Raw genomic sequence first — 112,500 nt, forward strand, 5'->3', positions numbered from 1 at the left:
TAGTACCGCCAATGTGATAAATATATTTTCCCCTTAATATTCCGACACAAACAGCATATAGCACACATTCTCATCCAGGACTATGCTAGAGAGTGTTACAAGTGTCTGAGATCATTCGACAAGAAAAGCAAACTAGTCTGAAATTACTGTAATCATTTGGTGTGTGAAGAACATACACAGCTAGTACACAATCAATGCCAGCAATAACAATTTGCATATAGTGGTTAAAATAACAAAAGTTTGCTCATGGAACTGTGCAATATTTTTTGGACGTACTATCACATTGTCACCTCTTATTAGGTCAAGGTAAACAATAAATAATAATAGAGTGCAGTTATTCTGGTCAAAAAGCCTATCTTTCACCATGGGGTAAAACAGGTAAGACAACTTTAAATACTTCAAAAAAAAGAAAATATAATGAGCCTGAAGGAACTGGATTATATAACCAATACTTTTTGGATTTGTCTTACAACCGAATAATTCCTCTTTCCTAAGCATGTACAGACTTCAAACTTTAAACATATCTCACATTGAAGACACCTCCCATTTGGATACTTGCCCGAATGCGACAAATGCCCGAAAACCAATTGTCTGAAGGCAGTTTGCCCGAAAAATTTTAACATCAAATATTAACAAATAGTGATTCTTAATCTATTGAAATTTGGGAAATCGGCCTTCGGGAAAAAGGAATTGTGGAAAGTGTCTTTTGGGAATTCGTCGTAGACCCGTCAAAAGAAACAGGGGAGACAACCACTCGCGGTAACATTGTTAGAGTAGCTCCCCCTGTCTCAATGTTTATTGTGTTAAATTGTGAATAGGAGTTAAAAATGATCACTTGGAATCAGAACATGCATCAGAGTGGGCCAAATAAACAACGACTTGCTAATTTTGTTGCACTTTCTTGTGTTATTTACTATTCATTATCTAAAGCAGGGGTCTCCCATCCGGCCCGCGGAGATCTTTTTGTCCACGGGGAAAAAAAAGTTTCGAAAATGTAGCTTTGAGTGCAAATACCATTGCCTGCCGTTTTGCATACATTGGTTAAAACTGTTTGACTCAAATCGCAAAAAATGCAAGCGAGTTGCGCCATTTTGTAGTTGCAATGGATGAGTCGCTGGACAGCTGTTCCACCTCTCAAATGCTTGTGTTCATTAGAGGTGTGAATGCAGACCTGAATATAACACAAGAGCTGACTTCCCTACATAACATGTATGTCACTGTTAGCGGAGAGGATATATTCAATGATTTTAAAAAAACGCTAATTATAACTTGGACTGGACTAACCACAGTTATCTGACTGTTTAAGGAAGAAAGTACACGAGTGATATGCATAAAGACTTGGGCAAGCGAATGAGAAAAATATTCTACAACCAATGTTCCTGCATTTTATTATTCACCAGCAAACTTTGTGTGCTAAATATATGGAGATTAGCAGTGTACTGAATCCTGTGATGAAGATGGCAAATTTAATAAGGTCACATGTGCCAAACCATGGATAGTTTAGAGACATATAGAAATATACAAAAACAGAATCGCGAGATTTACAATATTTTTCACAGCTGTAGGATGGCTAAGTTGAGAGAAAGTTCTGAGCAGAGTATTTAGGTTTAGAAATTAAATAGGTGACTTCCTGGAAAGTAAAGGCAAGCCACAGCCATTAATGTCTGATGAACAGTGGGCATAGAAATTGATCTCTGCTGCAGACGTAACTATTCATTTAAATTTTCTGAACCTAAAACTACAAGAGAGGGAAATCTAGTTTTTTTTTTTTATCTATACACCCACCTATAGGCCTTCAGATCCAAACTTGTATTGTTTTTGGAGCAAGTACAGACCAACAACTTGACACACTCTCAGCAGTGCAAGGCCTTTATGGCTGAGCAAACAATGAGTTCCCCACGTCATTTGCATGCGAAATCATCAAAGACCTCCAGCTGCAGCAGTTTCAGTGGCGGTTTTCTGATTTAGATTCAAAGTCATAAGAAGTGAGACTGTTCTCATTTGAAGCAAATGTGGCCAGTTGCAAAAATGAACTGCAGCTGGAGGTCATTGATTTGCAAGCTAATGTCTTCCTTAGAGACACGTTCAAAGAAGGGTGGGTGGGTTTGATAAGTTTTTGCACAAGGGAGACTTTCCTATAATTAAAACTTTTCCATCAAAGTACCTTTCAAATTTCGGAACAACATACCAATGTGAACAAAAATTTCCAAGAATGAAATACGTGAAGAATAATTTAAGAGCAAACTTGGACCTCGAGCGTGTTTTTTTTTCCTGGGGGGGGGGGGGGGGGGGGGGGGAACAGGACGGGGGGGGGGACGACGACACTTGAAATTTATATATATTTGTATGTCTCATGGCACAGCGTGAAAAATATCAACTTTTTCACTAAATATCTTTTCTGAGACAACAGCGTTAAAAATATCAACTTCTTCACTAATTCCCTACATAATACCGAATGCTCTATGATCACCACTTGCGCTAAAATTGTATTTTCTAAAAATAAATGAACTTGTAATGATTAAGCAACTGAAATTCAGTACAATCCAGTATCTAAAACGAAATCCACCACTGTATGTTATAAATCTATATGTGATCGTGTTTAGTTTAATCATGTATTGATAATGTAGGCTACTTCCTGTTTGAACGCCGAGGTTTGAATTAGCTGTGTTAGTGTTGTTATCAGTGTGTTTGCTGTTTTTGAAGTTGTCGAGCTTTGCTTATCTTAGCCACACGCAAGTGGTAACGTCAAGTTCACACAGGCGAACTACGGGTTTCAATTACAACTAACAGTGAAACGTGTTGAGTTTATGGTTTTAGCTTAAGCTGTGTCAATAAATGACGTCACATTCATGACTGGGGTCGGAAATTGTGTGACGATTTGTGACTGGGGGAAAGAGGGTTGAGAATGTAGGGCGTCACAACTTCACATTCTAACTGAAGTCACAACTTAACATTTTAACCCTAGTCACATACTTCACATTTTAACCTAAGTCACAACTTCACATTTTAGGCTAAAAAGTTATTTTTATATCCTAATTCTTAGTATGTATAACGTGTTTTAGAAAATGTGTATTAATATTAAATTTTATAAATTTACAATATCTTAAAACCCCGAACATAAGTGTATATCAAAGACACTAAACTAAAGAACAAATTACTAAATGCAGGTGCCGAGAGAATGTAATTTGAGTGGTGGGCTAGGTAGGGCTGGCTTTGTATTGTGAATGAAGGAGGGGTATTAGATATATGTGTGTCCCGCAGATGGGAACCCCCCCCCCCCCTCCATATAACGAAATGGCTATTTACTAAATTAATTCAAGTAACTGACTGTTAGGTTTAGAATTTCAAAGCGTTGACTAGACTGTATTCTTTACCTATATACCCTATACTGATGTATCACAATAGTTTGCATTCACTGTCTTATTTGTATTTAAATAAGAATTTCTAAGACATCAGTAATTAGTGAATGGTTAAAAGTTTCGTTTTAATTACATATCCTCCTATTATTGCAGTTGCATTTGGCGTGTTGCACTTTTTACTAACGAGAGTTGTAAAGTTAGAATAGACCCGCCTGTCCCTTTCCTTATATGAAAACTACAACATCACTCGCCTACACAGCGAGATGATTTTCGTATCACGACACTAAGAAATTTCATCAAACCAGAAACACATGGATTTTATCTCCACAAACACTCAGCACTACTCAACACAACACATCCTGGTCTAAATATTTTAAATTTATTTCTGTATTTATTTTATGTGCGTGACAGCAATACCATCGTTTGGAAAAGAATTCAAATAAGGAAATACGCGATTGTATTGTTCTAAATGCATAAGAAAATGGGATTATTCTTTTCTTCAACTATAACGCGTTTGTTACTGATTTTATCGTATTTGTGTATTATTCTAGGAATAAAAGATGCCTTTTCTAATAATAAATCGAAATCTAAGCTAACATGGAACTATCACGATGCAGCAGTAAAGTATACTTGTCCAGAACAATGCCGTTGCTATCTCGGTGATGAAGATCTAAAATTTGATTGCTACTGTTTTCCTAATTGTCCGCACTTGCCATCTAATACCTTGGAGTTACGTTTAAGGGATAATGATAGAGTAACTGTTAAGTGTGACGTTTTCGACAACTTAAATAATCTGGAATCCTTGTATCTCTCCGACTTTACTGGCTTCGAAACGCGTGAGAAATATTTCCAGGTTCAGCGTTTTTCATTACGGAGCCTGGTGCTAGAAGAAAATATAATTGCAGAGCTTCCTGATAATCTGTTTACGAACCTACAAAACTTAGCATATCTGCAGCTAAGTTATAATCATCTGAAACGCTTGCAAGATGGCGTTTTCGAAGGTTTGGCCAATTTAAAAGAATTAAGAATAGAAGAAAATAAATGTGTAAACATTTCTAACAAATCTTTCACTGGACTTAATTCGCTCACTAATTTCAAGTTTGATTATTTTCTTCTACCTGAAGTCCAGCTTAAGGAAAACATTTCAGGAATTAATGCAACGACCAGTCAAACAGGAGGTATGAAAGATGAAATTAGCCAAGAGAAGAACAGGAACACCAAAGCACTTGTGAATTGGGTGGTGGAGAGGGGTGGAATGTAATTTGAGTGGTGGGTTAGGGAGAGCTGGTTTTGTATGATGAATGAAGGAGGGGTATTAGATATATGTGTGTCCAGCGTTATGGGACCACCCCCCCCCCCATATTATGAAATGGCTATTTACTAAATTAATTCAAGTAACTGACTGTTAGGTCTAGAATTTCAAAGCGTTGTCATACAATATTTCGTGAAACTAGACTGTATTCTTTACCTACATAACCTACACTGTTGTATCACAATAGTTTTCATTCACTGTCTTATTTGTATTTAAATAAATATTTCTAAGACATCAGTAATTAGTGAATGGTTAAAATTTTCTCAGTTCGTTTTAATTACGTATCCTCATATTATTGCAGTTACATTTGGCGTGGTGCACGTTTTACAAACGAGAGTTGTAAAGTTAAAATAGACCCGCCTGTCCCTTTCCTTATATGAAAACTACAACATCACTCTCCTACACAGCGAGATGATTTTCATATCACTACACGAAGAGATTTCTTCAAACCAGAAACACATGTATTTTCTCCACAAACTCTCAGCACTACTCAAAACAACACATCCTAGGCTAAATATTTTAAATTTACTTCTGTATTTATTTTTTTGTGCGTTACAGCAATACCATCGTTTGGAAAAGAATTTCAAATTAGGAAATACTTGATTGTATTGCTCTAACTGCATAAGAAAAGCGGATTATTCTTGTTTTCAACATTAATGCGTTTGTTATTGATTGTATCGTATGTTTGTATTATTCTAGAAATAAAAGATGCCATTTCTAATAATAAATCGAAATCTAAGCTAACATGGAACTATGCCGTTGCTATCTCGGGGATGAAGATCTAAAATTTGATTGCTATTGTTTTCCTAATTGGCCGCACCTGCCACCTAATACCGTGGAGTTACGTTTCAGCGGCAATAATAGAGTAACTATTAAGTGTGACGTTTTCGACATCTTAAATCATCTGGAATCTTTGTATCTCTCCGACTTTACTGGGTTTGACATGTTTGAGAAATATTTCCTGACTCAGCGTTTTTCATTACAGCGGCTTATGCGAAAATCAAATACAATTGCAGAACTTCCAGTTCATCTGTTTACGAACCTACAAAACTTAACATATCTGCAATTACGTTTTAATGATCTGACACCCTCGCATGATGGCACTTTCGCAGGTTTGGCAAACTTAAATAAGCGTACTAAAATTTGAAAACATTCTGACATAGGTTATTTTTCTGAATTTCCGTTTAAGAAAAATAGTTCAGGAATTTTTCCAACGAACAGGCAAACAGAAGGTATGATACATGAAATTAGTCACAAGAAAAGTGCCTCTTTTTCCAGCCCATGTTTCCAAAACATTTTCATCCCTCCACTATCTTTAAAAAAACAAAATTTCATCTAACTCGTCGTTCCCCACCCCTCCCCCCTCAAGCTGAAACAACATTGAAACTATGAAGCTGGAAACATTAATAGTAGCGTTTCATTTGCACACAGAAGTAAAAACATATCGATGAGATGAATTAACTTAACGCACCACAATTACTGTATTCATTTTTTCGCTTTTTTTTGTCAGCAGTAGTTTCACTAAAAGTACCACGATAATTTTGATTTTTTTCTGTTGCTAGAGCAAATATAGCGGAAGTGATCTCCCCTAAACTTTGTTATATATTCGTATGTAACAGTAGGGGTAATTGCACTTTCAACGCAATTAAGCTTCAGAAAATAAGTTATGACAAAAAACGCTCTTTTTTTAGAAAACACATATAGGAATTTTTTTTAAAGAAAAATCTTTATTAGAATATGATCTCCCTTAAGACTGGGTGCTGCAGAACATACAATTTTTACTAGTTTTTTTTTTAAAACTAACACCAAATGAATATGAAAAATGCGCGGTAAATAGTACTTTAAATAGGAAAATTTAATTTATTCATACAAGATAAATTAAGCTTCCAATTAAGTTAATATTTGATGTCAGATTTCATTGTCATCATGTCTTGACCATCGTGCCTGTTTGAAACGAATCGGTCGGTTAGAAGTGCTCGAAATTTCGCTTGGCAGTTTTGATCTATGATTACTTACAAAGGTAGCAAGTCAAATAAAAGCTTGTAAAAACATTTGAATAACAAGCTTTTGTATAATTATGCACTAAAAACCAGAAAATAAACGATTTGCTTTAAATATAATAATAAGCTACTTTTTAAATAACTAGAAATAAAAATGCGGGTAGCTTCTTAAATTTTAGTAAATTATATGCATTCAATGCATAACAGCGTCCCACGCTTTTCTTTATAGTTATTTAAATAGTGGTTCATTGTCATACATTTAAGGGGATAGGCTCCCGAAAAAAACGGGGAAAAAACTTTTTAATTAAAAAGCCTTTTACATTTATTTGTGTATGTATAAGTTAGGGTACTTAAGTAAAAATATTTGGATGTACCAGGGACTCTTCTGAAAATATGGTTGCCATGGAAACGGCGGCCATCTTGGAAAAAACTACCAATGTGGAGTTCTAAAATTTCCTAAAGTAACATATAAACCGCCCATATAATCATTGATCTTTATTGTACTAACACCAATAGAGCCAGCTGGCTAATTTTTGTAACCGAAAAACAGCTAGACATATTTTTTTCAAATTTTCAAAAAAACATTTGGTGAAATTCCATTGAATTTAGCATTATTTTCATTGGAATTTCGTCAGAAGAGTCCCTGGTACATCCAAATATTTTTACTGAAGTACCCTAACTTATACATACACAAATAAATGTAAAAGGCTTTTTAATTAAAAAGTTTTTCCCCCGTTTTTTTGAGAGTCAAAAGAAGGATCAATGGTTTTATAGCCGATATTTATGTTAGTTTATGAAATTTTAGAACTCCAGAAAAGGATGTTTTTTTCAAGATGGCCGCCGTTGCCATGACAACCATATTTTCAAAAGAGTCCCTGATGCATGTAAATATTTTCCTACAAGTACCCTAACTTAGATATGCACAAATGAATCAATAAAAGCTTTTAATTAAGAAGTTGGTTTTTTCTGGAGCTTACCCCCTTAGAAAAACATTTTTAGTGCATAACTTATATAAAAACTAGTTATTAAAAAAATCTCATTGAAAATATCCAGGTACATTAAAAATTTTAATACAATAGAGTTGCATAACTAAAAGCAATTGCGGACCGAATGAACAGAACAAATGTGTGTACAATAATACTTTATGTAAGAAACATTAATTAATTCTTTAAAAATTAAGTTGGCATCCAATTAAGTAAAACTTGATGTTATATTGCATTGTCATCTAGTCTTAACCCACGGGCCAATTTTGAAACGATTCGGTCAGTTATAAATGGTTGAAATATATAATAATACACTACTATCTAAACTATAATAAAGAAAAGCGAAAATCAATATATTTTCTATAGCGAACGGCTTTCTATGGGGCGCCGACTGGTATACTAAACCTTAGTAATGAGAAACAAAACATTAATATTTGGAAGAATATCTGAAATTTGGCTTTACTAACATCACTGGAAATGAAATAGTGAATAATCAAAGCGCACTGTACAAAGTTGTTCTCAGTCACGAGTTTGTGAAATCTTAAAAACTAAAACGTCATTTAAGACGAGTCATTCGGAAAACCAAAAAAAGATATGGAGTTTTTTCGTTACAATAAAGCTAGTTGTGAACGTCAGAGACTTGATCGAACAGGAAGTTTTCACCAAGGAAACACAGCATTAGTGCAAGCATCAAATGAAGTCGCGCTAGAAATTGCCAAGCAAAAATAACACAATAGGAGAAAATCTCATCAACCTCTGCATATTGAAGATGGTGAAGTTAATTCTTGGGGATTCCAGTGCAGTAAAGATGCAACAAAATATCTCTGCCTAATAATACTATTTAGCGGCTTATATCAGACATGTCCGTAGATGTTAAATAACAAATTTTAATGAAATCAAGCGTTCACCACTGCATGATTTACCAGTATGCCCTCGCCATCAAGACGCCTCCGACTCCATTGCTAGAAACAATCGTACATTATATTTAATCTGGAGCATTCAAAGAACTGAGCAAAGGCATTAATAAAGATCACGAGGTTCTGCTTTTCTACACTACATTACGCTGGCAGTTAAAAGAATTGTTGTGAATCGCATTTTTTAATTGAAATCTGAAATCAAATTGTTCTTGGAAGAGCAAAGCAAAAAAAATACCTTTCGGTATACTTAAAACGACATAGATTGGTTGGAGAGAGTATCATACCTAACAGATATATTCGAACATCAACATAAGCTTAACCTGAAGCTTCAGGGAAAATGAACGAATATTATCACTTTCGATGAAAATCTCGGGGCATTTTTATCAAAGCTGCAAAATTGGCAAAGAAAATAAATCTTGGAAATATTGTAAATTTGAGAAACTCTACAGTGTGGTAGATGGATCTGATTGTGAGATAATTAAAATTTTGAAAGAAGCGATTTCTGGGCATGTTGAATCTCTTGAAAACGAACTGCGGCGCTATTTCTCTGAGCTGATAGAAGAAGAATCTGCATTGACGCATTACCCATTCTCTACTTCCCTTGATGTTGCCAGCATTCCCGATGAATTACAAGATGAATTATTTGATTTGCAGAATGATTCCGCGTAAGATGAAAAACTACACACACAATTTTGGTGTTGTATTCACCATTCATACCCAAACGTAAAATTGATTGACTTTTCGAGAATAGATTTTCAACACTATTCTCCGATAAAAAACCAAAATAAGAAATAAATTGAATGTTGATAATGACATTAACATTCATTGCCGTTAACAATAATTAATCCGTGAATGTTTACTAAATAGCATGCAATTTTACTCAAATTATTAAAATAGTTATCAAGAGTATTTCATATTGAATGCCTTCTAGAAAATCTTATTTTAGTGCTTATTAATTTCCATACTAATTTCGGCTTTTTAATTTTATGGGGGTCGCGGGTAACTTACTTTTTATAAAAGGGGGTCGCCACTCGAAAATGTTTGGGAACCACTGATCTATAAGATACCTTTACTAATCTTTTGGAAGAGACCCCGCTTTTCTTTATAGAAATTTAAATAATAGTGTATCATTTAAAAAAATATAAACAAACTTCTGTTTAGAGCAATTCTGCTTAGATCTGTTAGAAGTTTGTTAAGAATGATCTAAATGGTTAATCAAATTTATTTAGAATGTCCTCTGGATAATCTATAATATTTAAATTTTTTTCGGGCAAACGGCCTGCGGGCAAGTGGCTTTCGGGCATTTGTCGCATTCGGGCAAGTGTCCAAATGATTTCAATCTCCTACAATTGGAAAAAAAATTATATAAAAAGCTTAAACTTTAACAGTATTATTCTAGATATTGCAGTATGCATTAGCTATCGAACCTACTGTAGTTGCAGATTGAATTCAGAACCAGTAAAGCCTTAAAGTCCAATTAATATTTTACATTCCAGATTCAACCAATTACAACAAGAGCGCCCCTTGTTTCTGTTTACCCGACAAGGCGCTGTCAGTGTTGACAAACTTGAGAGAGCTATCAATACCCGGTACTAACTGTAAATTGGGTCCCGGATTTCGAAAGCTAAAACGTCTTCAAACAATAATCTTCGACGAAAACAACCATTGCTTTCTGACTCACTTATGTGATAATTATTTTGAAAACATACAATCAGAGCAAAATATATCTATTTCGTTGGCAGGCTGCCCACTCTCAAGCTTCACCAACACATCTTTTGTGATGGGATCAACGTTGTCAGGGCTGAACCTTGATGAAACACAACTAACTTTAGAACAAATTTTTGACTCATTCCAACAGTTCAAAAACGTGCAGGAGTTTTCGATAGAAAAAGTGACTCAGGAATCATCTTACACGGTTTCTTTAGAAGATGTTTTGGAATTATTTATGGAAACTCAAATAAAAAATTTATCAATTGCTGGAAATAAAGTTATGTTCGATCAAGACACTAAATATTTAAGAGTCCCTCCAACGTTGAAAACACTGATTACAGATGCCTATAAGTATCTTGTAAATAACTTCGTTAATGCCCTGAGATATTCGCCAGAAAACTCGCTCACAAGATTACATTTTAAAAGACTACCCTGGAAACAGAATGTTGTATTGTAAGTAATACATGGTAAACTATATATTCATCCTCTTCTTACACACCTATCTGTTTTATTGTTTATAGTAAAAAATATTTCTTACAGATTACAACAGAACAAGACTAAAGAAAACCAAGTTTATTCTAAGTTTAATGGATTATCTAATTTGAAAGAGTTGTACGTTTCTTACAATAGCCTAGGTTCTAACACATTTGAAGGGATGAAAAATCTTCGTGTTCTAGAACTGTCAGGCTCTAGCGGTAATAGACTATGTGGATCCGATTTAGACGACGGCTGGCTAAGAACAGATTTGGCGAAGCTCGAAGAACTAAGGATGAATGATTGTAAAATAGATTTTATATCAAGCACATTTTATTTTCCGAAAAATCTTAAAAGATTATATTTAAGTAAAAATCGATTGACGTTTTTCGAGGCATACACACTAAGACATTTGAACATGACATATTTAGATTTGTCATCTAACCGTTTACCTGGTCTATCGGATGAAATGCGTGAAGAGCTAAAGAGATTAAAATTTGATAATCCACAATTTCTAGTAGATTTATCTAATAATAAGTTTCAATTTATCTGCACGTACGTTCAAAGTCTGCATTTCTTGGTGACCAACACACAATTGTTTGAGACCGTAGACGAAATGATGTTCAGAAAGGAAGACAATACTTATTTAAACTACATGGAGATGGTTGCACAACTTCCAAGACTGACACAAAACTGTCAGATAAAAGAAATCTTCAGCTTTGTGTTGACGATATTTTTCATCCACCTCATGTGTTTGCTTGTTCTGGCCGTGTTTTTCCATTACCGCTGGAAGCTGAGGTACCTCTACTTTATTGGTCAACGGAGGCTGCACATCGGTGGACGTTTAGTCAACTACAACCCACAGGTTGATGTCTTCATTACCTATGATGAGGTAAAATGCATGTAAAATTAATTCCTCAGATAAATTTACTTATTATTAAAACTAAATAAAAAAGTAAATTGTTTCAAATTTACATTAATTCAAATAAATTTGTATAGCTACTTAAATTAAATGATTCGTTAATTACGCATGATTTAATACTTTTAAAAATAAATTTACAATAATATATTTACACTAGTTGCGCATTATGTGTGAAACACCTAATGAGTTGTTTTTCATTCAATATTTTATTAATTCCTTAGGGTGAGCCTAGAATCCGACAGATTGTAGGAAATATGATCATACCATTCATGAGAGAGAAGAACATCTCTTACATTTTAGGAGAAGTGGACTTTCCAGGTGGGGACATGGTGTCACACATCAGTGGAGCTATAACTGGCACAAGAAAAACGCTGGTCTTGTTGTCTGAAGATCTTTTCTTGGATCACTACCGAGAGTATGAGATGAACCTGGCCATCATGCGAGAGTTCAATGTACGAGGTCAGGTTATCGTTCCTGTCTTTGTTGAGAGGGTCGACTTGAATACATACCCACCTGAAGTAGAAACTTATTTAAGGAATCAGCTGTACAGGTGTCTGGTCTACAGAAATAACCAGACTTTCTGGACACTTCTGGGTCATGCTATTAGAAATGATAAGTAGTTTGATATCTATTCCTAATCTGATTGCTATATATTAAAACTTGATTTGTTTTTGCAATGAATCTTTATGTATAGCTTTTGCAGAGTAGTTTTAAAATGATGAAATTCACCACTTGTTTTGTTAACAATAAATTATGAGAGAATGTAAGTTTAACCATATCTATCGAAAAACTAACACTGTCTGTTTTGGTTACTAATTGTCTACCGAATACAATGTTACCATTCGTACGTTTTATTCAGCTTCAACAATTTAGTAGAGCAAAATTGGTCAAGAACAATGTTTTTGTTTTAGTTTTGAATCCGCTTCCAATTATAAAATCATAATGCATGTAGTTTATTTTTCTTAACTTTATATATATAACGATTTTGTATGTACGTTTATTTTCTACTTATTTTCTTCGCGGTTGTTCTGTCGAGCTTTCTTTTTTCAAACATTTTTCTCCTAATATTACTTTTTTGTGTTCTTTGTTTGACAATGTATGTTTAAAGAATTATATGTGTTACATTTTTTTCTGTAAAATTATTGGAATATCTTTTTGCACGAAGAGGTTATATGTTTTATTTAGATACCTTGATTTATCATCTTTAATGATTCAAGATTATAGAATGAGTGCTTCACAAATCAAGTAATTTTACTCAATATGCCTCTACCTCCCTTTTCTCCCATTTATTTAATAAAGCGGTAATTTTAAGTTTTGCCTATTGGTAAATATACCCACAGGGAATAGGCAATGACTCCTGTCAATATCTCCCGTCTGTTTTAATTACTCCCGATTCTTTACTGCCTACCAACCCGTTGATTACGAACAGAAAAAAAATGGTTTAAACTATTACAATAAATAAATATAGATTATTTTACAGTTAATTTAATGTAAATACTAATGTAAACAACAGGGACGCTATACAGTGGAGTCTGGACGTGAGAGATAAAAAATTGTTTGAAGTGTCAAAATCAACAAAACAACTTGTGCTCTTGAATGCAATTTTTAAGCAGGGCCTACTCAACAGATGTTAATGTTTCGCGAGACAAGTGGGAAATCTTGAAACCACTCAGCCTGAACATTATGATAAGAACAGAATTACGTTTAGCGTGTTTAATACATTTTCTGAAACCGGGAGTAATCTCCCCTAAACTTTATCGAATATTCTTATATAATACTAACGGGGATGGAAACTCGGGATATAGACATGCTTTTTAATCAATTTTTAATTAATTAAAATTTTTAAATAGAATATCATCTCGTAGAAAAAAGAATTGCGCACCAAGTGAACGCCATACAAACTGTGAATAATAGTGCGGAATATTATTAGTATTTTATATATTCATACATATTTTTTTGAGAAATCGGAAATAGCGTAGACTACTACTTCCGGTCAAGAGAAATTACTCAAAATTTGATAGAAGGCAGAAAATTAGATCTTTTACTTATATATGCCGTGTATGTTATGTATCTGAAACAATACTCAAGTTATAGGCTTTTGAAAAACTAAAAGTGCCACTTTCGGTGATCGGAAATCGCTGATAAGTTGACTACAAATTTGATATAATACTATAATATGAAATTTTATCAACCTACTGTAACGGTACTCAAATTAACGCGTTCACAGACATACACACACACACAAACATATGGACAGAATTGCAAAGCCCAGTTTTCTGACTTGATTACGCATAGAACACCCACATTTTGATACATCTACATTTATTATTTTTGCCCGATTAAAATAAGCCCCCCCCCCCCATACTCCGTATAGTACTGAGGTGTAAAACGATGAAAACTGTCAACATTTCATGTGATTTTTGTGCACGATTACCATACTTCCTCTATAATCTGTAAACAAGAAATTAGAAAGTATCAATGAGAAAGAATATACATTTTCTTCTGTGTCACATCTATCAAGTGATCTGCATGCTAAGTAAAAACATTTTACAGCGTGATGTTTTCAAATTGACAAATCTAGATTTCGGTTTTTTACTTCCTCTCTGCCAGTGCTTTTGTCCATAAAGGTTATGATCTTTTTTATGAGACAAACTCAAAATGCAAGATTTTTGTCATGATAGTAACAGCAAGTTTAGAATGTTTTAAAATGCTCCAGCAAACTTAATTGATGAGAAGATTAAGCAACGTTGGATATTATAGTTTGATGTTTTAGAATTTAAAAAAATGTTGCATAACACTTGCTACGCCATTTGTAAAATTGTTGAAAAAGAAATTGTAATTCAAATGCATTTATTAAATAAACAATATGTATATGATTCTTTTCGTTTTATTACTCATGAAGGCGAATTTGCATAATGTAAACTGATAGATAAATATGCTTGGGTATCAAGAGATAGTATTAACAAAAGTCCGTCAAGAAAATTAACAAAAGCGACCCTATATACAAAAATAATGTCAAAGATTTAAGACCTAAAAGTTTTTATTGAAAAACATTTAAAATTAGTTAATATAATCAACTGTATTTTCCCAATTCAAAATTAATAGTACATCATTTAAAAAAAAACTATGGCTATATTATTTAATAAAATAAAAAAAAAACTAAGGTTCACCCAACTACAGTCGAAATGTGTTAGCTTAAAACAGAACAGATGTCCATAAAACCAATAAAAATATTCAAAATGTGTATGTTGGGTTAAAATGCATTCGGGAATAAACAAAGCCTAGATACGACTGTTTTATCAAGACTAGAGTACTTTTTGTATGCTGATGTTGCCGGCGTCATTGAATTTTAGCCAGAACACCAACTTTAATAATCTTAACCTAAGTCTTATTTAACCTTAACTTGAGACTTGCTTTTTTTTTTAAACATCAGACTCTATCGTATGCGATACATTAAAGAATTGCATACTTTATCTAATAATAGCTTCACAAATAAATAAGCTGAACTAATATGTCGGAAAGTTTTTTTTTTTATTTTACTTTTAATTGTAACTTAAGGGACGGTGTGGTCGAATGATAGAGCGTTAGGCTACCAGCCTGAAATTCTCAAGATTGGATATCTTTCCTATGTATCTCTAGGTCTAAAATGCGGTACAGGAAGATATTGATACTGTAACAACATCAACTTCATTGTTGTTAATGTGGGTACGTTTAATAAACTCACACGAGCAATAGTAGTAGCTTCAACTATAGCTTTATTTACACTTTATACAGAGAATTAATAGATCCATAGTAAATCCATAGTCACAACTGGTATAAGTACAATCACAGTCACGAATCAAAGTGTCGTAGTGACATCCTACATTCAAAGTCACAGTCCAAGCACAAGCACCCCGTTCACCTTTCGCTCTACCTTTTATACGGTCCATTCTCTCCCCTTACGTACATGAGCGATCTCACCCAAAAGAATGGGAAAATACAAGACGAGTCGCTCAGACAGTCCTTCAGCTAGCCAGGTACTCTACATTCATGCAACTTCTTGTAAAACAATATAATATAAACATACCTAATTATACAGTCTGTGACAGATACAAACAATAAAAACTAAATCCTGTAAGTACTATATAGCTTGGTAGTTTATTTATTGGTCTTAGTTTTAGAGTTTCCTTAATAGGAATTATTTTTTTAATTATACATATTCATCCTACAGTATTGAGAACATAATGCCATATTAAAAATGTGTATTAAATTTGAATGAAATGAATTTTACAAAAAGATCGCACAATTATTTACTACACAGCAACACAGAAACACAAACAGTTTAAAACACAGATTAACACAGTCTCACACAATCCACAGGCCCACAGATCATCGCAAACACAAACAACGTAGCGCACAAATCATCCCATCAATCGTCGATCTACACTGAAAAATTTATATTGTTAAGGGAAAAATCTTATTTTTATTTTTTTTAAATTTTTTAGTAATATTACCAAAAAATATAATAAAGCTTTTGTAGTAGAAATTGTTAACCCATTAAAATAATAAACTGTTTTTTTTGCCTGCATTGATCCTTTGTTCTTTAAAAAATTTTAGCCCTTCAGTAAAATAAAAGTAGTTTCTTTACAAATGCTTATTTTGATGCTCACATTCTTTAAAGCTAAAAAAACATTTTAAATGTAATGTTCAATGTTATTTTTTAATGAAAAAAAATTACTTAAACCTTATCTTTTCTTTTTCTTTTCATCGAAGATTGAACAACGGGCAGTTTTTCTAATCGAAAAAAATCTTTTAAATATTACAATGGTTTATTCTTTTTACAAGCTTTTATTACAAGATTTTATTTAACTCAATTCCTCTATCGTCATTTGTCTAGATCGAAACGCTCGAGCGAAAATTCGGACACTTCTACTTGACCGATACGATTCACAGTTGGTACGTGGGTCAAGACATGAAGACAATGCAATCTGAAACTAAATTTGACTTACTTGGATGCCTAATTAATTTTTTATGAATTAATTAAAATTTGGACCGAATTAGTAGGCATGTCTATCCAACCACACCACACGCGTCATCACGTTCAATAGCTGCGCCATCAGGTTTAATAGCTGCGCCTTTACGTTTAATAGACGCGCAATGGTTTTTTGTCATGTAACACTATTGTAAATAAAACATGTAAAGTAGGCCTACTGAAATTTTTATAGTAATTTAAATAGTAGTGTATAATTTATTTTCTACTTTTTAGTGCATCATTACACAAAAGCTTGTTATTAAAACGTTTTTTATGAATTTTTTATATTTTGTTTTCATGAAATGTGCGTGACAGCTTCACCAACGCCTGAAGAAAAAAAATACATTAAAAAAGTTTTAATTACAAGCTTTTATAAAATAATGCACTAAGAAGTAAAAAAAAGTATACACTACTATTTAAATAACTATAAAGAAAAGCGTGGGTCACTTTAATATTTATTGGATAACTTTACTAAAATTTAGAAAGCGACAAACGCTTTTCTTTATAGTTATTTAAATAGTAGTGTTTAATTTATTTTCTACTTTTTGGTGCATTATTACATAAAAGCTTGTTATTAAAAAATGTTTTTAATTAAAACTTTTCAGCACTTTAATTTTTTTTAATAATTTACAATAGAGTTGCATGACTAAAAACCATTGCGCATCCAATGAACGTGATGACGCGTGCATAATAGTGCGGAATAGTTGGATGAGACTACATACTAACTAGGTCAATATTTTAATTAATTCATAAAAAATTAATTTAGGCAAACAATTAAGTCAAATTTAATGTCATGTTGCATGATCTTTTAGTCTTAACCTACGGTCTAACGTTGAAACAAATCTGTCAATTAAAAGTGTCCAAAATTTCTCCTGGGGCGTTTCAAACTAGACAGACAGACTGACTGACGACAGACAGAGAAAGCAAGTGAAATAAAAGCTTGTAATAATATAAAAATTGTATTAAGAATATTAGCACGATTGTGTCTTTACTTCAAAAGAAAATGGAATTGTCTTCTATAACTATGCTGCACCAATTGTTATTTTCCCTATCTAATGGATTGTTTCTGTCTACAACATTTTTTGTCAATTCTTATGACGAAAGGAAAAACACTGTGTTTAATCATACAAACTCTAAGCTTACTTGTAACAATAACGTTGAAAAAAATCAACGAGTCTTGTCCAGATCAGTGCTCGTGTTTTACTGGTGAAAAGGAATGCTGTTGCTATCCTAATTGGCAGCATGTGCCATCTCATACCAAATGGTTACATTTAAATGACTGTGAATGAAAAACTATCATTTGCCGTGCTTTCAACAACTTAAATCAACAAGAATTGTTTTAGACTTGACGGCTTTCAAGACATTGACACGTGACCAACTTAAAATAATAAATAATGAATAAATGGTTCATTCGACATTTTTCTGATAATTCTTTTTCTGGACTTGAGCTGTTAACCGATTTTGAATGTAGCTTTTATGAAATACTAAAATGTGCATTTAAGAAACATTCTTTAGGAATGATTTCGCTAAGTGGCCCTACACAAGGTATGATTAAATTAGTCTATCAGTAAATTAGTCTAAAGTAATAGTTCACATATGCAAAGACCAAATAACCAACAAATGCACATGGATTGCTTATTACTTTGTTGTACTACAATGCATTTGACAGACATTAATTTCATACTAAGGGGAACAACCGTGTAAAATCTGGACATGAAAGGGCCACAGAGCTTTTTTCCAGTAACTTAAAGCATATTTTGATTTTATGAACCTACACCATTTATATTTCCTTTTCTCTTCTTTTGAAATAATCGTCCTAATATTTTTTTATTTAAATATTTATAAATTTTAAAAAAAATTCAAATGAGGACTGTAATTTTTAAATTAAGTCAGATTCTTTGCCATAACTAAAAAAAACATTAGCCTACTGTCTTATTTGCATTCGCTTTCTGTTTAAACAGGCGTACATTTATAAAATTTTAAAAAATTCACAAAAGGACTGAAGTCGATACTACAATATTTTAAATTAAGTCAGGTTCTTCGCCATAAATAAAGAAAATTACTGTCTTATTTGCATTCGCTGTCTGTTTAATCAGGGTTCGTCTTTGTAATTAATATATTATTTTGAACGTCAAACAGGTCTGACAGTTTTTAGATACTTCAGGAAAGAAAACATAAAGAAAACATAATCAACCTAAAGGAACTGGATTATATCGCCTATACTTTTTGGATTTGTCTTACAACCTAAATACCCCTGGGCATGTACAGACCTAAAACTTTAAACATAACTCACATTGAATTTTAGTTTTCTTATGTCACGTCGACTGTGTCTGAAAGAACATCATATGTCGCAACTAAATTTAAATAAAATCCATGGTACTTTCACATTTCAAAAGAGACTAGAACTAATTAATCTGAGTTGTTATCAGATTAGATTATTTTGTTCATCAACTTAAGTCAACTCAATTTGACTTAATTAAATATGTCACACAATGTTTACTTCAATTTTTTAAAAATTATTAAATAAATGATTTCAGACATTTTAAAGAATCTAACATAGTTTAAAAACAGTTTAACGCTGCTAATTTACAATATTCAAAACACAAAGGTCTATAACTTTATCATTACCATCATTGAGTAAAGTACAAAAAATAACAAAAAAAAGCAACCCAATTATAATTAAAATGGAATGTGCTCTGCTTTTAAACAGCATAACAACAACTCTTTTAACAAAAGTAGGAAATAACCGACCTATTTAGCAATTATCAAAATAGTAACGAATGACCCTGTTATTTGGCTGCATGCCTTGATTAAGAACAACCCTGATCTTGGGTGAATAACTTATTTTCAAAGCTGATACGTTTTAATTCCCTAGGGAGAACAAGGAGTAAGGCGACTTCTAAAACATTTCTGACTCTTTACATTTCTTTTGTATTTTTATAATTTAACTATTTAAAAAAATATTATTAACCAATTTCCCTTTGAACTTTCCACTTTTATATATATTATATATATTGGAACACTTTGATTTCTTTATACTCATAACATAAATTTCCTATAACTTATATTACTTTTTTATATTCCGTTTTTTTGGACACTTATCCGAACGCGACTAATGTCGTAATGGACACTTGCCCGAATGCGACAAATGCCCGAAAAACACTTGCCCGAAGGCCGTTTGCCCGAAAAAAAAACTATAAAACAAATTAGTGTAATCCGTGTTTGTTTTAAATAAATTTAATTTAATCTATTATTATGTAAGGAAAATCACACAATAGGAAGTGTCGCTATAAATCCTCTTTAGTACTATCATAGAGTTCACGTTTGTGTAAACATTGTTGTAAGCTGATATCAGCAAAAGGTGAAGCAGAAACTTAATTAGCAACAAAACGGAAAATACAATGACTCATTAAAAAAGTTACAAAATCTTTATAGGGTGTATATTTACTTGTTGTAATATTAATTAATTGAGTTGTGCCATTTTAAAAATATCCTTTATGTTAAGATGAATGTACTTTAATCGTAAAAAGTATTCAGAACAATACAAGATAAAATATTTTACTGCTGGAAAGTATCCATTAATAAGTATTGTAGAAGAAGTATGCGGGATGAAAAGAAAAGCAGTGCAAACTAGAAAGAAGGCACGTTGTTATCTGATACAGGTTTAGCAGGATTTACATATTCTTTAGTGGACGGGGTGGCTTAGCTATAGAGCTCTGAACTGGTAAATGTTTCGAGTTCGAATCCTGTTTCTGATAGGCACCCACCTTATGTTAGGGATAGGGAAAGTAAAGGCGACTGGACGTAGTGCTGACCAAAATGTACCCTCATGTGCCGACGTTAGAGAAACAGGTTAACTCTACTTTACTTTGCCCGTGGGCCGTCATTACAAACATGTGATATTGTTTCGCTCTGAACTTCTATTAAAACCGCGCAGGCTATAAATAGATATTATAAAATTATAGAACATGTCGTTTTCGTTTTAAAACATTTTTTAATTGCGATAATCTGGTTGGATACTACTTAAGTTAGCAGTATTATACGTTGAAATTTTAATCCTACTATAATAAATACATCAATTGTAGATGTGAAAATAAAAATTTAAGTTAGCTGTGTTTCTCACGTGATATAGTTTTACCTGAGTTATCATTCCTTATTCAACAAACATCAACCATTTTATGTACACAAACTACTTTGACTGATAGCACAGCGTTAAAAATATCAACTTCCTCACTAAATCTCTTCTCTGAGAGCACAGCATGAAAAATATCAACTTCTTCACTAATTCCCTACAAAGAGCTGAAAGCTCTATGACCACCATTTACTCTATGTTACAATTGTATTTTCTAAAAATAGATAAATTGTATTGATTAAACGACTGAAATTCAGTAGAATCAGAAACGAAATCCAACACTGTATGTTATAAATCTATAAGTGATCGTGTTAGCAACTTCCTGTTTGAGTGCAGAGGTTTGAATTAGATTTGTGTTTGTGTTGTTATCAGTTTGCTTTATAGTTATTTAAATAGTAGAGTGTTATAATATATTTTTAAAAAATTCATTTATTTCTAGTTTTTAGTGCATTAATCACTTGCCCGAAGTCCATTTTCCCGAAAAATGTTTACATTATATAATACCAAATAATCATTTGTAATCAATTTAGATTTGAAATTTTGATAAACAATACATATCTAAACAAAAGGAAACAATAAAAGAATTTTATATATTATCACGCAGACATTCTTAATTAATTTGTATTTGCCAAAAAAGAAGTGTAAAAATATATTTTATTTCCTATCTATGAAACAACACAAGACAAAAATACCATTACGTTTATCTCAGGATTTTAAAATGAAGTATGCATTCTTTATTAAGTAATTGCCTCAACACAATGTCTAAGCAAGGTGCATTAACTGGAGATAAAACATAATTGACTACCCTTAACTTTTTAATTTCGCCACATAGACCGCGCCTCATTCTTTTTGAAATAATCACCACACAAGTTAAACAAAGCAAAATAAATCAAACAAAAGCATTTCTGTTCACTGTTGCGAGACGTCGCGCCGCCTACACCGTGTCATAAGCGCTGATAACCACCGCAACACGTCGGCTAAACAAGGTGTTCGAAACATTCATCAAAAGACACCGCCGCCAACACCACCTTATATTTATTAAAGGAAAGGGATTTTTTTACAGCCATTTCTCAGTTTTCAAAAAAAAAAAGCTACATAATGTAAAAAACTTTGTTGTTATGCTTAGAATTGTGTTTATTATCGCAATTCCAAAGTTGAATTGATTAAGAATGTTTATTTGGTAATATTATTTATTCCAATGTTAAAATTTTTCGGGCAAACGGCCTTCGGGCAAATGTTTTTCGGGCATTTGTCGCATTCGGGCAAGTGTCCATTCGGGCATTTGTCGCATTCGGGCAAGTGTCCATTCGGGCGATTGTCGCATTCGGGCAAGTGTCCATTCGGGCATTTGTCGCATTCGGGCAAGTGTCCATTCGGGAAATCGGCCTTCGGGCAAACGGAATTCGGGCAAGTGTCTTTCGGGAATTTGTCGTAGACCCAAATTTTACATGTGTGTAACTTGTTTTTCGAATAATTTAGTGCATGCAAACTATCGGCAAATTTAAATACGTCCATTTTGGTTACCGGTTTAATTAATTTAGTGGATATAAATTATGAAATGTCTAACTACTACATTAATTAAAGTAGCTAACAGCTAGATCAAGTTTGTTTTATGTAATGATGCACACTATTTAGTGATACTAGACTATATCCGATACCTATATACACTACACTGATGTATAACAATAGTTGGCCTTCATCTGCTTATTTGTGTTTCAATGAGTATTCACATGACATCAGTAATTAGTGAATCGTTTAAAAAATTAGAATTAGTTAGAATAGACCCCCCCTCCACATATTTAGTATAGATCATAGCACTTCTATATAAACTAACTCATCACTCAACTTTACAGCTAGACTGCTATCGGATCGCGACATGACTAACAGGAAACACAAGTTTTATATCTCCATCAACACTCAGCATTACTCAACACAACACATGCTATTCTTAAAATTTAGATAGTATTTTTGTTTTTATTTATTGTGCATGACAGCAGTACAATAGTCTTAAAAAAGAACTTGATCAGGAAAATATACGATTTTTTTAAACTGCATAAGAAAATGAAATTGTTCAATTCTATAACTATGACGCATTTGTTACTTATTTTATGGAATATATGCATTATTATTGGAATCGACGATACAATTTTTTATAAAAAAATGAACAGCGCTGTGTTTAATCATTCGAACTCTAAGTTTACTTGGAAATATAACGGCACAGAAAGCAAGGAGACTTGTCCAGATCAGTGCAGTGGTAAAGATTGTAGTGAAGGAATGTCATGTGATTGTTTTCCTAATTGGCCGCATGTACCATCTAATATCAAAATGTTAAAATTAGTTGGCCGTGGAAGAGTAAATATCATTTGTGATGCTTTTGACAGTTTAAATCATTTGAAACTATTGACACTAACTACCTTTGCTGGTATGGACACGTGTGAGAAATATTTCCAGGCTCAACGTTTTTCACTACAGGGTTTAATACTATATAGTAATGCCATTGCAGAGCTTCCAGTTAATCTGTTTACTAACCTACAACAACTAATATATCTGGAGCTAACTGATAATGGCCTGAAACTCTTGCAGGATGGCATTTTTGCAGGTTTGGCCAACTTAAAGGTACTAGTAATAATAGAAGATGAAGTTCCAAACATTGCTGATCAATCCTTCTCTGGACTTAAATCGCTAACTGCTATCACGTTTGCTATTTTTCATAAAGTTCCTTTTGACAAAAATATTCCAGGAATGATTTCAATGACAAGTCAAACAGAAGGTATGATACAAGAAATTAGCCTAAAGAAATATTCTTCTCTTTCTAGCACAGAAGAAGTTTAACAAAGTCTGGTATAAATTTCCTATAACAGTTACATAAACCAAATAAACTTCAACATCTTTTATTTGTCTATGTTATCTGGAGGTCTAGTATTTTGTGACGTAGATGTCTATACAAAAGTGTGTAGGCACGGATAGTGTGTGTGTGTGTGAGTGGCCTCCCCCTGGAAGTGGTGTGCGAGCGTGAAAAACAAGTGTGTGAACGAGGGAGTGGGTAGGCAGTGTGGTGTAGCGTCAACTCAGTGTAACTAGTCGTCAGTTTTTTCTTCGTGTCAATGTTTTTCTTGTAGTTGATGAAAATTATACTTCAATGTTACAAATTCACTTTGTGGACTGTGTTTTTTTTTAATTGTTACACCTGGCCCAAACGAGTCAAAAATAGTTAGAAAGCCGAATGTAACAATTTGGTTTAAGGCTTCCCCTTTATATTTTATAATCTGGTGTCCAAAAAAAAAAAGACCAATGAATTGTATATCATGCAGTTCAATTTCAATTTTGCTTGGTCTAGCTGTCAATCCATGTATTTTTAAATTTTGAACAATGATTCCAACTCCTTTTTATGGTCTAACCAGTTGTCTTAGAAAAAACAGATATCATCTACGTAACTACGTATGCCGTATTGTCGAGGTTATTGAATGTCGTAATACAAGTTGTATACTGTTTTGATGATTCCTTGATTGGTAGGCCTATTTGCCAATAACCTCTTGACAAATAAAACTTAGAAAAGATCCCAGCCTAAGATATTTTTATGTAAAGCTCTTCCTAACTAGGCATAGGTTCGTCATCTGGTATTGTTACCTTATTTAATTCTCTATAGTCAAAACATAGCCTTTTGTTTTTGTTTCTTTTGATTTATTTTTTACAACAATCCAGGAAGCATAAGGAGAATCTGAAATTTCAAAAATACCTGCTTTTAATAATTATTTTATTTCCTTTCTTACCTGATCCTTGTAATATAAAGGTACCTCATAAGGTTGTAATATATTAGGGGTGCCTGATGTCAGTCTAATTTCATGTTCGATCGTATCCGTCTTACACGAAAATGCCGATAGTCCCCAGGTATTCTGATAGTATTCTTTTAATTTCTCCCTGGAACTTTTTAGGTAAATGGCTGAGGCTTATAGCTATGTAGGATTTATTATTAAAGAGTATATTTAAGGCCAGACACCACACGTTTCGATATTTTAAAATTGTTTCTACCAGTATGGGTTTAACACTAATTCTAATAGTAACACCATTTAACTATCTAACCTGAACGTTTCCAACCGCTACAACCAACGGTAATCCGTTTATTGCGATGTAAAACATGGTACCCCCCATCAAATTTTCACACTACTACGCGGACAGCGGCTATCTTCGAGTTTGTGTTGCGTGTTATGTTGCCCACGAGGCAACATAAAGTATACGGCAACCTATCGGCCAACACTCGTGTACACGCTGGTGTAGCGACCTTTATTTTGTTCTACAAATAAGTGGGATAATTGTTGTTTTCTATCAAGTAAAATTTGATGTTAAACTCCATATAAGGGCATGCGCGTAAAAATAATGAATGGGAAGAGATTCATTGATACGTTTGACCAATGGGTCTACGACAAATTCCCGAAAGACACTTGCCCGAATGCCTTTTGCCCGAAGGCCGATTTCCCGAATGGACACTTGCCCGAATGCGACAAATGCCCGAATGGACACTTGCCCGAATGCGACAAACGCCCGAATGGACACTTGCCCGAATGCGACAAATGCCCGAATGGACCCTTGCCCGAATGCGACAAATGCCCGAATGGACACTTGCCCGAATGGGACAAATGCCCGAATGGACACTTGCCCGAATGCGACAAATGCCCGAATGCCACTTGCCCGAAGGCCGTTTGCCCGAAAAATGTTAACATTATATATTACTAAATAATCATTCGTAATCAATTTAAATTTAAAATGTTGGTAAACAAAACACATCTATGCAAAAAGAAAGTGAAAAAAAATATTATATATTACCACGCACACATTTTAAATTAATTTGTATTTGATATTTTAAAAGTGTAGAAACATACTTCCATATATAAAATTAGACAAAAATACAATTTTCATTCATCTCCGGATTTTAAAATGATTTTTGCTTTCTTTATTAAGTAATCGCTTCAACACACTGTCTTAACAAGGTGCATTAAATGGAGATCAAACTCATTTGACTACGTTCAGTTTTTAAATTTGCCACCTAGACCTCGCCTCATTCTTTTGTTAAATGATCACCTCACAAGTTAAGCATAACAAGATAAACAAACAAACGCGCTTCTGTTCAATGTTTCGAGACGACGCACTGCCTATACCGTGTCATAAAAGCTATATAACCACCGCAACACGTCGGCTAAACAAGGTGTTCAAAACATTCATCAAAGAATGTTAGAACACCGCCGCCAACATCAGCTTACATTAATTAAAGAATAACGTTTTTCTTACTGCACTTGCTCAGTTTTGAAAAAAAAAAATAAAAGCTAAATTTAAAAATATAAACAGCTTTGTTTTATGCTTAGATATGTGTTTATAATCAAAATTTCAAACTTAAATTGATTAAAAAATGTCTATTTGGAAATATTATTTATTATCTAATATTAATATTTTTCGGGCAAACGGCCTTCGGGCAAGTGGCATTCGGGCAAGTGTCCATTCGGGCATTTGTCGCATTCGGGCAAGTGTCCATTTGGGAAATCGGCCTTCGGGCAAACGGCATTCGGGCAAGTGTCTTTCGGGAAAACGTCCGGCTCCCTTGACCAATCATACAATAGTACAGTAAATCAAAATAATCTACGATTGGTTGCAACTAACCACGTGTGCTAAGCAGCCATCTTGTTTCTAGATAAACAAAACAATCGCCTGTCTTTGTTTGTTTACTTTATTTGCATAGACTCTTCTATTTGTTGTTTTAAAGTTAAACAACAACATTAAGTTTAATAATTGAAACTTTGCCAAGAAATGTACTGTTGATTGTCACTTGAACACTATTAAATACTGTTCCGTAAGCTTTATACTAAGCTGAAACAATGCGACATGGACATGTCTGTTAGTTTGAAGAATGTACTGTCCATCCCCTTTATCCCCATCATCCCCTTCTCGCCATTCAACCAACGGCCGGTTTATAATCTTGTTACAGCATGGTGTGATAGGCTTGAACACGTTTGTCAGGCTTTACATTGGAATGTATACGACACATGTGTTAATGTTTATGTCCATCTCTCCTCAAAGGGTTTTCTAGCAACGAATGTAAATACTAGATGGGATAGCTGATAAGCATTCATTTAGGCCCTTTACTTGACCCTATCTACACAGATGTGTTATTCACGGTTGAATGAACATTGGTAATCTATGGCTCATCGGTTCTTCACGCGGTGTGGTGGATTGGAGGGGCGTGTCTAGCCACAAGCGTTGTACCCAGTGTTGTGTAGTAGGCTATTATCATAAGGCAATAAACTTGTGTAAGCTACAATTTAAGTAGGAATAGACATTGTATTGAAGTGAGAAGACCGGCTAACAAACAAAACTTAATGTGGTTTGATAATAGTTGTTCTGAGAATAACAATCGAATGATAGGATGTGTAAGACTTAATGGTCATTAATAAATTACCTATTGTATACATATTTTCTGCTTACACCGAAAAATCTGTCTAAAACTTACAACATAAATCAACGCGTATTTTATTAGCCATATGGTTTATCCACACATTAAAAGAAGTCCTTTTCTGTTTTCTATAAGAGGAAACGCACAGTGTCTTTTTCTGCCTTTCTTTTCAAATTTTCTCAACTTTAAATTTTTACTAAAAATTCAACATTCAAATCGCTAAGGCTTTCGAACCCTTTGTCATACAAGACTGAACCATTCTATATGCATTTTAGCATTATACCATCTACAAAACTACGTTTATACATTAAGTTTACTACAATACTTTAGAAAATATTGATATTTATGTGGCAAAAAAAAAACATTTTAGAATTTGATTGCTTAATTAATTAGAGATTAGTTGATTTTTATTTCGTCTCAGACATGTAATTTACAGCGTCAGTTTGCCTTGCATTTTCGCTTTAGTATTACATTCTACAACATTAATACTTCTTTCTTATTTGTAGCCCACTTTCATTCATTTAAGATGGTTTACTTATACATAGATCTAATACAAAACGTCTAATTACAATTTTATTTTAAAAAAAAGACAACTCGAAAATGCAAATGTGTAATTAAAAGAGGATTCAAGAGATTTTTTCCCAATCGGCGTGGTGTGCTCTGGAGAGTTTGGGCTTTTAAGAAGAGCTGAAATAAATTTGGGATTACAGAAAATTAAAATGATACAAATTTTAAGCAACCGGAAAAGTGATGTTGATAACAATGAGTCACATCAAAGCAAACATTCTTCTCTTATTATTTTTTAAAATTTATTTGTTTTAAGCATTTAAAATAGTAAGAAGAAGAATGTATTTGATGGTTTTACACAGCTTCAAAGACATGAACATCAATTGTATATAGTAATTAAATGGAGAAAATAAAATTACATATGAACTAGACTAAAATAAGGTGTGCAAACTCAGTTTCTTTTCAATGCTTAGTTTATTGTGCTCCCATCCTCAGCTGCGAAGTCAAAAGTTCACATTGTAGCCACCTATGGACAGAAATAGAAACGATCGTTGGAGAAGTGTCTCTGATGCACATACTGATATGTCATTCCAAAATTTTCCATGACACAAAATTCACCTTTGGCGATGAGCGCTTTCTACCCTGATTCATTCGCCAGTCCATTTGGGTGGGGGGGGGGGAAGCGTGTGTGTGTGGTGGGTGGGGGGTGAAGTGTGTCTCTCTTTCTATCATTCAGATTGTGCCCCTTTAAAACATTAGAAACTTAGACTGTTCTAACTTTAATTTACTCGAGGGCTGATCGAGTGATGTTTGACTTGAGACTGTCTTAATTAAAATGAATACTTTATTTATTAATATTTCCATTTTTTTTATTCAATAATTTTTTTAGTTAAGTGAGAGTCCCCAGTCTATGTCTTACCTTGACTTGAAATATTTCTTTTAACTCGATGTCCGTGTATTTTCTAAAACAAAATCTAAATTTATTCCTATTTTCCCACATTGTTGAACTATAAATAGCAGTTGCCACTAGTCTGTTTTCGTCTTCTGTTCTTTGTCTAGTGTTAATTAAATTAAAAGTATGATTGATTTATTTTAAATAAATGTGTTTCTCAATTTCTTGTATATTTTCTTTACACGTTTGGCATGTTATTTTAACATTTTGATTTGAATTTGTATTTCCCTTTCTTTTGGTGTAATGCGTTTATTATGTAGGTTTCTAAATGTTTCTTTAATGTCTATTATGTTGTGTTCCCTGGCCCAACTAATTCTGGTCTATAAAGGTGTCGCTTGTCGTTTGATTAGGATGTTGTTGTGAACATACTGACACGCCTTTCGGGTGATACGATGGGTAGCGCAACACATAAGACTAAAAACCACCAACGGGTAACACAACAAGACTGAATGAAACAAAGGCTCGTTGAAACTATAAAATTTTAATAATATCTACAGTATCGACACCTAACAGAGTCTATTCTAAACACAAAACACACAAGCTAGTAAAACTATAATACAGTGGCTAAATACTAGTATAACCCTAACCTGTTCTAACCTTGGAGATCTGAACAAAACTGAAGCCATCACACGTTTTCACACACCTTATATACCCTTTCATAAACTGGTACAAACCGGACTATTAAAACTTACTGCACGAGAACTGAACAAGGACGAACGGGATAGGGTAACAAGTAACAACAACATTCACCCCCATTCATCACCCTTTATTTGTTCACTATAGATGTTGTATATTTTTTGTGTATCTTCTCCAATAATGTTTTTGTTTCCTTGGAATGTTGCTAGCATTTCTTTATACAAGCTGCCTATGTCATTTCCCTCATGGTGCGGTGTTGTGATGTTTAATTTTAGAATGCTCTTTATGTTTAACCCTATGTAGTATTGTGCTAATGGGTGATAATGCGGTTCTATCCTTATTCTATCCAGATGTTTTAATCGGAAGGTGTTTATTTTAGTATGAATGTCGTGTAGCCCTATGCCTCCATTTAATTTGTTTGTATTAAGGTTTTGTGGCTAATGTTTCTAATCGTGTTTTTGAAAATGAACTCTCTAATGTGCTTGTTTGTTTGTTTAATAAACGAGTTGGGTAATGTATAGTTCGTCGCTATGAAAATTATTTTTGGAATGATTTACCTATTTACTAATGCAGCTCTGGTAAAGATATTTGTATTGCAGTATTGGTATTTTTCCAGATTATGATTTGTTTTATTTTTCAGTGTGGCACAAGTTTCTTGGTCGTCTTTTGTGGGATCGCTGGTATAGGTTATTCCATAAATTCTGAGCTTGTCTGCTATTGTTATGTCTATGTGATAATTATCTTTACCTTTCCATTTACCTAAACCCATTACTTTTGATTTTTCTGCGTTTATTTTGCCCCCGCTTCCTTTCCCAAAGTTGTTGAATTTTTCTATTAGAGTCTGTGTTGCTTTTTCTGCTTATACTGAGACAGTAGTGTCGTCTGCGTATGCGAGTATTTTCTTGCCTACCGTGTTTAGAATGTACAGTCCTTTCATCGAGTAGTCCTGTCTAATATTTTCTAGTACAGGTTCTAGGCAAAGAATGTATAGTAGGGGAGATAAAGGACAACCTTGTCTAACTGATTTCTGTATGTAAAATGCGCTTGTAACACTGTTGTTTGTTAATAAATGACTATGTGCATTGTTGTATATTATTTTTTATCCATGTTTTAAAATAATGTCCTAGGTTGTAAGCATCTATTGTTTTCAGTAACCATGTATGATATACTCTATCGAAGGCTTTCTGTTGGTCGATGCTAAGAATTGCTAGTTGTTTGTCTTTCTGCGTGCTATAATGTATGATGTCTCTGATTCAGTGCGTGTATTAAGTCATTTTTGAAAGTTTTATAAAACTCACTGGTTAGTCCGTCTGATCCTGGAGCTTTATTTCGTTTTAGTCCGTCTATCGTCTTGGATATTTTCTCTTTTGTAATTGGGGCGTTGATTTTGGTACAGACATCGTTGTCTAGCCTTGTTGAGTTATTAAGATAAGGTTCTTGTATTTCATTGTCGGTATCTTCCTTGTTTAAGAGGTTTTTATAGTACAAAGTAAACTGACGTTTTATACTTTCTAGATCATTTGTTATAGTCCCATTGTCATCTGTTATGCTTCATATCTGTTTACTGTTGCAGTGTTTTTTATTTCCAAAATTGTGTTGTAATGGGAGAGCTCTTCGTTGCCTATCATGTCTGTTCTAGTACGAATTAGCGCTCCTTTGTGTAATTGTGTTTGTATTTTGTTTAATTCTGATTCTACTTTTTCAATTCTGTCCTGCAATGCGTTATGACTAATTAACGTATTTAGTTATTTGTCCAGTAGTTCTTCTGAAATTTTCCTATCTATGTTTATTTGCCTGGCAATTTTGATAGAGTATTCCCGTACCATATATTTAAAATCTTCCCAGAGCTCTAGTGCATGTGTGTTTGATGCTCTCTGTGTGAATTCTGATGCTAGCTTCCTTATTTCTGTGATGTATTCGCTATTTTCTAGAAGAGTGTTGTTGAGTTTACAAAATGTATTCTTTGTTCTGTGAGTGGGGTTAATTTGTAATTGAGCAATTACTATTTTGTGGTCTGTAAATGTAAATGTCTGATCGAGAGGTGTTTTATTTTGTTTACCATTATTCTTTCATGAGCGTCTAGCCTGGCTGCGCTATGATGCGTTCTGCTATAGTGTGTTGTTTCAGTGAAACATGTGTTTTCTGTAGGTGTCTTGTTAAGCTTGTCGTTTGTATTTTATTATTTAATGTACTAATTTGTTATTTATCGTGTTTTAGCTTTTTCATGTTCCTGTCATCTTGCCCTATTAGGTTTTTATCGTCAATAACCATATTAAAGTCACCTGCTAAAAGTATCGTCTTGTTTTGTATTCGATATTTATTAGTTCATTAAGCATGTGGTAGAAATATTTGTGCTCTTGTCTATGTGTTGGGGCGGGGAGCCGGACGTTTTCCCGAAAGACACTTGCCCGAATGCCGTTTGCCCGAAGGCCGATTTCCCGAATGGACACTTGCCCGAAAAATGTTAATATTAGTATATAAATAATATTACCAAAAAGACATTTTTAATCAATTCAAGTTTGAAAAATTAATAATAAACTCAATTCTAAGCATAAAAACAAAGATGTTCATATTTTTAAAAATTTAGCTTTTATTTTTTGTAAACTGAGAAATTGCTCTAAAAAGAAATCTTTTTTCTTAAACCAATAAAAGGTGATGTTGGTGGTGGTGTATCTACATTCTTATCATAAACGTTTTGAACACCTTGTTTAACCAACATGTTGCGGTGGTTAGATGGCTTTTATGACTCGGTGTCGGCGACGCGGCGTCTCGCAACATTGAACAGAGGCGCGTTTGTTGCATTTTTGTTTTGTTTTATACATGTGTGGTGATCATCTCACAAAGAACGAGGCTCGGTCTAGGCGGCGAATTTAAAAACTAAAGATAGTCAATTATGTTTTATCTCCATTTAATGCACCTTGTTTTGACAATGTGTGGAAACGATTACTTAAAAAAATAAACCAAAATTCATGTTAAAATCCTTATAGTGTATTATAGTTTTAAAATTATAATAGTGTGTATATATATGTATGTGTGCGTATATGTATGTATATATAAATAAATTCACACACACACACACACACATATATATATATATATATATATATATATATATATATATATATATATATATATATATATATATATATATATATATATATATATGTTTGTGTGTGTAAGCATGCGTGTGTGTATGTGTATGTGTGTAAGTGTGTGTGCGACAGTCCAGAAAAGGTTTAATAATTACAGTGTAGGATTTTCGTTCCTTAAAACTTTACTCTACGTCAATTGAATTCCCATTAATATGCGTTTTTCTTTTATAAAAGATTAGTAATGTCAGAAAAAATATACCTGTTCTGAGTTAAAGAGTTGTTTGTAGCATTTTTACATCGTTTAGTAGGTCTAGTGGCCTTAACTATATAAAAATTGCAGTATTAGGACTTGTGTTAAAACAAACAATTAAAAAATGACCTATTCATTACAATAAACTTATGCTTTTAGCTCCTAAAATTTCGACAAGGGTATCGTCTTCCGCCCACCCGCTCCAACCGTATGCTATTTTACTGATCCGATAACGATTCAAGAATCCATGATATTTATTTCTCTTGAATACAGAGATCCAAGTAGTATATCAGGTCCCCTTTCGGAATTTTTTGCAAGGAGCTGGAGCCGCAGACGCAAATACATATAGTAAAATACTCAAACGGCTCCAGGCCAGCCTGGCGCAATGACATATAGTAAATACTCTCGTTTGTTTTTAATTATTTTTTAATTAGTTTAATTTTAATAAGTTTGTTTTTAATAAGTTTCATTTTAATTAATTTGCATTTTGTTAGTTTGAATTTAAATAATTTGTTTTTTAATTTTTTTGTATTTGTTTGTTGTATTAAATTATTTTTTGTTTGTTGTTTTTAATTAGTTCGTTTTTAATTAGTTGTTTAATTTTAAAAATAAAGTAGTACTATTTACAATTTTTAAAAACAAAAGATTAACTACAGCATTTTTTATCAAGAAATCATAATTTTAAAAAAAATTTTAATTAGTATGTTTTTAATTAGTTTGTTTTTAATTAGTTGTTTAGTTTTAATAAGCATGACCTCATAAATTTTATTTATTTTTAATTAGCTTGATTTTTAATTAGTTTTTATTTTTTTATTTTTTGTTTTTAATTTGTTTGTTTTCAATTGGTTTGTTTTTATTAGTTTGTTCGTTTTATTTTTGTCACAATGACGTCATACTATGTAAGCAAATGGTAAGAAGATTAGCTTAGCGTTAGGAAAAAGATTTTTTTTATAGTAACTCTGTTTTGAGTTAGATCCCGGCGTTTCACTAACTCTTGCCAAAAATCTCATTACAAGTCTATCGATTTTTAATTTTTAAAAAAAATTAATTTGTTTGTTTCTAATTGGTTTGTTTTTAATTTATTGTTTAATTTTAAAAATAAGGTAGTACTATTTTAAATTTTTAATAACAAAACTTTAACTATGGCATTTTTTATCATGACATTTTAATTTTTTTGTTTTTAATTAGTTTGTTTTTAATTAGTTTGTTTTTTATTAGTTTGTTCGTTCTATTTTTGTAACAATGACGTCATACTATGTATGCAAATGGTAAGAAGATTAGCTAAGCGTTGGGACAAAGATTTTTTATAGTAACTATGTTTTGAGTTAGATCCCGGCGTTTCACCAACTGTTGCCAAAAATCTTATTACAAGTCTGTCTATTATTAATTTTTAATTTCAATTTTTATTTTTTTAATTAAATTTGTTTGTTTTTAATTTGTTTGTTTATTTGTTTGTTTTTAATTTGTTGTTTACTTTTAAAAAGCATGTAGTACTATTTTAAATTTTTAATATATTTTACATAATTTTTTTGTTTGTTTTAGGTTACACCATTTGTACTGCTTATTGATTATTAGAAAAATTTCCAATACTTGTTTGTTGGTTTCATGCACTTTTATTTACATAGGTCAGACTATATTGTAATCACGACGTTTTCATTTTTTTTTACCATATGTTAACTTTAAGGTTCTATAACTCTATCAGGTTATCTACCACTCCAGGCAAGATGTAAAATAATGCAATAAACTAAAAATATCTGATCTCTAACGTTAAAGTTGAGAGAATCATTAGAATCTTAACAAAGAACTAGCTTATTAACTTATTACTCAAAATCCAGTATAATTTTGAGATTTTAATTAGCCTAACAGAGCCCCCCCTCCTGTACCATTTTAATAAAAGTCACTAACGTATTTTACGTTTAAACAATTGTACTTTACGTTTTAATACAATCGGTTGTTTCATAAGTGGTAAGTAACGTTTATCGACTTACCAATCTAGTGTAAATTCTTCCGATTTTAGTTTAAAAAAGCGCCCCCCCCCCCATCTAAGAAAATCTGGAAAGCGGTTTTGCCGGTCCCTCTTTCTTAAGAGTATATGTTTTACAGTTAATAATCAAGGTAAAAAACAGTTCTACCAGTATGTAAAGGCGCGTAGCCATTACATTTCTTAACTTAGACTATTTATAACTCAAAATTGCAGCATAAAATCAGCCTTAAAATTTTTTCCCACCCTTTTGGCGCCCCCTACGGTCAGCGCCCGAGGCGGCCGCCCCCCACCCCGACCCTCCCCTAGCTACGCCTCTGTGTAAATTTAACGATGACGTAATCTTTGTTTACTTTTTTTCAAAAACATCTGCTATGCTTATATAAGAAACTACGGCACCTGGACAAACCTCTAGGGTTGGTCTACGACCTCAGAAAATATAAGGGGGATCGTTTGGCAATATTTTTTAATATATAGCTCATGTAGGGAGAATTTCACTTGTGGTAATTTTTTAGCCCTCGCCTTGCGAGCAGAGGTTGACCGATAGTTTATCCATAAGGCCGATTCATTTACCCAGGTTTTTAAAAAAATGAGCCGTATGTACAGAGCCAAAGTTCCAAAACATTGTTTTTCACCAGAAATTACTCAAAATTTGAAAGAATCAAGAGAATAAGATATTTTTCCTATGTTTACCTAACTGAAAAAGTACTTATGTTTTCTATAATTTAGAAATCTTAAATAGTGGAAGGTACTAATCAATTACGGATATGGGAAGGGTCACTCAAAATTTGAGTTTAATCCTATTACAAGATTTTATACAAGTACTGAAAATTTTGTCTACATACCTAAACAGTACTCAAATTATCGTTCACCCTCTGAAATGGAGTAGAATAAAAGTTTCTATTGGCTCTTCAGTAATTAGAAGTGAAGTAAACACCAGAGAACACCTTAGCGATGAAATATGAAAAACATCATTATTTGTGAAATGTTGCAAACTTAATTGAAAAATATTACTTAAGATATTGTGTTTACATACACATTAATCAAGCAGCATTTTTACTTTCAGATTCAAGCCGTTACACCGAGACCTCTCAGTGTTTACCTGACAAGGCGTTCTCAGTGTTGACTAACTTGAGGCAACTGTCAGTGATCGGTACTAACTGTAAATTGGGTCCCGGATTTCGGAAGCTAAAACGTCTTCAATCAATACGCTTTGGTAGCGTCTATAATACATGCTTTTTGACTCACTTGTGTGATAATTATTTTGAAAACATACAATCAGAGCAAAATATATCTATTTCGTTGGCACGCTGCAAACTCTCAAGCTTCACTAACACATCTTTTGTGATGGGATCAACGTTGTCAGGCCTGAACCTTGATAATACACAACTAACTTTACAACAAATTTTGGACGCTATCCAACTCTTTAAAACCGTGCAGGAGTTTTCATTAGAGAAATTAAGACAGGTACCAAGGGCCAGGTTTTTTTTAGACAAAATTTTGGAATTATTTGTAGAAACTGATATAAAAAGTTTGACTATTTCTAGAAACTATATGTATTTCAATTCAGAACCTGATTATGTATGTGTGCCCCCAACGTTGGAGACATTGGTTACTAATGCTGGCGATTTTTTTGTAAATGACCTCATTGATGCATTAAGAAATTCACCAGAAAACTCGCTCACAAAATTGCAGTTTAAAAGACCACTCAAAAAACCTAATGTTCTTAAGTAAGTAATCTATCGCAAACTATCCATTCATCTAATATTCATCTTTATACCCGTCCAAAATATCTGCTTCATTGTATATATTATTTAATATTTTTTTTACAGATTACAAAAGAACAAGATACAACGGCACAAAAAACAATTTTATTCCGAGTTTAATGGATTATCTAATTTGGAAGATTTAAATATTTCTTACTCACCTCTTTACTCGTATTCTAAAGACATGTTTAAAGGCATGAAAAATCTCCGTGTACTAGGACTCTCGGGTACTGGGGGTACAGGACTATGTGGGGGTGATTTAGACGACAGCTTGCTGAGAAACGATTTGGCAAAGCTCGAAGAACTAGGAGTAAGTGAATGTAAAATAAATTTTATACCAAACACATTTTATTTTCCGAAAAATCTTAAAAGATTATATTTAAGTAAAAATCGTTTGACGTTTTTCGAGGCATCCACCCTGAGACATTTGAACATGACATATTTAGATTTGTCATCTAACCGTTTACCCGGTCTATCGGATGAAATGTGGAAAGAACTAAAGAGATTAAAATTTGATAATCCAGAGTTTCTGGTAGATTTATCATACAACGACTTTCAATTTATCTGCACGTATGTTCAAAGTCTACATTTCTTGGTGACTAACACACAATTGATTGTCTACAAATACGGAATCAAGTTCAAAAAGGAAGACAATACGTATTTAAAATACTCGGAGATGGTCGCACAACTTCCTAGATTGACTCAAAACTGTCTGATCAAAGAAAACTTCAGCTTTGTGTTGACGACATTTTTCACCCATCTCCTGTGTTTGCTTGTTCTGGCCGTGTTTTTCCATTACCGCTGGAAGCTGAGGTACCTCTACTTTATTGGTCAACGGCGGCTACACATCGGTGGACGTTTGGTCAACTACAACCCACAGGTTGATGTCTTCATCACCTATGACGAGGTAAACGTATTGTCTAACAGAAATTGATCTAATAAAAAAAAGATCCAACTACGTTAAATGGTATATATATATATTGTTAATTTATCAATCGTAATATTTAAAGATTAGAAGTAATAAGTTGTATAATTACAATCTACCTAAAGTCAGTGGCGTAGCTACCTTAAAGCTAGCGTAAGTAAGGCATAGGGGCTCAAGGCAAATAGGGGCCTTTTTCCCACTTTGAAGAAAATTACAACTTTTACATTGGAATTTAAATATTTATTTTATAAAAAAAAATAAAAAAAAAATGGAAATCCAGTTTCTATTCTAGTGTAGAAAAATATCAAAAGTACTAAAAAGCCCCCCCCCATACCTTTCTAACAGTAGAAGTAGTGGCATTCAGTGTGGGAGGGGGGTCGTATAGGGCCCATCGGTATTAATAACACTATAGGCGTTGTTTTATTGTCGGGAAAGCCGTAGAGAGAATTAGAATATAAATATACTTGAACATTGACTCTTTTATGAGATCAGGCACCCGTAAATTTACAAGCTTCGCTACAAACCATCGACTTCCATCCATCCATAATTACAATTGAGACTTTTTAAAAACCCACACGCGAGGAGCAGTGCCGCCCCCCTAAATGAGAAGCCAGAAAGAAACTATGACTCCGTTAAAGTTTTCTGCAATTAATGTTGTCTTTATTTAGTTCGGAGGGCAGCGCCCTGACAGTGAGGCGGTTCAGTTTGTCACCCAGATTTTCCCAGCGTCCTGCACAGTGGGTCAGGGTTACTGCATTATTCAATGGCCAAACTGGCGCCCCGGGTTCCCTTATGAGAACTACGGCACATATAGGCTGCTGGTTTTAATGAGCGCTAAGCTATAGGGATACGGAGATCTACTATAATCTATGACTTAATAAAATAAGGAGTGTCCTCCAGCGCCTAGACAATAGTAGCCTATACGGTTGCGCGCCCCGAGTCTCTCCATTATGGTGATGTTAAGAAACAAATTGTAGATATGCACTTTAAGTAAGTAGCTTAGTCTTTCTTAGTATCGAATATTCAAAAGCAGCTAAAATGGACTTCAAGAAAATATTAATCTTTGCAAACTTGAAAGAAAAAATTAACAAATCAAAATAAATCGTCAGTAACTTTTTGAAATTTGTGTTTGGTTAGTGGCGTCACAAGGTTCGGTGTCACCCCACCCCCACCCCCTCCAAGAATTTTACATTTCCGTTGGAGTGTTACCCACTTTCCTTAATATTTTATTATTTTAACTGGATGAAACATAGTTTTGACAGTAAATTTTACGAGTTTTCGTCATGGTGTCACGCCTAAATTGTGACACCGCCGTCACCGCCTTTTGACGCTACTGTGTTAGCTTACTTAAATGTTAATTTGTTACTTAGCTTTTACATAAACGTGATATACAATCAAAGGTGATTTACGTTACGGGGTACTGCATAATAACACCGTATAAATACATAGTTAGGAGGTATAACATACACATTTTACAGATTGACAAAGGGCCCGAAAATCCTAGCTACTGCTTAAAGTACTAAACAATAAAACAAATTAGTAAACATCTCGAAGGATTGTGGTACATAAATGGATGAACAAAACTTCACTATTCAGGATATAGAGATACCAATTTTATTTTTAATCGTGAAAGCCTTCTAACGACTTAAGAAGTTATGTTTCCAAACTCTATATTTTTATACTGTGTGGTTATGTAGTTATTATTTTTAAAAATACTTTTTAAGTTTGAGTTATAAAACTTTATATAGGTCGAATATGGAAAAGGTAGAACTAAAATCGTTTTCTAGTCTATAGGTTGTAGGGAATCCTACTACACATCTTGTTTTCATCTAACAGGGTGAACCAAGAATCCGACAGATTGTAAGAAATATAATCCTCCCTTTCCTGAGAGAGAAGAACATCTCTTACATTTTAGGAGAAGTGGACTTTCCAGGTGGGGACATGGTGTCACACATCAGTGGAGCTATAACTGGCACAAGAAAAACGTTGGTCTTGTTGTCTGAAGATCTTTTCTTGGATCACTACCGAGAGTATGAGATGAACCTGGCCATCATGCGAGAGTTCAATGTACGAGGTCAGGTTATCGTTCCTGTCTTTGTTGAGAGGGTCGACTTGAATACATACCCACCTGAAGTAGAAACTTATTTAAGGAATCAGCTGTACAGGTGTCTGGTCTACAGAAATAGCCACACTTTTTGGACACTTCTGTTACATGCTATAAGAAATGATAAGTAGTTTCAGTGGCGTCGCAAGCAAGGGTGTCACCCGGTCCGGTACCTAATGTTGTCATCCTTCCCTCCCAACAAAAAAGTATCAGATTATACATATATATATATATATATATATATATATATATATATATATATATATATATATATATTTATATATATATATATATATATATATATATAGCTGTATGTAACACAGCTGTATGTAAAATTGTTTTCTCTATAATTGGCAGGTTTACGTCCAGGTGTCTACCCCTCCCCCATATCGGACTTATTAATTGCACTTAATAAGACTTTTTAACTCTGATTAGTCTTAATTAAACTGTGTTAAGATTTATCAATTTTTCAACTTTTTGTCTTGGTATCACCTCCTAAATTGTGTCACCCAGTTCGGTCCGCGCCCCCCGCCCCCACCTCGCGACGCCTCTAAGTAGTTTAAAATTATATTAACATTTTACTTTTATGATACATTCAGTGTTTCTTCCAGGCATCTTTTCCCCCACGAAGAAAGTCTACATCCCCCCTCCCTCCTCTCTCGAACGAAATTGAGTTTATATACAAAACATATACACTTACCAGTGTCTGCCCTTAAATAATTTAGTCCGCCCCCTCTCCCTCCCACCCGAAAATATCAAATGTACCTCTCCTCTGGAGAAAAAAGCCTGCAAGAAAACTTGATATGTGTTTGCTTAGATATGTCTTAATTTATAAACTTAAAGGTCAATTATAGTTATCTGTTTTCAGAAGTTTGAAAACTGAGATTAAAATAAATGTACTTACGGTATATAATTATCATAATATATAAATATTTAAATTTTACACAATAGCTTTTTTTTGTCACTCCGTACATTTCTTTTATATTTCCACTAGCCATCGGTACTCGTTTCACGTGAATTATAGGTCTATATATTTTAAAATGTTGTACTTGTTTGAGAAAATAATTAATGAAATAGTTATTGGTCAAAACGCAATGTGCTTTACTACACGCTGAACGCTATTAATGACAAACCTGTGTGGTATCAAGTACACTATCATCTCAGCTATTTAGGCACCTTTAAAACATGTTGAATGAAAGCGCATTTATAAAAAAAACCTAACTTACGCGAATATGCCTATTCTTTTAAATTAATTTTTTTAAATCCCAAATTAGCCAGTTTCGTAGCAAAACAAACAAAGATTTCTATAAAATAATTAAGGCATGAAATAGTTTAATATAGAAATTTATTTTTGGAATAGATTCTAGAGTAGATAGAATCTAAATCTAGATCTTAGCGTCTACGTCTAGGTTTTGCGTAGATTTAGATCTAGTCTAGAATCTCTAGATCTAGAATACAAATAGATAAATAAATTGTATAGGTTTAGGCCGGAAAAATTGTATTGCATACATTTCATAGCGTACGTAGATCTAAATCAAATTTGAATGAAATAGTTCATTTCTTTTTATTCTAAACATGGCAGATGACGTCATTAGTAAATGTATAAACATTAGTGACGTCACTGTTTTATGCGTTCTTTTTCACAACTATAAACGCTTTTCCTCTTGCATAATTAAAACTGTTTTTCTACATTCGAATACGCCTTTAATTTTTATTTTTCTTCTTTAAATAAAATGTTGGTTATACAATTAAAACATCTACCATATTATTTTCAACCAAAGTCCGTATAGAGTTCTCCATATATCGCTGCAGATTCTGATGTGATATCCGGCGAAAATATTTTGCGGACAGAGAGAGAGAGAGAGAGAGGAGAGAGAGAGAGAGAGAGAGAGAGAGAGAGAAGTGCGCACATGGTCTTTTATATATTAGGATGTTTTAACCATTTTTTACAAATATTATTTACCAATTTCCTACTGAACTTACATATTGGCATGCTACGATTTCTTTATATGCATAATATGAATTCCTTATAATTTATATTACTTTTTGAGATTACGATCTTTTGTGTATTTTTTGAATGCCTATTGTTATCATTCCTTCAAATGATTCTTGTGTTGTTGTTTGTAATATACATTTGTATTGGATTCCTTTTTATTTTTTTACCGGCTTATGCTTTTTAAGTTTGCGTTTGATTTTCGTGAAAAATTCAGATCAAAGTAATCAAGAGAGCTATGGAAGATCTATTCCACGAGGGACGGTGTGGTCGAATGGTAGAGAATTTGACTGCTAACCTGAAGGTCTCGAGTTTGGATCCCGAGCTCTAGTTGGAACGACGTTCCTGAGTGTCAGTTGTAGTGCAGACCACACTATCAACTTGTATGCACAGGGAATTGAAACAGATGAACTCTACTTCATCTGCCCCATGTGTCTTGGTAACGAACGGGAAAAGACGATGATACCTCGCACTTGTTGTTTATCTTCACTCGCTGTTGCTACGTTATGTATGAATCATGTAAACAATTTTCTTTTTAATTGCATATATTTTTCTAATTTTTGTATATGTACGAGCAGATACAATTGTAACTATCAAACAAGGTTTTCAAAATAGTAAATCACAAAATAAAAGATTTTTAATTACCCAATAAAAACTAAGTTTTAATGGGCTATTTTGAAAAGTTAGTTCTTTTTCGTTGATTGAATTTCTAAAACTCAGATCTTGAAAAGTGCATGACACTCAATGTTAATATTCACAGAAAGTGCTATAACTAGGAGAACGTAAAAAAATAAACCGGGAGAGATCTCCCCTAAACTTTCTCGAATATTCTTATATAAAACAACAGGGGATGGAAACTCCATAATAAATGCTTAAAGTTTTAAAAATAGAATAAAATCTCGTAGAAAAAAGAATTGCACACCAAGTAAACGCCAAATGAAAAGTGCATAATAGTGCGCAATATTATTTGTACTTTATAAATTTACATGCGTTTTTTGAGAAATCGGAAATAGCGTAAATTAGTACTTCCGGTCAACGGATATTACTCAAAACTTGACAGAAGGTGGTGAATTCATTTATCTACCTGAAATAGTCCTCAAGTATAGGCTTTTGAAAAATTCAAAGTAGAAAAAGTACCACTTGCTGTTATTGGAAATCGCTCAAAAGTTGACACTGATCTACGATTTTGATAAAATACTTATATATGAAATTTCATCAACCTAGCTGTAACGGTACTCCAGTTATCGTGGTTACACACGGACAGACAGACACACACAGACAGACAGACAGACACACAGACATACGGACAAGATTGCAAAATTATGTTTTTCCGTATCAGTGAGGTGTAAAACGTCGAGATTTGTAAAAATCTCGATTTTTTTTGCACGATTAGAAGACTTTCTCTATACTTCGTATATACGAGAAAGTAAAAATTATTTTAATAATGCTCCCACTTTATTATAAAGTTAATACGTTTTAATTGCTTAGAGAGAACCAGAGTAATACGACTCCTAAAAAATGTTTTTTTGTTGAGAGGGTCGACTTGAATACATTCCCTCCTGAAGTTGAAACTTATTTAAGGAATCAGCTGTACAGATGTCTGTTCTATAGAAATAACCAAACTTTTGCTACACTTCTGCTGCTACATGACATTAGAAATGATAATACATATTGATACAATTGTTAATATATATATATATATATATATATATATATATATATATATATATATATATATATATATATATATATATATATATATATATATATATATATATATATATATATATATTGAGAGAGAAAGAAAGACAGTAAGGCAGTGTGAAGAGCAGCGAGTGTTTGTTTAATCAGGTGACAAAGTGTGAAATTGTAAGATAGTTACATTGATTCTGTTTGAATTTGTTTGTTACTATTGATTTTTGTTTTTAATATCTCTTATTCATTGATATTTTATTATCTTTATGCATTGTATATTTTCTTTATCCTGGCCCTCACAAGGTAGGCTAAAATTGGGACATTTAAATATTTTCCATATATTTAATAAACACCGTAAAGTTCTAAAAATTTTAAACAAATCCAACAATCCTTTCCATATCTTTGGTTTCTCGGAAACTCAATTACAATATTTTATAAATGATGATGAGATATCCGTCGCTGATTTTAATCTAATACGCACAGACCCATCCTTACACAAAGAAACTGGCCTTTGTGTCTATGTCCACTCCTCCATTCGTTTTAAGTACAGGAAGGATCTGTCAACGGACAATATAGAATGTATATGGATTGAACTGGAAAAAAGCAAATACCATCCGGCAATTTTAACCCTTTGAGCCCGCCAGGCCGGTAAACCGGCTTCAACATTAGGCATATATGTCCGAAAAGCCGGTTTTCCGGCCCGACGATCTAGCGTCATATTCCTAGCGGCCGGTATACCGTCTAATTAAATATAATTAGCGGAAGACTGACTAAAAGTGCGCATATGTCATTTTAGTGCGGGATTATGATTCTAAAAATAAATTTTAGGAAAAGTGAAACTGTTTACATTTCGTAGCAATGCAGCCGAAACGAAAAGCTGAGCCACAGCCGTCGACTTCATCACATAAAGTTGGTGCAAAAGATGAAGCAAAAGACCGAAATATCAACAAAAGAAGTAGAATGACTGCATCTCAGGCAATACAACTACTTATTGATTATGATGAAGAAGATAATATTCCTAGTCTATATTGTGATGATAGAGACGTTGAATTTGAGACTGAACACAGTGACATTGAAATTGACAGTGACAATGAAACTGTTCAAGTACGTTCTGATGCACGTGGTGCCAAGCACAAAGACTTGCCGAAACGAAAAAAAATGTTTACTGGTGCAAAACATGCAAAGTTTTTCTTTACATCGGGTCCGGCAGTGATAATTGTTTTGAGTTATCACACAAAAGTGGACTTCTGGCGATGAACTAGTGTGGCTAGGTATCAACAATAACAAAACAATCACTAAATGTAAATTGGTTTCTTCTATGTTCTATTAAAACAATAATTATGTGTTCGTTTTATATACATTGTTCTGTTCATACATTGTGAAAACAATAAAGAATTTCGGAATCTTGCTGAATTGATGTTTAATCCTGAGTCTGGATACCAAATTTGGCTTGATTATCTCAAACGGTTCAAAAGTTATAGGCAAATTTAGAAGCAGATAAGTGAAAATTTGTTTGGCCCTGGGAGCTCAGGAAATGAGAGAAATTAGGCCAGGGAGGCCCGGGCTCAAAGGGTTAATTTGCTTGCTTTATAGAAATCCCTGCGAAAACATGTAATGGTATGATCCTTTTTGATCCATGTAAGATTCCGTTTTATCTACTAACAATGAATATATCATATTGGGAGATTTTAATATAAATTTACTAAAACCTCAAGGATACTGGCAAGATATTGTTGATTCTCTAAATCTAAAACAATTTGTACACACGGCTACCAGGGTAAATGATAAATCAAGTACAATAATTGACCACATATACGCATCACCTGACTGCAACCTAAAAGAGGTCAGTGTCCCATCTTGTGGTGTTGGTGACCACTTCCCTGTTTGTTATACATTATCGTAAAAAAAGATTAAGTGTAACTTAGCGGCAACACATCACTTTAAATTATCGTTCATTTAGAAAATTTAATGAAAATCTGTTTCTTGCGGATTTATTGGCTTCCCCCTTGGGCAACGTATGCAATTACAATTGTCCCGATCTAGCCATTTCTGAATGGTTTCGCTTTTCTTTTTACCCTATATGACAAATATATACATAAAATCTCTAAAAGAGTTAAGACTACAAACAAACCTTCTTGGTTTAACAACAATATCGAACCTGCAATCAATAAAAGAGACTGGCTTAGACGAAATGGAACTACTGAGGACTTTCTTTTGTAAACAAAGACATTATTTCAAACTGCTCGTGCGTAGGTCGAAGGAGTATTTTAATAAGTTACTGTCAGGCAAACATAATTCCAAATCTATCTGGACTGCCATAAATCAAATTATCAGAAAAAACGCATATGCGATACAGCTGGACATTGCCAGATATCTGTTGATGATTTCATCAATCATTTCAAGTCATCTGTAGCGCTCAACACAGATGGTGATTACACAATCCGTGAGAAGCTTAAACATTTTTTGTAATTCTGCTCACCGTGGTAAAACAGAGCTGCTATATCCGCTTCTCACTGTTCATGAAGTTTATGTTAGCCTAAGATCTCTTAAACCGTCTACAACAACTTTGTTTGATGATATCTTTAATAAAGTATTAAAGATTTCAGCTTCGATAATCTCTGAAGTTTTATCCTATATCTATAACCTCTGTATTGCCAAGCAATATTAACCGAAACATTTTAAGCATGCTAAGGTTATACCACTACTCAAAAAGGTAACATCCAAGATGCTAATAACTACAGGCCAATTTATATACTTTCTTCCCTCTCCATGCCACTAGAAATACATATAAACAAATACATGTCAAATTACCTAGAAACCATAAGCTTTTCCATAGTAATTAGTCTGGGTTTAGAAAGTTTCATTCTTGTCACACTGATTAAAATGAATGAAAACTGGCTTAAAAATATTAACAAAAACCTACTTTGTGGCAAGCTGTTCGTCGATTTCAGAAAAGCCTTTGATTCTATTGAGCACACTATACTTCTTAATAAACTTGGAGTGATCTCCCCTAAATTTTCTCGAGTATTCTAATATAACACTACCTGGGATGGCAACTCGGAATATAGACATGATTTTTGTTTACTTAAACTTTTAAAAATAGAATAAAATCTAGTAGAAAAAAGAATTGCGCACCAAGCGAACGCCAAAACAAAATGTGCATAATAGTGCGCAATATTATTAGTACTTTATAAATTTACCTGCGTTTTTTGGGAAATCAGAAATAGCGTAAATTAGTACTTCCGGTCAACGAATATTACTAAAAATTTGATAAAAGGTAGAAAATTAGATCTTTTATTTACATGTGAAATTTCATTTATCTATCCGAAATAGTATTTTAAAAATTCAAAGTAGAAAAAGTACCACTTCCGGTTATCGGAAATCGCTCAAAAGTTGAAACAAAATCTACGATTTTGATAAAATACTTATAAATGAAATTTCATCAACCTAGCTGTAACGGTACTTAAGTTATCGTGTTTACACACAAACAGACAGACAGACACACACACACAGACATACGGACAAGATTTCAAAATTATGTTTTTCCGTATCAGTGAGGTATAAAACGTCGAGATTTGTAAAAAAAAATTTGCACGATTAGAAGACTTTCTCTATACTTCGTATATACGAGAAAGTAAAACGAATTCATTACAAATTCCACGAATTTACTTTTATGTTACTTCACTCCTTTTTATCTAACATATCTCAACGCGTGTTTCACTTAATACCATCTCTGCACAGAAATATGTTAATATTGGGGTTCCCCAGGGCTCAATCTTAGGTCCGTTACTTTTTTCATTAAACATTAATAACAGGGGCGAAACTTCATTGCCGCCAGACCTTAATTTATATATATATATATATATATATATATATATATATATATATATATATATATATATATATATATATATATATATATATATATATATATATATATATATATATATATATATATATATATATATATATATATATATATATATATATATATATATATATGGCAGAAGCGTAGCGAGGGGGGAGGTGTAAATCGAAAGTTTGTCCACGGGCGCCGGGAAGGGTCGCTACGCCTCTGATATATCAGGGCTCAAAAGAATTTTTTACGGGGTGGTCCTTTTTTTCTAGTTCCGCCACTGATTAATGATCTTGCATTACACATCGACGCAGGTCAGTGCGTGATGTTCACTGATGATACTTCGTTACATGTGTTTGCCGAGACTGCTGATTCACTTAGTTACAAACTTTAAACATGTGCCAATCAGCTTGCTACTTGGACAAAATTTAACAAAATGAAACTTCACCCCGATAAAACTAAGTCAATGATTATAACTACTCACCAGAAACGCCTTCGTCTTCCATCCACCTCATTACGCATTACTATAGTCAATACAAACATTGAACAGGTTAACAGTTACAAATGCCTAGGATTGGTTATAGATCACAACCTCACATGGTATGATCATATTTATCTTCTAAAAATGTCCCTATTTAAGACAACTTTTCAACTAGCGAGGAAAAAGAACTTTGTGGACTATAGGAGCAGGCTGGTTTCGTATGAAGCTTTTTTTCAATCTAGGTATTATTATGCTTCTGTAGTGTGCTTGTGTAGCTTTATAACTAAGCAGCTTCCTCTACTATCATTACAAAAAGGGCTATAAAACTGGTTACTGGCTTGTCTAGTAGCCTTGATTCTTTTATTACAACTAATATACTTCCATTAAATAAAAAGATTATATATACTTAAGCAATTTTTTAATATAAAATATTCCACGAAACAGCCCCCTCTTACTTATCAGACCTATTTTCTTATAACACAAAATTAAATCGTTGTCTTAGTTTACCGATCCCATATACAATTTTTTTCCAAATCATAGCTCCGCCTACTCTAGTTCTAATTTGTGGAACAATCTTCCTAATAAAATAAAACTATCTAGATCTGAAAATATATTCAGAACTAAACTAAAACAACAATTATTTAATCTGAAACATTTCTCATTCATCTATTATATTCTTATTTTATCTCATGTTATATTATAACGATGTAATAATATTTTTTTTCAACATTTTGGTGCTGTCCGCTACCCCCACACCTCTGCCTCGCGACGCCTCTGAGTCTAAACATGTCTACCGAATATAATGTTACCAGTTGTACGTTTTATTTAGGTTCAACTAATCACTAGACCAAAATGGTCAAGAACATTTCTTTTTAATTATTTTTTTAATCACTTCCAGATATAAAATCTAATTTTCTTTTAGTATGTGTGTGTTGTTTCCTTGACAATTTATGCTTTCAGAATTATATTGTGTTACATTATTTTATGTTAAGTTACATGGATGTCTTTTTGCACTTATTCGTTATATGTTTAATTTATAGAACTTAATTTTTCATCTTTAATGATTAAAGATTTTAGATTGAGTTCTTCACAAATTAAGTATGCCTTAATCCTCCATTTTCTCCGATTTATTGAATAAAACGGTTACTTTACGTGAATATACTCACAGGGTACAGGCCATTTCCGTCTGTTGGAAATACCACCCAATGATTTATATCCTACCAAGAATTAATTGATTTAAACAATTCAATAAATAAATAGTATTTATTTTCACAGTTATTTTAGTGTAAAAGCGAATAAAAACAATAGTACAGAGTTCCTTTAAGACATCTCTTCGGATGGGGGGGGGGAGTAAGAAAGTCTACCACCCCCGAACGAAATGGAATTTATATAGAAACATATACTTTTACAAGTGTCCGCCCCCACCCGTAAAATGCAATCTACCTCCCTCCTCCCCCCTCCCCCGAAAAGAAAAAATCAAGTGGAAGAAACACTGCAATAGTGTCGCTACACAGTGGCGTCTGGACGAAGAGATAAAAAATTGTTTAAAGTGTCTAAATCAACAAAACTATTCCGTCAAAACAATGCTCTTGAAAGCAATTTGTAAGTAATCCCTACTTAGCAGATGTCAATGTCAATATAATGTTAGATAAAAATGTTAATCTTGGAACCAGCCCGTCTGAGTATAAAAGATAAGAGCAGAAATATTTTCAGCAAGTATGACACATCTTCTGATACAAGAATCTATGAGAGGGCTCGTATAGTGTCCGCTATGTGTCGAATCAATCACGTGATCTCAATGCTAAGTAAAAACAGTTTTACATTGTAATGTTTCAATTTTACAAAACTGGATTTCCTTTTTACATCCTGTCCGCAAGAGGTATGTTCATGAAGATAAGGTGTTTTTTCAAAAGAGGCAAACTCGAAAATGAAAGAATTTGGTCGTGTTAGTAGCGGGAGATTAAAACATTTTAAAAGGCTGCCACGACCTTAAGTTACATTAGATCTTATAGCTTGATGTCCAAGATAAAAAAAATGAAATATAGGAATCTCTTGTTTTGTGTAACACTCGCTACGCCATTAGAAAAACAACTATTAATTTTTGCAACTGTTGAACAAGAAAGTGTAATGTTAATGCTTTTATTAAATAAGCAATATGTAGACCTTTATGATTACGTTCTGTTAAGCATGTAGGTGGTTTTGGACCAAAATCCAACCGAGCTATTATGTAACTGTGACGTAAATAAGATGTTGATTCTTAACTTGGGTGACTAAAATAGAATTTGATTAGTCAACAAGAAGTCACACTTAAGTGTAAACAAGTTGTTTTGCAACCAATGCAAAGACAGATGGACTAACCAATAGCAATTTTTTCTCACTTTCGGGCACTTGAATATTCCGAACGGGGGGGGGGGGGGGGCGGGAGAGGGGGGGGGGGGGAGGGGGGGGGCGAATTAAAAATTAACGGGGGTGGGGGTGGGGAATGCTAATAAAAGTATTAATAAATTCTATTTTGTTCGGGGAGGGTAGGGAGGTAGACGTTTTTCGGGGGTCCGCCACCCACCCTTAAGAGCAGAGTTTTTCCCCCTCCCACGGCAGAAAGTCTACCGCCCTCCCCCCAAACTAAATGGAATATATATATATAGAAAATATATAGTTTTAATAGAGCTTACTAACGGAATCTATATCTATATATTGTGTTTCTCTCCCCATATACCAAAAACCTGGATACGCCACAGCATATATCCTTTCAAATTACATTGGCGAAAAAGCAGCACCTCCCCCCTTCCATAAACAAAGCTGTTAGTGAAAGGATTTTGCTAGTCACTGACTCTTAAGGCCTAAGGGCCTTTACTTTACCATTACTCAATCAAGTTAAAAAGCAGTTTTATCGGTGTGTTAAGCATTGGAGCCGTTTATATTATAACCTTTTACAGGGAATAGTTCAATGTTACAATTTGAAATGAGCTTTTAATATTTACTTACCTATTTTGGCACCCCCTAAGGCTCGGCACCCCCCCCCCCCCCCCCCCCCACACGCATTTTGAAGAATTTACCGGAAAACTTTGAAAGAAATAGTTTAGCGGCTAATGATTAAAAATAAGTTAAGAATAGATCTGATCATAGCTAAGGGAGATAACTAAACAAACGCCAGACATGGTAATCCAAGATAAAACCATTTATTATGGCGACAACATGCAATAGAGCGACACAATTCAGGGAGCGACAAAAACAAAAAGGCTTACACCACGCATGCTGATAGGCCTGTAATTCACTATCCCGTCGATCATCACATTCTTTGCGAACACCGTCACGCTCTTGTGTATCACATCCCAAGAACTAATTATATATTAAACCTTGGATAATTTTAGTGTCACCCCTTTTCTTGAAGGGTGACACCCTTTACGCAACAAAATATGTATTGAGTTTTTTTTTAATTTGTTACATTAACTAGGCAAAGCAGATATATTTTTTAAAAAGAGCAATATTTAGTTTTCGTAACCCCCCTTTTCAACTTAGGTTTTACCCTCTTATGGCTCAACCCTATTGAATGCTTAATTTTTTGCCTATCTGTCGTGCTTCAAATAATCCTGAAATAATTCAAATTTCACAGCTTCACACTCCGGTTCTTGTCTCCTATCTCTCTTTAATTTCACTTTGTTTCTTGAAGGTAAACAACCATATCGTAATCAACACAAATCTGTGTAGAAAGTTTTCCTTCTAGTTGTAATTTTATTAGCATTTATTATTGTTCTACATTAATTTTCAGGCGAATTTGCCTTTCCTTTAGTTAGTTTTGTAGTAAGGGGAACAACTGTGTAAAATCTGGATATAACAGGACCCCGGAGCTGTTCCGAGTAACTTGAGGCATATTTTGATTTATGAATGTACTCCAGTTATATTCCATTTTCTCTTCTTTTGAAATAATCGTTCTAATATTTGTTTATTAAAATGTTTTAAATTTATAAATTAAAAAAAAATTCAAACGAGGACTGAAGTAGATATAACAATATTTTAAATTAAGTCAGATTTTTTTCCATAAATAAAGAAAATTACTGTCTTATTTGCAATCGATGTCTGTTTAACCAGGTGTCGTCATTGCAATTTATTTTATTTTAACGTCAAACATGTCGACAATTTTTATATACTTTAGGGAAGAAAACAAAAAGAAAATATAATCAACCTAAAGGAACTGGATTATATCGCCTATAATTTTTGGATGTGTCTTACAACCTAAATATCCCTTGGCATGTACACACTTAAAGCTCTAAACATATCTCACATTAAAACACTTCCCATTCAACAGTGAATTTTAATGTTCTTATGTCACGCCGTCTGTGCCTGAAAGAACATCAGATGTCACAACTAAGTTTAGATAAAATCCATGGTAATTACACATTTCCAAAGAGACTAGAACTAATTAATCTGAGTTGTAATCAGATAAGATTATTTTGTTCATCAACTTAAGTCAACTCAATATGACTTATTTAAGTATGTCAAGTAATTAATTTTTAACTTCAATTTTTTAAAATTAGTAAATAAATAGTTTCGTACATTTTTTAAAGGTTCTAACATAGTTTAAACAGTTTAACACTGCTAATTTACAATATTGAAAACGTAAAGGTCTATAACTTTAACATTACCATCATTAAGAAAATTTTAAAAAATAACAAAAAATGCAACCAATTTGTAATTCTTAAAAGGAATGTGCTCTGCTTTTAGACAGCACTTTTAACAAAAATAAGAAATAACCCACTTATTTAGCATATATCAAAATAGTAACAAATGACAATGTTATTTGGAAGCATTCCGTTGTTAAGAACAACCCTCATCTTGGGTGAATAACGTATTTTCAAAGCTGATACGTTATAATTCCCTAGGGAGAACAAGGAGTAAGTCGACTTCTAAAAATTTTGTGACTCTTTGTATTTTTATATTTTAACTATTTTTAAAAATATTATTTACCAATTTCCCTTTGAACTTTCCACGACTATATATATATATATATATATATATATATATATATATATATATATATATATATATATATGATTATATATATATATATTGGCGGGCTTTGATTTCTTTATACGCATAACCTAAATTCCCTATAATTTATATTACTTTTTATATTCCGTTTTTTTTATTGGACACTTATCCGAATGCGACAAATAGGCCTACCTGAATGGACACTTGCCCGAACGGGACAAATGCCCGAAAGCAACTTGTCCGAAGGCCCTTTTCCCAAAGGCCCTTTGCCCGAAAAATGTTAACAAGTTCCTTACGGGAATTCGTCGTTGACCCGATTAGTAGAGATAAATAATTTACTGAATAAAAAAACTATTAGTAAAAAATTGTGTGATCCGTGTGTGTTTACATACATTTAATTTAATCTATTATTATGCAAGGAAAATCAAACAATAGAAAAAGTCACTATAAATAATCCTTACCTCGATCAAAGTGTTCATGTTTGTGTAAAAACATTTGTAAGCTGATATCAGCAACAGGTGAATCAGAAACTTATTTAGCAACAAAACGGAAAATACAATGACTCATTTAAAAAGTTACAAAATCTTTATAGGGTGTATATTTACTTGTTGTAATATTAATTAATTGAGATGTGCCATTTTAAAAATATGATACTCCTTTATGTTAAGATGAATGTACTTTAATCGTAAAAAGTATTCAGAACAATACAAGATAAAATATTTACTACTGGAAAGTATCTATTAATAAGTATTGTAGAAGAAGTATGCGGGATGAAAAGAAAAGCAGTGATAACTAGAAAGAAGGCATGTTGTTATCGGATACAGGTTTAGCAGGATTTACACATTCTTTAGGGGACGGGGTGGCTTAGCTATAGAGCTTTGAACTGGTAAACCGAATGTTTCGAGTTCGAATCCTGTTTCTGATAGGTACCCACCTTACGTTAGGGAAAGTAAAGGCGACTGGACGTAGTGCTGACCAAAATGTACCCTCATATGCTGACGTTACAGAAACAGGTTAACTCTACTCTACTTTCCCCATGGGCCGTCATTACAAACATTTGACATTGTTTCTCTCTGAACTTCTATTAAAACCGTGCAGCCTATAAATAGATATTATAAAACTATTAAATTAAAGAACATGTCGTTTTCGTTTTAAAACATTCTTTTATAGCTTTAATCTGGTTGGATCTTACTTAAGTTAGCAGTATTGTACGTTGAAATTCCTATTATAATATAAATTAATTGTAGATGTGAAAATAAAAATTTAAGTTTTTCTCACGTTATATAGTTTTACCTGAGTTATCATTCCTTATTCAACAAACATCAGCCATTTTATTTACACAAACTACTTTGCCTGATGGCACAGCGTTAAAAGTATCAACTTTTCCACCAAATCTCTTCTCTGAGAGCACAGCGTGAAAAATATCAACTTTTCACTTATTCCCTACATAGAGCTGAAAGCTGAAAGCTCTATGACAACCTTTTACTCTATGTTATAATTGTATTTTCTAAAAATAGATAAATTGTAATGATTAAACGACTGAAATTCATTAGAATCCGGTATCGGAAACGAAATCCAACACTGTATGTTATAAATCTATATGTGATCGTGTTTAGTTTAATCCTGTATTGATAATGTTAGCTACTTCCTGTTTGAATGCCAAGGTTTGAATTAAATTTGTGTTAGTGTTGTTATCAGTTTGCTATATAGTTATTTAAATAGTAGAGTGTTATAATATATACTTTTTAAATTCATTTATTTTCTACTTTTTAGTGCATTAGCATATAAAAGCTTGTTATTAAAACAATTTTTATGAAGTTATTTTTTAGTACTCTAAATTTTTAAATATTACAATAGAATTGCAAGACTAAAAACCATTGCGCACCTAATGAACATGATAACGCTTATAATAGTGCGGAATATTTGGGAAGACATCCTACTAATTTGTCACAACTTTAATTAATTCATAAAAAAATAATTAGGCGTCCTATTAAGTCAGATTTAATGTCAGATTGCATTGTTTTAATGTCTTGACCCACGCGCCAAATTTTAACCGGATCTGTAAGTTAGAAGTTCCAGTAATTTCGCTGGGCATTTCGATCTAGACCAGGGGTCGGCAACCTGCGGCTCGCGAGCCGCATGCGGCTCTTTTGACGTCCAGATGCGGCTCTCCAGCTACATGCACAATTATTAATAGCTATACAATTTCATTTTTACTGGACGGTGGGGTACGACTTTACCCCGCGTTCTGTGGAATGGGAGATAAGCCTGATGAGAACCAAAGAATAGAAGCGAACGATGCAAGTTATTCAAACCAATATCCAAGCCAGTTAGAAGGCGTTTGCAATGTTGAGGCTTGACTGGGTAATGGGAGACACCTCCTGGGCCGGTGATATCCGTAAAGAAAAAATAAAATAAAAATTAACAGCTTCTAAAGTAAATTGTGATAGTCCTAGAATAATATTTTTTTATTACTAATTTTACTATTCTGGCAAAACATGTCTATGTTTTTATATGAATAAATATTATTTCATATTTAAAGCTATTTATTTTAAATAACAAATCAACTTTATTTACCTAATCCTAATCAAATACCAAATATTGAACTAAAAATGTTGTGGCTCTTTAAAAACAAGGAAAGTTTGTAAATTATAACTTTTGGCTCTTGCGTTTCAAAAGGTTGCCGACTCCTGATCTAGACAGACGGATAGACTGTCGATAAACAGAGGAAGCAATTTAAATAAAAGCTTGTAATAAAAGCTTGTAAAAATATACGACATCCTAATCAAACAACAAGCGACACTCTTATACACCAGAATTAGTTGGGAACACAATGTGATAGCCATTAAGAATATTAAGAAAACTTCATAATAAACGCATTACAACAAAAGAAAAAGAAGTAGCATACAGAAGGATCTTTAACACAACACCAGTTTCGCGAATTACAAAGTCAAATACTAATGTTAAAAGATCATGTCTAACATGTTAAGAAATAAACAAGAAATTGAGACACGCATTTATTTAAATTGTACCTTAATACAGAAAGCAAAGCAAACACTTGCGAAAATATTAAAAACTACCAATCAAGCAGCCACAACAAATTAAGCAAATTACACTTAACTTAATTAACACGACTAGACAAAGAACAGAAGACGAAACAGACTTGTAGCAAAGGCTATTTATAGATCGACTATTAGGAAGTTTAGGAATGAAATCAAGTTTTACTCTAAAAAAATATACGCTGACATTGAGTTTAAAGAATTATTTCAAGCAAAGCTAAGACATAGACTGGAAACTCTCACCTAATTAAAAAAAATATAGAGAAAAAAGTATTAATATTAAGACAGTCTCAAGCCAAAGATCACTGGATCAGCCCTCGAGTAAATTAACGTTAGAACAGTCCTTGGGATCAGCCCTCGAGTAAATTAACGTTAGAACAGTCCTTGGGGTTCCTCAGGTTTTAAAGGGGCACAATCTGAATGGTAGGTAGAGAAACACATCTCTCCCCCACCCAACCGGACTGGCGGATATATCCAAGCCAGCGTACGCTCATCACCAAGGGTCGATTTTGGTTCACGGTAAATTTTTAGAATGATAGATACTACAGAGACTGTTTACCCACGGTCGTTTTCGTTTCTCGCCGTGGGTAGCATCGTGTCAACTTATGGCTTCACTGGTGAAGATGGGGCAGAGTAATTTAAGCAGTCAAAAGAAACCGAGCTGCACCCCTTATTTTAGTCTTCTTTACTTTCTTCATTTAATTATTACGAGCTGACCCGCGCCATAAGCATACGTCGCTGTTTAGTTGTTTTATTTTCTACTTTTGCGTAATTTATAATTTGTGAATTCATCAACACTACCCACGCTGCGACTGAAAATATTTTGCTCGTGAAGGACGATAATCCTCAACTTCCTCGACCCGGCTCTATTAAACATTTGGCCTGAACCACAGCTCACCGGACGGATGGTTTTGGGGGTGGCAGCTATATGCCTAGAGAGCAGGGGAGTAAGGACGTGCTTTAACGTAGTGGCTCGCATGGTCCCCATGAAGAGAATTATATATATATACGAGCCGACCCGCGGCATATCATATGCCGCTATTTAGTTGTTTTATTTTCTAATTTTCAGTAATTCATAATTTGTGAATTCGACATAACCAATGCTGCCACTGAAAATATTTGCTTTAAACACTATCAGTAGGTCGTTAAGTACGATACCCCCACCCTCATTTCCCCCAACCCCTACCCTACACCCCACCCACACCCCTACGCGCTTACAGCTTGGTGTTTTTTTATGGTCTCCAAGAAGAGAATTATATATATAGATATCGATATATAGGATTTATGTTCATGCCCTTCAAACACTATAAAACTATAAAATAAATTAGTATTGTTATTTAAAATTTTAAAAACAAGTCTAGTTTTAAAAACAACCGGTGGGAGGACTGTTATAGAGGTTTGAAAGGGAACAAAGTGTGATTTGATATGTCTTATTGTACTCAAAATAACATTCCGGGTGCTTATAATATTTATAACAATCCCAAATTAATTTCAGCTCTACGTATAAGCCCAAATGCCTTAAACCTATCATGCCGTTAAGAAAATGTAAGAAAGAAGTATAACTATTGTAAATCTATATCAGTCCTCACAAGCCGGTGATGAGAGAGAGAGAGAGAGATCTAGAGAATTTAAGGTGATATGTAACATTTCTCCATAGCCTAATATACAGGAGCGGAATTTTCAGTAATAATGTCAAAGGAATTAAATTCTAAACGTTCAATGTGTATGCCTTGAAAAAAAACAGTGTTTTAAATAAAATTTAATCATCGGCAGTATAAGAGGTTAAACACAGTGTTGCTTAGTGCTAGGTTAGGGGGTCGGCGTGGTCGAGTCGGTAAAGCAACTGCTGCCTTGTAGTTTGTTCTTGGTTGGACAAAGGCTATGGAAGCAAATCCAAAAAGAAAAGCAGGCTGAAATCGGAGTCAATGGCCTCAATGGCGCATAACCAATTGACACGTAACGCTTAATTGTGTTGGAGGCGTGGTCGAGTCGGCAAAAAGCTCATGGTTGATAAATTCGAACAACAGTGTTCAAACCCACTGGCAGATAAATCTCGATCCCCTTCAACACTAATAATTAAGAACGAAGAAGAAGAAGAAGAAGAAGTGCTAGGTTAAGATTATGACCAGGGTCAGCGGCTTAAAATCAAATTTTACATATATGTAACTTGGTTTTCGAAATAATTTAGTGCATGTAAACTATCTGCCACTTTAAATATGTCCATTTTGGTTATCTGTTTAATTAATTTAGTGGATATAAATTATGAAATGCCTAACTACTAAATTAATTAAAGTATCTAACCGCTAGGTCAAGTTTTTTAAATGTAATAATGCTCAATATTTAGTGATACTAGACTATATCCGATACGTATATACACTATACTGATGTATAACAATAGTTGGCATTCATCTGCTTATTTGTGTTTCAATGAGTACTCACAGGACATCAGTAATTAGTGAATTGTTTAAAAATTGAATTAGTTTAACTTGCTTATTTTCGTATTATTGCAGGAACATTTTGCGCGGTGCATTATTTACAAACTAGACATGTAAAGTTAGAAAAGACCCCGTATTCCTTATAGGCGATAACACTTATGTAAACTACCTCATCACTCAACTTTACAGCTAGACAGCTATCGGATCACGACATGACGAACAGGAAACACAAGTTTTATATCTCCATCAACACTCAGCCTAACTCAACACAACACATGCTATTCTGAATATTTTAGTTGTATTTTTGTTTTTATTTCTTGTGCGTGACAGCAGTAGTCTTACAAAAGAACTGTATCAGGAAAATATGCGACTTTTTAAAAAAACTGCATAAGAAAATGGAATTCTTCTTTTCTATAACTACGACGTATGTGTTTCTTATTTTATGGAATATATGCATTGTTATTGGAATAAAAGATACAACTTCTTATCATGAAATGAACAGCGCTGTGTTTAGTCATTCGAACTCTAACTTTACTTGGAAGTATCACGGTGCTGAAAGCAAGGAGACTTGTCCAGATCAGTGCCTGTGTTATGATTATTTAAAAAAAATGTCATGTAATTGTTTTCCATATTGGCCGCACGTACCATCTAATATCAAACGTTTACGTTTATATGGCAGTAATGTAAACATCTTTTGTGACGCTTTTAACAGTTTAAATAATTTGAAAGTATTGAAACTCAAATACTTTCATGGTATGGACACGTGTGAGAAATATTTCCAGGCTCAGCGTGTTTCACTAAGGGAACTAGTACTAGATCGTATTAAAATTGCAGAGCTTCCTATTAATCTGTTTACGAGCCTACAAAACCTAACATATCTGCGGCTAAGTGGTACTGGCCTGACACTATTGCAGGATGGCGTTTTCGCAGGTTTGGCCAACTTAAAAGAACTAGTAATAGATCAAAATGAATTTCCAAAATTTTCTGATCAATCCTTCTCTGGGCTCAAGTCGCTAACTGATATCACGTTAGTTATTTTTCATAGATATTCAGTTAAGAAAAATATTCCAGGGATGATTTCAATGACAAGTCAAACAGAAGGTATGATCATTAAGAAATTAGCCAAAAGAAATTATATTCTTCTTTTTCTAGCTAAGTGCTTCCAAAAAGTTTTCGGCCCACGACTACCTTTAAAGCCTAAAATATACTCTACATTATATACATACATATATATACATATATTTACATGTATATATATATACATATATTTAAGTGTATATATATATATATTTATATATAAATATATATATATATATATATATATATATATATATATATATATATATATATATATATATATATATATATATATATATATATATATATATATATATATATATATATATATATATATATATATATATATATGTTTGTTTATGTGTGTGTGTGTGTGTGTGTTTGTGTGTGTGTGTATGTGTATGTGTATGTGTATGTGAATGTGTATGTGAATGTGTATGTGTATGTGTTTGTGTATGTGTATGTGTATGTGAATGTGTATGTTTATGTGTATGTGTATGTGTATGTGTATGTGTATGTGTATGTGTATGTGAATGTGTATGTGAATGTGTATGTGTATGTGTTTGTGTATGTGTCTGTGTATGTGAATGTGTATGTGTATGTGTATGTGTATGTGAATGTGTATGTGAATGTGTATGTGTATGTGTTTGTGTATGTGTCTGTGTATGTGAATGTGTATGTTTATGTGTATGTGTATGTGTATGTGTATGTGTATGTGTATGTGTATGTGTATGTGTATGTGTATGTGTATGTGTATGTGTATGTGTATGTGTATGTGTATGTCTATGTGTATGTGTATGTGTATGTGTATGTGTTTGTGTTTGTGTATGTGTATGTGTATGTGTATGTGTATGTGTATGTGTATGTGTATGTGTATGTGTATGTGTATGTGTATGTGTATGTGTATGTGTATGTGTATGTGTATGTGTATGTGTATGTGTATGTGTATGTGTATGTGTATGTGTATGTGTATGTGTATGTGTATGTGTATGTGTATGTGTATCTGTATCTGTGTCTGTGTCTGTGTGTGTGTGTATGTGCATGTGCATGTGCGTGTGTGTGTGTGTGTATGTGCATGTGCATGTGCATGTGCATGTGCATGTGCATGTGCATGTGCATGTGCATGTGCATGTGCATGTGCATGTGCATGTGTATGTGTATGTGTATGTGTATGTGTATGTGTATGTGTATGTGTATGTGTATGTGTATGTGTATGTGTATGTGTATGTGTATGTGTATGTGTATGTGTATGTGTATGTGTATGTGTATGTGTATGTGTATGTGTATGTGTATGTGTATGTGTATGTGTATGTGTATGTGTATGTGTATGTGTATGTGTATGTGTATGTGTATGTGTATGTGTATGTGTATGTGTATGTGTATGTGTATGTGTATGTGTATGTGTATGTGTATGTGTATGTGTATGTGTATGTGTATGTGTATGTGTATGTGTATGTGTATGTGTATGTGTATGTGTATGTGTATGTGTATGTGTATGTGTATGTGTATGTGTATGTGTATGTGTATGTGTATGTGTATGTGTATGTGTATGTGTATGTGTATGTGTATGTGTATGTGTATGTGTATGTGTATGTGTATGTGTATGTGTATGTGTATGTGTATGTGTATGTGTATGTGTATGTGTATGTGTATGTGTATGTGTATGTGTATGTGTATGTGTATGTGTATGTGTATGTGTATGTGTATGTGTATGTGTATGTGTATGTGTATGTGTATGTGTATGTGTATGTGTATGTGTATGTGTATGTGTATGTGTATGTGTATGTGTATGTGTATGTGTATGTGTATGTGTATGTGTATGTGTATGTGTATGTGTATGTGTATGTGTATGTGTATGTGTATGTGTATGTGTATGTGTATGTGTATGTGTATGTTGTATATGTATATGTATATGTATATGTATATGTATATGTATATGTATATGTATATGTATATGTATATGTATATGTATATGTATATGTATATGTATATGTATATGTATATGTATATGTATATGTATATGTATATGTATATGTATATGTATATGTATATGTATATGTATATGTATATGTATATGTATATGTATATGTATATGTATATGTATATGTATATGTATATGTATATGTATATGTATATGTATATGTATATGTATATGTATATGTATATGTATATGTATATGTATATGTATATGTATATGTATATGTATATGTATATGTATATGTATATGTATATGTATATGTATATGTATATGTATATGTATATGTATATGTATATGTATATGTATATGTATATGTATATGTATATGTATATGTATATGTATATGTATATGTATATGTATATGTATATGTATATGTATATGTATATGTATATGTATATGTATATGTATATGTATATGTATATGTATATGTATATGTATATGTATATGTATATGTATATGTATATGTATATGTATATGTATATGTATATGTATATGTATATGTATATGTATATGTATATGTATATGTATATGTATATGTATATGTATATGTATATGTATATGTATATGTATATGTATATGTATATGTATATGTATATGTATATGTATATGTATATGTATATGTATATGTATATGTATATGTATATGTATATGTATATGTATATGTATATGTATATGTATATGTATATGTATATGTATATGTATATGTATATGTATATGTATATGTATATGTATATGTATATGTATATGTATATGTATATGTATATGTATATGTATATGTATATGTATATGTATATGTATATGTATATGTATATGTATATGTATATGTATATGTATATGTATATGTATATGTATATGTATATGTATATGTATATGTATATGTATATGTATATGTATATGTATATGTATATGTATATGTATATGTATATGTATATGTATATGTATATGTATATGTATATGTATATGTATATGTATATGTATATGTATATGTATATGTATATGTATATGTATATGTATATGTATATGTATATGTATATGTATATGTATATGTATATGTATATGTATATGTATATGTATATGTATATGTATATGTATATGTATATGTATATGTATATGTATATGTATATGTATATGTATATGTATATGTATATGTATATGTATATGTATATGTATATGTATATGTATATGTATATGTATATGTATATGTATATGTATATGTATATGTATATGTATATGTATATGTATATGTATATGTATATGTATATGTATATGTATATGTATATGTATATGTATATGTATATGTATATGTATATATATATATATATGTATATGTCGGAAATAGCGTGAAAGACTTTTTTTGGCCGACGGAAATCACTTAAACTTTGAAACCATCAAGAGAATAAGAACTTTTAACTAAGTATACCTTACTAAAACAGAAGTTATGTTTTTCTCTATTTTGGAAGTCGGAAATGGTATAAGTTACCACTTCCGGATAAAGGAGGTCAATCAAAATTTAAGTGTAATTCAAAAATAAGATGTTATACATAAACTGGAAGTGTGTCTATCTACCGGAATCAGTACTCCAATTTGCTTTTCCCCAATACAATAGAGTAAAATATCAGTCTGTATAGGCTTTTGTGTAATTGCAATGAGAGTAAATACAAGAAATCACCTTAATATGGAAATAAAACTACAAATATGAAATATTCTAATATTAAACTTTTATGTTTACATACAAATTCATCAATAAATATTTTTACGTTTAGATTCAAGACGTTACACCATGACTTAATTTTGTTTACATATAAATTGATCAATCAACATTTATATTTTAGATTCAAGCCATAACTTCGTGACCTCCCTGTGTTTACCCGACAAAGCGTTTTCAGTGTTGACAAACTTGAGGCATCTACGAGCGACCGGTTCGAACTGTAAATTGGGTCCCGGATTTCGGAAGTTAAAACGTCTTCAATCAGTAAACTTCGGCTATGGCTGCACTCTGACGCACTTGTGCGATAATTATTTTGAAAACATACAATCAGAGCAAAATATATCTATTTCATTGGCACGGTGCCGCCGACTCTCAAGCTTTACCAACACATCTTTTGTGATGGGATCAACGTTGTCAGGCCTGAACCTTGATAAAACAAACCTAACTTTACAACAAATTTTGGACGCTATCCAACTCTTTAAAACCGTGCACGAGTTTTCGTTACAGGAAATAAGACAGGTACCAGGTGCCATGTTTTATTTATCAGAAGTTTTGAACTTATTTGTAGAAACTGAAATAAAATCTTTGACTCTTTCTGGAAACAATATTACATTGGACCCAACATTTCGTTACAAAAAGTTTCCTCCAAAGTTGGAGGCACTGGTCACTGAAGGTAGTTTTTTTATAGACGTTTTCATTGAAGCCCTGAGAGATTCACCAGAAAACTCGCTCACAAAATTAGATTTTAAAAGAGCACCCAATAAACTGAAAGTTCTTTTGTAAGTACGATATCGTAACCTATACATTCATCCAAGTATCTTACCAACCTTACACACCTATCTGTTTAATTGTTTATAGCAGTTTTTTTCCTTACAGATCCCATCAGAACAAGACACACAGTAAAATAAAAAGAGTGAATTCCGAGAGCAATGGATTATCTAATTTGGAAGTTTTAGATATTTCTTACTCTTTTTCGAAATATGATTCTGAAGACATGTTAGAGGGCATGAAAAATCTCCGTGTACTAGGACTCTCGGGTACTAAGGGTACAGGACTATGTGGGGGTGATTTAGACGACAGCCTGCTGAGAACAGATTTGGCAAAGCTCGAAGAACTATGGTTAAGAGATTGTCAAATAACTTTTATACCACGCACATTTTATTTTCCGAAAAATCTTACATTATTATTTTTAGGTAGAAATAGATTGACATATTTCGAGGCATCCCTGCTGAGACATTTGAACATGAAATATTTAGATTTGTCGTTCAACCGTTTACCTGGCTTCTCGGTTGAAATGTGGAAGGAGCTGAAGAGATTTAAATTTGATAATCCAGAGTTTCTTGTAGATTTATCTCACAACGACTTACAATTTATCTGCACGTATGTTCAAAGTCTACATTTTATGGTTACCAACACACAACTGTATACCTCCGCAAACGAAATTATGTTCAGAAAGGAAGACAATACGTATTTAAACTACACGGAGATGGTCGCACAACTTCCAAGACTGACGCAAAACTGTCTGATCAAAGAAAACTTCAGCTTTGTGTTGACGATATTTTTCACCCATCTCCTGTGTTTGCTTGTTCTGACCGTGTTTTTCCATTACCGCTGGAAGCTGAGGTATCTCTACTTTATTGGTCAACGGCGGCTGCACATTGGTGGACGTTTGGTCAACTACAACCCACGGGCTGATGTCTTCATCACATATGACGAAGTAAGAATATTGACTAACAGAAATAGATCTAATTAAAAAAAAATATTCAGCAACGTTTAATTTTATATATCCATTGTAAATTATCAATTGTAATATTTAGAGTTTAGATGTTATAAGTTGTATTATTACGGAAACAGGGCATCCCCCCGTCCATTACCCCCTGGATATTTCCCCCCGAAATTACCCCCCGTAGTAATTACCCCCCTGTGAATTACCCCATGTGTATTTCCCCCGCCCAGTATGACATTAACCCCAGGTACAGCTACGGTAAGGGTTAGAGTTAGGGTTATTAGGGTTAGGGCGAGGGCTAGGACTATGCAGAGGGTTAGGGTTAGGGTTATCGTCAATGGTAGACTTGAACAAATGTCTAGTGATGTTTTTGGTTTTGTGTTAGGTTTTAGGCTTAGGTGAACGCTTGGGTTTTTTTCTCTTAATGTAAGGATTAAAGTTATATAAAGGTATAGAGTTTGAATTAAAGTTAGGATAATTACAAAATATTTAAATTAATCAACAATAAAACAAATTAGTAACCATCTTGACGGATTGTGGTACATAAATGGATTTTAAAAAATCACTATTCAGGATATATACACATTTTATTTTTAAGATAACCGTGAAAGCCTTCTAACGACTGAAGATGTTATATATCCAAACTCTATGTTTTTATAATGTGTGGTTATGTCGATATTTTTTTCAAACATATCTTTAAAGTTTAAGTAATAAAACTTTATATAGGTCAAATATGGAAAAGGTAGAACTCTATTCGTTTTCTAGTCTATTGGTTGTAGGAAATTCTACGACACATCTTGTTTTATTCTAACAGGGTGAACCAAGAATCCGACAGATTGTAAGAAATATTATCCTGCCATTCTTGAAAGAGAAGAACATCTCTTACATTTTAGGAGAAGTAGACTTTCCAGGTGGGGACATGGTGTCACACATCAGTGGAGCCATAACTGGCACAAGAAAAACGCTCGTCTTGTTGTCTGAAGATCTTTTCTTGGATCACTACCGAGAGTATGAGATGAACCTGGCCATCATGCGAGAGTTCAATGTACGAGGTCAGGTTATCGTTCCTGTCTTTGTTGAGAGGGTCGACATGAATACATACCCACCTGAAGTAGAAACTTATTTAAGGAATCAGCTGTACAGGTGTCTGGTCTACAGAAATAACCAAATTTTCTGGAAACTTCTGTTACATGCTATTAGAAATGACAAGTAGTTTAAAATTGTTTTAGCATTGTTTTACTTTTATGTTACATTTTTGCTTAGATTGGTTTTAATTTACCAACTTACAACTAAATTACATCTATCTGTTCTCTTGATTTGAAAACTGAGTTCAATAAATGTATTCAGAGTATATTATAAAAACAGAACAGACAAACAATTAAATTGCACTATAGCTTTTTGTCATCCTATATAATACTTTTATATTTTTATGTTTATATTTTTTAAATATTATTTACCATTTTCTTTTTAACTGTTCACTATTATTTATATACATATATTGGCATGCTTTGATTTTAATTTTATGTATAGCATGAATTCTTTATGGTTTATATTACTTTATGTTATTACCTTTTTAAAACGTCTTTTGTTATCCTTTTCCATTAATTGCTTATGCTGTTTTTGTTTTTGTATCCAATAGGTAGTACCTATTGGATACCTTTACTAATATTTGAGAAGAGACCCACGCTTTTCTTTATAGTAATTTAAATAGTAGTGTATAATTTATTTTCTACTTTTTAGTGCATCATTACATAAAAGCTTGTTATTAAAACGTTTTTTATGAATTGTTTTTTCAGTACTTTACATGTTTTATTTACAATAGTGTTACATGACTAAAAACCATTGCGTGTCTATTGAACGTGATGGCGCAGCTATTAAACCTGATGGCGCAGCTATTGAACGTGATGACGCGTGTGGTGTGGTTGGATAGACATGCCTATTAATTCGGTCTCATAAAAAATTAATTAGGCATCCAATTAAGTCAAATTTAATTTCAGATTGCATTGTCTTCATGTCTTGACCCACGTGCCAAGTGTGAATCGTATCGATCAAGTAGAAGTTTCCGAATTTTCACTCCGGCGTTTCGGTCTAGACAGACAGACAGACTGTCGAGGAAGTGAGTTAAATAAAAGCTTGTAAAAATATATGTATAATATAATATGCTTTTCAACGCACTAAAAATAAGAAAATAAAACATACTCGCTTTCCTTAATCAAATCTTTAGTCGCTCACTAGATTTATTATACATAAGAGCTTTTATTTTAAAAAATAAAGTTTGTTTTATTTTTAAGTAAATTTAAAAGTTTATTATTATGTTTTTTCTCCCACTTTTTGTCATTCGCTAGAAATGTGGATATTTATGCGTAGTCATAAAAGACAAAATATATAATTAGGAAAATTTGAAGGAAATCGCTACATTAGCAATTGGTTGAATTCAGTTACAAGATTTGACTCAAACCCAGTGCCAGCGCCAGGTTATTTAGCGCCCTAGGCAAAACTTATTAAAAACGCCCCCCCTCCCCCGCAATTTTTGTCGTACCCCCGTATTATCAGAGGCGTTGCGACCTCTCCCGGCACCCGCGGACAAACTTTCAATTTGCACCCCCCCCCCCCTCTCAAACTTTCAATTATCCCCCCCCCCCCCCTCAAACTTTCGATTTGCACCTCCCCCACTTCAATTTGTTTTTCCAACCAATTTTGGCGCCCCCCCCCCTACGGATAGCGCCCGAGGCGACCTCCTAGTTCGCATTATAGATAGCGCCGGCCCTGCTCAAACCCATAGATATTGTGAACTAATTAAAAGTTTGTAAACACTTGGTAACAGATATCACAATATATTTAACAGGATATTAATTCTTCCTACTTAAGTCTTTATTCAAACATTGCAATACCAGTCTAAATCAACAGCATAACCCGAACCTAGTTTTTCAATATCTAGCCCCTAACTGCTATCTTTCTTCCTATGTCAACAACTTTCTTTCTACCCTCTACGTCACTATGCGAATCGCATCTTCATTCGTTCAACATACGCGCGCACCAATATTCAATCTCACCAATGTAGCAAAGTAGTATTATTCTTATTTGCCACGTTGATTGTAGTAGCAGACAATCTGCACCGAATCCAGTCTAGAAGTTCGTAGTTCAAAATTACGCTCAAGTTTTCTTATAAAAAAATATTGTTACTGTTTCACTCGAATGTTGTGTCTAAAATTAAGCCACTTAAGAGCTTTCATAGGACGGCATGTAGGCCTACACTTAACCATATCCGTCCTGTTGTAATCTGATGTGCTACATGACAGATGGTGCTTTATCCTGATGTGAATTTTACTAGTGGGGAGGGGAGGCACATCCTTGTATGTTAGATTATAAATTACTTCATTGCGTGTGTTGTTTACTTTAAAGTATTTGAGAAACGTAGAGTATTTAAGATAGTGACAGGTTTATTCTGGGCTACGTAGAATACATATACAGTTCGGCGGTTAAAAAAGTGATATCACTGCATCATTTTTCAGCTCTGGCCTGAAAGGACGATACTATGAATGAATTAGATAATATTTAATTCATGAAAACTGTACAAGACTTTTTATTATTTCAGAAATAAACGTTCACTGAACAAACTATTACAAGATGGGTGGTGTAGGAATGGTGAGAAGTGGTGTATGTCCCACGGAGTGGATGGGTGGTGTATGTGCATCTGAAGAGGGGGATCGGGGTTGCTGTAAGTCTCTCGGAGGGGAGGGATGGTGTATATCTGTCGGATGGGAGGGGGTTGTTGTGCATGTCCAGTACCAAATAAATGTTACATTCAGATGCTGTTTGTATTTCAATAAGCATTCCTAATGCATCAGTAGTTAGTACTTAATTGAAAATACACCCTTTTAGACTGTTTATAGTATTCGAATTGAAACGACCCCCCAGAAGAATATATTTAGTACTTTTATGTAAACTACCCATCCTCCCCCATCTAAACAGAAGGCATCTACCCCTTCCCTTACAGACTTTTTATAGTACATCTATTGAAACTACACCCGCCCCACCCACCTTGAAGACAGTCTATAGCACTTCTATTGAAACTACTCACCCTTTGTAGACTGACTATAGGATGTCTACTCAAACTAGCCACCGTTTGTAGACTGACTATAGCATTTCTACTGAAACTACCCCCACCTCAACTGCATATTGTACTTCAGTTGACAACTACCCCCCCCCCTCACCCATATAGACTATCTATATTACTTCATGAAACTAAACCTAACCCCTTGTAGACTGTCTATATAACCTTTACTGAAATTACCTCCCCTGCAAACTGTCAATATTACTTAAAATAACCTCCCTTAGCAATTAGAGACCGCCTATAGTTGAAACTACAACCGCCTACCATTCACAGTTATGGGAAGTGGACACAAAGCAAGTCACACTTACAGGAAACACATGGTTTACTTTCAAACACTTAAACACTTGACTCTACTCAACAAAACACATCCTTTACGTTATATCTTTCATATATTTTTTGTTTTCATTTACTGTGCATGACAGCAATACTATCACCTGGAAAACAAACTGTATTAGGAAATATGCGAGATAATAGTTTTACTGCTTCAAAAAAAGGAGTTAATTTTTCTAAAACTATGACATATGTGTTACTCATTTTATCGAATTTATTGTTTCTTCAAGGAATAAATGCCACCACTTCTTACAATGAAAAAAGCAGCTCTATGTTTAATAATTCTAACATGGAATGTTCACAGCGAAGACATCAATGAGCCAACATGGAATGTTCACAGTGAAGACATCAATGAGCCAACATGGAATGTTCACAGTGAAGACATCAATGAGCCTTGTCCAGATCAGTGCACGTGTGTTAACGGTGATGAAGAAATGTCATGTAATTGTTTTCCTAATTGGCCGCACGTGCCGTTTAATACCAAACGGTTAACTTTAAACGGTGAAAGAAATGCAACTATAATTTGCGGCGCTTTTGATAATTTAAATCATTTGGAAGATTTGATTCTCGTGAGATTTCGAGGCATAGACGCCTGTGAGAAATATTTCTGGGATCAGCGTTTTTCATTACGGTACCTGACACTTGATCAAAATTTTATTGTAGAACTTCCAGTGAATCTGTTCGCGAACTTACAAAACTTAACATACTTGAGGCTGAGTGATAATCAACTGACTTACATGCAGGATGGGGTTTTCGCTGGTTTGGCCAATTTAAACAGATTACTAATCGCGGAATCGTACATGCCAAATATTTCTGATAAATCGTTTGTGGGACTCCAGTCGCTAACCCATTTAGAATTTGATATTTTTTATAATTGGAAAAGTACGTTAAAGAAAAAAAAATCGGGAATGATTCCACTGTCAGGCCCAGCGGAAGGTATGATACATGTAATAATTCCAAAGAAATATTCCACGTAGTTCAAGAACACAATATACAAAGACGAAAGTTAATCAATTACTTATGCCTTTGTTGTAGTGCAATGTCTTGTTGTAGCACAGTGTCTTGTAGTACTAAAATGTCTTTGATAGGTTGAGCAGTCTTAATGGCGCACAAAAAACACGACAGGTCAGGGGATAAGAGCAGAGGGTGTGTAACGCTTAATTACTTAGAGTTACTAATTTTTAATTATTATTATGGATACTTTTTGCAACAAAGTTTAAAATAAAATGTATCATTATTAAATTCTTATAATCTATAGGTGGCAGTAGTATGAGTACGAAGTCTCTCTTTCTTGTTTCTCTCTCTCTCTCTCTCTCTCTCTCTCTCTCTCTCTCTCTCACTATAGTATATATATATATATATATATATATATATATATAATATTGTTAAGCCTCAACCTGTCCTTTCGAACTGGTGATCATAAACATGAAATGGAAATGAAATTAGAAGACAAGTCAATGTCAAATCCGTCATTGTTCATAGAATATAAACGTTACAGCATCAAAAATCAGGATGGCCCTCCACCAAATACAACACCAACATTAAAATGGAAGAAATATGCAAACAAACGTAAATATAATCTCACAAACCCTTATCAATAGCCTATTAACTCTCCTAACTATCTATCAGGACTAACTATTCAATAGACCCTACCCGTTAAATTGGCCACTAGTCCACCTACAACCAAGTCCTCAATGTCTTGATTGCCTCTACCTTACCCTCTTCAATATCTTCCGCCCTCACCATCCAGCCTCGGGTCCCTACCCTGACTCAACCTACGGATACAAGTGGTTATTTGATAAATATTAAATAATCTCTATTTCTTACCGACATCACATACTATATATATATATATATATATATATATATATATATATATATATATATATATATGTGTGTGTGTGTGTGTGTGTGTGTGTGTGTATTGTCAAATTGCAACAAAATTTTGCTCCAACTTGTTTTTGTTTCAGGATCTTCAGATTTCAATCCGATATCTTCACCTCTGTGTTATCCTGACATTGCATTCTCAGTGTTGACCGGCCTACAAAACTTACGTTTTTCTGGGACGGACTGTAAACTGGGCCCCGGATTCCAGAAATTAAAGAACCTGCGGAATTTAGACTTGACGGCTACATATTCGACTTTTTGTTCTATAAATACATTAGGCGATTTGTTTTTTGAAAACATAAAATCACATCATGCAGTGAGCGTTAATTTAAATGGCTGCCCTATCACTAGCATATCAGGAACATCGGTTATTATGGAGTCAAAAGTAGCAGCGTTGGATCTCAGTTTCACTCATCTCAATCTGAAACAAATTTTAAAAGCTAAAAGGTTGTTCCAACGTCAGAATTGCCAAAACGTGATTCTACGTTCAATGAAATGGTTACCGAATTTTAAACTGACTCGGCTTTTAGAAGGCCTTGTAGATACAGACATTATAAGTTTAGATGTTTCTTATAATAGAATATATTATTTCAGTTTAGAAAAGAAATTGCCTTTGTCGCCTAAACTGGAAAGACTCTACTTAAGGAAAAACAATATTAATCTTACAGCATTACTACACGCAATGGCTAATGAAGTAAATACTGTGAAACATTTAGATTTGAGCCAACAGTTGTTGACAGATAAGGATATTGGGTTGGAAAGGTAATACATACAATTATTTGACACTAATTTTAAATATTTTAGTTTTTTTTCCGGATTAAGGAACAGAATAAAAAACTGAATCGTCTATTGTAACTATAAAAGTACTAGCTTTTCACAAAGAACGGTGGAAAGCTCCAATGGGTGTATTCAATAATTTTTCCAGATTTTATCATCTTTCCATTCGATCCCATGGAGACTTTCTCATTATATTTACATTTCTATTATTCAGTTTTCCTATCAGGCTTACTTAGCCGTATTGAATAATTACTGACAAACAACTAAGTGCTTTACGTTTTATTTTAGTACATTAAGTTGTCGAATATATTGTATATATTTGTGTAAGTCTGTGTTTCTGTGTTCCAATAAGGCTATCCATCATAAATAATTGACTCATTTGGTGCTAATTACCAGTGATATTTAAATACAGTGAACTTCTTTTATATTACACTTTTAACAGTTATTTCACTAAATCTATATTATTTTAAATTAAGTTATATTCGTTTTCAAAAATAAAATAAAATGACGATTTACTGTCTATTTCGCACTAGCCTCCTTGCTATCCATACAACCAGTTTTCCTTTCTGTAATTAATTGCATACTTAAACGTCAAACAGGTCTTGCAACTTTTCAAGTTTTCCAGAAAGAAAATATAATGAGTCTGGATTATTTCACCTTGAATTTTTGGATTTGTCAAACAACGAAAATCTTCCTGACTCTTTACTTAGAATGCAAAATCTTCAGACTTTAAACATATCTCACATAAGAAACTCAACGTATTTAAAAGTAAAGTTTAATTTGCTTATGTCACAAGTGCCAAGCCTAGAAGAACTTCAAATGTCAAACTTAAAATTAAATAGCGTCGATAGTAACTTAACTTTTCCAAGAAAACTGAAAAAAATAAATCTGAGCTATAATAAGATCAGATCATTTCATTCGTCAGTCTTAAGACTTCTCAACTTGACTTATTTAGATTTATCATACAACGAGTTGACTGGCTTCACGAAAGAAATGGCAGATGAGTTGCAAAGATTAAAGTCTCACAATTCTGCCTTTTTGGTAGATTTGCAGGGTAACGTGTTTGCATTTGAATGCGTCAATCTTCCAATCCTGAATCTGTTAGCTGAAAGCCCGGGAATTTTCTATAAGAAAGAAAACATTTTCTTTGCAACAGAAACAAGTTTAAAGTTCAACTATACTCAGATGATTGAGAAATTGCAAGGGTTCTCAAAAATGTGTCAAATAAAAGAAAATTTCAGTTACGTGCTGTCAGTGTTTTTCACCCATCTCCTGTGTTTGCTTGTTCTGTCCGTGTTTTTCCATTACCGCTGGAAGCTGAGGTACCTCTACTTTATTGGTCAACGGCGGCTGCACATCGGTGGACGTTTGGTCAACTACAACCCACAGGTTGATGTCTTCATCACGTACGATGAGGTATGTCATTACATATAATTTTTATTTTTTAAAAAAAACAGTGATACGCTAAATATTTTATTATACAAATCTTGTATGTCACTAAAATGTAATTTTAAAAATATTTGGCGCTGTGGTCAAACAGTTGAGTGAAGCACTTATAACAAACGTCTATAACACAATCTGAACGATACATTACATCGACGCACTAAAAATCAACCAGAGATGTGCACAACTTATTTTTTTAAGTGCTTCATCTTAAACAGTTTAATTAACAGTCTGTTGTTACACATATTTAAAAATTACGAAACAGCCTTTCTATTTAATGCATACTTAAATTCACTTCAGCTATTTTTTTAATACTGATTCTTATAGTTTATACATATTTATAATTTTAGGGAGAACCAAGAGTAAGACGACTCCTAAAAGATGTTATCCTACCATTCTTGCGAGAAAAGAACGTCTCTTACATTTTAGGAGAAGTGGACTTTCCAGGTGGGGACATGGTGTCACACATCAGTGGAGCTATAACCGGCACAAGAAAAACGCTGGTCTTGTTGTCTGAAGATCTGTTCTTGGATCACTACCGAGAGTATGAGATGAACCTGGCCATCATGCGAGAGTTCAATGTACGAGGTCAGGTTATCGTTCCTGTCTTTGTTGAGAGGGTCGACTTGAATACATACCCACCTGAAGTAGAAACTTATTTAAGGAATCAGCTGTACAGGTGTCTGGTCTACAGAAATAACCAAATTTTCTGGACTCTTCTGTTACATGCTATTATGAATGATAAGTAGTTTGGTATCTAGAACCAATGCGTGTATTTTACTTTCTTGTATGTGTAGTATAGTTCGAAGTATTATAGTTCTATTCATTCTTTAGTCCACAAATTAGTTTTGCATTAATTTTTTAAACGTATGTGAGCCTTTTGAACTTTTTTATATGTGTGTGTGTTCACGCGCGCATGTATGTGTGTGCATGTTTTCTTGTTAGCACAGTAAAATAAGTACTGTTTCAGTTAGGTGAAAAAAATTGCATATGCAAGTATTATATTCGAAACGTATTTTTCTTTTGACCGATTTCAGTGTACCGGATTTGGTACAGTATATTTCATTTTTTCTAAAATATCCTTACAACATGAACATTTATATAATGTTCTTTCAAATTAGCATATTATAAGAACTGTTCGCCTGTTTATTTGATAGAGAAAAAAAACAACAGCATTTGTCCCAAACTTACTTACCATTTCTATAACCCAATTCCACTTCTACATTATATACTTACCAATACACGATGCTGTTTAGGAAGATTACTCTCCGTTTATTTGTAGGATATCTGTACTTTGTGAGAACACAATAACTTAAGTACTGTTTCAGTTAGATAGACGAAAAAACATATACAAAAATAAGATCTTTTCCTTACATTTCTTTTCATTTTTTAAATGCCTCCAATATATTTAGTTACGGTTCTAAAATACCAATAACTTGAGTACTGTTTCAGTTTGGTGGACTAAATTTCATATTAAAAAAAATTCTGTCAACTTTTGAGTGACTTCCCGAAACCAGAGGAGGTATCTACTTTATTTTTTATTTCTAAAATTCCTTCGAAATTGATAATTTTTTAGCATTCTAGAGTATCCGTGCTGCGTGTTACTGTGGTCTTAGAAAAAATGAAATAAAACACGTTATGTACTTTATGATAATTTACAATTTACATCTTTATTGAAGCTTGTAAAATCCGTTAAATATGAAGTTATGATTCTTTTATATACATCGAAGTGACCGATGCAACCTGCTAATTTTGCTAAGGGTGTACTCTTAGACGCGTGATCTCGGTAACGATTAGTTCATGTAAACAATGAAGCTGATTGCGTCAGTCGCAAAATTGATAAAAATCATCAGGAATGTTTCTTTAGCACGTAAAAAATTATTTGACGTGTCATAATCATCACAGTGACTGATACCACTTGTTAGATTTACAAATGGCATCTTTTACGGCTACAAAATCTCTGGTATTAAAAAAAAGCAAATTCGTTTTATTATATTTTTTCAGTGCATTTAAAAGCTTGTTGCTGAAACGTTTTTTTTTAATATTTGTTTTATTTTTCACTTTTCAGTGATTTCTTAATCATGTAGTCACCATGACTAAAAATATTTACTTTAAAACAACATCAGTAGCACGCTATATCTGAAAGACGATTATCTGTCTCTGAATGCTCTCGTTCGCGACCATAATTTACGGAAAACTACAAGCTGATACAGCAAAGGATAGTTCTTAATCTTGTTAACTCCACTTAGATTAAAAACGTTTTAGAGCTTAATTAACTGCCCCCGATAACCTTTAATAGATCGACAAGCTCTACTATTGTAAAGATTCTCGCGAATCACAGCTAACCAGACTGTTAGGTAGATTGTTAAGCAGATGGAATGTTGTCGGCTCAGCTTTGAGAAAGGGCCCAGAATACGATGGAGATGTGTGGGTGCGCTATAGATAAATTGGTAGTAATTTTGTTTTGTCTCTTGAAATAAAGATTTATCGCTCTTATTTTGTAGGCACAATACCAGTATTGATTTTGATAGCAGACCATATTATAACTGCAAATCCAGACTAAATTTGGCAGATCAAATTTTCATGGAACTTACCGTTCTTAGCAGAGTTTCTTCCAGGCATCTCTTCGTTCGGGGGCTGCCGAAATTTTTTTACCGCCCCCCCCCCCCCCCCGAACGAAATGAAATTTATATAATTTATACAGAAAATATATACTTTTAACAGTGTCCGCCCCCCCCCCTCCACCGAAGTAAGTCTACCGCCCCCTCCCTCCCCCCCCCCCGAAAATTTCAAGTGCCCCTTCCCCCCCCCCCCCCCCCCCCGAAGAAAAAAGTCTGTAAGAAACACTGGTTCTTAGTCAAAAAGTTTTCAGGTGCAAATATATAAATGTTTCTATTAGATGTTACGTCTAAAATTTAGGCACTATGATTTTTTTACATTAAGACCCGTACACTTAAACATATCCTCCCAGTCTTATTTTGTCGTGCAGCATAATAGACGATGCTTTATCATGTTGTTAACCCTACCGGATGGGGCGGAGGGCCACATCATTGTTTGCTAGATGATAATAGCCAATGTATTTAATGTAAACGTCATTTCCTTTTAGAAACGATGGGAATGTAAGATAGTTTACTTAGGATTTATGTAATTAAACGGCTAAGATTAGAGATTTCAAAACTTTCCTGCTACAATAACAAAACCAAAATATTTATATCAGTAAATCAGTTTTTCTTTCTGGCTTTAAAACTTGATAATGGAACAGAAATAATTGAGAAATTTATAATTTACATTAAAAAAATGCCAGTAACGAAATTTAAAATTTGTAGAAGTTCAATTCCACGGTCGCAATGGCGGAAAGTGAAAGTGGTTGCAAATGAAAACTATAGCTCGGCTAAAAATTGTCATCTCCTTGGATACTAATGGCACTTTCTGACAAAAGTTTAAAAAATTGAGCTGTATCCGGACTATTTTTAGAAAGTAACGTCATGTGTCATGTATTGATAAATAGATAAATCACTCTTCCCATTTTGGAGAATACTTTTTGAAATATATTTAGAATTAGGTCAATGTTTTAGGTTAACTAGGCTGACATCGAAATTCCGCGTATTTGATATATGGTGTGTAGATTTTTTTTTTGGATATCGTGGCATTTAGGCAATACGTGTTTTCACTGTCGAGCTAAGTCCAAAATTGTGTTACTGTTGTCTTTTCTGTCTAATCTGTAACCACACTACTTGTGCTGACGAAGACCTTGGGTCGAAACGTCCATAGTATTTGTCACTGTCTTTAACTTGTGAGGTAACTAACACTATCTATTTTATTACTAACTAGATTTCTCTAGTTGTTTATTTATTGTATAGAATTTATGTAGAAAATATATACTTTTGATAGTGTCCGCCCTCCCCCCCCCCGGAAATAGTTGCCCCCCCCCCCCCCCCCACGAAAATTTCAAGTGTACCCCGGAGAAAAGAAATCTGGAAGAAACACTGACTGTTACTCATGTCTAAACACTTATATTGAAACAACCGTCTTCCCTTCATATCTAGATTGTTAAAGGATAGTGGTACAGTTAGTCACATTGAACAGAAAACACACGTTCTTTATCTTCATCAACGCCTCGCTCTACTAAAAAAATCTTATTCAGTGGCGTAACAGCCATGTAACAAAGGTGGACAAATCTCAAGGGTCCCCGAGGTCCGAGAGCTGTGTGAGAAAATAAACTCAGAATTTTTAAAAAAATTGACGCTCATTTTTAAATAATTAGTTTTGAAAAGAGATGTGTGGTCTAGTCCATATATTGTAAAACAAAAATACATGAGGACTTAATCAGCTTTTATTAGTGCAATAATCAATCTTAGTTAAAACAAAAGCTGAAAATTTAAAGTAGGTAGTGTCATCACAAATCTGAATAGAAAAAAAAGCAATAGATGTTTAATTTTGCAGTTTCTGCGATATAATATATAATTCCGAAATATGAATCGAGCACAGTGTGTTTTTATATTAATTTAGATTCTGTAAACTTTAGTCATGGATTAGATTTTTAGCATATGTAACCCTCACTCAGTGGGGATGCTTTTACCCACTGAGGTGTTGTGGTTAAGACGGGCTGACCCTGAGATTAAGTACACACCGACACCGACAGTTGTTGTCCAGTACTCGCTTTATTTACAGCATCGAGCCATGACGGCGATGCAACACAGTAGTACAAAACAAACTAGCCAAGAAGAAAAAATCCAAAAGACCAAAACCTGTAGCCCTAAAAGAAATGTAAATAAAAAAAGTTACATTCCTGACAACACCATGTGTAGGCTACAATATACACTGGTAACAATAAAATATGTTTTGGCCAGTACACAGTACTGCCAACAAGTACCAATACGTAGTACTTCAAATAAATACTTATATTAATACTCACCCTAACTAGTGTGCACATGCAACACTAGCAGGAATACATAAGTATTTTAACAAACATAATTTATATAACTACCTTCATTAGGTCTACATCTTGGCCCACAGACAGCAGCCTTGCGTGTGCGACACGGCTAGGCATGAAACTACCCACAATCCCATGTCACATGACATGGAACACAGGTAATTTCGCTCACAAAAGCATAAAAAAACAACGTCAACAGTTCAGTTACGGTCCCACAGGGGTCGCAACCCAATGAATAAAAACTTCATATTTTTATCCCCCTTTGGCTGGTAACCATATGTGCTACACATATATACAATATGTATATCTTTATATATGTTAATACGGAATAAAAATATTGTAGAATAAATATAGTAAAAGAATATGCTTTAATAAAAATAACATAGAAGAGCCGTAAATAAATATTTATACAGAACTGTATAAAAAAGTGTTCATTATTTTCCTTTTTTTAAAAATCTGCCGCTCACAATACTGCAAAAACCTGCGTAGGTTTCAAATGGTAAAGCCCCCCCCCCCCCCCCTCCCATCCCACCCTCCACCAGCAATTCTTGTAATGAGTCATGTGCTTCTGGCTTATCGGCTTCGCCACCGATTCTATTCTATCTATTTTAATTTAATTTTTTCGTTAGTTGTGCGTGAAAGCAGTACCATAAACTGGCAAAACAAAGTTGTATTAGGAAATATGCAAGTTTGTTGTTTTTACTCAAGATGAAATGGAGTTTAATTCTATAACTATGACGCATTTGTTTTTTTTTTTTAACGAATGGATTTCTTATGTTCAGAATAAATGCTACCACTTCTTATAATGAAAGAAACAGCGCCATGTTTAATAATTCAAATTCCAAGCTTACTTGGTACTACGACGGTGAATATATCAAAGAGGCTTGCCCAGATCAGTGTTCATGTTTTAACGATGAAGTAGAGATGTCTTGCCTTTGTGATCCTAATTGGCCACGCTTGCCATCTTATACCAAATGGTTAACATTAATCAGCAGTGACAGAGCAACTATCATTTGTGACGCTTTTGATAATTTAAATCATTTGGAACATTTGAAACTCGCAAGATTTCATGGCATAGACACATGTGAGAAATATTTTGAGTCGCAACGATTTTCCTTGCGGCACTTATCACTAGAAAGCATTACCATTGAAGAACTTCCAGTAAATGTTTTTGCAAACCTACAGAACTTAGCATACTTGTTTCTCTATAAAAATTGTCTGACACGCTTGCAGGATGGTATATTCGCTGGTTTGACCAACTTACAAAAGTTAAAGATCGTAGAATGGGTCTCTCTAAACGTTTCTGATCATGATTTTGCTGGACTTGAGCTTCTAACCCATTTCGAATTTCTTTTTACAACAATAGCTGATCCATTTAAGGGAAATTTATCAGGACAGATTTCACTAATAGGCCCTACAGAAGGTATGATACATCAAATTAGCCAAAAGAAATAGTTTACATATTTTAAGACCAAATAAACAAGCTCAATATGTGTAAACACAAAAGTAAATTTATTACTTATTACAGTGTTGTACTACAATGTTTTTTGATTTACAAACCAGTCTTAATGACATCACGTCAAAGCTTGAGGGGGGGGGTCGCATAACGCCATAATTCCTAGATATTCTTTTTACTTTCTGGTATACAGAGTATAGAGGAAATATTGTAATCATGCGCAAAAATTACATGCGATTTTGAGTTTTCACCGTTTTACACCTCAGTACTTCATCACATATTCAAATTCAAATTTTCAAATTTATTCAAAAAACGGTTACAATCATTGTAACCGTTTTTTGAATAAATTTGAAAAATTATTGTAGGCACAAAGGCCTTTTTTCACATTGGCCGTTTAAACAAATAAATATATACAAATTGTTTGCCATTCACTTGGTGCGCAATTATTTTTTATACTGGATTCTAATCTACAATGCTTGTTTGAGAAAAATGTTTTATAAAATAGTTATTGATCAAAACGCAAAGTGCTTAACTACCCGTTGAATTATATTAGTGACACAGCAAAGATATAACTAAATAGCTAAAGCTCCGGCACATTTAAAATAACATACGCAACCAATAACTATTAGAAAAACCAAATTATATACATTGTTGGTCAACAAAACACCATATTACATGCACACACTGATTAAGAGACTTAAATGATTCCGTTAAAAACCCGGCCGTTGAAAGGTATTTTTGTTGTTTTTAAAGTAATTTTTATTTCTTTTGGCCGAGAAATTTGTAGACAATTCATACCGTACGTCTTGATAAGTAGATTTATAGATCTAAATCAAATTTAAATGAAATAGTTCATTTCTTCATATTCTAAACTTGGAAGATGACGCCATTAGTTTTGTGTACTTTCCGTAGTTTAAACATGTGACATGTGACGTCAATGCTTTTATCGTTCTTGTCCGAACAAGAAACACTTTTCGGGTTGCATAGTTAAAAATGTGTTTCTACATTAGAATATGTCTTATTTTTATATATTAGGATTTTTTAAGTTTAAGTCTTTAAAAATTCATTAAAATCATGTCTATATCCTGCGTTGCCATCCCCCGTAGTGTTATATAAGAATATTTTTATTAGGGTAGATCAGCCCATGTTTATTTTATTTTAGTATTGAGGAAAAGTTATATTATTGCAACTAATAGCTCAACGAAGTATTTTACTTATAAGATCTTAAAATCAGTAGAGGATTTATATGTATGTATATATATATATATATATATATATATATATATATATATATATATATATATATATATATATATATATATTATTTTCTTTCATACAATGTGATACTGTGGTACCATGCCAGGCTGCCTACCATTCTTGCGAGAAAAGAACATCTCTTACATTTTAGGAGAAGTGGACTTTCCAGGTGGGGACATGGTGTCACACATCAGTGGAGCTATAACTGGCACAAGAAAAACGCTGGTCTTGTTGTCTGAAGATCTTTTCTTGGATCACTACCGAGAGTATGAGATGAACCTGGCCATCATGCGAGAGTTTAATGTACGAGGTCAGGTTATCGTTCCTGTCTTTGTTGAGAGGGTCGACTTGAATACATACCCACCTGAAGTAGAAACTTATGTAAGGAATCAGCTGTACAGGTGTCTGGTCTACAGAAATAACCAAACTTTCTGGACACTGCTATTACACTTTGCTTAGATTTGTTTTAATTTATGAAATTACAACGAAATTACAGTTTTCTGATCCCCTTGATTTAAAAACTGATTTTATTAAATTTATTTAGAGTAGCCTATAAAATAAACATTCCAGATGAACGTATAAATTGCACTCTAGCTTTTTGTCACCCTGTATATTTCTGCATATTTTAATTTTTTAAATTTTTTCTTTAAAATATTATATACCAATTTCTTTTTTAACTTTCCACGATTATTTATATACATACATTGGCATGCTTTGATTTTATTTTTATGCATAGTATGAATTTATTTTAGTTTATATTACTTTATGTTAATAGCTTTTTTGGTTTATTTTAAACGCCTTTTGTTATCGATCCTCTAAGGGTTACTTGTGCTGTTATTTGGGGTATGTATTTTATATTTCACTCCTTCTTATCTTACAACTGCTTATGCTTTTAAAGTTCAGGTTTCATCTTTGTGAATAATTTAGGTAAGAAGACTCAAGATAAATATAAAAAGTCCATACCTCGAGGGATGGTGTGGTCGAATAGTAGAGCGTTTGTTTGCTAGCCCCAAGGTCTCGAGTTCAAATCCCGGGATCGAGTAAGTACGACGTTCCTAAGTACACACAACTAGTGGGAACCTGACTCACGTTAAGGAATCAAAAGCTGCTGACCACACAGATAAACTCTGCTTCATCTGCCCCATGTATCTTGGACACAAACGAGAAAAGGTAATTGTGATACTTCGAACATATGGATTATCATCACAAGTACGAAAGCATATTGTAAACAGTGGTACATAATTTTCTCTAACTTTTGTGAATGTGCGAAAAAAAAGAAAAATAAAGCTATCAAATACTGTTTTGAAATAGGTAAATCATAATATAATGGATTGTTTTATACCCAATAACAATTAATAAAGGGATAGGCTGTCAGTGGCGGAACTAGAAAAAAAAAGCCACCCCGCAAAAATATACAAACATAAAATACGAACATAGGATACTTATTGCTGGTCTGTTCGGGTTTTCAAAATAAAATAAAAAATTTCAATCAGAACAAATTACAACACGTCATGTTTGTAATGCAGCAACGATAATCTTTTTTACAAAACATCCATCAAGTGAAAAATGCAAGAAAATTAAATTTTTATAACTATAAAAAAAATTATTATGGTCGGCTGTGGGCCCCTAAATGCCCCCCCCCCCCCCCGCACTGTAGTTCCGCCACTGGTTAGGCTACCCTGAGAATGTAAATTTTTTCGTTGGTTGATTTTTTATATTCTATGATTAATAAAAATGTATCTATGTGAAAACTCAAAATCGCATGTAATTTTTGCGCATGATTACAATATTTCCTCTATACTCTGTATACCAGAAAGTAAAAAGAATATCTAGGAATTATGGCGTTATGCGACCCCCCCCCTCAAGCTTTGACGTGATGTCATTAAGACTGGTTTGTAAATCAAAAAACATTGTAGTACAACACTGTAATAAGTAATAAATTTACTTTTGTGTTTACACATATTGAGCTTGTTTATTTGGTCTTAAAATATGTAAACTATTTCTTTTGGCTAATTTGATGTATCATACCTTCTGTAGGGCCTATTAGTGAAATCTGTCCTGATAAATTTCCCTTAAATGGATCAGCTATTGTTGTAAAAAGAAATTCGAAATGGGTTAGAAGCTCAAGTCCAGCAAAATCATGATCAGAAACGTTTAGAGAGACCCATTCTACGATCTTTAACTTTTGTAAGTTGGTCAAACCAGCGAATATACCATCCTGCAAGCGTGTCAGACGATTTTTATAGAGAAACAAGTATGCTAAGTTCTGTAGGTTTGCAAAAACATTTACTGGAAGTTCTTCAATGGTAATGCTTTCTAGTGATAAGTGCCGCAAGGAAAATCGTTGCGACTCAAAATATTTCTCACATGTGTCTATGCCATGAAATCTTGCGAGTTTCAAATGTTCCAAATGATTTAAATTATCAAAAGCGTCACAAATGATAGTTGCTCTGTCACTGCTGATTAATGTTAACCATTTGGTATAAGATGGCAAGCGTGGCCAATTAGGATCACAAAGGCAAGACATCTCTACTTCATCGTTAAAACATGAACACTGATCTGGGCAAGCCTCTTTGATATATTCACCGTCGTAGTACCAAGTAAGCTTGGAATTTGAATTATTAAACATGGCGCTGTTTCTTTCATTATAAGAAGTGGTAGCATTTATTCTGAACATAAGAAATCCATTCGTTAAAAAAAAAAAACAAATGCGTCATAGTTATAGAATTAAACTCCATTTCATCTTGAGTAAAAACAACAAACTTGCATATTTCCTAATACAACTTTGTTTTGCCAGTTTATGGTACTGCTTTCACGCACAACTAACGAAAAAATTAAATTAAAATAGATAGAATAGAATCGGTGGCGAAGCCGATAAGCCAGAAGCACATGACTCATTACAAGAATTGCTGGTGGAGGGTGGGATGGGAGGGGGGGGGGGCTTTACCATTTGAAACCTACGCAGGTTTTTGCAGTATTGTGAGCGGCAGATTTTTAAAAAAAGGAAAATAATGAACACTTTTTTATACAGTTCTGTATAAATATTTATTTACGGCTCTTCTATGTTATTTTTATTAAAGCATATTCTTTTACTATATTTATTCTACAATATTTTTATTCCGTATTAACATATATAAAGATATACATATTGTATATATGTGTAGCACATATGGTTACCAGCCAAAGGGGGATAAAAATATGAAGTTTTTATTCATTGGGTTGCGGCCCCTGTGGGACCGTAACTGAACTGTTGACGTTGTTTTTTTATGCTTTTGTGAGCGAAATTACCTGTGTTCCATGTCATGTGACATGGGATTGTGGGTAGTTTCATGCCTAGCCGTGTCGCACACGCAAGGCTGCTGTCTGTGGGCCAAGATGTAGACCTAATGAAGGTAGTTATATAAATTATGTTTGTTAAAATACTTATGTATTCCTGCTAGTGTTGCATGTGCACACTAGTTAGGGTGAGTATTAATATAAGTATTTATTTGAAGTACTACGTATTGGTACTTGTTGGCAGTACTGTGTACTGGCCAAAACATATTTTATTGTTACCAGTGTATATTGTAGCCTACACATGGTGTTGTCAGGAATGTAACTTTTTTTATTTACATTTCTTTTAGGGCTACAGGTTTTGGTCTTTTGGATTTTTTCTTCTTGGCTAGTTTGTTTTGTACTACTGTGTTGCATCGCCGTCATGGCTCGATGCTGTAAATAAAGCGAGTACTGGACAACAACTGTCGGTGTCGGTGTGTACTTAATCTCAGGGTCAGCCCGTCTTAACCACAACACCTCAGTGGGTAAAAGCATCCCCACTGAGTGAGGGTTACATATGCTAAAAATCTAATCCATGACTAAAGTTTACAGAATCTAAATTAATATAAAAACACACTGTGCTCGATTCATATTTCGGAATTATATATTATATCGCAGAAACTGCAAAATTAAACATCTATTGCTTTTTTTTCTATTCAGATTTGTGATGACACTACCTACTTTAAATTTTCAGCTTTTGTTTTAACTAAGATTGATTATTGCACTAATAAAAGCTGATTAAGTCCTCATGTATTTTTGTTTTACAATATATGGACTAGACCACACATCTCTTTTCAAAACTAATTATTTAAAAATGAGCGTCAATTTTTTTAAAAATTCTGAGTTTATTTTCTCACACAGCTCTCGGACCTCGGGGACCCTTGAGATTTGTCCACCTTTGTTACATGGCTGTTACGCCACTGAATAAGATTTTTTTAGTAGAGCGAGGCGTTGATGAAGATAAAGAACGTGTGTTTTCTGTTCAATGTGACTAACTGTACCACTATCCTTTAACAATCTAGATATGAAGGGAAGACGGTTGTTTCAATATAAGTGTTTAGACATGAGTAACAGTCAGTGTTTCTTCCAGATTTCTTTTCTCCGGGGTACACTTGAAATTTTCGTGGGGGGGGGGGGGGGCAACTATTTCCGGGGGGGGGGAGGGCGGACACTATCAAAAGTATATATTTTCTACATAAATTCTATACAATAAATAAACAACTAGAGAAATCTAGTTAGTAATAAAATAGATAGTGTTAGTTACCTCACAAGTTAAAGACAGTGACAAATACTATGGACGTTTCGACCCAAGGTCTTCGTCAGCACAAGTAGTGTGGTTACAGATTAGACAGAAAAGACAACAGTAACACAATTTTGGACTTAGCTCGACAGTGAAAACACGTATTGCCTAAATGCCACGATATCCAAAAAAAAAATCTACACACCATATATCAAATACGCGGAATTTCGATGTCAGCCTAGTTAACCTAAAACATTGACCTAATTCTAAATATATTTCAAAAAGTATTCTCCAAAATGGGAAGAGTGATTTATCTATTTATCAATACATGACACATGACGTTACTTTCTAAAAATAGTCCGGATACAGCTCAATTTTTTAAACTTTTGTCAGAAAGTGCCATTAGTATCCAAGGAGATGACAATTTTTAGCCGAGCTATAGTTTTCATTTGCAACCACTTTCACTTTCCGCCATTGCGACCGTGGAATTGAACTTCTACAAATTTTAAATTTCGTTACTGGCATTTTTTTAATGTAAATTATAAATTTCTCAATTATTTCTGTTCCATTATCAAGTTTTAAAGCCAGAAAGAAAAACTGATTTACTGATATAAATATTTTGGTTTTGTTATTGTAGCAGGAAAGTTTTGAAATCTCTAATCTTAGCCGTTTAATTACATAAATCCTAAGTAAACTATCTTACATTCCCATCGTTTCTAAAAGGAAATGACGTTTACATTAAATACATTGGCTATTATCATCTAGCAAACAATGATGTGGCCCTCCGCCCCATCCGGTAGGGTTAACAACATGATAAAGCATCGTCTATTATGCTGCACGACAAAATAAGACTGGGAGGATATGTTTAAGTGTACGGGTCTTAATGTAAAAAAATCATAGTGCCTAAATTTTAGACGTAACATCTAATAGAAACATTTATATATTTGCACCTGAAAACTTTTTGACTAAGAACCAGTGTTTCTTACAGACTTTTTTCTTCGGGGGGGGGGGGGGGAAGGGGCACTTGAAATTTTCGGGGGGGGGGGGGAGGGAGGGGGCGGTAGACTTACTTCGGTGGAGGGGGGGGGGGCGGACACTACATAAAAAAATACATACATACAGAGATCGTTTGAGCTTTTTACAGTAGATACTACACAGTTTTTTAAATTTCTATAAAGAAAAACGTGGGTCTATTCCTAAATATTAATAAAGGTATCCAGTATATGATATAGTGACCCTCGCTTTTCATAATAGTAATTTAAATAGTAGTAACTATTATATACATATGTAAAGAAAATTATTTAGGCTCTTCTTTTGTTTTTGTTTTTTTTTGCATTTTAACATAAAAGCCTGTTATTAAAAAGTTTTTATGTAATTTTTTTTGTCAAGTTTCAACGAGCGAAAATTTTAACCATTTCTAACTGAATGAATAGTTACAAATTTGGTCCGTGTGTCAGAACCAGATGACTAAGCAATATAACATCAAATTCGACTTAATTGGATGCATAATACATTTTTAAACAATTAATAAATAATTCCTATATAAAATAATATTTGCCGCACTATTGTACGTACATTTGTCCTGTTCATTTGGTCTACAATTGTTTTAGTTATGCAATTCTTTTGTATTAAAAGTTTTAATGTACCTGAAATTTTTAAATCGATTTTAACAAAAAAAACCGACAAGTTCTAATGTAATGATGCACTAAAAAGGTGAAAATAAGTGATTTTTAAATATATATTACAATGCCCCACTATTTAAATAACTATAATGAAAAATGAGTGGGACACTATTAAGTATTGAATACGTTTAATAAGATTAAAGAAGTCATTTACCAAGTAATTACCTATTTGTAGTTATTTAAATAGCAGCTCATCATTATAATTAAAGAATATCATTTATGTTCTCATGTGTAGTGCATATTATTATATAAACGGTTGTTGTTAACACGTTTTTACAAGCTTTTATTTAACTTGCTTCCTCTGTCAGCTGTCTTAGATAGAAACTGCCAAGCGAAATTTCGAGCACTTCTAACTGACCTATTCGTTTCAAACTTACCACGTTGGTCATGACCAGATGACAATGCAATCTTACATCAAATTTTAACTTAATTTAATTAAAATTGGTCTATTTAAAGTGCTATTTAATGCGCTATTATACGCGCTTTTTTCATGTTTTTTTTGTGCAAGTTAAATACAACTTTGTAAAATCGGTACGTTCTGCAGTACCTAGCCTTAAGGGAGATCACTCCCCCTTTAATCTATAATATAACGCAGGTGGTAGTGTGTCAGTCCGTCATTACTTCACCGCTATTGATTTTGGAACCATAAAAGTAAACACATCACATGTCGTGCTTTTTACTTGCATTATAAGTGATAGGGTAGGGTTTGTTTATGAATCGATTTAAATTTATTTTATAGTTGCCACTGTTTTTACTATTTCGCATAACGTAAAGAAAATATTTAATATATAAAAACTAATTAATTAAACTGTTTTGTAATTTTTCAAGGGAGGTAATTTGAAAATAAATTCAACTAACGCTAACAAAAAATGTGAGTGCAAAATCTCCAAGAGTGAATTATTTTTAGAATAATATAATTAGCAAAATGTGAATGCAGACTCTGCAGACGTGTAAGAGGACATTATTGTTGGAATATTATAGGTGCGGAATGGTTTTAGTCATGAAACTTTATTTTAAAATTTAAAGTACTGAAAATAAAATGCATGAATTAACTAAATGCAATATGGTAGGTAAAACACGGATATTGTAAATACTGCCTTTTATTTATTTTATACACTGAACGTACTGTTTACTAATTATTATTCTATCTTTTGGTTTTCGGACAAGCTGGGGTTTTATAGTTATTCACTGAATCAGGCGTGTCCGAGAGTGCTCGGACAGGGTGCGATTTGGCGCTACGGGCTAGACCAGGGGTCGGCAACCTGCGGCTGGACATCGAGGTGCGGCTCTTCAGTTCCATGCACAAATATTAATAATTTTTTTTTAACTCATAAAAATATTAGTCTGCAACCCTCGGTACTGAACTATATAATAATAAATATAAACAACAAATACTCGCTATTCTATTAGAATATTTCGTTACTCCATTTTTCAATGTACTTCCTTGTTTTCTAAAACTGAGTTATTTAATTGTAAACAATGCCTGTGTTTGGATCATATTTATCGGGGCACGGGTTGACCAACACCACAACCCAGCTTGCCATGGGGAGTGCTGAATGAAAGCCTTGAGTGTAGGTTAATCACTCACCGTGATATCACCGTTAATCACTCAACGCCTAAGTGTAGGGGACGGAAAGTGTTACCAAGTTTTTACAAGCTTTTAGTAAGTACACAATGTCTATGGGATTGTGTCAAATCTTGTGAACCCGATTACAAAATCGCAGGGGCGCCACGTACAGCCCTAGCACGGTTTAATCATCGTGTGTCGTGTGCCGCATTTACAATATTGAAGGGTGCTACTTAAAACCAAACTAGGCACGTAGTGCCCGAGGGATAGCGCCAAATTGCACCCTGCACAGACGCTGGAAGACGCGCCTGATTCGATTTAGTGAGCGACTATAGCAACCTATTGTATCGCAAATGAACGTAGGCGCCATAGAGCTCACAGGTAAGCTCACAGCGCCAAAAGCGCCGGAAGGAGCGCCTGATTCAATAAAGTCAACGATTCTTGTTGCCCATCGTGTCTTTAGTGTATAGCCTATTTTAAAAACGAACGTAGGCGCCATAGTGCTCGCAGGCTCTTCGGGTCTCGCAATCGACGAAGTGCCGGCGGCTGCGCCTGTTGCAGCTTTGCTGCTGAATATAGTAGTACCACTACTGGGCGCCAAACCATGTATTGACGAAAATCGCACTCTCCCGGGCGCTGCCCATTAGAATTTTTTTCGCAGAAATCTACTCGGGCGTATTCTCTTTTTTTCTCAAAAGTTCCATGACGATCGGATGAACGGTGTCATTCCGCAATCGACTTTTATTTTTATAAACCAAATAACTCCCTGCCGGGGCGCCACCCCTACGAATTTCACATTTTTTTGCAAATACCTCCCAAGGGATATTCTCAAAAACGTTTCAAATTTTCATGAAGATCGAATGAAAGGTGTAGTAATGTATAAAAGACAATCAGACACAAACACACACCTACACACACACACACACACACACACACACACACATATATATATATATATATATATATATATATATATATATATATATATATATATATATATATATATATATATATATATATATATATATATATATATATATGCACCTAATCCTAATCAAAGATAATAATATTGAAGCTAAAAGGTTAGTGGCTCTTTAAAAGGTGGGAGATTTTGTAAATTGTAACTTTTGGCTCTTCTGTCTCAAAATGTTGCCGACCCCTGGGCTAGACTGTTAGCACTATGCGTTTATTTATGCATTTAAGTTGTGTTTATGTTATGAGTGTTGTCTTTTGTGTGTGTGTGTTGCGTTTGTGTTTTGTTGTTTGCATTGTATTTTTGTTTGTGTTGTGTTTGTGTCGTGTTTGTGTTTGTGTTGTGTTGTGCTGTGTTTATGTTGTGTTTGTGTTGTGTTTGTGTTGTGTTTGTGTTGTGTTTGTATTCTGTTTAGTTTTGTTCATTTCCCAATTAATTAATTAAACTACTAGGCTTAGAAGAACACAAAAAAGCTTCTCTTTATGCAAAGGTTATGGCAGGAAATCAAACTGAAACTTATTTTAAAAATTTTGTAAGATATAAGATTTAAACGCACTGAAAATAAGAAAATACAACAAACTTGGTTTCTTTAATCAAATCTTTAACCGCTCACTAGTTCTATTATAGATTTGAGCTTTTATTTTAAAAAATAAGTTAGTTTACTTTCCTATTTTCAGTGTATTTTAAATATTATTATAATGGTTTTCCACCCACTTTTTGTCATTCGCTCGAAATCTGGGTATTTATGCGTAGTCATAGAAGACAAAGGTATACAATTTAGAAAATTCGAACGAAATCGCTACATTAGAAATTGTTTAATCTTTAGTTACAAGATTTGACACAATCCCATAGACATTGTGTACTAACTAAAAGCTTGTAAAAACTTAGTAACAGACATAACAATATTTTAACAGGATACTAATTCTTTCTTCTTTAGTCTTTATTCAAACATTGCTACATCAGTCTACATCAACAGCATAACCCGAACCTAGTTCTTCAAAATCTAGCCCCTAACTCCTAGATTTCATCCTATAGTAACAACGATCTTTCTATCTTCTACGTCACTAGGTCACGTCTCCATTCGTTCAACATACGCGCGCACATATATTCACTCGCACCGATCTATGCTCACTGAACATGCATCATAACATCTAGTACTATGGAAACATTGATAGCAATGTTCTTTTCTCACTTGTAGCAAAGGATTATCATTCTTATTTGCAGCATTGATCGCAGTAGCAGACAGTCTGCACCGAATCCAGTCTAGAAGTTCGTAGTTCAAATTTACGCTCAAGTTATCCTTAATAGTTACAACGTTTAAAAAAATAATGTAAAATGTTTCATTAGGATTTTTTCTCTCAAATTAAGCCACTTTAGAGTTTTTACAGTTAGGAATGTACACTTAACCATATACGTCCGTCGTAATGTGATGTGCTACGTGACAGAAATTGCTTTATCATGATATTAATCTTACGAGTGGGGAGGGGAGGCACGTCCTTGATTGTTAGATAATAATTAACTTCATTAAGTGCTGTTTATTTTAAATTATTTTTGAGAAACTTTGAGCATATAAGATAGTGTAGAGTTTATTCTGAGCTACGTGGACTAAATTTCCATTTCGGCGGTCCAAAAAAATTAATATCACTGCATCATTTTTAATTTCTGGCATTAACGGACTATGCTTTGAATGGATGAGATAAAATTTAATTCAAGAAAAACTTTTAGTTATTTCAGAAATAAACGTTTACTGAACTATTACAAGATGGGTGGTGTAGGAATGCGGAGAAGTGGTGTATGTTCCACGGAGTGTAGGGTTGGTGTATGTCCATCCGAAGAGGGGGATCGGGTCGCTGTATATCCTTCCCCCACCCCCCATATTATAAAATAAAATGCATGAATTAACTAAATGCAATATGGTAGGTAAAACACGGATATTTTAAATATGCCTTTTATTTTTTTATACACTGAACGTACTGTTTACTAATTATTATTTTAATCAATAACAGTTTAAAGGCCGTTCTTAAATGTCCTCTATGCTTACTTCTATCTTTCCGTTTGCGGAAAAGTTGGGAGTATTATAGTTGTTCACTCATTGGAACTAGGCATGTCCGCCGGGTCCCCGGCAGGGTGCGATTTGGCAAAGGGGCTATCCCGTGGGCGCTATGATGCAAACTTCGCTTTCAAGAGTGCGATCAACTATGGATAAGAAAAGTAAATATAGTCCTTAACTAGATTGAAACCGGTTGTTCCCAGACAGGGTGATATTTGGCCCTCCGGACCTTCCCGTGAGTTCTATGGCGCCTATGTTTAGTGAGCTCAATAAGATGAGGTATCGTAGTCATTTACTAAAATGTATCAAGTGGTTCCACCGGCACCTCGACAGGGTGCGATTTAGCGCCTATACTGTGGGTACTATGTGTATATGCTTGCAGTTAAATTTGTGCTTATTGTTTGCGTTTAGGTTTGCTTTTGTATTTGAGTTTGTATTTATGATTGCGTTTGCAATGGTGTTTGCTTTTGTGTTTGTGATTGCTTTTGTAATCGCGATGGTGTTTGTGTTTATGTTTGTGTTTTAGTTTTAGTTTGCGTCCGTGTTATATATGTGTTATGTTTGTTTTGTGTTTTGGTTGGTTTAGGTTATTGTTAAATTTAAAGTTAGTGTTGGGGTTAGGATTATGTTTTTATTTATCAAACGTCCATGCCGGGTATATGCTGCACAGAGGGCCTGCCCTGGACGGCTAGTCTAAAATATAAGCGGACAAGTAGTGTGTCAGTCATTCCGTCATCGCTTTAGATTTTGGAGACCTAAAATATACACCAACTCACGCCGTAATTTTACTAGTAACGAATGATTTTAGTATAATAGACGGAGTTGTCAGTAAGTCAGGTGATTGCTAAGTTCGGAAAGCTAGTCCTAAAGTTTAGTGAAGTAGATCTGGTTGTATTTTTTAATTCTTTGAGAATTTAGCCAAGGCATGTGGATTGCCTTAGAGTTCTACCACAACCTTACTGAGTACAGTACTAACAGGGAAAGCTGCTAGTGTATACAATGCTCTCTCTCGGAATGTCCAAGCCAATTATGGGCTAGTCAAGCCTACAAGCTTACTCCTGAGGCTTATAGGCAGAAATTCCGAGAGCTCAGGAAGCAGCCTAGTCAGTCATATGTGGAGTATTTGTTTGAAAAGGAGAAAGTTTTCTCTAGCTGGCTCCATTCAGAAGAGGTCAGATATTTTGAACAACTCGAGTCTCTGATTCTGCGTGAAGAATTCATCAATTCCCTATCCGAAGAAGTTCGTCTACATATCCTAGATACTAGGATTTCTGACATTAAAAAGCTGCATAGTCGGTGGACACATATACTCTGGTCCACAAGAAACCACCAGTGTCCAGCAATCGGCTCAACCCAGTACTCCCCCTCGTTGGCAACAGTCCTCCTGCTGGCCAATCTCTGAAGTCTCCCCAGTCTCTAAAGAAGCCAAGATACCCAGCCAGGCAACCAGTGGTATACAGATACTGCAAGAAACCTGGCCACTACATAAAGCATTGTTATCTTCGGTCCCAGAGACAGCGAGACAACAGAGAGGTTGTGCGCACACTAGCGCATAATGTTTTCTCCCCTCAAGCAGCTAGTACACAGGGGTCTACGACAAATTCCCGAAATACACTTGCCCAAATGCCGTTTGTCCGAAGGCCGATTTCCCAAATGGACACTTGCCCGAATGCGACAAATGCCCGAATGGACACTTGCCCGAGTGCGACAAATGCCCGAATGGACACTTGCCAGAAGGCCGTTTGCCGAAAAATGTTAATATTAGAAAATAAATAATATTACACTTGCATTCGGGCAAGTGTCCATTCGGGCGTTCGTCGCATTCGGGCACATTCAGATTTGTCACTGACTTTAGGAAAGACAATGCCCTTACTAAGCCGGATTCCTACCATTTACCCCGAATAGAAGATGTTATTGACAAGATTGATCAATCCAAAGTAATTTAAAACATTGGCTTATTATCTGGTTACTGGCAAATTCCTTTGTCAGACTGTGCCAAGGACATATCAACATTTGTAACTCCAAATGGTTTCTATAGGTACAAAACACGTGACTTTTGGAAAGAAAAATGCTGGGCAGACATTCCAACGAGTAGTAAACTCTATTGTCGCTGATATTGATACATGTGATGCATATATAGATGACATTGTTGTATATTCAGATTCTTTTGATGAACATATTAGTTATCTAGACTGTTCAAGAAATTGTCTGATGTTAATTTCACTGTTAATTTACACAAAAGTGATTTTTGTAAAAGCTCCATAAATTATTTAGGATATCAAGTTAGGTACTAATAAGGTTAGACCTATTCAAGCCAAAGTAGAAGCCGTAGTGCAAATGCCTCCTCCCAAAATTGTAAGGAAGTTAAGAGATTCTTTGGGTTGGCAGAATACTATAGACGCTTCTGTAGAAATTTTTCATCTATAGCAGAACATTTAACTGCATTCTTAAAAAAGGAGTTAACTGTATTTGGTCAGGTAAATGTAATGATGCATTTTTGGACATTAAAACTTTTATGTCCAATGCTCCTGTCATGGCTGCCCCAAAATTTATTAAACCTTTTAAGCTTGCAATTGATGCCAGTGACACCGCCATTGGTTCTGTATTATTTCAGGAAGATGATCAAGGAATTAATCACCCCATTGCATTTTTTTCCAGGAAACTGAATTGTAATCAAAATAATTACTCCACAATAGAGAAAGAAACTTTAGCTCTAGTGTTGTCATTGCAACATTTTAAAGTGTAATGTATCTTCTGAGGTAAACCCAGTATTGGTTTTTCTGATCATGACCCACCCAAATTTACTACCATATTAGTGCAGAAAACCATAGAATTCTGAGATGGTGCTTGTACTTTCAAAGTTTTAATTTGATAATTCACAGTATCAAAGGTACAGACAATGTAATTGCTGACTGTTTGTCAAGAATTTAGTTTTCTTATTGATGACCACATGATTTATGAGAAATTTTTGTATTGTTATATCCATTATCAAGTAGTTTAATTAAGTAATTCACCCTGTATCCAGATGGTGAAAAGATTGCATTCTGCTGATTTTTTAAATGTAATAATGTTGGAAATGCTTGTTATTTTTCAAGTATACATATTTTGTGAAGGTATTTTTCATTATTTGTATTAAGTTATAGCAATATATACCATGGCTCAGCTGATGCTATAGCTGACTTAGTATCAAGTAGATTAACCTATTGGTATTCTTGGTTATTTTATTCACATGTATATATATATATATATATATATATTGATACCCTTAACTAAGGGACTTTGTCACATGAGGATTATTCCCTTTTGACAAAAATTGTAGAATGTGGTTTTATTTCCTTTTGATTTTCCTTACATAGGAATTTTCTTAGCTACTTGGTTTTACATTTTTATTTTTTCAGATTTGTATTGATATAATGTTTTTGCATTACCAATCTGCCACTTGTATTTTCTTTTATGATTTTCTTTTCGTGTTTCGTTTGCCTTTGTGTTTTCGTTTTCGTTTGAGTTTTTTTTTTTGCGTTTGCATTTCTATTTGCGTTTGTTTGCATTGCGTTTTTATTGAGTTTGCAATTGCGTTTTATTTTGTATTTGTTTTTGTGTTTGAGTTGTGTTTGTGTTTGTTTTTTTCTTTTGTGTTAGTGTTTAGTTTTGTTCTGTTCCAAAGTTGGTACTTTTAATAATATTTAAAGAAAATAATTTATTTTCTCATTTCAATTTTTTTCCCGGGCCAACTGCCTTCAGGCAAGTGGCTTTCTGGCATTTGTCGCATTCGGGCAAGTATCTTTCGGGAATTCGTCGTAGACTTGTTTATTATGAGCTTTTGTTTGGAATGTTTTCAATGTCCCACAATTTTTTCAAATGTATACTACAAGCTTAAATTTTTACATGCTTGAGTATTAAACCAGATATTGCAGTATGCATTAGCTAACGGACCTACTGTATTTGCAGATGGAATTCTTAACCAGTAAAGCCAATTAATATTTTACATTTCAGATTCAAGCAATTACAACAAGAGACCCAGGTGTTTACCCGACAAAGCGTTCTCAGTTTTGACTAACTTAAGAGAACTATCAGTATCCGGTACTAACTGCAAATTGGGTCCCGGATTTCGGAAGCTAAAACGTCTTCAATCAATAAGCTTACACGAAGGCTACCATTGCTATTTGACTCAATTATGTGATAATTATTTTGAAAACATACAATCAGAGCAAAATATATCTATCTCGTTGGCAAGCTGCCCGCTCTTAAGCTTTACCAACAAATCATTTGTGATGGGATCAAAGTTGTCAGGCCTGAACTTTGATGATACAGACGTTGCTTTACAACGAATTTTGAACTCAATCCAAGTGTTTAAAAACGTGCAAGAGATTTCGTTACAGAACGTAAGGCAGGTATCAGGTGTCCAGTTTTATTTAGAAGATATTTTGGCATTGTTTATGAAAACTCATATAAAAAAGTTGTCGATTGCTGGAAATAATATTAGAGTTAAAGACTCGTCAGAATTTTTAAGTGTCCCTCCAGAATTAGAGACACTTAAAACAGATGCCTACAATTATCCTGTAGATTACCTCATTGATGCCCTGAGATATTCGAAGATAAACTCGCTCAGAAAATTATATTTTAAAAGACAACTCAACAAACAGAATGTTTTAACGTGAGTAATACATTGTAAACTATACATCTTTCTATGATTACACACCTATCTGTTCAATTGCTTATAGTATTTTTTTCCTAATAGGTTACATCAGAACAATACATTTCGACTCAAAAAACGAGTTTATTCTAAGTTCAACGGATTATCTAATTTGGAAAAGTTGATAATTTCTTACAATACCGTATTTGATGCTTTTAACATGACATTTAAAGGGATGAAAAAACTCCGTGTTCTAGGACTGTCAGGTAGTGATGGTACTGGACTATGTCGAAAAGAATTAGATGACAGCTGGCTAAGAACAGATTTGTCGAAGCTCGAAGAACTAAGAATTAATGAATGTAAAATAAAGTTAATACCAAGAACATTTCATTTTCCGAAAAACCTGAAAAGATTATATTTAAGTAAAAATTATTTGTCATTTTTCGAGGCATCCACACTAAGACATTTGAACATGACATATTTAGACTTGTCGTTCAACCGTTTCCCTGGTCTATCAGATCAATGGCGGAAAGAGCTTAAGAGATTGAAATTAGCAAATAATAAATTTCTTGTAGATTTTTCTAACAATGAGTTTCAATTTACCTGCACGTACGTACAAAGTCTACATTTCTTGGTTACAAACACAGAATTGTTTTTCTCCTTACACGAAATAATGTTCAAAAAGGAAGACAATAAGTATATAAACTACACGGAAATGATAGCACAACTTCCAAGGTTGACAAGAAACTGTCTGATTAAAGAAAACTTCAGCTATGTGTTAACGACATTTTTCACCCATCTCCTGTGTTTGCTTGTTCTGGCCGTGTTTTTCCATTATCGCTGGAAGCTGAGGTACCTCTACTTTATTGGTCAACGGCGGCTGCATATCGGTGGACGTTTGGTCAACTACAACCCTCAGGTTGATGTCTTCATCACCTATGACGAGGTAAATTTATTGTCTAATAGAAATACGAAAAAAATCCAGCTACGTTTAATTTAATATCCATTATCAATTTATAAATCTCAATATTTAGAGTTTGGAAGTTATAAAAGGTTTAGCAATGTTCTAAGATAATCAATGGTTTATCATTTAATGTAAGGATAGATTAAAACATTAGCTCACCAGACCCATCAGCTTCACAGAATTTCATTAAATACACCTTGCGTTTATACACGATGAATGGCGATGTTTTGATTGTTTTGATTATGATGTATTTTAAAAGTTTTACTTATTTACGAAACTTTTCTAAAGTTACAAAATTCGTATTGTAGTTGTTTTTGTGGTAAAGTATTGAATCTTTTATAATTATAATGTACTTAAAAGTACTAAAAAATAAAACAAATTAGTAACGATCTAAGAGAAATGTGGTACATAGATGAATGAACACCACTCTCGCTATTCAGAATGTATAGATATCAAGTTTATTTTTTAAGACTTTATAATTCCAAACTTTATAGTTTTTTCTCTGTGGTTATATCGTTCTTATTTGTAGAACTATATTCCTTTTCTTTTCTTTTAGTTGTAGGATATTCTACTACACATTTTGTTTTAATCTAATAGGGTGAACCAGGAATCCGACAGATTGTACGAAATGTTATCCTGCCATTCTTGAGAGAAAAGAACATCTCTTACATTCTAGGAGAAGTGGACTTTCCAGGTGGGGACATGGTGTCACACATCAGTGAAGCTATAACTGGCGCAAGAAAAACGCTGGTCTTGTTGTCTAAAGATCTTTTCTTGGATCACTACCGAGAATATGAGATGAACCTGGCCATCATGCGAGAGTTCAATGTACGAGGTCAGGTTATCGTTCCTGTCTTTGTTGAGAGGGTCGACTTGAATACATACCCACCTGAAGTTGAAACTTATTTAAGGAATCAGCTGTACAGGTGTCTGGTCTACAAAAATAGCCAAACTTTCTGGAAACTTCTGCTATATGCCATTAGAAATGAAAAGTAGTTTTTAAAAATTTTGACATTGTTTTACTTTTATGTATCATTTTTGCTTAGATTTGTTTAAATTTACGAAAGTGCAACTGAATTACAGCTGGCTAATTTGTTTTATTTGAAAACTGAGTTTAATAAATTTATAAAAATTTAGAGTGTAGGCCCTATAATAAACAGAACAGAATAACGTTTAAATTGCACCATAGTTTTTGTCACCCCGTATATTTCTTTAATATTTTTATGCTTTAACTATTTTAAAAATTACCATTTTTTAAACTTTCCACGATAATAAATATATATTGGTATGCTTTGATTTTATTTATATGCATAGTATTAGTTCATTATAGGTTATATTACTTTATGATATTACTTTTTTTGGTATATTTTTAAAAATATTTTGTTATCAATCCTCTATGTGTTGCTTATGCTATTTTTGTGGTACATATTTTATATTGCATTCCCTGTTATCTTATACCTGCTTATGCTTTTAAAGTTCGGGTTTGATTTTTGTAAATAATTTAGATCAGAGGACTCAAGAGAAATATAAAAAATGTATGCCTCGAGGGACGGTGTGGTCGAATAGCAGAGTTCAGATCGAGTTAGTAAGACGTTCCTAAGTTCACCCAACTAGTGGGTACCTGACTCAAGGCGAATCAAAAGCGGCTGAGTCTAGTGCTGACCACACAGGTGAACTCCGCTTCATCTGCCCCATATATCTTGGACACAAACGAAAACTTTTTATTGCGGTACTTCGGACATGGTTTTTGATCACTCGCTGATGCTACGCAACGTACGAACACATATTGTAAACGGTGTTACATAATTTTCTCTATTTTTTTAGACTGTGCTAAAAAATAAAAAAAAATCTAACACTGTTTTGAAACAAGTAAATCACGATATAAAGGATTGTTTTATATCCAATAAAAATTAATATAAGGGTACTTTGAAAATGTAAATGTTCTCGTTGATTGGATTTTTAACATTCTGTGATTCATAAAAATGTATATATTTTTAATAGAATACCATATAGTAATATTAATTATTTGGCTCAGAAGAACACAAAAAAAGTTTCTCTTTTTTTTACCACTTGTTAATCAGAGCAAATTAAGTTTTTATATATTTAAAAAAAATTTAAAAACATTATTATTATTACTAACACTTCACTCATGAAAGAAAAATTTAAAAAATAAAATGTATCTGCGTAATATAAGAATATTATGCATGCAATAAAATGGTCGTAATAGTCGGTAAATCTCCGAGCTGCTAAATTAAAAACTCACAAGTTGAATTCCCGGACACAGGTTCTCTTCTAGGAGATAAAACTCTAAGATCAAACAACTCCTGCCTTGTAGTTTGTTCTTATATTGACAAATGTTATGGAAGCAAATCAAACTAAAACTAATTTTTAAAAATCTTGTAAGATAAAAGCTTTTAAACGTACTGAAAATAAGAAAGTACAAAAAAACGTGCTTTCTTTAATGAAATCGTTAGTCGCTCAATAGATCTCTTATAGATTAGAGCACGGGTTCCCAATCTGGGGGTCGCGACAAACAAAACATAAATATTTAGAAGAATTTTTGAAATTCAGCTTCATTAACATCACTGGAAATGTAACAGAGAAGAAACAAAGCGCACTGTACAAAGTTGTTCTCAGTCACGAATCTATGAAATCTTCAAAACTAAAACGTCATTTGAGACGAGTCATTCGGAACACACCAAAAAATATATGGAGTTCTTTCGTCGGTAAGAAGCTAGTTGCAAACGCCAGAGACTTGATCGAACAGGAAGTTTTCACCAGCATTAGTGCAAGCATCAAATGAAGTCGCGATAGAAAATGCCAAGAGAAAAAAAACAATAGGAGAAAATCTCATCAAACGCTGCATGTACGTAAATGTTAAATAACACATTTTTATTGAAATTAAGCTTTCACCATTGTTTGCTTTTCAAGTCGATAAATCAACAGACGTGAGTTCGTGTTCGCAGTTGCTGGTCTGTGTCTATATTCATGCGGATGATAGCAAAGAAGAGTTGCTCTTTTGTGAAGATAGTATGGAGAAAATAAATACCTTTTTTGAAACTGGATGATTAAAATGGGTTAGAACGGCATCTATGTTTAGCTCAAAATCGGACTTTCAGAAAACAGAAAAGATTTAGCTCCCTAACCACTGCCCTAACCAATCGACATCAAGAGTCCATTGCTAGTATAAGTCGTAAATTATATAAAATCTGGAGCCTTCAAAGAACTGAGCAAAAACATTAATATAGATCACGAGGTTCTGCTCTTCTACACTACAGTAGGCTGGTTGTCAAACGAAATGTTGTATATTGTGTTTTTGAATTGAAATCTGAAATCAAATTGTTCTTGGGAGTGCAAAGGATACAAGACTTTTTGGTATACTTAAAACGACATAGAGTGGTTGGAGAGAGTACTACACCTAGCAGATGTGGTCGAACATCAAGATAAGCTTAACCTGAAGCTTCAGGGAAAATGAACGGATATTATAACTTTCCATGATAATCTCGGGGCATTTTTATCAAAACTGCAAAATCGGTAAAGAAAATAAATCTTGGAAATATTGTAAATTTGAGATAATTAAAATTGTGAAAGTAGCGATTTCTGGGCATCATAAATCTCTCGAAAACGAACTGCATCGCTATTTCTCTGAGCTGAAAAAAAGAAGAATCTGCATTTACGCATTACCCATTCTCTTCTTCCCTTGATGTTGCCAGCATTCCCGATGAATTACAAGATGAATTCTTTGATTTGCAGAATGATTCTGAGTAAGATGAAAAACTGCAGACACAATTTTGGTGTAGTATTCACCATTCGTACCCAAACGTAAAATTGATGGAATTTTCGAGAATATATTTTCAACACTATTCTTCGATCAAAAAACAAAATTAAGATAATTATAATCACATAGGTTGGCGTTAACAAAAAAAAGTTAATTAAAAAGTTAACCACGAAGATTTAGTGAATAGTATGCAATTTTACTCATGCTATTAAAACAGTTATCGAGAGTAGTTAATATTGAAAGTCTACTAGAAAATCTTATTTTAGTGCTTATTAATTTCCATACTAATTTCGGCTTTTTATTTCTATGGGGGTCGCGGGTCACCTACTTTTTATAAATGAGGGTGGCCACTCGAAAAAGGTTGGGAACCACTGGATTAGAGCTTTTATTTTTTTTAAAGTTTTTTTTTACTTTCCTATTTTCAGCGAATTTAAAATCTTACGAGCCGACCCGCGGCGTATCATACGCCGCTATTTAGTTGTTTTATTTTCTCCTTTTCAGTAATTCATAATTTGTGAATTCAACAGTGCCACTGCTGTCACTAAAAATATTTGCTTTAAAACACTATCAGTAATTCGTTAAGGACGATACCCCCCCCCCTCTCCCCGCCCCGTGAAAGCAGCCTCCTCTTAGCTACCTCCCCTAAGTTTAAAATAGTTTCAAACTAAATTATCTGCCCCTTATAGCCGTCACTAAACTCGGCTCTACGATTGTAAACATTCAGCGTGAACCACTTCTCACCAGACTTCCTAGAGAGGAAGAGAGGGGACTGCAATGTGCGCTTACAGCTTGTTTTCTAACGTCTCCAAGAAGAGAATTATGTATATATAATATTATAATGGTTTCCACCCACTTTATGTCATTTGCTCGAAATCTGGGTATTTTTGCATAGCCATAGAAGACAAAGGTATACAATCTAGAAAATTCGAACGAAATTGCTACATTAGAAATTAGTTAAAATTTAGTTACAAGATTTTACACAATCCCATAGACATTGTGTACTAACTAAAAGTTTGTAAACCCTTGGTAACGGACATCACATTATGTTTAACAGCATACCCATTCTTCCTACTTTAGTCTTTATTCGAATATTGCTATATCAGTCTACATCAACAGCATAACCCAAACCTAGTTCTTCAATACCTAGCCCCTAACTCTTATTTCATCCTATAGCAACAACGTTCTTTCTATCTTCTACGTCACTATGCGCGTCACATCGTCATTCCTTGAACATATGCGATACAACTATTCACGCTCACCGATCTATGCTCACTGAACAAGCAACATGACATTTAGTACTATAGAAACATTGTTAGCAATGTTTTTTCTCACTTGTAGCAAACGATTATCATTCTTATTTGCCACATTGATCGCAGTAGCAGACAATCTGCACCGAATCCAGTCTTAAAGTTCGTTTTTCAAAATTATGCTCAAGTTGTGTTTCTTAGTTACAACATTTAAAAAAAAACATTATTGTTTCTCAAGAATGTTTTTCTAAAATTAAGCCACTTAGGAGTTTTCACAGGACGGCCTGTACACTTAACCATATCCGTCCTGTTGTGATGTGATGTGCTACATGACAGATGGTGCTTTATCCTGATGTGAATCTTACTAGTGGGGAGGAGAGCAGTGGCGTAGCTAGGATTTTTGGGCCCCTATGCAAAAATTATCAGTGGGCCCCTTCGTCAGCCGTTAGGCTACAGTGGAGTCAAACGAAGAAATCAGCTGCTACACATGATAAAGGATTTTAAATAATATAAATATTCTGTACATTGGATATTTTATACTATATTATTATGTATTTTTTTTTAAATGTTACGGGCTTACTGTTAATTTGATTTTTCAAGTAATCAAATACAGTAGCGTGATTTAAGACTATGGTTCATTTAGATCTTTATTTTTTCATACTTTTAATTTTGTAAAAGTTCATTGAGATCTACTTCGACTCTTTTGTATGTTGGATTTTTAGGATAGCCAAACTACTAACCGAATGGGCATATCTACAATGTATTTCATAATAAATAACATCATCATAATGAGCAAATAATTACATCATGAACATCACAATCTCCTTCCCAATCTCCGTTTAATGTTAAAGAATGTTTAAACTAACTAGCGTACCCGTCTGCGTTGCTGCGATATAGCAGCACATACCATGGTAACAAAACTATTTGTAAGGGTTTTATCAACGTGTTACCAAATGCGTATTTTTAGTCGTGTGAACTTGTTTTTTTAAAACTGAGATAGGCCAAATTAAAATGTAAACAACGCCACTGTTGTTGTTTTTTTTTATCTTTGTTGCAGGGGCGCGGGTTGGTCCACTCTACTGCTTAGATGCACTTGCGTGTGCTGTATGAATGCATTGAGTGTACGTTATTTATCCTCTGTAATAGTGAGGTTGAATATTTTTCCGCGTCGCGGGACTGACTGGTTACATTACCGTAGGTAACCAGATGCAACCTTTGGTTCGTTTTATTCATCGAACGTAGAGGCCCACCGTGTCTCTAATGTAGAATACTCGTGTAAAAGGTGTCGAAAATTGGCATCCATACGCCGAGGGCGTCAAAAGCTGCCCCTGTTGCAGTTTGACCATCGAATCAAGTAGTACCTTGCAGGATACCCAATCTACGGATCTCGTGTACTTAGGTAGCCGCAGGGGAACTCAGGACACCCATCCGTTACTACTGATGATGCGCTGGAGAACACCCCTTCATTCGATTAAGTAATCAATGTTAGTATTTTAAAGCATCAGTAGTGTATGGCGCTCATTAAAATAGGCGCTGTAGTGCTCTTGTAGGAGCCCGGGACGCACAGAGTTACACCACCGACGGGTAACGGACACCCAATCAATTGACCCCAGGTGCAAAAATAGCCGCTGGGGAGCTATGGATGGCAAACTGCACCGCCTTACTGAATAATATAAAATTTAATGGCAGAAACCTTCCCACAAGTCGGAGTTTCTTTCAGGCACCTTTTCAGAAAAAAAAATGTCTGGGAAAAACATACTTCCTTTGGAGTATTCTCAACAACTTCACAAAGTTTCTAGACGATTGGATGAAAACCAAAACCGTATAGTCTTAGTAGCACCATATTGATTAAAGATTAATTAGATCAACTAATGAAATGTCATTAAGGTAAAGAAAAACATTGACAAATGTTGGACTCAGCTGGTTGTGAAAACACTATCCATGGTAATTTTTTTTTAAAATGGTTCAATTGTTAGCATGGATGTTTAGTAAGATAGAATTTCGTGGAGGGTAGGCAGATGGGAGAGAGGTTCAGGTCTCTGGTGTGGGGTAGGGAATTTTCCAGTTAGTTGAGGTTTGTAGCAATTCACGTAAATTTACGAATGCTGGATGCCGAACTCACAAAAGAGTCAGTTCAAGTTTATTTATAGGCTAATTCTCTCAATGGCTTGCACGACCTGTGGCAACGCCTGAAGTGATATTATTACGAATGGGCCTTGTTTAACCCCCCCCCCCCCCACACACACACACTGAATCCCACAACTTATAAAGTAAGCAATGACTAGGGGCCTTTTTAGGACTTTTAATTACTTCTATAATAGAAAAGAAACTGGATTTTCATTTTCCTCTTAAAACTCTTTAAATATAACAAATAATGAAATTGCAATGTAAAAGTTTTAATTTTTTAAGAGGGAAAAGGGCCCCTAAATGCCTCGGGCCCCTATGCCTTGCTTACGCTAGCTTTACGGTGGCTACGACACTGATGTAACACAGCTGTATGTAAAATTGTTTTCTCTTTAATTGGCAGGTTTATGTCCAGGTGTCACCCCCTCCCTTAATAAGACTTTTTAACTCTGATTAATGTTTAATTAAACTGTTCAAAAGATCTATACATTTTTAAACTTTTCTTCTTGGTGTCACCCCCTAAATGGTGTCACCCAGTTCGGTCCGCACCACCCGCCCCCACCTCGCGACGCCTCTGAGTAGTTTAAAATTGTTTTATCCTTGTTTTACTTTTATGATACATTCAGTGTTTCTTCCAGGCATCCCCCCCCCACGAAGAAAGTCTACCGCCCCCTCCCTCCCCTTCCCAACAAAATGGAATTTATATAGAAAACATATACTTTTACCAGTGTCTGCCTTTGGATAATTTAGTCCGCCCCCTCCCCCCCCCCCCCCCCCACCCGAAAATATCAAATGTCCCTCCCCCCCTGGAGAAAAAAGCCTGCAAGAAAACTGGATACATGATTGCTTAGATATGTTTTAATTTATAAATTTAAAGGTCAATTACAGTTATCTGTTTTCTTAAGTTTGAAAACTGAGTTTAAAATAAATGTACTTACAGTACATAATTATCATAACAGATAAATATTTAAATTTTACACAATAGCTTTTTTTGTCACTCCGTACATTTCTTTTATATTTCTAAATTTTAACCATTTTTTTTACAAATATTATTTACCAATTTCCTACTGAACTTACGTATGGCATGCTACGATTTCTTTATATGCATAATATATGCATTCCAAACAATTTACATTACTTTTTGAGATTACGTTTTTTTTTAGTTTATTTTTTTGAATGCCTATTGCTATCGTTCCTTCAAGCGATTCATGTGTTGTTATTTGTGATATACATTTGTATTGGATTCCTTTTTATCTTTTACTGGCTTATGCTTTTAAAGTTCGCATTTGATTTTCCTGAAAAATCCAGATCAAAGTAAACAAGAGACTTATGGAAGATCTATTCCACGAGGGACGGTGTGGTCGAATGGATAGAATTTGACTGCTAACCTGAAGGTCTCGAGTTTGGATCCCGAGCTATAGTCAGAACGACGTTCCTGAGTGCCCAGTGTGTTGCTGACCACACTATCAACTAGTATGCACAGGTGATTGAAACAGATAAAATCTACTTTATCTGCCCCATGTGTTTTGGTCACGAACGGGAATAGATGATAATGATACCTCGCAATTGTGTTTTATCATCACTCGCTGTTGCTACGAATAACGTAAACAATTTTATTTTTGATAAGATATATTTATCTAATTATTAGTAAATGTACGAGAAGATACAAATATAACTATCACTGTTTTCAAATTAGTAAATCACAAAATAAAAGATTTTTAAATACCCAATGTTTTAATGGGGTACTTTGAAAAGGTAGTTTTTTTGTTAATTGAATTTCTAAAACTCAGATCTTTAATAGAGCATTACACTCAATGTTAAAATTTACAGAAAGTGCTATAACTAGAAGAACTTAAAAACAATTTATTTTAATAATGCTCCCACTTTATTATAAAGTTGATACGTTTTAATTCCTTAGAAAGAACGAGAGTAAGACGACTCCTAAAAAATGTTTCTTTGTTAAGAAGGTCGATTTGAATACATACCCACCTGAAGTAGAAAATTATTTAAGGAATCAGCTGTACAGGTGTCTGGTCTATAGAAATAACCAAACTGATTTTTATATTTTATATCTCTTATTCATTGATATTTTATTATTAAATATTTTCCACATATTTAATAATCACCATGAAATTCTAAAAATTTTCAACAATTCCAACAATCTTTTCCATATCTTTGGTTTCTCTGAAACTCGATTATAATCTTTTCTAAATGATGATGGGATATCCGTCGCTGATTATAACCAAATACGCAGAGACCCATCCTTACAAAAAGAAAGTTGCCTTTGTGTCTATGTCCACTCCTCCATTCGTTTCAAGTACAGGAAGGATCTGTCAACGGACAATATAGAAAGTATGTGGATTGAAATTGAAAATAGCAAATACCGTCCGGTAATTTTAACTTGCTTCCTTTATAGAAATCCCTGCGAAAACATGGCATGGTGTGATCCTTTTTGCTCCACGTAAGACTCCGTTTTATCTACTAACAATGAATATATCATATTGGGAGATTTTATTATAAATGTACTAAAAATTGAAGGATATCGGCAAGATATTGTTGATTCTCTGAATCTAAAACAATTTGTACACACGGCTACCAGGGTCAATGATAAATCAAGTACAATAATTGATCACATCAAAGAAACACCTGACGGCAGGCTAATAGAGGTCAGTGTCCCCTCTTGTGGTGTTAGTGACCACTTCCCTGTTTGTTATACATTATCGTAAAAAAAATTAAGTGTACCTTCGCAGCAACACATCACTTTAAATTATCGTTCTTTGAGAAAATTTAATGAAAATCTTTCTCTTGTGGATTTATTTGCTTCCCCATCCTGCAGCGTATACAATTACAATAGTCCCGATCTAGCCATTTTTGAATGGCTTCGTATTTTCTATACTTTGTATGACAAACATGTACCTAAAATCTCTAAAAGAGTTAAGACTACAAACAAACCTTCTTGGTTTAACAACAATATCGAATCTGCAATTAAAAAAAAATTCATAAAAAAACGTTTTAATAACAAGCTTTTATGTAATGATGCACTAAAAAGTAGAAAATAAATTATAGACTACTATTTAAATAACTATAAAGAAAAGCGTGGGTCACTTTAGTATCTATTGGATACCTTTACTAATGTTAAGGAAGACACCCACGCTTTTCTTTATAGTTGTTTAAATAGTAGTCTATAATTTATTTTCTACTTTTTAGTGCATCATTACATAAAAGCTTGTTATTAAAACGTTTTTTTATGAATTTTTTTTCAGTACTTTACATGTTTTATTTACAATAGAGTTACATGACTAAAAACCATTGCGCGCCTACTGAACATCACGTTCAGTAGGCGCGCAATGGTTTTTGAACGCAGCCATTACGTGATGGCGCTGCTATTGAAGGTGATGACGCGTGTGGTGTGGTTGGCTAGACATGCCTACTAATTCGGTCCAAATTTTTATTAATTCATAAAAAATTAATTAGGCATCCAATTAAGTCAAATTTAGTTTCAGATTGCATTGTCTTCATGTCTTGACCCACGTGCCAACTGTGAATCGTATCGGTCAAGTAGAACTGTCCGAATTTTCACTCCTGCGTTTCCGTCAAGACAGACAGACAGAGGAAGTGAGTTAAATAAAAGCTTGTAATAAAAGAGACTGGCTTAGACGAAATGGAACTACTGAGGACTATCTTTTTTAAGCAAAGAAATTATGTCAAACTGCTCGTGCGTAGGTCGAAGAAGGAATATTTTAATAAGCTGCTGTCAGGCAAACCTAACTCCAAATCTATCTGGACTGCCATAAATCAAATAGTTAGAAAAAAAACGCACATGCAATACAGCTGGACATAACCAAATATCTGCTGCTGACTTCAACAATCATTTCATATCATTTGTAGCGCTCAACACAGATGCTGATTTCACAATCAGTGAGGAGCAAACATTTTTGTAATTCTGCTCACCGTGGTAGGACAGAGCTGCTAATTCCACTTCTCACTGTTCATGAAGTTTATGTTAGCCTAAGATCTCTTAAACCGTCTGCAACAACTTCGTTTGATGACATCTCTAATAAAGTATTGAAGATTTCAGCTTCAATAATATCTGAAGTTTTAACCTATATCTATAGGCTCGGTTTTGCCAAGCAATATTACCCGAACATTTTAAGCATGCTAAGGCTATACCACTACACAAAAAGGTAACATCCAAGACGCTAATAACTACAGGCCAATTTCTATACTTTCTTCCCTCTCCAAGCCACTAGAAATACACATAAACAAATACATGTCAAACTACCATAATTATCAGTTTGGATTTATAAAGTTTCATTCTTGTCACACTGCTTTGATTAAAATGAATGAGAACTGGCTTTAAATATTAACAAAAACTTCTTTGTGACACGCTGTTCGTCGATTCAGAAAAGCCTTTGATTCTATTGATCATACCACACTTCTTAATTTACTGTTAGGTTACTTCACTCCTTTTTATCTAACAGATCTCAACGCGTGTTTCGCCTTAATACCATCTCTTCCCAGAAATATGTTAATATAGGGGTTCCCCAGGGCTCAATCTTAGGTCCTTTACTTTTTTATTGTACATTAATGATCTTGCATTGCACATAGACGCAGGTCAGTGCGAGATGTTCGCTGATAATACTTCGTTACATGTCTTTGCAGACAGTGCTGAGTCACTCAGTTACAAACTTCAAACATGTGCCAATCAGCTTGCTACTTTGACAACATTGAACAAAATGAAACTTCACAGCGTCCTCTACTATCATTACAAAAAGGGCTATAAAACTGGTTACTGGCTTGTCTAGTAGTCTGGATTCTTTTACCACAACTAATATACTTCCATTAAATAAAAAGATAATATATACTAAAGCAATTTTTTATATAAAATATTCCACGAAACAGCCCCCTCTTACTTATCAGACCTATTTTCTTTTAACACAAAATTAAATCGTCATCTTAGTTTACCTATCCCATGTACAACTTTTTTCCAAAACATAGCTTCGCCTACTCTTGTTCTAATTTCTGGAACAATTTTCCTAATAAAATAAAACTATCTAGATCTGAATATATATTCAGAACTAAACTAAAACAACAATTATTTAATGACCACTCTAACTGACTCATTGCAACATTTCTAATTCATCTATTATAATCTTATTTTATCTCATTTTATATTATAACTATATAATATCATTTTCCCCCCACATTTTTAGTGCTAATGTTACTGCTATGTCTTTACTAAACAATTGCTTTTTTTTTAATACTGTTAAATTGTTGTTTTATTTGTTTATTTTAAAACGGCCAATGTGAAAAAATGCCTCCGTGCCTACTATTGTTACCGATATTGAATAAATAAATAAATAGTTTGATATTTAAAACCTCGTCATGTTGCTATATTTTTAAAACCTAGATTGGTTTTCGCAGTATATCTTTCAAAGTATAATTTTAGCAAACTAATTTTAAAATAATAAAAATCATCATTTCTTTAACAGTAAGTTATGAGAGAGTGTAAGTCTAACCAGTAGCATCGCATCACAAGGTCTAGTGTCACCCATGGTGTCACCCCTCCACCTCTAGAAAAAACTTATGTTATCCATTTATATATATATATTTATATATATATATATATATATATATATATATATATATATATATATATATATATATATATATATATATATATATAGTTACATTTGGTGACTTCGCCTTCCCAATTAGCCAAATGGCGTTAATTAATTTAACTGGCAAAAATCATACTGTAGATTTTACAATTTTTCGCCATGGGGCCAACCCCTAAATGGTGTCACTCGGTGCGGTCCGCCCCCATCCCCCCCCCCCGCCCCAGCCTCACAATGCCTCTGAGTCTAAACATGTCTACCGAATATAATGTTACCAGTTGTACTTTTTATTTATATTCAACAAATCACTAGATCAAAATTGTCAAGAACATTCTTTTTAATTTTTATGTAACCCTCACTCAGTGGGGATGCTTTTACCTACTGAGGTGTTGTGGTTAAGACGGGCTGACCCTGAGATTTAGAACACACTGACACCGACAGTTGTTGTCAAGTACTCGCTTTATTCACAGCATCGAGCCATGACGGCGATGCATAACACAGTAGTACGACGATTTCAAAACAGAGAGAAAAATCCGAAGAAACAAGAAACCAAGAAAAAAACTGTAGCCCTAAAACAGATGTAAATAAAAAGTTACATTCATGACAACACCACGTGCAGGCTACAATATACACGGGTACAATAAAATATGTTTCGGCCAGTACACAGAACTGCCAACAAGTACCAATAAGTAGTACTACAAATAACTACTTATATAAATACTCACCCTAACTAGTGTGCACATGCAGCACTAGCAGGAATACACAAATAAGTATTTTAACAAACATAATTTATATAACTACACTACCTTCATTAAGACTACATCTTGGTCACCATGTCCACAGACAGCAGCCTTGCGTGTGACTGACACGGCTAGGCACGAAACTACCCACAGTCCCATGTCACATGATATAGGACACAGGTAACATCGCTCGCAAGAGCATGAAAAAAAACGACATCAACAGTTCAGTTGCGGTCCCACAGGGGCCGCAACCCAATGAATTAAAACTTCATTCCCCCCCCCCTGGCTGGTAACCATATGTGTTACATTTAAATAATAACCCATGTCGTTTCTTCACTTTTCATATACTAATGGGTACTTCTTTTCATTTAATTTCTGCTTATTTTCAATATTGATTTTCTGTGAGATTGTTTCTTAATTTTAACATTTTTCCTCTTATTTTGTTTTAGTATGTGTGTGTTGTTTACTTGACAATTTATGCTTTAAGAATTATATTGTTTTGTATTATTTTCTGTAAAGTTACATGGATTTCGTCTTTTTGCACTTATTGGTTATATGTTTAATTTATAGAACTTAATTTCTCCACTTTAATGATTAAAGATTTTAGATTGAGTTCTTCACAAATCAAGTAATTTCGCTCAGTATGCCTTAATCCTCCATTGATTCGTTAATATACTCACAGGGTACAGGCCATGAGTCCTTTCAACTTGTACCGTCTGTTGTAAACACCCCCAATGCTTTACATCCTACCAACCTATTGATTACAAAATAATTAATTGATGTACACAATTCAATAAAAAATATTAATTATTTTCACAATTATTTTAGTGTAAACGCGAATGAAAACAACAGTACAGAGTTCCTTCCAGACATCTCTTCAGGGGGGGAGTAAGAAAGTCTACCGCCCCCACACCGCCCCCCCCCCCCCCCCCCCCGAGCGAAATAGAATTCATATAGAAATCATATACTTTTAAAAGTGTCCGGCCCCACCCGTAAAATGTAGTCTACCTCCCTCCTCTACCCCCCTCCCCCGAAAAGAAAAAATCAAGTGGAAGAAACACTGCAATAGTGTCGCTACACTGTGGCGTCTGGACGAGAGAGATAAAAAATTGTTTGAAGTGTCTAAATCAACAAAACTATTCCGTCAAAACAATGCTCTTGAAAGCAATTTGTAAGAAATCCCTACTTAAAAGATGTCAATATAATGCTAGATATAAATGTAAATCTTGAAACCAGCCTGTCTGAGCATAAAAGATAAGAGCAGAAATACATTCAGAAAGTATGACACATCTTTTAATACAAGAATCTATGAGAGGGCAAGTATAAAGTCAGCTTTGTGTCAAATTAAGCATGCTAAGTAAAAAAAAAAAAAGCTTTACATCGTGATGTTTTCAATTTGACAAATTTGGTTTTCCTTTTTACATCCTGTCTGTCAGAGGCATGTTCATGAAGATAATGTGTTTTATTAAAAGTGGCAAACTCAAAAGACTCGGTTATATTAGTAACCGAAAGTTTAAAATATTTAAAAAAGACTCCAACGACCTTAATTATATGAGAAGAATTGTGCCTTATTAGATCTTATAGATTGATGTTCAAGAAAAAAAGAGATATAGAAATCTTTTGCTTTGTGTAACACTTGCTACTTCATTAATAAATGCAAGAATTAATTTTTGCAACTGTTAAACAAAAAAGTGTAATGTAAATGCTTGTATTAAATAAACAATATTTAGGCCTATATGATTACGTTCTATTAGACATGTAGGTGATTTTGCTTTGTGTAAACTAACACAACACTAAACTCATCATCCTTTTCTTTTCATTTTATTTACAACACTATTTCATTTTAGAAAGATATTTTTGTAACACAATAAAATGCAGGTTTGTTAAAAAAAACAGTAAATGG

The 112,500-nt window shown here is 33.7% G+C and overlaps 4 protein-coding genes across 4 annotated transcripts; 3 read left to right on the forward strand and 1 right to left on the reverse strand.

The window, feature by feature from the left end:
* Positions 1 to 11,173: 11,173 nt before the first annotated feature.
* LOC131952216 (toll-like receptor 4) lies at positions 11,174 to 12,297 on the forward strand. The gene is made up of 2 exons (XM_059314790.1): positions 11,174 to 11,647; positions 11,899 to 12,297. The coding sequence occupies exons 1-2, from the start codon at positions 11,174 to 11,176 to the stop codon at positions 12,295 to 12,297; spliced, it is 873 nt and encodes a 290-aa protein (XP_059170773.1).
* A 10,683-nt stretch (positions 12,298 to 22,980) lies between these two features.
* Positions 22,981 to 65,682, forward strand: LOC131952229 (uncharacterized). Its single transcript, XM_059314791.1, has 7 exons — positions 22,981 to 23,590; positions 36,248 to 36,407; positions 36,510 to 37,350; positions 39,205 to 39,442; positions 63,312 to 63,522; positions 63,620 to 64,460; positions 65,284 to 65,682. The coding sequence occupies exons 1-7, from the start codon at positions 22,981 to 22,983 to the stop codon at positions 65,680 to 65,682; spliced, it is 3,300 nt and encodes a 1,099-aa protein (XP_059170774.1).
* Positions 65,683 to 69,149: 3,467 nt separating this feature from the next.
* On the forward strand, positions 69,150 to 73,769 carry LOC131952243 (toll-like receptor 4). The gene is made up of 6 exons (XM_059314799.1): positions 69,150 to 69,672; positions 70,884 to 70,985; positions 71,118 to 71,247; positions 71,395 to 71,562; positions 72,177 to 72,993; positions 73,371 to 73,769. Exons 1-6 carry the CDS (start codon positions 69,150 to 69,152, stop codon positions 73,767 to 73,769), a joined length of 2,139 nt encoding a protein of 712 aa, XP_059170782.1.
* Positions 73,770 to 82,662: 8,893 nt separating this feature from the next.
* LOC131952252 (insulin-like growth factor-binding protein complex acid labile subunit) lies at positions 82,663 to 83,295 on the reverse strand. Its single transcript, XM_059314811.1, has one exon. It carries the CDS (start codon positions 83,293 to 83,295, stop codon positions 82,663 to 82,665), a length of 633 nt encoding a protein of 210 aa, XP_059170794.1.
* Positions 83,296 to 112,500: the final 29,205 nt, after the last annotated feature.

Source organism: Physella acuta, unplaced genomic scaffold (assembly GCF_028476545.2).
Source record: "Physella acuta isolate Inbredline_101_S28 unplaced genomic scaffold, ASM2847654v3 ptg000070l, whole genome shotgun sequence".
NCBI lineage: Eukaryota > Metazoa > Mollusca > Gastropoda > Physidae > Physella > Physella acuta.

What these genes read in the sequence shown, in the direction of transcription:
- LOC131952216 (XM_059314790.1), top strand. Translation starts at nt 11,174, where the DNA reads ATGACATATTTAGATTTGTCATCTAACCGTTTACCTGGTCTATCGGAT. An exon ending in TCTTCATTACCTATGATGAG is followed by an intron (nt 11,648 to 11,898) that starts GTAAAATGCATG and finishes TTAATTCCTTAG; the next exon opens with GGTGAGCCTAGAATCCGACA.
- LOC131952229 (XM_059314791.1), top strand. Translation starts at nt 22,981, where the DNA reads ATGAACAGCGCTGTGTTTAATCATTCGAACTCTAAGTTTACTTGGAAA. An exon ending in AATGACAAGTCAAACAGAAG is followed by an intron (nt 23,591 to 36,247) that starts GTATGATACAAG and finishes ATTTCAATTCAG; the next exon opens with AACCTGATTATGTATGTGTG. An exon ending in AATAAACTGAAAGTTCTTTT is followed by an intron (nt 63,523 to 63,619) that starts GTAAGTACGATA and finishes TTTTCCTTACAG; the next exon opens with ATCCCATCAGAACAAGACAC.
- LOC131952243 (XM_059314799.1), top strand. Translation starts at nt 69,150, where the DNA reads ATGCCACCACTTCTTACAATGAAAAAAGCAGCTCTATGTTTAATAATT. An exon ending in CAAATTTTAAAAGCTAAAAG is followed by an intron (nt 71,248 to 71,394) that starts GTTGTTCCAACG and finishes ATATTATTTCAG; the next exon opens with TTTAGAAAAGAAATTGCCTT. An exon ending in TCTTCATCACGTACGATGAG is followed by an intron (nt 72,994 to 73,370) that starts GTATGTCATTAC and finishes TTATAATTTTAG; the next exon opens with GGAGAACCAAGAGTAAGACG.
- LOC131952252 (XM_059314811.1), bottom strand. Translation starts at nt 83,295, where the DNA reads ATGTTTAATAATTCAAATTCCAAGCTTACTTGGTACTACGACGGTGAA.